This window comes from Mobula hypostoma, chromosome 2 (genome assembly GCF_963921235.1).
Source record: "Mobula hypostoma chromosome 2, sMobHyp1.1, whole genome shotgun sequence".
Taxonomy (NCBI): Eukaryota; Metazoa; Chordata; class Chondrichthyes; order Myliobatiformes; family Myliobatidae; genus Mobula; species Mobula hypostoma.
The window spans coordinates 48,924,093-49,068,271 of NC_086098.1; the positions used below are offsets into that span (position 1 = coordinate 48,924,093).

At 41.7% G+C, this 144,179-nt stretch overlaps 1 long non-coding RNA gene across 1 annotated transcript; it reads right to left on the bottom strand.

Moving 5' to 3' along the window:
* Nucleotides 1–6,904: 6,904 nt before the first annotated feature.
* Nucleotides 6,905–114,457, bottom strand: LOC134358658 (uncharacterized). The gene is made up of 3 exons (XR_010020917.1): nucleotides 114,356–114,457; nucleotides 100,594–100,678; nucleotides 6,905–7,505 (listed from the first exon to the last, which is right to left on the bottom strand). It is a non-coding gene; the product is annotated as an uncharacterized LOC134358658 (long non-coding RNA).
* Between the last annotated feature and the right edge of the window lie 29,722 nt (nucleotides 114,458–144,179).

The following is a 144,179-nucleotide window of genomic DNA, read 5'->3' on the forward strand; positions in this document are numbered from 1 at the left end:
CAGGTATCATTTAATCTTCATGCTGCAAGAACCTTCATTTCTATGGGAAAAGCCATGTACCAGCTGATGTTGCCTGCTGGCCGAGCTGCTACAATGCTTAACTCAGGCAGTCTTCTGAAAGGGGAAACAAAGACAGGATTCCTTTGACAATGATGCAATTGGTATGTGGGGTGTTTAAATGAATGACTCTGGCTTAAATTGAATACAGCAAGACCATCAAGTATTATCTATATTTTTACCCTTCTCTATAATGGCCTACTCTATAATGGGCAAGAAGAGCAGACTATTCAGCTAAAATAATTCATAGATAAGATAAGGGAAAATGCAAAAAAACCCCTTACCTTTTAAATTGTCTATTTTTTTAAATGGAGCTTACAGGAACAAGCTACTGCACCTGACATTCAAAGATGAATACTGAAAGGTGGTTAAAGTCTTATTTCATATGCAACATAATATATTACTAAGCTTCCTATAATTTCTGTAATTCCACATTGGTTTTAAACAACAGACATACCATCCCTGAAGTTCCATCTTAACAATGGAATCTTATACACCCTGCCCCTACAATATATGATTTTAAAGCCAAGGCATAATTAAGAATTCTGTAAATAAACCTAGTCTCTTACCTTTTGAAGATGTACTCTTGCATTCTCAGAGAGAACTTAAATTTGCACTTAAACTTCTCTCATAATTGTTGATTTTGTGTTCTATTTCAAAGCTCCTTTAATTTGATGTATATTTCCATATAGGCTTATGGATTAATATTGATTTACAAAATATTATACAAACATTTGTATATGTTAAGCACAAAGCACAATCCATTACATTTACACACACACAATTTGGATTTAGTGATCACAGAACACTGCAGGGATTTCTGAAAATTACTACATGCAGCCATATGCAGGCATGTAAGTAAGTTGGGCTGGCCGGTGGTGCAGTGCCATCGGCACTGGCTTCAAGGCAGATGGCCCTGAGTTCAAATCCGGCCGAGTCCCATCCTGAGCAGCAGCTACATCTACGTGGAAGACTTTCGTATCTTGCCATGAAAACCCCATGAACAACTACACTATCCACAGGGTCACTGTTAGTCAACAGCACTGAACAGTATCAAAAAGAAACAAGTTAATATCCTTACTTTACAATACCTGGCTCAGCCAGCCTTGTTAATTCTGATTTTTGCCACATGGCTTCATCTTCAGTCAAATTAGAGATGAAACACTTCAGTTGCATTGGAGAAAACCCAATCAATTCTAACCACTGACCTTAATTGTTTGCTTTCCCCAATGGTAGAATACATGATCACCACGTATCTGTCATGAGCCCTATGGCTTGCCGTAAGGTGTTGAGCTTCTGAGGTTTTGAGCACCTGTGTTTGCTAATCAATATCTTAACTAGAGTTGTTAAGCCCTTGTGTTCTCAAGTTTAATCTTGTCAAGTTAATTGTGGCTGGCACTTGTTGCCCACATACTTTGATTATTTAAAGAGAACTTTCATGCAGGCCCTCTTGTCAGTGGTCAGTCATTAGATTGAGGTGTTGCTTCTTGCTAATTGAAAGGCTTGAGTCCAGAAGTTTAGTTCCATTGACAGGGTTGCAGTGGCACTCTCGGTTCTGGTGCTGGGAAGAGGGCTACGGCTGGCATGGGGTGTTGTGGGGGACATTCTGTGGGAATATTGACCGATGGCCTGTATAGATCTGGAATGATATTTGTACACGGTTCCTTGCAAACTCTGATAGGAGGGCAGGGAGGGAGACTGATGGTGATAGCAACATCACAGAGTTTGAGTGGGAAGAGGTAGGGAGAGGGAGAGGGACTAAGAAGATGAAGGGTGGGAAGAGAAAGCAAGGAGGTGGGTCTAGTGCAGGTGGATCGGAAAGTGAGGGAAGAGAAGTTGAGAAGGGCCCGAGGGCAAAATAGCTAAATGTAGTGGTAAGATTTGAGGGGGAAGGGGGAGTAAAGAAAATCAATCTGCTTAAGCTAACAAAAATTATCAGAGGACAAGTAGGGGAAGTGAACCATGCGAGAATTTTAGGAGATGGAAACCTGCTGATTAGTCACCTTCATTGCCTTCTCCATCTGCTCTTAATTTTTACATCTGAAGAGCAGATGGAGAAGGCAATGAAGGTGACTAATGCTGGGAAAGTCAAAGTATCCAGGGTTGTAAGAGTTGGAGCACACAGGGTCAATGGTTGCAAGGGGGTGATCTCCGGGTTTCCCCTCAGTGTTAATATGAAGGAGCTAGTGGAGAACTTGAGGGGGCGGAACGGTTCAGTGAAGAGTGAAAAGAATGACAAGGAGAGCAGAGAAAAGGGAGACTGAAACCGTTCTAGTAGAATTTGATGATAATGTGCCTCCAAAGGAGTTATATTTTGGATTTCTAAGATACAGTGTAAGAGAATATATATCAAAACCTATGAGGTGTTTCAATTGCCAGGAGTTTGGGCATGTGGCCAATGTATGCAAAGGAAGGAGAAGATGTGCAAGGTGTGGTGGGGAACATGAATACGGAAAATGTGGAGAGGGAGTGAGACCAAAGTGCTGTAATTGTGGAGGTAACCATAGTGTAGTGTACTGGGGATGTGAAGTGTTGAAAAAAGAGGTGGAGGTGCAGCAGATAAGGGGGAAGGAAAAAGTCTCATATGCTGAGGCAGTCAAGTTGGCAGGGCAGAAGAAAATGAATGAGGGAGGGTGTAGCAAAGAGCAAGTGGCAGCTAAAGAAAGGCAAGATGAGAAGAATGCGTGGATAGAGAAGAAGAAATTGGTGACCTTTATAGCAGGAGTGGTAAATGCAACTTATGAGATCAAATTTAAAACTGGAAGGATTCAGATTATTGTGAAAGCAGCAGAGCACCATTTGGGTATGACAGGATTAAAATGAGAAGAAGTAAACGATGAACTCAGTGTACAGTCAATTCAAGAGACAATATACGTGGGTTGATATTACTAATAATTTTACTTCAATGGAATGCAAGAAGCCTGATTGCTAACGGACAAGATTTCAAGCAGTTTCTGGCTAGTAGGAGAGAAAAACCAGATGTTGTGTGTACCCAGGAGACCTGGTTAAAACCTAATTTGGGTTTGTACTGAAACCTGTATGGATATGTGGCAGTAAGGCGAGACGGGAGAGAGGGGAGAGGAGGAGGATGTGCAACTTATGTAAAGCAAGGTATTCCTTATAGAATACTAGGTATAAGAAGTGAACAAGAGTATGTGGTAGTAAAAGTATGGGCTGAAAGGAAAGAGTTGGTGATTGTGAATTATAATCCATGCAAAAGACTAGAGTTAAATAAGCTTGAGGAGATAGAAGGGCAGAATAGTAGTAACGTTGTTTGGTGTGGTGATTTTAATGGACATAATGTATTATGGGGGAGTGACAGATCCGACATCAATGGTCAGGTAACAGGAGTTGCTAGATGAGAAGTATTTAGTGTGCCTAAATGATGGCAGTAGTACTAGAATTGATGTTTATACAGGTAAAGAATCTGTGTTTGATCTTACATTAGTATCAAACTCCATTGCATCAGTGTGTGATTGGTTAGTGCACCAAGAAGGAACTGTAGGGAGTGATCATTACCCAATCTGGTGCAAGATAAATATTTCTGCCTCATTGGTCACAGAGAATACAGGTGGGAAATGGATCCTTGAGAAAGCCAATTGGGAGAAATTTCTGGGAAAAAGTGATAGTTATCTAAGTCCGGTCAGTGATGGAATGGATATAGAAACACTTGACAGCATATTAAAACAAGGTATAATATCAACTGCATTAGAATCCATTCCTGAAAGTAAAGGAAGAGCAAAGAAGAGAGTAGTACCATGGTGGGATGATAATTGTCAGGAAGCAGTGAGAAACAGAAATAAGGCATTTAATTTGGTTAAAAGAACTCATAATTTCTAACATATGATTCAGTACAAACAAGCTCAGGTGGTAGTAAGGAGGACAATAAGACATGCTAAAAGGATGCATTGGAGAAAGTATTGTGATTCAATCGGAAACACAGCTCAAGTAGGAGAGGTGTGGGGGATGATAAAAAGGATGGGAGGGGACAGGAGAGAGTGGAGGTACCCAGTTCTGGTTGATGGAAGTGTGACTGCAGTAACAAATAAGGACAAGGCAGAGTTGTTATGGTACATAGTTCTGATAATTTGTCTGAGAAGGGAAGAAGAGGTAGAGAGAGAGAATAAAAGCTGAAAATATGGAGGCTTTATGTAGGAAAACTAACCTTGATGGTGTGCAAGATGTCCCTTCCAGCATAGGAGAATTAAGAAAGGCACTAGATAAAACAGGAAAGACTGCACCAGCTAAAGATGAAATATGTTATAGTATGATAAAACACCTGAGTGAAGGAATTCTGGAGAAACTACTGCTTCTGTATAACAAAGTCTGGGATGAAGGGAGAATACCAGGACTTTTTAAACGGGAGAACTATTCAGGTGAAGGTAGGATCAGAGTTATCAACTCGGGAGTGTAGTGAATCCAACTTTATTCTCCATTTTGATAAATGATATATTCGTAAATATTCCAATGGAAGTGGGGAGGTCATTGTTTGCAGATGACGGGGCTTTGTGGAAAAGAGGGAGAAATATTGAACATATAGTTACGAAAATGCAAGATGGAATTAATCAAGTTGAAGAGTGAGGGACAAAGTGGGATGTTAAATTTTCAGTGGAGAAGACAAAAGCCATGTTCTTTACAACGAAAAAGCTTGGGACTTAATTTGAATCTGTATGGAAGTAACTTGGAGAGAGTTGAAAGTTTTCGGTTTTTGGGAGTGCACTTTGACTTGAGATTAACATGGAAAGAACATGTTAGGTATGTAGTTACTAAATGTAAGAATGTGATAAATGTCATGAGGTGTCTTGCTGGATTGGAATGGGGTGCTGATTTTGCATCACTGAGGTATATTTATGTAGCGTTAATAAGATCAAGATTACTCTATGGAAGTATTGTATACAGGTCTGCGGAAAAATCTATGCTAGCAGAACCGGATATCATGCAAGTTCAGGCTCTAAGGGTGTGCTTGGGAGCAGTTAGAACTTCCCCAGTGTGTGCACTCCAAGTTGAAGCAAATGAAATGCCATTGGGACTGTGACGGAAACAGCTGGAGGCCAATTACTGGATTAACTTAAGGGGGCATGGTGATAGCCATCCTACAAAAAGTGTGTTGCAGACATGCTGGGAGAAGGAGAGGACACAAAAAGAAAGTTTTGGCTGGACAGGAGAGCAAACAGCAAAAGATATGGGTGTATATGATAAAGAGTTTTGTCCAAGTGTGGTGTGGCCTGTCAGACCTTTCTGAGTATTAGAAAATCCCTCTGTAGATTTGGAGTTACTTAAGATTATACACAGTAATAAGATGGCTGATATACTCAGTGAGTATCATAGTTATAGGGGATGTAAATATAAAGACATACAGATTTTTACAGATGGATCAAAGGGTCCAGAAACAGGTGCAACAGGGTCTGCAATTGTTGTGCCAAGTTACCAAGTGGAAATTAGCAAGAGAATGCCTGATTGCTTGAGTGTATATGCAGTTGAAATGTTTGCCATATTGTTAGCACTAGAATGGAGTGAGTAGGTTGATTGTGATATTATTGTGATATGTAGCGATTCTGTATTGGCCCTTGCAAGCATTAAGGTGGGTACAGCTAGAGGTCACCAGGATCTGCTTTATGAAATCCTGTTTGCAAATTCAAGACTGGCTAGACAAGGCAAAAATATCGTATTCATGTGGGTTCCAGCACATTCGCGTATTATGGGAAATGAGACAGCAGATAGGCTGGCAAAAGCAGCAACTAAAAAAGGATCTATAGAGGTCAATATTAAACTATCAAAATCAGAGGGGAAGAGCATAGTGTGGAGAAGGATAAATCAACAGTGGCAGCAGCATTGGGATAGAGCAATAAAAGGAAGACATTTACATTCAGTTCAGAACAGAGTAGATATGGGAAGAAGTAGGGGAGTAAAGCGGAAGGAGCAAGTAATTATAAGTAGACTGAGAATTGGGCACAGCAATCTTAATGGTACTCTGGCCATCATAAATAAACATCCAACAGGTTTTTGCGATCTATGTCAGGAGACTGAAACAGTAGAGAATATCCTTATTTCACGCAGGGAATTTGCACAGGAAAAACAACAAATGTTACAACAATTACACAAAATAGGATGGTAGAGAACAGTGTTAAAGTTTTATTGGAATGTGGGGACAGTGATCGGGGAGGAAATGGTTGTTTAGTTTTCTAAGGGTGACAGGACTGGAAACACGACCTTAGAGTGAATGGACAATGAGGGACAATAAATCCTGTAGATGGCAGTAATGCAACAGTGTGGATACCAACTGCTGTAAAAACTCAAGGAAGAAGAAGAAGAAGCCCCTCTTGTCTCCATCTCTTCCTGGGGTCCTCATATTCCTCTACACCTGGTTTGACTTGTGAGCCTGTTGTCTGCAACTCCTGGGACGAGTGGGTTTGTGTTGGAGAGGGAGACTTACCTCATGGTGTTACATAGTTGCTCCTCTGAGGCTCTGATTCTGATGTCTAACCTCATGTTTTTGTCTCTTCCTGGAAGCTTGCTGTCTTCCACCCCAGGGTCCAGTCTTTCACGAATGCACCATGACAGTATCAGCATGTTTGCTTGTGAAGTGATGAGGCAGGTTGGTGGAGGAGCAGAATTATTCTGGTTGCAATGAAGAATTTACTGACATATCCTCCTGCTGGTATTTCCAGAGCATTTTTTCAACATGTTTAAATTATTTAACTTCATAATGCTGACTGCATACATATTACAATTAAACGTATGTCTAGATTTTCTACCTCCAGTAAAATGGGTCCAATTTCTTGGCCTTCTCCAATACCAGTGACACCAAATCAGACTGGAAGAATAACATCACATAATTTATTTGAGTAGCTTACATTCCAACGGTATCCACATTATCTTTTTTTATTTTCCGATAATCTGCACTCCTGGTGTTCTTTTCCCTCACACACTTGCATCTCTACCTATGTTTCTTGTCCCATATTTTGGCCTTTCCATCGCCTACCATTTCCATCTGGTTTCATGTGCCCAGCATCTTCCCTCTCATCTATTTGCATCTACCAGCTTCTGTCCCACTCCTCCCTCATACTGCAAAATACTGGCAATCTTTTCTCATTCCTTTCAGTTAGCTTACAATCCAATGGTCGTGTATGCGCTATATATGCCTTGTGATGTGAATGACTGTTGTTACTGTGTTTTGCACCATTATCTGAAGCAATGCTGTTTCATCTGACTGTATTCGTGGGTATTTATGAACGGTTGAATAACAACTGAACTTGAAATTTTCACTTCAGTCCTGATGCAGAATCTTGACCAAAAACATAGACATACATCTTTGTCTCCACAAATGCTGCTTGACCTTCTGAATTCTTCCAGCTTTCTCTTATAGCTTTCATTTTTTCTTGAAATGATGTGGTGTTGCCTTCAGAGTTTATTTCACTTGCCTCATTGGTTCCATCAGGTCACAGTGCCTGTTGAGGTAATAATGAAACAGTCAAACAAATATCCTTTCACCTCACCACAGCAAGGCAGAAATGCTTTTAGGAAGAGCAGAGGTGATGATGAAAAGCAACATATTAGAGAAATATAACATGAAATTTTGGAAATACTCAGTAGGTGAAACCATAGTCTGAAAATCCATACTCGGTGATTCAGAAACAATTTTATTCCTGTCCATCATCAGTTTTCTGATGATCCATGAACACTCTCATGTTATTCCTTCTGTTGACACTATTGATTTATTTTTATAATTTATAAATTTTTGAGTCTATGCATATTGTAGTGCTTCATGTCATATGTTAATATGTTAGCACATCCAAATTAAATCTGATTCAGATACATTAACTCTAGTTCTCTGTCCACAGAGCTGAATGACTACCTTGTCTCTTGGCAGGACTGAGGCAGGTGGAAAGCAAGGGAAGGGAAGGTACAGAGAGTGACATGGGGCTGGTGAGGAGAGGCACGAAGGACAACAGGACTGTGAAACATCATGAAGAAGACCAGAAGGAGAGCAGAAAGGTGATCAGTTGGGGGATAGGGAAGAGGAGGAAGTGGGCAAAATTGCAGGAGTATTGGCAGGCATTAATTAACTTTTGTTAGGGATTCAGAAGTTATGGAATTATGTGAATATACCAGGATTTATTTTAAATTGGAACTACTCAGAGGCAGACAGGATGGTGAAGTCCTGGTGAAGGGTCTTGGCCTGAAATATCAACAATCCATAGATACTGCCTGGACTGCCGTTCCTCCAGCATTTTGTGTGATTTATTAGACTGGTAAAAGTGACTTTTGGCATGCTGACCTTCATAAGTCAAAGCATTGAAGATGGAAGTCGTCATGTTATGTTGGAAATGCTAACATAACATTTGGAATATTGTGTTCAGTTCTGGTTACCCTGCTTTTGGAAAGATGCCTTTAAGCTGGAATGCAGAAAAATCTTACAAGGACTCAAGTGACTGACTTACAGAGACAGGCTGAACAGATTGGGATTTCGTTCATAGGATCATAGGAGAATGAGGGGTGATCTTATAGCAGTATATAACATAATGAGGGGCATAGATAAGTTGAACACACTCTGTTTTTTTCCCCAGGGTAGGAGAATCAAGAATAGAAGACATAGATTTAAGTTAAGGGGAAGATACTTAATAGGAATCAAAGGGACAACTTTTACACGCAGGGAGTGGTCAGTATGTAGAATGAGCTGTTATAGGAAGGGGTTAAGGTAGATGCACTAACAGGATTTAAAGGGTACATGGACAGGTACACAGGTAAGGAAAGGTTAAGAGGGATATGGGCCAAACATAGGCACAAGGGATTAGCTTGGATGAGAATTTTGTTCGGCATAGACCATTTGCGTAGAAGGGCCTGTTCTCGTATTGCCCTCTATGACTCTTCTGCTCTTAATGTGAATTACAAGCAAAATCCAGCTTGAAGTTAAAAGGACACTATTGTAAATAAACAGTGCTGCTACAGAGCATAGGCTACTGGCTAACAGCAGGATGCCAGCTGCTCATGCAATATGGCTCGCAAAGCAATCTGACATGAGACCTTTTTGTATGCATGAGCTAAGTGCAAGACAATAGCATTTGTTAGTTGGCCTACATCAAAACAGGCAACACTGGTAAGTTACTTTGCATTATTGGTTCCAAGTTCAAGGAAACTTGTAGGCCAAACTGATATTGTCACTCAGCACACAAAACACAGCCACAGGCATAATTGGGATATTTGTGTATTTGTCAGCCCTCAGATCGCTAATTTTGGGTGCCTGGTTCAATCCTTTTCAACCAGTGGTTCCCAAGCATTTTTGGACTACTGCCCCCTTGGCTCCCAGTCCAGATCCCCAGTTGCCCCTTCTCCTTTTCCAGTTATTACATCAAAACTATAGAGAATTTTGATTTGCGATGCAGAGTGATAGAAAATAGACACTGTAAATTCAAAGCAGTAACAAATAATTGCAAAAATTATTGAAATGTATTTAAAGCTACAAATTTTTAAAATTACAGTAATAACAATTTTTATCAACAATTTTAGAGTGTAGATTTTTGACAATTGGGCAGTTTTCCAGGGAAGGTGGGATGGTTTACACCTGAACTGGAGGGGAACAAATATTCTTGCAGGTAGGTTTGCTAGAGAGACTCCGGTGGATGTAAACTATATACAAGGGGGGAGGAGAACTAAAGTGTAGGAACAGATTTAGGGGAGAAGGAAGAAAAAGAAAATAGTAAAGTTGTTGGCATCGTTAGTGATAAACAGCGAGTAAGAGGTGGAAAATTTCTTAAATGCATTTATTTTAATGCTAGGAGCATTATAAGAAAGGTGGATGAGCTTGAAACATGGATTGATACCTGGAAGTATGATGTAGTGGCTATTAGTGAAACATGATTACAGGAGGGGTGTGATTGGCAACTAAATATTCCTGGATTTCATTGCTTCAAGTGTGATAGAATCGGAGGGACAAGAGGGGCAAGTGCTGCAATGCTTGTCAGAGAAAATATTACAGCAGTGCTCTAGCAGGATAGATTAGAGGGCTCGTCTAGGGAGGCTATTTGGGTGGAATTGAGGAATGGGAAAAGTGTAGTAACACTTATAGGGGTGTATTATAGACCACCAAATGGGGAGCGAGAATTGGAGGAGCAAATTTCTAAGGAGGTGACAGATATTTGTAGTAAGCACAAGGCTGTGATTGTGGGAAATTTTCATTTTTCACACATAGACTGGGAAGCCCATACTGTAAAAGGGCTGGATGGTTTGGAGTTTGTAAAATGTGTGCAGGATAGTTTTTTGCAGCAATACATAGAGGTACCAACTAGAGAAGGGGCAGTTTTGGATCTCCTGTTAGGGAGTGAGATAGGTCAAGTGATGGAGGTTTGTGTTGGGGAGTACTTTGGATCCAGTGATCACAATGCCATTAGTTTCAATATAATTATGGAGAAGGATAGGTCTGGACCCAGGGTTAAGATTTTTAATTGGAGAAAGGCTAACTTTGAGGAGATGTGAAAGGATTTAGAAGGAGTGGATTGGGACAATTTGTTTTATGGAAAAGATGTAATAGAGAAATGGAGGTCATTTAAAGGTGAAATTTTGAGGGTACAGAATCTTTGTTCCTGTTAGGTTGAAAGGAAAGGTTAAAAGTTTGAGAGCCATGGTTTTCAAGGGATATTGGAAACTTGGTTCGGAAAAAGAGAGATATCTACAATAAATATAGGTAGCATGAAGTAAATAAGATGCTCGAGGAATATAAAGAATGTTAAAAGAATCTTAAGAAAGAAATGAGAAAAGCTAAAAGAAGATATGAGGTTGCTTTGGCAAGTAAGGTGAAAATAAATCCAAAGGGTTTCCACAGTTATATTAATAACAGAAGGATAGTGAGGGATAAATCTAGTCTCTTAGAGAATCAGAGTGGACAGCTATGTGTGGAGCCAAAAGAGATGGGGGAGATTCTGAACAATTTCTTTTCTTCGGTATTCACTAAGGACAAGGATATTGAATTGTAAGGTAAGGGAAACAGGGAGGGAAGTTATGGAAAGTATGATGATTAAAGAAGAGGAAGTACTGGCACTTTTAAGGAATATAAAAGTAGATAAGTCTCCGGGTCCTGACAGGATACTCCCTAGGACCTTGAGGGAAGTTAGTGTGGAAATAGCAGGGACTCTGACAAAAATATTTCAAATGTCATTAGAAACGGGGATGGTGCCAGAGGATTGACGTATTGCTCATGTTGTTCCATAGTTTAAAAAGGGTTCTAAGAGTAAACCTAGCAATTATCGGCCTATGAGTTTGACGTCAGTGGTGTGTAAATTGATGGAAAGTATTCTTGGAGATGGTATACATAATTATCTGGATAGACAGGGTCTGATTAGGAACAGTCAACATGGATTTGTGTGTGGAAGGTCATGTTTGACAAATCTTATTGAATTTTTTGAAGAGGTTACTAAGAAAGTTGACAAAGGTAAAGTGGGGATTTTGTCTATATGGACTTCAGTAAGGCCTTTGACAAGGTTCCACATGGAAGGTTAGTTAGGAAGGTTCAATCATTAGGTATTAATATTGAAGTAGTAACATGGATTCAGCAGTGGCTGGATGGGAGACGCCAGAGAGTAGTGGTGGATAACTGTTTGTCAGATTGGAGGCCGGTGACTAGTGGTGTGCCTCAGGGATCTGTACTGGGTCCAATGTTGTTTGTCATATACATTAATGATCTGGATGATGGGGTGGTAAATTGGATTAGTAAGTATGCAGATGATACTAAGATAGATGGAGTTGTGGATAATGAAGTAGGTTTTCAAAGCTTGCAGAGAGATTTAGGCCAGTTAGAAGAGTGGGCTGAAAGATGACAGATGAAGTTTATTGCTGAAAAATGTGAGGTGCTACATTTTGGTAGGACTAATCAAAATAGGACATACATGGTAAATGGTAGGGCATTGAAGAACGCAGTAGAACAGAGGGATCTAGGAATAATGGTGCATAGTTCCCTGAAGGTGGAATCTCGTGGATAGGGTAGTGAAGAAAGCTTTTGGTATGCTGGCCTTTATAAATCAGAGCATTGAGTGTAGGAGTTGGGATGTAATGTTGAAATTGTACAAAGCATTGGTAAGGCCAAATTTGGAGTATTGTGTACAGTTCTGGTCACCAAATCATAGGAAAGATGTCAACAAAATAGAGAGAGTACAGAAGAGATTTACTAGAATGTTACCTGGGTTTCATCACCTAAGTTACAGAGAAAGGTTGAACAAGTTGGGTCTTTATTCTTCGGAGCATAGAAGGTTGAAGGGGGACTTGATAGAGGTATTTAAAATTATGAAGGGGATAGGTAGAGTTGACGTGGATAGGCTTTTCCCATTGAGAGTAGGGGACATTCAAACAAGAGGACATGAGTTGAGAGTTAAGGGGTAAAAGTTTAGGGGTAACATGAGGGGGAACTTCTTTACTCAGAAAGTGATAGCTGTGTGGAATGAGCTTCCAGCAGAAGTGGTTGAAGCAGGTTTGATGTTGTAATTTAAAGTTAAATTGGATAGTTATATGGGCAGGGAAGGAACGGAGGGTTATGGGCTGAGTGCAGGTTGGTGGGACTAGGTGAAAGTAAGTGTTCGGCACGGACTAGAAAGGCCGAGATGGCCCATTTCCATGCTGTAATTGTTATATGGTCATTAGTAGTTCAACTATTCACTACTTAATTGCGTTTTCATTTTTCATTGAAATGGATGGGTTTGGTACAGTTTCTCAACATTAGGCTGATCGTCACTCAGGAGTCGTCTCAGAACCCCATGTTCAGTAATTTACAGACTGATTTGTTGCTTTGAAAGAAGACGGGCAACTGCACTGAAAATGTGCTTCACTATGTACGATGTTACAAAGGCAACAAAGAACATCTTAACCCTTGTCCATAGTGCAGGGTAGCATTTAGAGATTTCTTTCTGCAACTAAAAGCACTTACATGATTTTTTTTTAACCTTGGCTTCAGCACAGTCATTTTGCATCAAGATCAATTACAACAATGTATTCCCAATAACTTTGCATCAATATTATTCTATGTTTATTATTATGAAACTAATAAAAAGATTGAAAAAGAAAGTAAAGAAAAGAAAAAGCTTTTGCCCACACAACAGACTCCTTGGCTGTTGTTGGTTACTTGGTGCTGGTATAAATCCATACTTAAGGTACTCCACATTATGCAAGAGAAAAATCTGCAGATGCTGGAAATCAAAATAATACACACAAAATGCTGAAGGAATTCAGCAGGCCAGGCAGCATCCATGGAAAAGAGTTAACAGTTGACATTTAAGGCTGAGACCATCTTGATGAGGACCATCTCCAGGATTTTGTGTGTAGTACTCCACACTATACTGTCTGCATCTTTTTCTTTTGCTCTGCTTCTGCCATTTTTATTAAGGAGCACAGTCAATCACCATTTTTTTTTAACTCCAACCTCAAGGGCTGTGATCAATAAAGGAGATAGTTTTGACATCATCACAGCACAGGCAAACCCTGTCTCTCTGCCTGAAACTCGATAAGTAGAGCTGTGATATCTCAGTTGAGCTGTGGTCTAGGGAAATGTGGTCAAGACTATATTCTGAATTTTACCCCATTGAATGCTATACCCTAATTCACAGGAATTGTATCACTGTGTGATTAGAGTATGGGAACTGTATTAGACACCAGACTACTGCTGCACAGTACAGGCCCTTTGGCCCTCGATGTTGTGCCGATCCATCTATTTCTAAAAAAATGTACTAAACCCACACGATCCCATAACCCTCTATTTTTCTTTCATCCATTTGCCTGTCCAAGAGGCTCTTAAATACCCCTAATGTTTTAGCCTCCACCACCATCCCTGGCAAGTCATTCCAGGCACCCACAACCCTCTGTGTAAAAAAACTTACCCCTGATGTCTCCCCTAAACTTCCCTCCCTTAACTTTGTACATAAGATGGTTTTTTGAACCAACATGTCGAGGAACCAACTAGAGAGCAGGCTATTCTAGACTGGGTTTTGAGCAATGAGGAAGGGTTAATTAGCAATCTTGTTGTGAGAGGCCCCTTGGGTAAGAGTGACCATAATATGGTGGAATTCTTCATTAAGATGGAGAGTGACATAGTTAATTCAGAAACAAAGGTTCTGAACTTAAAGAGGGGTACCTTTGAAGGTATGAGACGTGAATTAGCTAAGATAGACTGGCAAATGACACTTAAAGGATTGACAGTGGATATGCAATGGCAAGCATTTAAAGATTGCATGGATGAACTACAACAATTGTTCATCCCAGTTTAGCAAAAGGATAAATCAAGGAAGGTAGTGCACCCGTGGCTGACAAGAGAAATTAGGGATAGTATCAATTCCAAAGACGAAGCATACAAATTAGCCAGAAATAGTGGCTCACCTGAGGACTGGGAGAAATTCAGAGTTCAGCAGAGGAGGACTAAGGGCTTAATTAGGAAGGGGAAAAAAGATTATGAGAGAAAACTGGCAGGGAACATAAAAACTGACTGTAAAAGCTTTTATAGATATGTAAAAAGGAAAAGACTGGTAAAGACAAATGTAGGTCCCCTGCAGACAGAAACAGGTGAATTGATTATGGGGAGCAAGGACATGGCAGACTAATTGAATAATTACTTTGGTTCTGTCTTCACTAAGGAGGACATAAATAACCTTCCAAGAATAGTAGGGGACAGAGGGTCCAGTGAGATGGAGGAACTGAGCGAAATACATGTTAGTAGGGAAGTGTGTTGGGTAAATTGAAGGGATTAAAGGCAGATAAATCCCCAGGGCCAGATGGTCTGCATCCCAGAGTGCTTAAGGAAGTAGCCCAAGAAATAGTGGATGCATTAGTGATAATTTTTCAAAACTCTTTAGATTCTGGACTAGTTCCTGAGGATTGGAGGGTGGCTAATGTAACCCCACTTTTTAAAAAAGGAGGGAGAGAGAAACCGGGGAATTATAGACCGGTTAGCCTAACGTCGGTGGTGGGGAAACTGCTGGAGTGTTACCAAAGATGTGATAACAGTACATTTGGAAAGCGGTGAAATCATCGGACAAAGTCAGCATGGATTTGTGAAAGGAAAATCATGTCTGACGAATCTCATAGAATTTTTTGAGGATGTAACTAGTAGAGTGGATAGGGGAGAACCAGTGGATGTGGTATATTTGGATTTTCAAAAGGCTTTTGACAAGGTCCCACACAGGAGATTAGTGTGCAAACTTAAAGCACATGGTATTGGGGGTAAGGTATTGATGTGGATAGAGAATTGGTTAGCAGACAGGAAGCAAAGAGTGAGAATAAACGGGACCTTTTCAGAACGGCAGGCAGTGACTAGTGGGGTACCGCAAGGCTCAGTGCTGGGACCCCAGTTGTTTACAATATATATTAATGACTTGGATGAGGGAATTAAATGCAGCATCTCCAAGTTTGCGGATGACACGAAGCTGGGCAGCAGTGTTAGCTGTGAGGAGGATGCTAAGAGGATGCAGGGTGACTTGGATAGGTTGGGTGAATGGGCAAATTCATGGCAGAGGCAATTTAATGTGGATAAATGTGAAGTTATCCACTTTGGTGGCAAAAATAGGAAAACAGATTATTATCTGAATGGTGGCCGATTAGGAAAAGGGGAGGTGCAACGAGACCTGGGTGTGATTATACACCAGTCATCGAAAGTGGGCATGCAGGTACAGCAGGTGGTGAAAAAGGCGAATGGTATGCTGGCACTTATAGCGAGAGGATTCGAGTACAGGAGCAGGGAGGTACTACTGCAGTTGTACAAGGCCTTGGTGAGACCACACCTGGAGTATTGTGTGCAGTTTTGGTCCCCTAATCTGAGGAAAGACATCCTTGCCATAGAGGGAGTACAAAGAAGGTTCACTGGATTGATTCCTGGGATGGCAGGACTTTCATATGAAGAAAGACTTGATGAACTAGGCTTGTACTCATTGGAATTTAGAAGATTGAGGGGGGATCTTATTGAAACGTATAAAATCCTAAAGGGATTGGACAGACTAGATGCAGGAAGATTGCTCCCGATGTTGGGGAAGTCCAGAACGAGGGGTCACAGTTTGAGGATAAAGGCGAAGCCTTTTAGGACTGAGATTAGGAAAAACTTCTTCACACAGAGAGTGGTGATTCTGTGGAATTCTCTGCCACAGGAAACAGTTGAGGCCAGTTCATTGGCTATATTTAAGAGGGAGTTAGATATGGCCCTTGTGGCTAGGGGGATCAGAGGGTATGGAGGGAAGGCTGGTGCAGGGTTCTGAGTTGGATGATCAGCCATGATCATAATAAATGGCGGTGCAGGCTCGAAGGGCTGAATGGCCTACTCCTGCACATATTTTCTATGTTTTCTATGTTTCTATATGCCCTCTGGTGTTTTCTATTTGTGCCTTGGGAAACAGGTACTGGCTATCCACCCTATCTATGCCTCTCATAATCTTGTAGACTATCAAGTCCCCTCTCATCCTTCTATGCTCCAAAGAGAAAAGTCCCAGCTCTGCTAACCTTTTCTCATAAGACTTGTTTTCCAATCCAGGCTACATCCTGGTAAATCTCCTCTGCACCCTCTCCATAGCTTCCACATCCTTCCTATAATGAGGTGACCAGAACTGAACACAATACTCTTAAGTGTGGTCTCACCAGAGATATGTAGAGTTGCAACATGACCTCTCTACTCTTGAACTCAATCCCCATTAATAGGGGTCCCATAGGCCTTCTTAACTATCCTATCAACCTGTGCAGCGACCTTGAGGGATGTATGGATTTGAACCCCAAGGCCACTCTGTTCGTCCACACTCTTAAGTAACCGACCATTAACCCTGTACTCAGCCTTCTGGTTTGTCTTTCCAAAAGATAACCTCACACTTATCCAGATTGAACTCCATCTGCCACTTTTCTGCCCAGTTCTGCATCCTGTCTATACCCTCTTGTAATCTTCGACAACCTACAGCTCCATCCACAACTCCTCCAATCTTCGTGTCATCCGAAAACTTATTCATCCATCTTTCCGTCTCTTTATCCAGGTCACTTATAAAAATCACAAAGAGCAGGGGTCCCAGGACAGATCCTTGCAGCACTCTACCAGTCACCAACCTCCAGGCAGAATTCTTTCCTTCCACTGCTGCCCTCCGCTTTCTTCCTGTAAGCCAATTTTTTATCCAAACAGCCGAGGTTGCACTGATTCCATGCCTCATGACTTTCTGGATGAGTTTCTTGTGGGGGACCTTGTCAAATGCCTTGCTAAAATCCATGTAGACCACATCTACCTCCCTGCCCTCATCAATTTCTTTTGTTAACTCTTCAAAAAACTCAATTAGGCTCGTGAGGCACGACCTTCCCTTCACAAAGCCATGTTGACTATCCTTGAGTAGACTGTACTCCAAATGCTTGTAGATCCTATCCTTAAGAATCCTTTCCAATAGTTTCCAGACCAACAACGTAAGACTCACTGGTCTGTAGTTCCCAGGATTCTCCCTATTACCTTTTTAAACAAGGGAACTACACTTGTCATTCTCCAATCCTCCAGCACCTCCCCTGCAGCCAAAGAGGATTCAAAGATCATAGCTACTGCTCCGGCAATCTCTTTTCTCACTTCCCACAGCAACCTGGGGTATGTCATGTCCAGCCCTGGGGATTTACCAATCTTGATGTTTTTAAGAAGATCCAACATTTCTTCTTCCTTAATCTCCACATTGTCCAGCACACAGGCCTGTTCTATTTCGACCTCACCCTGATCAAGGTCCTTTTCACTTGTGAATACTGAAGCAAAGTATTCATTTAGGACCTCCCCAACCTTCTCCGCCTCCAGGCACAAGTTGCCTTCTTTATCTTTTAAAGGCCCCACCTTCATTCTTGTCATCCTTCTGTTCTTCACATGTGCATAGAATGCCTTGGGGTTCTCCTTAATCCTACGTGCCAAGGCCTTCTCATGCCCCCTTCAAGCTCTCCTAAGTCCTTTCTTAAGCTCCTTCTTGGCTACCCTATATTTCTCATGAGCCCCTCCTGCTTCCTGCTTCTTATATAACCTCTTCTCCCGTCGGCTAGTCCACATACTGTGTCAGGAATCCTTCTTGAACACACTTGAGAAATTAAGCCCCATCTACCCCCCTTGCAGTCAGGAGGTGCCAGTCAATATGAGGGAAGCTGAAATCACCCATAACTACAACCCTGTATTTCCTGCACCATTTTAAAATCTGCCTGCTTATCTGTTCCTCAGTGTCCCAAGGGCTATTTGGGGGCCTATAGACTACTCCCAGCACAGAGATTGATCCCTTCTTATTTCTGACTTCCACCCACACTGACTCAGTGGACACCCCCTCTGCAGCATCCTCCCTTTCTATAGACGTGATACTATCCCTGATCAGTAATGCTATTCCCCCCCCCCACCTTTCTACCTCCCATCCTGTTCCTTTTAAAACACCTAAACTCCAGTACCTGCATCAGCCAATCCTGCCCTTCCCCCAGCCAAGTTTCAGTAACGGCCACAACATTGTAGTTCCATGTACTGATCCATGCTCTAAGTTCATCCCCTTTATTCCTAATACTCCTAGCGTTGGAATAGACACATTTCAACCCCTCTAACTGGCTACATTTATGTTTTGTCCCCTGCTTATCCTTCCTCACCAACTCAGGCATCATTCCCTTGTCCTTCTACCCTAATCTCTGCACTCACATTCTGATTCCCAACCCCCTGCCAAACTAGTTTGAACCCTCCCCAACAGCTCTAGCAAACCTGCCCGCCAGGATATTGGTCCCTTTCCAGTTCAGGTGCACCCCGTCCTTTTTGTACAGGTCAGATCTTCCCCAGAAGAGATCCCAACGATCCAGAAATCTGAACCCCTGCCCCCTGCACCAGCTCTTCAGCCAGGCATTCATCTGCCATAACTTCCTGTTCCTACCCTCTCTGTCCCGTGGCACAGGCAGCAATCCTGAGATTACCACCCTTGAGGTCCTGCTTTTTAACTTCTTTCCTAACTCCCTATATTCCTTCTTCAAGACCTCATCCCTACTCCTATCTATGTCATTGGTCCCCACATGGACCACAACATCTGGCTGCTCACCCTCTCTCCTGAGAATACCGAGAATGCCACTGTCAGACCTGCTGAACCATGTCTATGCCCACCTGGACAAGCCAGCGAGCACTTTGAGGGTCATGTTTTTTGACTTCTCCAGTGCGTTCAACACCATCCGCCCTGCTCTGCTGGGGGAGAAGCTGACAGTGATGCAAGTGGATGCTTCCCTGGTATCATGGATTCTTGATTACCTGACTGGCAGACCACAGTACATGTGCTTGCAACACTGTGTGTCCGACAGAGTGATCAGCAGCACTGGGGCTCCACAGGGGACTGTCTTGTCTCCCTTTCTCTTCACCATTTACACCTCGGACTTCAACTACAGCACAGAGTCTTGTCATCTTCAGAAGTTTTCTGATGACTGCCATAGTTGGATGCATCAGCAAGGTAGATGAGGCTGAGCACAGGGCTACTGTAGGAAACTTTCTCACATGGTGTGAGCAGAATTATCTGCAGCTTAATGTGAAAATACTAAGGAGCTGGTGGTAGACCTGAGGAGAGCTAAGGTACCAGTGACCCCTGTTTCCATCCGGGGGTAGGGGGTCAGTGTGAACATGGTGGAAGATTACAAATACCTGGGGATATGAATTGACAATAAACTGGACTGGTCAAAGAACACTGAGGCTGTCTACAAGAAGGGTCAGAGCCGTCTCTATTTCCTGAGGAGACTGAGGTCCTTTAACATCTGCCGGACGATGCTGAGGATGTTCTACGAGTCTGTGGTGGCCAGTGCGATCAGGTTTGCTGTAGTGTGCTGGGGCAGCAGGCTGAGGGTAACAGACAACAACAGAATCAACAAACTCATTCGTAAGGCCAGTGATGTTGTGGGGATGGAACTGGACTCTCTGACGGTGGTGTCTGAAAAGAGGATGCTGTCCAAGTTGCATGCCATCGTGATCAATGTCTCCCATCCACTACATAATGTACTGGGTGGGCACAGGAGTACATTCAGCCAGAGACTCATTCCACTGAGATGCAACACTGAGCATCATAGGAAGTCATTCCTGCCTGTGGCCATCAAACTTTACAACTCCTCCTTTGGAGGGTCAGACAACCTGAGCCAATAGGCTGGTCCTGGACTTATTTCCTGGCATAATTTACATATTACTATTTAACTATTTATGGTTTTATTACTATTTAATTATTTATGATGCAACTGTAATGAAAACCAATTTCCCCCAGGATCAATAAAGTATGACTATGACTAGGACTATGACTATGAGAATGTGATCCGAGATATTGCGGACCCTGGCACCAGGGAGGCAACAGACCATCTGGGATTCTTGATCTCTCCCACAGAACCTTTCACCTGTCCCTCTAACTATCGAATCCCCTATCACTACTGCTCTCCTCTTTTCCCTCCTTCCTTTCTGAGCTGAGGGTCCAATCTCGGTGCCAGAGATGCGACCACTACAACTTGTCCCTGGTAGATTGTCCCCATCAACGGTATACTTATTGTTGATAGGAATGGCCGCAGGGGTGCTCTGCTCTTTCTGTCTATTCTCCTTCCCTCTCCTGACAGTCACCTGTCTCCTGACATTTAGGGGTGACTGTCTTCTTGAAACTCCGATCTATTACTGCCTCTGCCTCCCGAATGATCTGAAGTTCATCCAGCTCCAGTTCCCTAACTTGGTTTGACAGGAGCTGCAGATGGATGCACCTTTTGCAGGTGTAGTCATCAGAGACAATTGTGCTGTCCCTAACTTCCCACATCTTACAATCGGAGCACTGGACTGCCCTATCTACTGCCTCCATTACCAGTGTTAGTACTACTAACACTGTACTACAGTAATGAACAGCAATAATGAGCAGGCTAAGCCTGGAAGTAATATGATTTCTTCAGTCTAGATTTGTCATGATGTGTCAAATACAGAAGTGTCGTGTTGCTCTTCAACAACTATAATGTGCTTTGAGCAAAGTCTAAGAGAATGGTGGTTAACAAGAAATGAGGTGATTACGTGATCATTGTAATCAATTGTGAGCGCTGAGCATCACGTGCTTGTAATAAGTAATTCATTTCTTAAATTAAGTCTATAATCCCTCAGCTACCCCGAAGGGGGTGTTCTGATAACACCCAATTTGGGAACCACTGTTTTAGAGCATCTAGGGAAATTAATTTGTCAAAGTAAAGATACTTGAACAGTCAGAGGTGTCTCCAATTATAGATATGTAACTCAGTGTCAGACTAAATATTGAAGTAAACATTGTGAATATGAAAATTCTATTGAAGCACCTGCTGCTAACTTTGTTCTTAAGCGTATAATAATTCAATGTACTTTCAGTTTGGGAAACTCTACAAAGAGGATATCTAGAAGAAGGTCTGCTTGCTGTGATGAAAAAGGACCATTTAAATTAACCAGCTTCTGTGTCTCTCCAGTGACTCAGTTCAGTCATAGCAACCATGACTAAAATATCAGTTTCTAATATTTGAATGGCCTCAATATTAATTCTGACTATTAATCAGGCCTTCCCTGCAAACCTATTTTGAACCACTGATCTATAAAATTACTGAAATGGGCCTACATGCATTGCCCCTCCTTAAGATTCTGCATTTTTGAATGTGAAAAATGGCCCCTATTTTTTAGGTAGCAATTCCTTGCCCAAGTCATTTTACAGGTTAGTTACTTGTCAGCATGTGGATATAGAACTGGAGTCAGACCACAGGCAAGATTATTTTTGTTAGGACACTTTGATGTCACAATTGAAATTATTGAAGCCAACTTTTTGAAACAGTTCAAATATACAAACCACAATTTGAACTTTTGGTATTGTGATGATCAGTTAGATATTGTGACTATCAGTTTAGGCCTTTGGAATATGAATCCATTAACTAAACTCATGCACTTACTGATAGCTCCTGTGGATCACACATGGAAGTATCTGAACAGCTGTGGCATTACAGGCTTGAGAGATTTCATAGTGAAGTGGATAAATATGCAGTAAATGAGCAAATAGGAACGGTGGTGACATCTGCTCAGGTAACTCCTATCCCTCTCTCCCATTGTCTGATTTCTCTCTCTGTCTCTGGTCTGCCTGAGTCACTCTGTCACTGTCTCTCTGTCTTGTCTCCCCGTCTCTCTCTCTACTTCTCTCCCTCTGCCACTCTGTGTCTCTCTGTCTCCCTGTTTCCCTCTGTCTCCGTCTCTCTGTCTCCATCTGTGTCGCTCTGTCATTGTCTCTCTGTCTCCGTCTGTGTCGCTCTGTCACTGTCTCTCTGTCTCTCTCACTGTCTCTGTCTCTTTCCCTCTCCCTCTCTGTCCCTCTTCAATAATGATTACTGGTGTATGTGACTGGTTTTCAAGGGCATGATTGATTAAACAATGAAAAACAGCATTGACTGTATCAGTGACACCTTCCTCCCCAATGCTCGGAATAGCTCCTATGTACGCTTTGGGGCATGCAACATAATGCCAGCCATACCTCTGCCAGGTGAGCAGCTACTGTCTGCAACAGCAACAGGCACAAGAAGGACTCTGCCGAGAGTCATTCTTTAAGGCTGCCCGGGCAGATGACATCCCAGGCCGTGTAGTCAGGGAGTGCACACACCAGCTCTCTGGCCTCTTCATGGACATCTTCAACTGTTCACTCATCTTGGCTGCTGTCCCCACATGCTTGAAATTAGCCGCCATCATCCCTGTAACAAAGAACTCTACACCTTCAGAACTGAATGACTACGGCCCAGAGACACCGTTGCCAATCACCATGAAATACTTTGTATTGGCACACATCAAAAAACTCCATTCCTGCCACAATGACACTCACCAATATGCTTATTGACAGAATCACTCTATGACAAATGCCCAGTTGCCATAGCATCTGTCATGCACTTGTCCCTGACACACCTAGAAAACAAGGACACTTCTGTCAGCATGCTGTTTCTAGATTTCAGTTTGACATTGAACACTATTGTCCCAAAGCCCTTGGTGAACAAACACTTAATCCTCAGTCTATATACACCACTGTTTTGGACTTTCTAAAGAACACACCTTAGATAGTCAGGATGCACAGCTCCTCCCTCTGCATCATCCTCAACATGAGTGCCCCCAGGGCTGTGTGCTGACTCCACCGGTGTACACCCTTCTCATGCATGACTGCACAGGTAAACACTCAAACAAATGCATTGTCAAGTTTGCGATGACACGATAGTGGGGCTCATCACCAACAATGATGAGATGGCCTATTGAGAGGAGGTGGAAGAGCTCGAGACCAGATATAAGGCAAATAACCTCTTCCTCAGTGTTAACAAGACATGGGAGATGGTTATCGACTTCAGGAGAACTCACACCATTCACATTCCTCTTTACATTGGTGGTACAGCAGCAGAAACTGGGAAAATTCAAGCAGTTTCAAATTCCCAGGAGAGGACATTTTGCATAACTTTTCATGGTCCTAGAACATGTCCTACACAATCAAGAAAGCTTAGCAAGACCTCTGCTTTCTGAGGAGGCTGAAGAGAGCTGGACTATGCTCATCTATACTCACAACCTACTACAAATGTGCTGTAGAGAGCATCGTAATATCGCGCATCGCTTCAGGGTACAGCAACCGCATGGCAGTGGGCAAGATTAATGTCATTGGAACTACCCTACTACCGGCCACCAGGAACATATACACAGAAGAGAGCTAGAAAAAATCTCTTCTCTCTCTTCTCTCTCTTTTTTTCTCTCTCTCTCTGTCTCTCTCCCTTCCTCTCCTCTATCTCTCATTTGTGTAATTCTCTCTCCCTCTCTCTCTCTCTCTCTCTCTCTCAAAAACTTCCACTGATGCAACAGCTGTTTCAAAGCAAATTTTAACCTTCAGATAATAAACCTTAGGTCAGGCCATCACTGGAACTGGGGCTGAAGCTTAGTGAGAGTTTGAAACAGCTGGCAGATGTGGCCTTGCACATTCGGAGTGTGTAGATTGTATGCTAAGCATTTGTAGAGAAGATTGGAGGCCACTCGATGCCAAGCTGACAGATGGCAGCTCATTGAAAAACACAAAGCCCTCAGCAGCAGAAGCCCAGACCACCATGATAGCAATGCTTGTCCATCAAATGTATTCACCTACAGAGATGTCATTTGTTCTACCTTCACCGAGGCAGGCCCCTTACCTTTGCAGGGCCCCAAACCTGGCAAATTAGAGTCCTGTTTCAATTTGGAGCTTGAAAACAATTCAAGTTTCATAAGTAAAGGAATGAAATAATACAGGCTGTTCACAATGTTTGAGGAAAGAGGGAACTAAATTTAGCATTGTTTTAACCACAACAAACAGTGATAATTTGTATCCATGGCATCCTATTTCACCCCAAAATGAATTTTTGACACTATCACTAAGACTGTTTGCATTGGCTATTCATTATCCAGGACTAGGGTCCTTTATGCGAAGCTTAGGTTTCTAACGTAGATGCTGACACTTCTAGAAATCAAAGAATTGTTTTTGAGTAAGTTAAGCTTCCAAACAATATTGTTCATTCAACTTCTTGTCACACATGGGAACCAGTCCTCAGTTCTGAAGTAAATGGCAAGCAATAATCAGACTGAAGCTAAGGAAGACAGCTTTGCAAACAATTAACACTTGCGATAGAGAACAGACCACTGACCCAGAGGGGCTAATTACTCAAGAGATGGAGTCTAAGACAATGATGTTATGTTAGTTGCCCTGAATCAAACGAGATAACACTGGCTAAGTTATATAGTTCAAGAAAGCTCGTAGACCAGATTGATACTATCACTTAGCACATCAAATAGCTGATCTAGCAATAACTGGAAGATTTGTGAACTCAGAGAGTCATCCCTCACAGCATTAATTTTAGGTGTTTGGGAACTCTGTCCCCAGAAGCTTTCAGACCATCTGTGTGATTACATACTGAGCAAAACGATCACATGTTTGTGAAATCACCCAAGAGGCAAAGAAGCAGTACAAACGTAAAACAGCAGTCAGGTTTGTTAGGAATGGTCAAGGAACATCAAGGAGAATGACAGAATGATGGGGTGAACTAGAACTCATTCCTCTGCCTTCGATTTCTGCAACGGACAACTCGTTCATCTGCAGCTCATTGGCATACTGTTTTATCTTATTGGAATTGCTCCTGTGTTTTGGAAATCCTTTGTGTTTTACAAATCATTTGTAATTTGGAAATCTTTAATAAGATGATATTCCTCTGTGAGTTTTAAATGTTATTTATGAATTTCTTCTGGATTTAAATGTATGTCATGAAAAACAAATTAGTAGTGTTTAAACTACTTTGTTAGATGGAAGTATCTCCTCCTTGGTAGGGAGGGGAGACCCACCACTCAAACAGTGGGTAATGACAGGTAAACTCACTATGGAGTATAAACAGGGAAGTGATCTAGCCTTTGAAGAACAGGTGGCTACAGTATAATCTCCCTGAAGTAGGGACACAAGGATACTCCTACCTATCTATTTTGGATAGGGTTTTAGATCTTCATTTGAGTTTAGAACTTGGTGGCCAGCAAACCAGACATCATCACATCTACTCAAAAAGCCTGATACTACCCATCTCAGCTTCTTTGCCCTAATTGCCTTTACATCTCCAACCCTGACCCTTCCAATGAATACTGCATAATCTTGTTGTCAGATATAGATAGTTACCTATCTGTGTCTTAACTCATCCATTAATAGATATAGATAGCTACAGGTCCATTAATCTTGTGCTCATCCATTAATCCTGTGCTCTCTGGCACTTGTTCTGACGACAACTGAGCTTTTAAATCTTAGCAGTGGAACACTATGAGCTACCATGGAACGTGCACAAAATGCTGGAGGAACTCAACAGGCCAGGCAGCATCTATGGAAAAGGGTTCAGTTGAGTACAGGAGAGGACATGGATTCTATTAGATTTGTCCTCTTTTACCAATCAACTTCCCAGCTCTTTACTTCACTCCTCCCCCCTCAGTTTCTTCTATCATCTTGTGTTTCTTCCCGCACCCCCCCCCCCCCACATTATTTAACTCTACTCCTCATCCTTTTTTCTCCAGTCTTGCTGAAGGATACTCTTTTCCATAGATACTGCCTGGTCTGCTGAGTTCCTCCAGCATCTACAGATTTTCTCTTGTTTGTGAATGCATTAGCATTAACTTGTTTCTAAATGTATTTTTGAACTAATATGTTGTTTTGCACAAAGATTTTTCTTCAGTGTCTTGCATAATTTATGTACTATTTATGTTCCGTGTGTTGTCAGATTCCATATGCCTGTTTTTCACTGTGTCTGTACTCACTATACTTGTGCAATTTCCAATAAACTCAACCTGGCCGTTGACTTGGAAAGTTCCTTCACTTCTTTAAAACTCCTTCTACTGTCTCATTCTTCTAATGATTTATAAAAATATTCAATCCTATAACCCAACAAGTTAGCTGCACTTCTGTTTTCTTGCACTTGGCTGATTTTATTTCATTCCACCATTGACATGCCATATGACATGAATCCCCCTGGATTTGCCAGCTCTCTTCATCCATTAAAAGCACTGCAAGAGTCCCACAGTTAGGACCCTGATCTAGTCTGCTTTAGCTGCTGCATCAGGGTTCCTTTCTCTATCAATATGTAAGTGTGCTCATTGATGATACATTGTTCTTAGTTCCATTTAAAGTTGCTCAATAAATAATCAGGTTCAAGCCCCATGTAGCAAAAAAACAGGAAACACTGAGATGAATGCTGTTAAATGAAACGAAGCATTTGCGCTATACTGGTAAAACTCAGTAATGATTTCAACAAGCGATAATCTTGACAAATAACCTGACATTCAATAGCATTGCCATCAGTGAATATTCCACAGCCACATATCATCAACAAGAAGCTCAAATGAGCTAACAATGAATTCAATGGCAGGAGAGCAAGTTAAAGGCTGGGCAGCCTGTGGCAGGTCATAGAATAATCATATTTTATAATATAATATCAGAAACAAATTAGAATATTTGGTGGACAGACAGACCTTTTTTTTGGAATTCAAAACACCACACGTTACATTGGAAAGATAGATGTGTTCAATTTCACAACAGGGTTATGTATACTGAAGGAATTGAGCAGTATTTTGAAGCAAATGAAACAGCCAATGAAAAGTCAGTGCCAGTGTTACTGAGTGCAATAGGTAGAAAAGCATAGAGTTTGCTTAGAGGTTTAACTGCTCCAACCAGACCAGCTGAAATGAGCTTTGTTGAATCATGAATGTAATGCAGGATCATTTAGAACTAAAACCATTGTTGACTGCAGAATGCTTTAGCTTCCATATTCAGAATCAAATGGCAGGGGAGTCCATTTTAACTTACATAGTGGAATTGAAGAAACTCTCTGAGGATTGCTAGTTCAGTAATAGGTTAAAGGATGCATTGAGATAGTTTAGTTTGTGGAATCTTACAAGGAAGTATTCAAACATGTCTCCTAACTGAAGTGTAATTCACATTTAAAAGAGCAGTTGAAGTTGCCGTATCAATGAAAACAGCAGACTGATACACAATTGAGTTGTAGTCAGGAATGAAAGTGAGCACAAGCAAAATTACAATGTCTAAATAAAGATCTGCCTGGTCTTACAAATTGTGTTAACATTGTGGCAGGGACTTACACTTTACACCAGACCAATGCAGGTTTAAAGGTGAAAGTTGCAGAAAATACAACAAAGTAGGACACATACAAAAAGAATTTTGGACAGACAAAAATAAATGGACTGTACAGGAAAGAGAAAAAGACAAAAATTCAAGTTGCAGTTTCAAAAAGAACACTAATCTGAATGCTGTCGTTGAAAAATCTGATGATGATGAGACTGACACAGGATCGAATAGCCTAGTGATTTACATGGCGAAAACTAACAAGAAACGGCAAATTAATTAAAATTGAGTTGGACACTGGCTCGGCTGTTTCAGTCATTCCAAAAAAATAAAGAATTGGAATGGCATCTGAAGGAAACTGAACTGAAGCCTGAAGGCATCTAACTAAGAACTTATTCTGGAGAAAAGATAACTCCTGTGGGAATGACATTCTTAACAGAGAGATACAACAACTAACAAGCCACATTGGGCTTGTATGTGGTAAAAACAGGAGGGCCAGCGTTGTGGGGCTGTGACTGCCTAAGACAACTGCGACTTGATTGGAGATCCATCCACCATTTGCATGCCACATTCCCTGCAACAGAGTCAACTGATAGCGAATTAAGAAAGGTGCTGGATGATGCCACAGCAGTGTTCAAGGATGGCATTAGAAAATTCAAAAATATCAAGGGTAAAATAGTATAAAATGAGAAACCACACCCAAGTTTTACAAAGCCTATTTGGTTCCTTATATCATCTGTGATAAAGTAAAATGAGCGAGATCACATGGAGACTGAAGGAATTCTTTCCAAGGTTGAGTGAAGCTGTTGAGCAATGCTAGTAATCCCAGTAGACCAGAAGAATGGGTCTGTCAGGGTTAATGGTGATTTTAAGGTCACCATCAACCCAGTGCTGAAAGTAGATGAATACCCTTTGGCCTGAATGGAGGACATCTTTTCAAACCCTACTAGGGGGAAACACTTTAGCAACATGGAACTAGTTGAGGTCTACCTACAGATGGATTTAGAAGAAGAGTCCAAAGTGCTTCTCAACATAAACACTCACAAAGGGCTTTATTGCTATAATAGGTTTGTTTTTAGAGTAGTATCTGACCTGCACCCAGGCAGACAGCTGTGGACCAAGTGCTGCAAAGTTGCCCAGCCACTTGGTGTTACCTAGATGGCATCACTGCTACCAGTCAAGATGACAAGGAACATCTCCAAAATATCAAGACAGTGTTAAAAAGATTAGATTATGGGCTCAGAACATGATGTGACAAATGCAAATTCTTTAAAGCAAGCATCACTTACTGTGGTCACCCCACTGATGCACAAGTTTTACACAAGTGTGCTAAGAAAATCCAAGCAATGGCAGATGCCCCAAGGCCAAAGGACATGCTACGGTTCTGGTTCTTTTTTGAATTTGTCAAATGCTGTAACAGATTCCTATTAGACTTAGCTACTGTGCTCCTGCCCTTGAACTCATTACTACAGATCAGGAAGAAATGACAATGGACAAAGCAGTGTGAGGAGGCTTTCCCATTGGTAAAGGAAATGGCAATGTCAGACACTGTACTCACCCATTATGATCCATATCATCGAATGAAGCTTGCCTGTGATGCAGCACATGTTGTGAATGATGGAAGCAAACTCCCCATACCCTTGGCCACACGTTCCCTGACCCCACTGCAGAAAAAGTTACACGCAGATTGATAGAGAGGCTTTGATTCTGGTTTGGGGTGTAAAACCTTTCAACCTGTGCTTGTATGGGAGAGAGTTTACCCTCATTACTGACCATCAACCATTAGAGTCCATTTTCAATCCACTGGAGGGTGTTCCACTAACAGCAGCAGTATGACTGCAGAGTTAGGCTCTGTTTCTTGAAGAACACAACTAACAGATCAAATTCAAGAGGACAACAAGTCATGGAATTGCTCATATAACCATATAACCATATAACAATTACAGCATAGAAACAGGCCATCTCAGCCCTTCTAGTCCGTGCCACACGCTTACTCTCACCTAGTCCCATCTACCTGCACTCAGCCCATAACTCTCCATTCCTTTCCTGTCCATATACCTATCCAATTTTTTTTTTAAATGATAAAAATGAACGTGTCTCTACAACTTCTACCGGAAGCTCGTTCCACACAGCTACCACTCTCTGAGTAAAGAAGTTCCCCCTTGTGTTACCCCTAAACTTTTGCCCCTTAACTCTCAACTCATGTCCTTTTGTTTGAATCTCCCCTACTCTCAATGGAAAAAGCCTATCCACGTCAACTCTATCTATGCCCCTCATAATTTTAAATCCCTCTATCAAGACCCCCCTCGACCTCCTACGCTCCAAAGAATAAAGACCTAACTTGTTCAACCTTTCTCTGTAACTTAGGTGATGAAACCCAGGTAACATTCTAGTAGATCTCCTCTGTACTCTCGCTATTTTGTTGACATCAATCCTGGTATAATATGTAAATTTCTGATCAAGATCATTTTCAATGCTTCCACCCATCTTTTATTCAATGTACAGTTTTGTGTGTTATATCAAGTAAATGCCAAACATCTGCAGTGTGCTGATGAATCATGTGCATGTAATAATGATATTGGCCATTCCCTGAAAATGAACTTCCAACTTCCAACATAACAACATGGGTACCGTTTGATTTGCTCATGGTTTGTCCCGTTTACCCTCAGAAAAGGAAATACCGAAAATTCTTACAAAAGAAGATACCCCTCGTTATGTATTCTGCCTAAAGCAAACCAAAAGTCTCCCTATTACAGCAGAGATGATCCAAGGGGAAACCAGAAAGACCACCTATTGTCTCAGGTCTACAAGGCCACCCAAAATGAAGCAGTTAACCCATTTTTACCCGCACCGGAATGAGCTTGCCCTTGAAGGGTGCTGTCTTCTGTGGGGATTGAGAGGTAATGCACCATCCAAGCTGAGAGCCAATGTACTGGAGGAGCAACATGCTGGCTATCTAGGCATGTTCAAAATGAAAGCATTGTTCTGAAGCTTTGTCTAGTGGCCTGCGATAAGGCAGCAGGTTCTGCAGCTTGCCATGGTTTGGCTGGGATGCCAACACATCCGGAAGATGACAAGAGCAGTGGCTCTCCATCCCTGGGAATGGCTGCATTGCCCTGGCAAAGGGGTTGTGTGGACTTTACTAGACTATTCATGGGCACATATTTCTTGGCAGTGATAGATGCAGCTACAAAGTGAATAGAAGTCTTCCCAGTAGCCTCAACTACAGTCTAACCACTGTTGGCCTGTTGAAAAGCCTCTTCTCAAGTACTGGTGTTCCAGCACACTTAGTGGCAGTGGACCACAGATTATTCCAGAACATTTTCAGTCATTCCTGTCATATCTTCACAGTACCACACAGCTACAAATAGCTTGATGGAAAGTTTTCTTCAGAGCCTAACAAGTGTACTGTGAGCAACATCAGTAGAGCACACAACACTCACACTGAATTGCCAATTTCCACTTTGTATATCAGAATGCAGCACACTCCACAAGCAACAACTCACCAGTTATGCTGTTCCTGGGTTATCCCTTGTGCTCAACCTTGGATCTGTTCCAACTCAATCTCAGAAGGACCATGCAGGAGAAACAGATGGGTCAAATTGAGGGCTCTTCAAATAAAGCAGTGTGATGTTTCTCTCCTGGACAAGCAGTCCTGGCGAGGGGTTACAGGGGTAATCTTAAGTGGGTGCTTGGAAAGTTTAAGAACAGAACTGGACCACTCTCCTACACAGCGGAGATTGCATCTGATGTCATCTGGTGACAACACATCGATCAGTTGAGGAGAGCAGAGTCAATTTGTTACAGGAGAAAGGTGTCCAGAGCTGTTCGAACCATTTCCTGTAGCCCCAGAGTCAACTCCTACAACCACTATGGAGGAGGCCCCAGAACCTCAGATTATTTCACAGCCTCAAGCCTCACCTGCTAAGCAGATTGATCTCTCTTGTCAGGAAAGACATGATCCCACAACAGTAAGAAATCTTCCACAGTGACTAAATCTTTAGGTCTGAATGGGACAATTTAAAACTTACAATGCTATGGATGTCTATATTGTAGTTGTGCCTTTAATATTTCAATAATATTTGAGTAATATTGTAAATAAATTGTTTTTTAGCATCCTTTGTTGATTACATAATTCATTAAAAGTACGTGAATGACATATGTCGTTATGCCACCTCGTCATACCACCTCACTAAAGTGAATCGAAGTAGACTCGCATCCCATGTTTTTCTTGCAATTAGTTTCGGGAGTTACAGAACATAACAAATGTAACCATGACATTTTTCTCTTTTTTTGGCATGTGCCTGCGTGCGTGCGCGTCTGTGCACGTGCATCTGCCTGTGCGTGTGTGGGTCTGTGATGTCTTTGTCATGGCTTTTACAAGGCGCAGAGCGAGAGAGAGATTGTGTGGTGCGCCACTCCTCACACAAACATTCTTTTCGCAGTATTTTTCCCTTTTTATTTTATGAGGCCAAGTTGCGATCTCGACACTCAACCCGGCACGGATGGAAAGCGTACTTGGGAGCGGACCCGACTGGTTTCGAACCCGGGAACCTCCGCTCCCGGGTCAGGCGCCGATGTCATTGCACCACCAGCCGGCCCCCATGGCGTTTTTCTTATATATTTTTGCTTAAATATCTGAGGAACACATGCCACTGTGACAAGAAATAGATTTTGCAAGGAAACTATCTTTTCTCTCAGCAAATTATTTGATATCATTTATATTATCCATTTAATCTTGCACTCAATTTAATTTTCCAACAAAACAAATTGCAGCACAGCTGGCTGGTCCAGCCAGAGGAGAATAAATTACTTCACTGAAATTCAAGTGGCCACCTTCCAAAAGGAAAAGCCACAAAGGCATATAGTGTTTAAGCTTTATTAGCTTCAATTCAACCTATTAAAAAATAGATTAGATGACATAATTCTGTTACTCATTGGAGAGCTGAATCAGCCATAGTGGTAAAGTAATGAAGGATCTTGTTCAAAATGAGAAAGCATTGAAAGAAGGTCATGGCTGACAACCTTGAAATGGATTTTACAATTTTATGGACCAGAGATTGAAAAGAAAAATGGCAAACACTGAAAGTCCAAATCAAAATTAAATGATGTAGGTAGCACAGAAGATGAACCCTAAAGTCAAAATTTCAGGCTATGAAACAACATTCCCTTTATTTTTTACAGTTGCATTGACTTACTATAGCTCAGAGCAAGAAACGACCTGAAATCGGTGTGGCACTTCATATTAACATTACGTGCATGGGAGCATTTCTGTTACTGCATGACTGTGCACCTGCGCAGCTAAGAGGGAACAGTGTTAAGAAATAAGCCCAGCCTTTTGAGGAAGATATCTGGAAAACGCAAGGAAGAAATATTTAAATGGTAATAAAAATCAACATGTCAGAGGAGTTTGCTGAAAGTGTTACTTCAAAATGTTAGAGAGCATCCACTTTGGTATAATTAGTTTAATTGCCAAAATAGATTCCAAGGATAAAAACTGAAAGATGTTTCCTTAAGTATGTTATTATAAGACAGAGGAACTCTCAAAATCTGAGCACATCATGACATATCGACATAATGTCTGCTCAAATATGCACCTGTTTATTGTACATGTTTTTAAAACACATTGATGCCTTTACTTTAAGCATTTTTGCCTATATTTCTATAACCACACTAGACAACGGGATGACCCATTGGGGCACCCTTTGAGAGAAGGGTAGTGCAGTCTGATGTGACCAGAATGAACATTACATTTTCCTGAATGCTATCGGTATCACTTTGCTTTGGAAACTGAAGTAGACAACCTCAGTTTATTAAAGAAGAATGACACGTAGTGAAGCAAATATAGCTGCTCTTCATTTAATGAAGGACACTTTTGATGGCATCATTTCTGGTTTATCTGCCACCCTTGTCCCTCTTGTTGTCATTCTGGAGACGTGTAGCCCTTTGTCCCCCGTCTCTTCATCTCTTCTGCTTTTTGTTGTTTGTCTCTGATCCTGGAGATGTGCATGCCTCTCCTCCTCTGTCTCTTCTTCGCTCATCTTTTTTTGTCCTGTCTCTTTGATCCTGGAGTCATGCAGCCCTGGCCTCGGCTGATTCTTGTTCTCTCCCTCTCCTTGCCGCTTCCTGACGACATTTGGCATCATTTCTTGATCATAATGTCTCCCTTCCCTTCCCATGCAGGCTGACCATTATTTTTACCTTAATGCTGGGTGGAAGATACGAAGCAGTAACACCAAAGGATGCTGATCGTTCTTGAAACGCAAACATTAGGAAATCTGCAGATGCTGGAATTTCAAGCAACACACATAAAAATTGCTGGTGAACGCGCAGCAGGCCAGGCAGCATCTCTAGGAAGAGGTACAGTTGACGTTTCGGGCCGAGACCCTTCGTCAGGACTAACTGAAAGAAGAGATAAGAAGGGATTTGAAAGTGGGAGGGGGAGGGGGAGATCCGAAATGATAGGAGAAGACAGAATGGGGAGGGATGGAGCCAAGAGCTGGTCAGGTGATTGGAAAAAGGGATATGAGAGTATCATGGGACAGGAGGCCTAGGGAGAAAGAAAGGGGGAGGGGGGAAGCCCAGAGGATGGACAAGGAGTATAGGAAGAGGGAGAGGGAGAGGGAAAGGGAGAGGGAGAGGGGGAGGGGGAGGGAGAGGGTGAGGGAGAGGGTGAGGGGGAGGGGGAGGGGGAGGGGGAGGGGGAGGGAGGGAGGGAGAGAGAGAGAGAGAGAGAGAGAGAGAGAGAGAGAGAGAGAGAGATAATAATAATAAATAAATAATGGATGGGGTACGAAGGGAAGGTGGGGCATTAACGGAAGTTAAAGAAGTTAATGTTCATGCCATCAGGTTGGAGGCTAACCAGATGGAATATAAGCTGTTGTTCCTCCAACCTGAGTATGGCTTCATTTGACAGTAGAGGAGGCCGTGGATAGACATATCAGAATGGGAATGGGACGTGGAATTAAAATGTGGGGCCACTGGGAGATACTGCTTTCTCTGGCGGACAGAGCATAGGTGTTCAGTGAAACGGTCTCCCAGCCTGTGTTGGGTCTCGCCAATATATAGAAGGCCGCATCGGGAGCACCGGACGCAGTATATCACCACAGCCGACTCACAGGTGAAGTGTCGCCTCACCTGGAAGGACTGTCTGGGGCCCTGAATGGTGGTGAGGGAGGAAGTGTAAGGGCATGTATAGCACTTATTCCGCTTACAAGGATAAGTGCCAGGAGGGAGATCGGTGGGAAGGGATGGGGGGGACGAATGGACAAGGGAGTCATGTAGGGAGCGATCACTGTGGAAAGCCGGGGGTGGGGAAGGAAAGATGTGCTTAGTGGTGGGATCCCGTTGGAGATGGCAGAAGTTACGGAGAATTATATGTTGGACCCGGAGGCTGGTGGGGTGGTAGGTGAGGACCAGGGGAACCTTATTCCTAGTGGGGTGGCGGGAGGATGGGGTGAGAGCAGATGTGCGTGAATGGGAGAGTTCGTTTGAGAGCAGAGTTGATGGTGGAGGAAGGGAATCCCCTTTCTTTAAAAAAGGAGGACATCTCCTTCGTCCTGGAATGAAAAGCCTCATCCTGAGAGCAGATGTGGCGGAGACGGAGGAATTGTGAGAAGGGGATGGCATTTTTGCAAGAGACAGGCTGAGAAGAGGAATAGTCCAGATAGCTGTGAGAGTCAGTAGGCTTATAGTAGACATCAGTGGATAAGCTGTCTCCAGAGACAGAGACAGGAAGATCTGGAAAGGGGAGGGAGGTGTCGGAAATGGATCAGGTAAAGTTGAGGGCAGAGTGAAAGCTGGAGGCAAAGTTAATAAAGTCAATGAGTTCTGCATGCGTGCAGGAAGCAGCGACAATGCAATCATCAATGTAGCGGAGGAAAAGTGGGGGACAGATACCAGAATAGGCTTGGAACATGGATTGTTCCACAAGCCAACAAAAGGGCAGGCATAGCTGGTACCCATACGGTGTAGCCCATAGCTACACCTTTAGTTTGGAGGAAGTGGGAGGACCAAAGGAGAAATTATTAAGAGTAAGGACTAATTCCACTAGATGGAGCAGAGTGGTGGTATCAGGGAACTGGTTAGGTCTGGAATCCAAAAATAAGCAGAGAGCTTTGAGACCTTCCTGGTGGGGGATGGAAGTATATAGGGACTGGACATCCATGGTGAAAATAAAGTGGTGGGGGCCAGGGAACTTAAAATCATCGAAAAAATTCAGAGTGTGAGAAGTGTCACGAACATAGGTAGGAAGGGATTAAACAAGGGGGGATAAAACAGTGTCGAGGTATGCAGAAACGAGTTCGGTGGGGCAGGAGCAAGCTGAGACAATAGGTCGGCCAGGACAGGCAGGTTTGTAGATCTTGGGTAGGAGGTAGAAACCGGAAGTGCGGGGTGTGGGAACTATAAGGTTGGTAGCAGTGGATGGGAGATCCCCTGAGCGGATAAAGTCGGTGATGGTGTGGGAGACAATGGCCTGGTGCTCCTTAGTGGGGTCACGATCGAGGGGTAAATAAGAGGAGGTATCCGCGAGTTGTCGCTGTGCCTCAGCAAGGTAAAGGTCAGTACGCCAGACTACAACAGCACCTCCCTTATCGGCGGGTTTTATAGTAAGGTTAGGATTAGAGCGGAGGGAGTTGAGAGAAGAACGTTCGGAAGGAGTGAGGTTGGAATGGGAACAAGGTGAGGTGAAATTGAGATGGTTATTCTCGATTATTCTTGATGATGTGATTGCTGCTCTTGCAAATGGACGTGATATAGTCACCGCTGTCCTTTGACTGCAGCAAAGGGTTTTATGGGTGTCTCGAAGTACGTCATTACAATAAGATTGAATTATCTGTTATTGGTGGGTGGCAGTTTGATCTGTCCCAATCCTGCACATGCTGATGGTGATTAGCAGAATGTGACCCCTCGAAATAGAGCTGTCCTGCCCTTTTGCTCCGGTAGGTGTCGCTGCTGAGGCTGGCCGTGCGCATGCGTCGGGTTGTCGCGTCCCGATTTCCATGATGGCGGATCAGCTCTCGGGTTGAAAGGGAGCCTGTTGATTTTGGTGAATGAGCAATTTTATACGAATATATAACCCTGAACTTTGCCTGCATTCTGTAAGTTAGCGCATTTTAATTTGATCTAGCCAAAAAAAGTGCCACTGTAATGCACCGTTTGCACTAATTGGAGGTCACAAACAGACAGAGCATGAGAGTTTTAGTCGTATATAGATAGCAAAAGGATAAAAGAAATAACCAAAATGCTCTCAACAAAATTGCAGAAAAGAATCTATAGGCTTTGAATGATTATTTATAATCTAGTGATACACAAGGTCTGGTCATGTAGCTGTTTCATGTAAATAGGCATTTGAGATCCCATGACACCATAGTGGTTTTATAAAATTTAACAGCTGATAGAACTTTCTCTCAATTCTCAACAAATACAATGCTTATTCATTCAAAAAGACATTCTGTTAAAAAGAAACTAACTGGCATTGATTCAGAGTCACAATCAATTTTATATGACTGACCTTCTGAGCATAAATATGAAAATGCAAAAGGTCAATAGATTTGTCTCAGGAATATCATTATGATAATGGCCCCTCTGTAGATATAAATAAAATAGTAACAATCCAGTTTAACTGAATGTAATTTATAGGCCTTGAGATAATGTGATCTGAATACTGCTACTTCATGTTTCCCTCATTTAGATGCTATGGAAGAGGAAGAATTCTGTCTGTCATCTTGATCCTGCCAAAAGAATTTAGTGTTTTTGCGTGGATTGCTGGGTACAGAATCCATAGATATTGCACTGAACTGAAGCAAGTAAGCTTCCATGGCTATTACAAATGGAAGGAGAAAGAGACATCACTACCTGCACCACCCTCATTCCTCAACCAGAAAACCAAAAGATCTATCTTACCATCTATTGTTGAACCGTTGCAACTTCTCTTCCGGTATCACCCACGATCAAGAAAGGAAAAGTTATCCAGAAGGAGTGAGGAACAATTGTGCTTTGTTTCTGATTGGGGAATTGTGAGTAACTGATTGAGAGAAGTTGTTAAACTTGCGGTTTTCACCTATTTTCTACCGATATACCATTCGATATGAAATGGGCCTACAGAGGAATGACCATACTGTTATTGATATAGATTTTTACTTTCAAAAGTAAATCTCCAAAATTTAAACAGTAACAACTCTGTTAATGGTAGAGTCGAGGATCAGAGGTCCAGTCTGAGAATAGGGCATGCCTTTAAACCTGAGATGAGAAGAAATTTCTTCAGCCGGGGGTTGTGAATCTGTGGAATTCATTGCAACATTCGTCTGTGGAGGCCAAGTCCTTGTATTTAAGGTGGGGGGTTGATAGTTTCTTGATTAGTAAGGATGTCAAAGACTACAGGAGGAAATCAGGAGAATGGGGTTGAGAGGGAAAATAAATCAAATAGTGGAGCAGACTCAATAGGCTGAATGGTCTAATTCTGCCCCCATGATTTATGGTCTTATATTTACACTACACAGTTTCAATGTCTGATTTGACAAATGACAGAAAAATCAGTCAAAAAACGTAGTTTATGATGTGAGCAATGTAAATAAAATAAAGGGAAAAATATTTTGAATACTAAAAAGGTATTTCAGTAAAAGCCAAAGTGATAGTTAAGAGACATTAGACTGGCTCCCACCATGAGAAAGACTGGGAAATTGAATTGTTAGCAAATTCTGGGTCAGATCTCCCGGCGATCGGTATGTTAGCTAAGCTGATTGGCCCCGTGCACAGTAGAAGACTATCTTCTTCCTCCAACAATGGATCATCTCCAGGTAGATTGTTATGGTCTTGCTAGAAAATTTCCCTGTATGTGTCTACAAGGCTGATAGCCAGCAACACCTAGCAAGGCCCAATCTCCAGGCATAAATTGCAAATGAGAGTCAAACAAAAAAAGCTACAGATTCTCAAAATCTGTGATAAAGCCATAAAGTAATGGAAATGTTCAGTTTGACAGCATTCGTGGCAAAAGATCCATTTCACTTAAGAAATTAAATAGAAACATGGAAAACCTACAGCAAAATACAGGCACTTCGGCCCACAATGTTGAACATGTATTTATTTAATAAATTACTTAGGGTTACCCATAGCTCTCTAATCCCACATAACAGGAAATATGCAGATCCGAACTTTGGCCTGCACTGACTGGAGGATAGAGAGTTCAGGCTGGCCTCACTTCTTTCAAGGTTAAGGAGGTGAGTAAATTGTTCAGGTTCCCAGCCCAGACTCCTGACTAATGGTTAGGGAGAAAACAAGTATTTCCTAGGGGCCTGAAAAAAATGCTGGGAGTGCAATGGAAACCAGGATCCCTGTAGCTGTAGTAAATGGTATGTTCGGTGCTGTGACTACTCTCTACCATGTCAGGTCACGAAGGGCAGTCTTAGATTGGGTGTTGTGTAATAACCTAGATCTTATAGGGAGCTTAACATAAAGGAACCTTAGGAGTCAGTGATCATACTGCAATTTGAGAGGGAAAAGCATAAGTCACATGCATCAGTTTTGCGATGGAATAAAGGGAATTACAGAGGCATGAGAGAGGAGCTTGCCCAGGTGAATTGGAGGAGGATACTGGTGGGGATGACAGCAGAATAGAGGTGGCCGAAGTTTTTGGGAATAGTTCACAAGAGGCAGAATAGATATTTCCCACAGAAGAAGGTCTCAAATGACAGGGTTAGGCAACTGTGGCTGACAAAATATGGACTGCACAAAAGCCAAGGAAAGGACATATAATGTAGCAGAAGTGAGTGGGAATTTAGATGATTGGGAAGCTTTTAATATTCAACAAAAGTCAACTAAAATGCTATAATAAGGGAAAAGATTAAATAAGAGGGCAAACTAGCTGATAATATAAAGTAGGGTACTAGAAGTTTTTCAGTTACAGTATATGAAGAGTAAAAGAGGTGAGAGTTGATATTGGACCACTGGAAAATGATGCTGGTGAGGTAGTAGTGGGGGAAAAAGAAATGGCAGATGAACTTAATAAGTACTTTGCTTCAGTCTTTACTGTGGAAGACACTAGCGACATGCCAGATGTCTGTGAGCGTCAGTGAGCAGGAGTGAGTGTCATTGGTTTCCAAAGGAAAAGTGTGCGGCAACCTGAAAGGTCTTAAGGTGGATAAGTCAGCTGGACCAGATGGACTACATCCCAGAGTCCTGTAAGAGGTTGCTGAAGATTGGTTTATATATCTGCAACATTATGTTCCTATTCTTAACCAATGCCCTGGCTGATGAAGGGCAGCATGCTAGACATCTTCTTTTGCAAAATCAAATTCAAATTTAGATCCAACTCAAGTTTAATTACCATTTAACCATACATGAATACAGCTAAACAAAAAAATGCTCCTCTGGGGCCAAGGTATAAAACATCCACAGCACATTCAAAATAGCGAGCAAAGAACATACTCACGCAAAAAAAACACACACGCACACACATCTAGCCCAAGTCCTTAAGCAAAGTGTTCCGCAGTTTGATAGTATGGTTTCCAGCAGTGTGCAGATCTAACGAGAGCCCTTGATGAGGATGGTTTGGACCCAAATGCTGGGGTATCCGAAGCAAGGTTAGAGACATGGTATCCAACTGGATCTGAGCACAAAACACTAGGCGATATCAGTAGCAGACACGATTGAGCACCGAACCACAGTTCAAGTGTTCCCTAAATACTCAATTCTTGGCGCTCAAAACAGGATTACCAATTAGTGGGACCATTCTGAACCCTTAAAGGGGGCCACATCAGCTATCTGTACTTCGGGGAGTTTGAACATCTAAACCCCAGAAGCTGGTGAGACTGGGGGTGTCTTGTAACAGGACCCCCTCCCCTACAGCCAACTGCTTACGACCCTGGCTGCTAGGAGAGGCAGTGATGGTAATTGTGGATGAGAGCTGGATTCAAGATGATTCTTCTGGGCACCCAGCACCTCTCTTCGGGACTGGATCCTTCCCAGTCAATGAGGTATTTCCGAATCCCTTGAACAGTATGCAAGTCCACTGCGAAGACCTGTTCCCCCTCGATAAACTTGGATAGTGGTGGGGCTAAGGAGATAGTGCAGACAGGTTTTAATTTAGAAATGTGGAAGGTGGGACTGGTCCTTAGGGTTTTGGGGAGCTTCACGGAGTAAGCTACCGGTTTTCTTTCCTCAGGATTTCAATGGGTCCAATAGACTTGGGCCCCAGCTTTCTAGATTCTACTTGGAGAGGCAAATCATGAGTGGACAGCAAGACCTATTGCCAAGGCTCAAAAGCAGGTCCCTGACTTCTCTTTCAGTTCACCTTGGTTTCCACTTTCCAGGTAGAATCCAGCAAGATCTCTCTTGCCCTAGTCCATTCTTGCTTGCAGTGTTGGGTGAGATCGTCAGTCACCTCAACCTCGGCCTCTTGTTCCAGAAAGAGAGGGCAGAGAATAACCAAACTAGCACTTGAACGCTGACATCCCTTACACTGAATGCTGTAAGGTGTTGTGGGTGACCTTTGACCACATCAAATGGTCACACCACTCATCCAGTCTTTCTGAGTTCAGGCAATTTAGGGTACATTCTAAATCCTGGTTAGTCCACTCCGTCCAGCCATTGGACTGTAGATTAAATCCAGAGAAAAAACTTGCTGTTGCTCCTATCAGTTTGCAGAACACCCTCCAGAAATGAGATGTGAATTGTGGACTATGATCCCTGAAGACCTGGGTCCAGGACTAACTCCATTGTCTCCACCGCAGACCGTAGCTTCTCCAAGACAATGAACTTGCAGGCTTTTGAAAACCAATCAACAACCACTATGATGACCAACTTCCCCTTGGATGGCAGAAGACCCATCACAAAGTCCATGGAGATGTGTGCCCAAGGTTTTTTTTGGACCAGGTGGGGAGTGGAGGAGGCCTTGAGGTTGAGTATGGGTTTCCTTGCTCCTTGCACACATCTTGCATGCCTGCACGTACTGCCGAAACCTCTTTCATCATTCTGGGCCACCAATATCTCTTCTTGGTAATCTCAAGGGTCCTGGCAATCACTGGGTGTGCGGTCATTCTCAACAAATGTGCTCATTGGCATACCTGAGACCCGACTGACTTTGGGACGAACAGCTGACACAGAGGGCTATTTCTAGGAATCTCCCCATGTGCTTGGGCATGTGAACAAGAGTGTCAGTACACCAATAATTGGTGCTACCACCCTGGCCTGGGGAAAAATGGTGGTAGGCTGCTCCTCTTGTTCCAGTTCATCAAACTGATGTTGCAGGGCATCTGGCTTCTGGTTTTTTGATCCTGGTTGGTAGATCAGGATGAATTCAAAGCAGTTAAAGAATAAAGCCCACATTGTCTGCCTGGAATTCAGCCTTTTGGTCTCCTGAATATAAGCCAGGTTCTTATAGTCAGTCCTAATGATAAAAGGATTCTTGGCTCCCCTCTAGCCAGTAACGCCACTCCTCCAAGGCTAAGGTAACCACCCCAGCCATTCACTGTATAACTCCTACCCTGGCCTGAACTCCTTACCTGAGTTGAAATACTAACCGATTAATATCTCTTTGCAATTCATTATAACGAGCCTCACTATCAACAAGACCACCTAATTCAGTATTATCAGAAAACATATATCCAAATCATTTACATACATAATGAACAATATAGGTTCAACATTGACCCCTGGGGCACCCTAAGGTAAGTCAGGGGCCTCCAGTCAGAGAATTAACCTTCAGTCATTACATCCTGCTTCCTATCATTAAGCCAATTCTGAATCGACCTCACTAGCTCCCCATGAATCCCTTATGACCCAACCTTTCAGATTACCCTGCCAAGTGGGACCTCGTCAAATACCTTACCTATCCATGTAGACAACATCCACTGCCTTACATTTATATCCTTGATGAGCAGATATTTAAAATCAATACTGTACATAAAAAATCAATTTAGTTAGTATTTACCACTTTTGGATAAGCATTTGCTTTATCTCAATGCATTCAGTCGAGTTATGGATTCTAGAATATAGCCCAACCCTCTAAAGTAATGCCCCAGTTGTGTAACTCTCTCCCAGCAGTGCACAGGCTGAGGTAAAGTGTCTATGATACTGCTAGTGGGATGCCTGAGCTATTTACCGATGAAGTTTATTTAAATGTATTTGAAGTAGCTTGAAATGCATTGTTTTCATGAATGCAGGATTAAATCATCAGATGAGTAGTATATTCCCACTAATGAGTATATTGTACATGGTATTATACGTTTCACTTCTACCCAAGGACACTGTTTTCTACTGGACAATGTTCTTCCCCTTGAGCTTGACGATTCTAGGTCTGCTTTGTTTGTAAATAAACCACTAGTCTGTGATATTTATTATAGAATCCTTATATATTTTAAGACAATAAAACCATTGGACAGAGGAGCCTCTTATAATCCTAAATCATATTTGCTACCTGTATTTTCTTTTGATTCTTATACTAGCACTAACATTCATAATCCCCAGTTAAAAATCAGTGCTCTGAGAATTACGGTTTCCATATTCAGAGCTAGCAGTCTTGGCATAGCTGAAAACCAATGAGTTAAAATGGTTTTGAATACTGTGGGTTGGGTTAGGGTTATTTTTAGCCTTCCATCTGTCCTGCTCTTACTGGGGAATCAAGGTTGAAATCAGGACTATAACTTCAGTTGCACATATCTGCGACCAACCCTATACATCTGTTTTATTTTTGCTCTGGTCAATCTTGAACAGAATATCACATGACAGTGAATTTGAACAACTCAGATTAAGCCAGTTTAAAATATGGGGAATGATCAGGCTGATTTAAAATCCTCTATTTAAATGGTTAAAACATCAGAAAATTTCAGATGCATGTTTCTTTGATTGCAGATTACAGTAAAAAGTAAAACATGAGCTAACAGTCAAAATCACATCTGCCTACACTCTGATGGCATTCATAAAAAACCTGACAACTAATATCTGATAAAAACTGACAGGTTCAATGTATAATCTTGTGGTTGTTTCTTAAATGTGATACCAAGAGGCTCATTGTTCACTTTTGGGGAATCAAGAGTTAATTTCTCATAAAATGTCAGAATTAAGCAATCAAAAATGAGAGATTGTGGCTGACTTTGTCAGAGAAGCTTGTGTACAATCCAAATCAATTACAGTTAACGAATGGAAATTGGCTAATCGGGACTACTTGTAATAATAATTGATCTTCCACTTTCCACATCTAAATTGGCTTGTATTAAGAAAATCTGAGAACATTTCTTTTAGTCACCTGTGAGGTGTACAATGCTTAATTGAAATAGTCCAATGAAAAATTCCCAAATTCCCAGTTTAATTGAAGTTGCTATACCATTTTATTACTTACATACACAGACCTGATTTCTGTTAGCAGATCCAAACATCTCAGTTATGAATAAAATACACAAATAAACACACCACCAGCTGTTACTCTACAGTGTTAACTCACTGAGAATTAAATTATTAATGTCAGTCCCAAAACATCCTAAGAACTTGAGAAAGAAGCTGCACAATTTTACAATATAACTGAAACTTAATTTAATTTAATTAAGTTATTAAATTATAATTTAATTTGTACAATGTTCTTATTGACTTTACCAATGACTCCCTGGAACAGTTTTTTTCCCATAATGCTCCATTTGTAAATTGATATCTAGTTTATACTTTCTCCTTTTGTAGGGCACTTGTTTCTATTAGAAGCAAAATCAGAACCAGGTTTATTATCACTGATATATGCCATGTATTTGTTATTTTCATGTATTTGGAACACACACCAGTCCTCATTGAGGGAACAGAAGAGGAAAGGTGAGCAGTTTAAAGTTCCTGAATGTCAACATCTCTGAAGGTCTATCCTGTACCCAACATATTGATGTAGTTACACATGGCAGTGTTTGAGGAGACCCAGAATGACACCAAACATCCTTGCAAATTTCTACAGATGTACCGTGGAGAGCATTCTAACTGGTTGCATCACTACCTGATGTAGAGGGGCGACTGCAGAGGATTGAAAAATGGCTCCAGGAAGTTACAAGCTCAGCCAGCTCCTTCATGGACACTAGCCTTCCCAGCACTGAGGGCATCTTCAAAAGCCGATGCCTCCAAAAGGTGACAACCCAGCACCCAGAAGATGCCCTCTCCTCATTGCTACCATCAAGGAGGAGACACAGGAGCCTGAAGAACCCCCTCAATCTTCTTCCCCTCCGCCATCAGATTTCTGAATGGAAAATGCACCCAGGTACACTACCTCAATATTTCTCTTTACTCTCTTCATGCACTACTTACTATTTTTAAAAGTATATTCCTTCTTGTAATTTGTCATTTTCTTTCATTATTATGCATTGCAACATGATGCTGCCACAGAACAAGATATGTCACAATGTAGGCCAATGATATTAAACCCGATTCTGATTCTGATTTTGCGACTGCAGTTTAGTCAAATACATAAACAATTACTATCAGTTACAATAACAGATATATGCAAAAAGAGGGCAAAAAATTAGGTGGTGTTCAAAGTCCATTCAGAAATCTGATGTTGGGGAGAAAGAAGCTATTCCAAAAAGCAACACTCACGACACACTGGAGGAACTCAGCAGGTAGGGCAACATCCGTGGAAACGATGAGTCAACGTTTTGGGCTGGAACCCTTCGTCAGGACTGTAGAGGGAAGGGGCAGAGGCCCTATAGAGAAGGTGGGGGGAGGGTGGGAAGGAGAAGGCTGGTAGGTTCCAGGTGAAAAACCAGTAAGGGGAAAGATAAAGGGGTGGGAGAGGGGAAGCAGGGAGGTGATAGGCAGGAAAGGTGAAGAAGGAATAGGGGAAAACACAATGGGTAGTAGAAGGAGGCGGAACCAAGAGGGAGGTGATAGACAGCTGGGGGAGGGGGCAGAGTGACATAGGGATAGGGGAAGGGAGGGGGAGGGAATTACCGGAAGTTGGAGAATGCTATGTTCATACCAAGGGGCTGGAGACTACCTAGACGGTATATGAGGTATTGCTCCTAAAGCTGTTCCTAAAATATAGAATGTGTGTCTTCAGATTTCTGTACCTCCTCTCTGATGTTAGCAATGAGAAGAGAGTAAAGGTCTTTCATGATGGATTTTGTCTTCTTGAGGCATGATGACATCAGGAGCTTGAAACCTTTAGGTCTTTAGGTATTATGGTCCTTAGTCCTTATGGTGATAACAAACCATGTTCATCACAATGCCAGAATATCCATGCTTTTCTTTACAAACTAGTCCCCAAATGCAGCTAACTTATTCATCTTGAACTAATTTGGACTAGTTTTGTATCAGTTGGTTGTTCTTAGTATTTGTCTTTCCCCCAACACTATGGACTTAATTTGCTTTACCTAAGAGCTTACTTGTTTGCTCTATTTTTGCGGTTTTAAAGTTGAGATCTGATACCTTCTGCATTTTCATTTTCACATAGCTGCCTTCATTTAGAATTCTAATTGTTTGTCAAACCAACAGCCCGAGGCTCCTTCAACACTGCAACATTTAATCAATTAATTCCCACTTAGTTTAATATCTTGAACCGAAAATGCCTTCCCACTCTTCAGAATAACTCATAGTATTTTCTTTGATGAGCCTGTATCATCTATGTGATTATACTTTTTTAGAAAAGCAGCATCTTCAAAATGGTAGTTATGTGTATTCCAGTTTTTTTCTGCCTCTACCTGGCTAGCCTGTAATTTACCTAAGCATCCTTAACCTTCCGCTAGTTCTGTATATTTTCTGGTGTTGACGAAGATAGGCTAGTGTATACTGCTTGGAAAACACCATGTGAAAGTTATCAGCATGTGACTTTCTGATGGAGGAGAAAACCTTTGGAGAGAGGTTGCAACTTCAGAAGGCAGAAGATGGAGCAAGGGATTCTGGTTAGAAAATGTAGCTCAAGGGATCATAAGAAGATTGGATAACCTAAGTTCAGGGATAGTGCTTGCGGGATGACAATAATGGGTTACCAGTGAAATTGTGAAGGCTGTGAAGTGTAAGATTGGAAGTTTGGTGGATGAAAGGTCTTACCAAGAAGAACATAGCTTGTTCAGAAGGCGAAGAGAGATTTGTTCACTGCTGGCATATTGGCAGCAAGAGAAGGACAATTTATCATGGATTCTTTCTCTAGCTTTTTTTTTCTCTCCCAATGATGCATTTCACTGTTGTAGTTGTTCAGGTGATATGCTGGCACACATTAGTGTTGTCTTCTCAGCTCCAACTTTTGGCACTTTGACATCACAGTATTTTTACTTGACAATACACAGAATATCTGCATTCCAAACTAGTTACTTACTTGCTTTCGCATTATATAACTGCCTAACTATGACTAAGTACAAGATAGACTAAATACATTTTCAATTCAAGTGCACACCTGACTAAAAATTGAGTATCTAGTTATTGGTGGCTGCACAGAATTTAAATACTTTAATATTACTCACACCATGCATCATAAAATACCAATTGACTATATGCAGATGGTTGTAAAGACATAAAGTACAGTCAAGCTTTACTTGCACAGTAAAAAAAAATGCTACAAATCACTGAATTCAAAACAACAGGGATTTTCCAATTTCTGTTAAGATTCTGTACTTCGCTAAAGAAAACATTACTTTAGGATTTCGTAGGCATAAAGTTATTAAAGAAGGCAAACAGGCTACTGCAAGTGCAACCTTTAAAATGTTTGTATTTACTTATGGTTGCAATCTAAGCAGAAAAATTGCATTTGATCTAAGCATATTCATTAGTGGCATGCTTAAACAGTCAACAAGGTTTTGCTAACACACCATTTTCTGGGCTCTGCTTCCTAATGTCTTTATCAGTAGCAATGGGGAGGTAAACCTTGATGAGTAGGATTTTCTCAGTAAAGTGTATTTAAGAATTCAAATTTAGCAGTATTATAAGTTCCAGTTCTATTTATTTAGATGAAGGAATTTCCTATCGCAGACTGTGAATTTTCAATGAACATATGTCAAGGGCCTGCTTATGTTGTTCAGAACTTCGACAATTGGAATAGATCTGAGAATAGAATGGAATTGTATCTGAAGTGGAAGGAGAGAGCAACTTCAAGTTCCTGGGTGCCAATATCTCTGAGGATCTATCCTGGACCCAACATACCGATGCAGCTACAAAGAAGGCACAACAGTGGTTATATTTCATTAGGAGTTTAGAGAGTTTTGGTATGTCAACAAAGATACACACAAATTTCTACAGAATCTGATTCTGAATAGGAAAGACTGTGACAACAGAGGACTCTTTGACCATGTGCTACTAGACTGCTACTAGAGCACCAATCGACTTCCCAGCTCTTTACTTCACCCCTCCCTCTCTCCTGGTTTCACCTATCACCTACTAGCTTGTACTTCTTCCTCTCCTCACCCCCACCTTCTTACTCTGACTTCTCATCTCTTTTTTCTGGTCATGATGAAAGGTCTCAGCCCAAAATGGTGACTGTTCACTCTTTTCCATAGATGCTGCCTGGCCTGCTGAGTTCCTCCAGCATTTTGCGTGCATATACTTTGATTTCCAGCACTTGTGGAATTTCTCTTGCTTGTGATTCAACTACCACCAGTGATGAAGAAGTTAAGATCGTTCCTTCCTCGGGATTTCAATGAAACCCTCTCTCACTGCTCCCCCTCTGTGATCTCTGCTGCCCTCCAACTCTTCCACCATGTGCTCACCCAGACCCAATACTACAGCACCAATTAAATTTCCAGCTCTTTACTTCACCCCTCCACTCTTCGTGTTTCACCTATTACCCTCTACCTTGTATTTCTTCCTCTCCTCCCACACCTACTTACTTTGACTTTTCATCTCTTTTTTCCAGTCCTGCTGAAGTGCCTTGGCCCGAAACATCAACTGTTTACTCTTTTCCATAGATGCTCTCTGGCCTTCTGAGTTCTTCCAGCATTTTGTGTGTATTACAGTGATTGCCAGCATCTGCAGATTTTCTCTTGAATGTGAAGCCCTCTAGTATTAGACATTTAGAACATAGAACATAGAACAGTGCAGTACAGGCCCTTTGGCCCACAATTTTGTGCCGACCCTTAAACCTTGTCTCCCATATAACCCCCCACCTTAAATTCCTCCATATACCTGTCTAGTAGTCTCTTAAACTTCACTAGTGTATCTGCCTCCACCACTGACTCAGGCAGTGCATTCCACACACCAACCACTCCCTGAGTAAAAAAATCTTCCTCCAATATCCCCCTTGAACTTTCCACCCCTTACTTTAAAGCCATGTCCTCTTGTATTGAGCAGTGGTACCCTAGGGAAGAGGCGCTGGCTGTCCACTCTATCTATCCTGGGAAACAGAAACTCTCTGTCCATTCTGACTGTGACTCTCATAAACCTTGTAAACCGCTATCAGATCTCCCCTCAGCCTCTGATGTTCCAGAGAAAACAACCTAAGTTTATCCATCTTCTCGTGATAGCACGTAGTCATGGTCATTGTCATAATTTATTGATCCCGGGGGAAATTGGTTTTCGTTACAGTTGCACCATAAATAATTTAGTAATAAAACCATAAATAATTAAATAGTAATATGTAAATTATGCCAGGAAATAAGTCCAGGACTAGCCTGTTGGCTCAGGGTGTCTGACCCTCCAAGGGAGGAGTTGTAAAGTTTGATGGCCACAGGCAGGAATGACTTCCTATGATGCTCTGTGTTGCATCTCGGTGGAATGAGTCTCTGGCTGAATGTACTCCTGTGCCCAACCAGTACACTATATCCTCTAAACTAAACAGCATCCTGATAGATCTCTTCTGGAGCCTCTCCAAAGCCTCAACATTCTTCCTACTGTGGGGCGACCAGAACTGTACGAAATACTCCACATGTGGCATAACCAGAGTTTTATAAAGTTGCAACTTAATCTCCTAACTTTTGAACTTAATGCCTCATCTAGGAAAAGCAAGCATTCCATAAGCCTTCTTAACCACCTCATCAACCTATGAAGCCACTTTCAAGGAGCTATGAACTTGGATCCCAAGATCCCTCTGCTCAGCAACACTGTCATGGACCTTGCCCTTAACAGTGTGCTGTCTCCTTGCATTTGCCCTTCGAAGGTGCAACATCTAACATTTATCTGGGTTAAAATCCAGATGCCATTTCTCAGCCCATATCTGCAACAGATCTATATTGTGCTGTATTCTGTGCCCAGCCTTCTAAACTATCCACAACTCCACCAATCTTGGTATCTTCACAAACTTACCAACCCACCCAACTACATTTTCATCCAGGTGATTTATATACATTACAAACAGCAGAGGTCCCAGCACAGATCCCCATGGAATTCCACTAATTACAGACCATCAGCTCAAATCAGTCACTTCAGCCATTACCTTCTGTCTTCTATGTGCAAGATAGTTCTGAATCCAAACAACCAATTTGCCCTGGATCTCATGCATCTTAATCTTCTGGATTAGCCTCCAATGAAGGACTTTGTCAAAAGCCTTACTAAAATCCATGTAGATAACATCCACTGGCTTATCCTCAAAAAACTCAATCGTGTTGGTAAAGCCCAATATGCCATGAACAAAGCCATGTTGGCTCGCCCTAATTAGGCCATGGGTTACCAAATGCTATCCCTAAGAATTTTCTCCAGCAATTTCCCTGCAACCAATGTGAGACACACCAGTCTATAGTTCCCAGGATTTTCCCTTGTTCCCTTATTAAATAGAGGTACAACATTAGCCACTCACCTGTAGCTAGATAGGTCACAAAGATACTGGTCAGGGTTCCAGCAATTTTGTCCCTTGTCATCTTCAATATCCCATCATGCCCTGGGGACCTATCCACCTTAATACTCATTAGGAGCCCCAGCACTTCCCTCTCCTTGACCTCTAAACACCCTAACATATTGATAAACTCAGCACTGATATTTTGTCGACCATATATAGAGGTACCAACCAGAGAGGATGCAATATTAGATCTCCTATTAGGAAACGAGTTAGAACAAGTGACGGAAATGTGTGTAGGGGAAAACTTTGGTTCCAGTGCTCATAACACCATTAGTTTCAACTTGATCATGGATAAAGATAGATCTGGTCCTAGGGTTAAGGTTCTAAACAGGAAGAAGGCCAAATTTGAAGAAATGAGAAAGGATCTAAAAAGCGTGGATTGGGACTGGTTGTTCTCTGGCAAGGATGTGATCGGTAAGTGGGAAGCCTCCAAAGGAGAAATTTTGAGAGTGCAGAGTTTGTATGTTCCTGTCAGGATTAAAGGCAAAGTGAATAGGAATAAGGAACCCTGGTTCTCAAGGGATATTGCAACTCTGATAAAGAAGAAGAGAGAGTTGTATGACATGTATAGGAAACAGGGAGTAGATAAGGTGCTTGAGGAGTATAAAAAGTGCAAGAAAATACTTAAGAAGGAAATCAGGAGGGCTAAAAGAAGACATGAGGTTGCCTTGGCAGTCAAAGTGAAGGATAATCCAAAGAGCTTTTACAGGTATATTAAGAGTAAAAGGATTGTAAGGGATAAAATTGGTCCTCTTGAAGATCAGAGTGGTTGGCCATGTGCGGAACCAAAAGAAATGGGGGAGATCTTAAGTGGGTATTTTGCATCTGTACTTACTAAGGAAACTGGCATGAAGTCTATGGAATTAAGGCAAACAAGTAGTGAGATCATGGAAACTGTACAGATTGAAAGGGAGGAGGTGCTTGCTATCTTGAGGAAAATTAAAGTGGATAAATCCCCAGGTCCTGACAGGGTATTCCCTCAGACCTTGAAGGAAACTAGTGTTGAAATTTCAGGGGCCCTGGCAGATATATTTAAAATGTCGCTGTCTACGGGTGAGGTGCCGGAGGATTGGAGAATGGCTCACGTTGTTCCGTTGTTTAAAAAAGATCAAAAAGTAATCCGGGAAATTATAGGCCGGTAAACTTAATGTCGGTAGTAGGTAAGTTATTGGAGGGAGTACTAAGAGACAGAATCTACAAGCATTTGGATAGACAGAGACTTATTAGGGAGAGTCAGCATGGCTTTGTGAGTGGTAGGTCATGTTTAACCAACCTATTGGAGTTTTTCGAGGAGGTTACCAGGAAAGTGGATGAAGGGAAGGCAGTGGATGTTGTCTACATGGACTTCAGTAAGGCCTTTGACAAGGTCCCACATGGGAGGTTAGTTAGGAAAATTCAGTCGCTAGGTATACATGGAGAGGTGGTAAATTGGATTAGACATTGGCTCAATGGAAGAAGCCAAAGAGTGGTAGTAGAGAATTGCTTCTCCGAGTGGAGGCCTGTGACTAGTGGTGAGCCACAGGGATCAGTGCTGGGTCCATTGTTATTTGTCATCTATATCAATGATCTGGATGATAATGTGGTAAATTGGATCAGCAAATTTGCTGATGATACAAAGATTGGAGGTGTAGTGGACAGTGAGGAAGGTTTTCAAAGCTTGCAGAGGGATTTGGACCAGATGGAAAAGTGGGCTGAAAAATGGCAGATGGAGTTTAATACAGACAAGTGTGAGGTATTGCACTTTGGAAGGACAAACCAAGGTAGAACGTACAGAGTAAATGGTAAGGCACTGAGGAGTGCAGTAGAACAGAGGGATCTGGGAATACAGATACAAAACTCCCTAAAACTGGTGTCACAGGTAGATAGGGTCATAAAGAAAGCTTTTGGTACATTGGCCTTTATTAATCAAAGTATTGAGTATAAGAGCTGGAATGTTATGATGAAGTTGTATAAGGCATTGGTGAGGCCAAATCTGGAGTATTGTGTTCAGTTTTAGTCACCAAATTACAGGAAGGATATTAATAAGGTTGAAAGAGTGCAGAGAAGGTTTACAAGGATGTTGCCGGGACTTAAGAAACTCAGTTACAGAGAAAGGTTGAATAGGTTAGGACCTTATTCCCTGGAGCATAGAAGAATGAGGGGAGATTTGATAGAGGTATATAAAATCATGATGGGTATAGATAGAGTGAATGCAAGCAGGCTTTTTCCACTGAGGCAAGGGGAGAAAAAAACCAGAGGACATGGATTAATGGTGAAGGGGGAAAAGTTTAAAGGGAACATTAAGTGGGGATTCTTCACACAGAAAGAGGTGTGAATGTGGAATGAGCTGCCAGACGAGGTGGTAAATGCAGGTCCTTTAGCATCTGCCGGACGATGCTGAGGATGTTCTACGAGTCTGCGGTGGCCAGTGCTATCATGTTTGCTGTTGTGTGCTGGGGCAGCAGGCTGAGGGTAGCAGACACCAACAGAATCAACATACTCATTCGTAAGGCCAGTGATGTTGTGGGGATGGAACTGGACTCTCTCACGGTGGTGTATGAAAAGAGGATGCTCTCTAAGTTGCATTCCATCTTGGTCAATGTCTCCCATCCACTACATAATGTACTGGGTGGGCACAGGAGTACATTCAGCCAGAGACTCAGTCCTCTAAGATGCAACACAGAACATCATAGGAAGTCATTCCTGCCTGTGGCCATCAAACTTTACAACTCCTCCCTTGGAGGGTCAGGCACCCTGAGCCGATAGGCTGGTCCTGGACTTATTTCATAATTTACTGGCATAATTTACATATTACTATTTAACTATTTATGGTTCTATTACTATTTATTATTTATGGTGCAACTGTAACGAAAACCAATTTCCCCCGGGATCAATAAAGTATGATGATGACTATGACTATTTTTTAACATTTAAGAATAAATTGGACAGATACATGGATGGGAGGTGTATGGAGGGATATGGTCCCTGTGCAGGTCAGTGGGACTAGGCAGAAAATGGTTCAGCACAGCCAAGAAGGGCCAAAAAGCCTGTTTCTGTGCTGTAGTTTTTCTATGGTTTCTATATTCTTTTCCTTGGTAAATACTGAAGCAAAGTATTAAAATTGAATTGAATTGAATTGAATGATCTTTGTTGTCATTATACATAGTTACAATGAAACTCTGTTTAGCTTCCTCTCAGGCAATTAAATAAAGTGGTAGATAAAAACAAGACAGTAATAGAAAAGCAGTATTAAATAGATAAGTAGCAGAAAATAAGTTGCAGCAGCACCAGAATATCACAGTAATGCACAAAGTGCCGTTAGTGCAAGTATTTGAGGCCTTGTGTGTGCATGTGTGTGCTCACAGTTTCAGTCATTGTTCTGTGGAAGTGGTGTGATGGAGGCCACAGCTCTGCGATAGAAGCTGTTCCTCAGTCTATTTGTACTGGCTTTTAGTGTCCTGAACCTTTTTGCTGGACGGCAGCGGTTCAAACAGGGAGTGGCCGGGGTGTGTGGTGTCTGTGGTTATGCTGATTGCTTTCCTCCTGAGTCTGCTGGAATAAATGGTGTCCAGTCCTGGGAGCTCCATCCTGACAATTTGCTGGGCTGCCTTCACCACGTGACGCAGGTCTTGTCACTCAGCGGCTGTGCAGCTGGCATACCACACTGTGGCGCTGTTAGGGTGGTTTCAATTATACTTCTGTAGAAGTTAAGCACCAGCTTTTGAGGGAGTTTGGCCTGTTTCACCTTTCTGAGGAAGAAGAGTCTTTGCTGTGCCTTTTTTACAAGCAGCAAGGTGTTAGAGGTCCATGTCAGCTGTTTTGACAACGTAACTCCAAGGAACTTTAGGTTTTCCACACTTTCCACTACCTCTCCATGTATATGGAGGGGGGTGTGTACTCTGTCCTTTGATCTCCTGAAGTCAATGATCATCTCTTCTGTCTTGGAAGTGTTAAAGACCAGGTTGTTGTCCTTACACCACTCCGTCAGATGATCTGCCTCAAACCTGTAGGCTGTTTCATCCCCGTCTGAGATCAGGCCAAACATTATGGTATCATCCGCAAATTTAATTATGGAGTTGGAGGTGTAGATAGGGTTGCAGTCATGTGTGAAGAGTGTGTAGAGTATAGGGCTCAGCACACAGCCCTGCGGGGTGCCTATTTTTAAGATGAGGGTGGTGGAGGTGTGCTTACCAATTCTGACTTGCTGTGGTTGGTCTGTAAGAAAGTCCATGACCCATGAGCACGGGGAGGAACCAAGGCCAAGAGTGTTCAGTTTGCTGACCAGTTTATGGGGGATGACTGTGTTAACTGCAGAACTGAAGTCCACAAATAACATCCTGACTTAAGTGTTCGGTTCCTCTAAGTGACTCAGAGCAATATGGAGGGCTGTTGTGATTGCATCCTCTGTGGAGCGGTTTGCCCGGTAGGCTCGTGTTTGTCTAGATCAGGTGGGATTATAGCCTTAATGTGTGACAGCCCAAGTCTCTCAAAACACTTCATGGCTATGGGTGTCAGCGCTACAGGGCCATAGTCATTCAGGCACTTCACTGCTGATTTTTTGGGCTCTGGGATGATGGTGGAGGTTTTAAGGCATGTTGGAACAACAGCTTGTTGCAGTGAGAGGTGAGTTATACTTGTAAACACCTCAGCAAGCTGGTCGGCACATGCTTTCAGTACCCGGCCGGGCACTCCGTCTGGGCCAGCTGCCTTACTGGCATTCACTTTCCTCAGGGTGGATCTCATCTGATGTTGCTTAAGGACCAGTGTGGACTCATCGTCAGGTGGGTGGATGAGTGGAGCAGCCTCCTCCCTCTGAGTATCAAAGCGGGCAAAGAACTGGTTTAGGACAGCAGGCAGTATGGCGTCACCATTTGGCAGATTATCGGTTTCGTAGTCTGTCAGCGCATTGATGCCTTTCCACATACTGCGGGGGTTGTTGTTATCAAACTGATTTTCAATGTGCAATTTGTATTTGCGCTTTGCGTCCTTGAGGCCCCTGTGGAGATTCCCCCGTGCTTCACTGTAGGCTTGTTTGTCTCCTGACCTGAAGGCTGCATCGCGCTTCTTGAGTAGTGCCCTCACATTGCTGTTAATCCATGGCTTTTGATTGGGAAACACCTTAATTGTCTTTTGTGTTATTACATTTTCTGTGCAAAACTTAATATATCCTAGGACTGAACCAACATATTCCTCCAGGTCTGCTTCCTTTGCAAACAAGCCCCAATCTATGTTGTCAAAACAGTCCTGTAGCATTGAGGTGGCTTCCTCAGACCATACATGTACTGCCTTGATTGTTGGTTTTACTCTGCAGATCTGTGGCCTGTAAGCTGGGGTCAGTGAGCATTAAGTACTGCACTCACATTCTCTGCATTCAAGTTTAATGCCCTGGTTAAGAATTTACTGCTAATGCTGTTGGGCATTTCCTTTAATAGTTGTCTGTAGAATCAATATGTTCTGCTGATTGTTTGTGTTTCAGTTCAAGGTAAGGGTTTGTGATGTCCAACTTAGGAATGTTGAGTTAGGCAATCAGGATGGTGGAATTGGGAGAAGGTTCAAGAGAAAGCTGGGCGGAGAGGTTTTTGTGATGGACACTGGTGTGGGTTGAGATCTTTTTGGCGGGAGCTGGGAGAAGGCAGAAGGGAAGATGGCTGAGGATGCTATCCTGGTGCTTTGTGCAGATGATTTGCTTCAAGGAAGAAGGGCCAATGCTCCCATGGGGGAGCCCATTTCTTCAAGATGGATTTTGAGCGACGTTCGGCAGATAGAACGTGCTTTCACGCAGACCGTGGGTCCAGCGTGTGAGTTAAAGACAACTTCAACATGAGCTCCAACTTTATGTGCACATTTGGACTGGGTTAACTGTAATGGGCCTTTTTATATTTTTTCTTTTTTTCCCTACTAACTGTCCAATAAAGCTGAAAGTTTTAAATACAGTTTCTTTTTATCTGTATGCAGTGTATGGTCTGTTATTTCTTGCCAACAGCTTATTGCTTGGGGCAGTATTTACAGAATATTAACACAGATCAGAGTTCAAGTGGTTGAACCATCCCAACTTCCCAGTTTTGGTGGAACCCAAGTCACACTGACCCAAAACGTACGTAATACATAATCTAGCAGAGAGAAAAAAAAATAAAAGCTAAAAAAATAATAATAATAAATAAACAAGTAAATCAATTATGTGTATTGAATAGATTAAAAAACATGCAAAAACAGAAAAACATTAAAAAAAATCACATCACATTTGCCTTCTACACGACCTACTCAACATGAAAATTAACCTTTAGGGAATCCTGCATGAGGACTTCTAACTCCCTTTGCACCTCAGATTTTTGCATTTTCTCTGCATTTAGAAGATAGTCTACACATTCATTTCTTTTACTAAAGTGTATGACTACAGTATACACTTTCCAACACTGTATTCTATCTGCCACTTCTTTGCCCATTCTCCTCATCTGTTTATGCCTCTCTACTTCCTCAAAACTACTGCCCTTCCACCTATCTTTTTAGCCACAAAGCCATCAATTCCATCATCCAAATTGTTGACATATGATGCAAAAAGCAGTCCCAACACAAACCCCTGTGTAACATGACTAGTCACCAGTCGCCCACCGGAAAAGACTCACTTCATTCCCACTCCTTGCCTCCTGCCAATCAGTCAAAGCTCTATCCATGTTAGTATCTTCCATGTAATACCATGGGCTCGTAGCTTGTTAAGCAGCCTCATGTATAGCACCTTGTCAAAGGCTTTCTGAAAATCCAAGTGCACAACATCCATCTATTGTTCTTTATCTATCCTGTTTGTTATTTCTTAAAAGAATTCCAAGACTTTTCAGGCAAGATTTTCCCCTGATGAAACCATGTTGACTTCACCCCATTTTATCATGTGCCTCTAAGTACCCCAAAATCACGTCTTTAACAACATTTTCCCAATGACTGAGATCAGACTAACTGGCCTATAGTTTCTTTTTTTCTGCCTCTCTCCCTTTGACATTTACAGATTTCTATTCCTCTAGATCCATGCCAGAATCAATTGATTCTTCAAAGATCATTAATAATGCCTCCATAATCTCTTCATCCACTTCCTTTGGAACCCTGGGATGTTTACCATCTGGTCCAGGTCACTTATCTACCTTCAGACCTTTCAGTTTCCCAAGAATTCTCCCTCGTAACGGCAACTTCATACACTTCTGCCCCTTGACCCTCTCGGACGTCTGGCACGCTGCTAGTGTCTTCCACAGTGAAGATTCATGAAAAGTACTTACTCAGTTTGTCCACCATTTCCTTGTCCCCCATTACTACATCTCCATCATTTTCTAGTGGTCTGATATCTACTCTCGTTTCTCTTTTACACTTTATGTATCTAAAGAAACTTTTGGTGTCCTCTTTAATAGTATTAGCTGGCTTACCTTTGTATTCGATCTTTTCCTTCTTTATGACTTCTTAATTGCCTTCTGCTGCTTCTTACAAACACTCCAGTCCCCTAACTTCCCACTAATCTTTGCTCTATTATATGACCTCTCTTTGGCTTTATGTTGGCTTTGACTTCAGTTAACTATCACGGTTGAGTCATCCTGCCTTTAGAGTATTTCTTCCTCTTTGGGATGTATACATCTTGCACCTTCTGAATTGCTTTCAAAAATTCCAGCCATTGTTGTTCTGCCCGTGTTCTTTTCCAGTCAATTTTGGCCAGGTCCTCTCTCATGCCTTTGTAATTTCCTTTACTCCACTGTAAATGTGAAGTTATCCACTTTGGTGGCAAAAATAGGAAAACAGATTATTATCTGAATGGTGGCCGATTAGGAAAAGGGGAGGTGCAACGAGACCTGGGTGTCATTATACACCAGTCATTGAAAGTGGGCATGCAGGTACAGCAGGCGGTGAAAAAGGCAAATGGTATGCTGGCATTTATAGCGAGAGGATTCGAGTACAGGAGCAGGGAGGTACTACTGCAGTTGTACAAGGCCTTGGTGAGACCACACCTGGAGTATTGTGTGCAGTTTTGGTCCCCTAATCTGAGGAAAGACATCTTTGCCATAGAGGGAGTACAAAGAAGGTTCACCAGATTGATTCCTGGGATGGCAGGACTTTCATATGAAGAAAGACTGGATGAACTGGGCGTGTACTCGTTGGAGTTTAGAAGATTGAGGGGTGATCTGATTGAAACGTATAAGATCCTAAAGGGATTGGACAGGCTAGATGCAGGAAGATTGTTCCCGATGTTGGGGAATTCCAGAACGAGGGGTCACAGTTTGAGGATAGAGGGGAAGCCTTTTAGGACTGAGATTAGGAAAAACTTCTTCACACAGAGAGTGGTGAATATGTGGAATTCTCTGCCACAGGAAACTGTTGAGGCCAGTTCATTGGCTATATTTAAGAGGGAGTTAGATATGGCCCTTGTGGCTACGGGGGTCAGGGGGTATGGAGGGAAGGCTGGGGCGGGGTTCTGAGTTGGATGATCAGCCATGATCATAATAAATGGCGGTGCAGGCTCGAAGGGCCGAATGGCCTACTCCTGCACCTATTTTCTATGTTCTATGTAATACTGATGCCTCTGACTTTAGCTTCTCCTTCTCAAATTTTAGGAGGAATTATAAAATATTGTGATCACTGACCACTAAGGGTTCCTTTACCTTAAACTGTCTAATCAATTTTGGTCCATTGTATATATGAGAGTAACAGACATTGTGGCAGCTCACCCTTCTCTTCTTGGCACTGAAAATTGCTGCCCTCTTGAAGCAGTTGGGAACTTAAATTGCAGTAGTGAGAGTTTGAAGATGTTTTTCAACACTCTGATTAGTTGATCGACACAGGTATTCAGTATTCGGCCAGGAGCACCACTGGGGCCTGATGCCTTGCGGTGGATGTTCTGGCATTCGCCTCCAACAAATATCACAGTGTCACAATATGCTGTGTGGATTTGCAGAGGCATAGAGTTATTCTCACATTCAAAATGTGTAGAGAGGGTGTTGAGGAGTGAAGGATCACTGTCATTTATGCTCTCAAGTTTTGCCTCATGGGAAGTCATGGCACGCAAACCTTGCCAGAGCTGTGCTATATCGATTGTGTCACCAATTGCACATGGAGTTTCCTTTTCACTCGCGTTATCACCTTCCGTAGGTTATACCTGAACTCCTTGTAGGATTCTAGATTGCCAGTCTTGAACACTACAGACCTAGTCCTCAGTAGAGTACATATTATAAACAGGAGAAATTCTTCAGATGCTGCCAATCCAAAGCAACACATACAGAATTCTGGAGGAACTCAGCAGGTCAGGCAGCACCTATGGAAATACATAAACAGTCAATATTTTGGGCCAAGTCCCAAAACGTCCTGAGCAAGGTTATCAGCCCAAAACATTGATTGTTTATTCATTTCCATAGATGCTGCCTGACATTTGTAACATACAGAAATCTCCTCAAATTCTTGTCCTGCCAAAGGGTCTTGGCCCAAAATGTCGACTGGACTTTTTTGTATGTGTTGATCAAATTCCTAATATGACTTACCGCCTTCTTAATTGCATCAATATGGTGAGCCCAGGATTCTCCAAGAGGACCACAACCTTGTTGTAGGGTTTGGAGGGTTGCATGTCTTAGTGACCTGGAGAGCTATGTTGGCTTGGTTAAGGACCTTGTGCTTTGACACTTGGTAGGGTCACCCATGTCAAACAGGTTAAAGGGTAGAGGCCAGATTAAGAATGGTCCGCCTGTCCTCCAGGTTCAGGTGATCAGCTCAGGACTACCAACTCTGACTGATTGATGAAATTTCTTACGGAAACAACAATGAAAAATTCTTTTTTTGTGTGTGGTGGTATTCCCAAGTCTCCATCCGGGTCTTGCATGGCTGAGAGTAGTGAAAACTAAGAAGAGAAGAGAGGCTAACTCCATCATCAAAACAGCACTTCATTGGACTCCTGAAGGGTGGAGGAAACGTGAGAGACCAAAGATAGTTTGGCGTCGTACCGTAGAGGCAGAAATAAGGACCCTGGACCACACCTGGGCACAATAGAGAAGATGGCCAAGGACAGAGAAAGATAGAGGACTTTTTTTGCTGCCCTAAACACCAGCAGCGTAACATGCAGTAAATAAGTTGAGCCCAGGATAGATCTTCAGAGATATTGACACCCAGGAACTTGAAGCTGCTCACCCATTTCACTGTAGATCTTTCAATGAGGACTGGTGTGTGTTCTCACACCTTCACCTTTCTGAAGTCCACAGTCTACTTCTTGGTCTCACGCAGGATTGTTGCCGTGACACCACTCTATCAGCCAATCAATCTCACTCCTGTATGCCTCCTTGACACCGTTTGTGGTTCTGCCCACAACAGTTGTGACACCGGTGAATTTATAGATGGCATTTGATGTGTGCATAGCCACAAAGTCATGTGAGTGGAGAAGCAAATCAGTGGGCTAAGAACAAATTCTTAATATGTGCCTGTGTCAACTGTTAGCAAGGAGATGTTATTATTGGTCTACACTGACTGTAGTCTCCCAACGAGACCATATAGGAACATAGGAAATGAATGCTACACACACACACACAAACACACACACACACACACACACACACACACACATAAAGCAATTAGAAAACTTTGAATAAACCATACAAAAAACAGGATCTAGATTAGATAACCAGGTCATGTTGTGTAATATTTCTTGATAATCATAGTGGGAAATTGTTCAAAAATGCACAAATATAAGATTACTCCCTTCAAAGACCTAATTTGATGCTAATCACTATACGTATCTTAAAATAGTTTGTCCAACCTCTCCTTATCAAAATGACCCAGCATGTTTGTGCGTCACACACTGATCTGCCTATCCTCCATGTCCTTCTGCTTGGTAAGTACTCACCCACATCGTCTGCCTACAGACACATGTTCCCCCCTTTATCCTTGAGTGGACCAATCTGCTCCCTTGTTATCCTTTTGCTCTAGATGTACAGTATGTCTAGAATGCCTTGCGACTCTCTTTAATCCAACTTGCCAAGGAATATTTATGGCCCTTCTTAACTCTTTCAATTCCCTTAAGAGTATTTTTTTTTTGCTTCTTTATAATCCTCAAAGGCTTTGTTTGATTTTGGCTTCCTAAATTATGCATATGTTTCCTTTTTCTTCTTGACTAAATTCACCATCTCTGTCAGCTTCCTTTACCTTATCAGCCTTGTTCTTCCTTCTGCCTTCTATCCTGTACATTGTGCATTTAAAGACATTTCACGTCTTAGATGCGGACTTGCCAGACAAAGCTTGTTTACAATTAACTCTCTCTAGATGTTGTCAAATATTCACATAATTTGCCCAGTTCCAATTTAATATTCTTCCTAACAACATATGCAAAATGCTGGAGGAACTCAGCAGGCCAGGCAGTACAGTCCTGCCAAAGGGTTTCAATGGGATACATTGACTGTACTCTGCTCCTGGATGCTGCCTGGCCTGTTGAGTTCCTCCAGCATTTTGTGCGTCTCGCTTGGATTTCCAGCATCTGCAGATTTTCTCTTGTTTGTGATTTAATACTCTTCCGCTTAGTCCATACGTATCCTTTTCTATAGCCATCTATAGTATATTTATATGAGATCACCTTTTCCTAACTGTTCTCTCAATGAAAGGCTTGTCACCTGGCTGATTAATGTCTAGAATTACGGCTGGATGACACACAAGAAAGAAAGCAGTTGTGGAAGGAAAAACAGCCATGCTACACAAAAGATTACAAATTAGTAGTAGAATAAAAGAATGCAATTACTGATAAAAAAGATAACCAATCGATTTGGATTAAAATTGCAGCTAAATGATCTATCACGCTAATGGGGTTGCATGATAGCTAATCAAGTAATGTTGGAGAATTTAGAAAGAAATATTTAGTTTTATCTAAAATATAGCAGAGTAATCATAAGGCATTTTATTTTCCATCAGGGATACACCCAGGTAAACTGACAGGAAGGGTTTAATATAAGAAAGACAGACAGCTTCTGATAATCCCAAAGTACTTCTTCTTCCATTTTTGAGATGTGAGCATCTTTGACAAGGTCAACCCTTGTTGGCCATCTCTGAATATCCTTGATGCAGCGATGTTGAGCTATACACATAAATAGAAACTCATAATAGAGCAAAAATATACTTCTGCCTGACCCAAGAATGGGCAATGTGACCCACTGGTAGCCATTAGAAAGATAGGATAGAAAGATAAAATTGGAAGATCTCTTGCACATTGGAAGGTATGAAACCAAATGAGATTAAAAATCAATAAACATCACTATGCACATCATAGGTTAGAAAATAAATGAAAAAATGATGAATATTTACAAGATTTATTTATAAGAGCATAGAATTCAAAGGTAGTGAAGTTAAAAACCTGTATAGAAATCTATTTAGACTTGAGTACTATGTATAATTTGAAGAATATTAAAAAAACAATGAACAGGATTAGGCCCAATAGCTGACCCTGTTATCTTTTAATTGATCAAGACTGAGGTGATCTTTGGTCTCAGTTCTACCTTGCCTTCTGATTCCTATGGTCTTCCAATCCCCTACAGTCAGGGATTCATGTTTGTGCATGTAGTTATTGATTCTTTACCCACAGCTCTCTGGGAGAAGAAATTCCTTTGCATCTCAGCATTTAACCTGTCAGCCCTCTTAGAATCAGATTTGATTAAATAAGGTCAATAATTCTGTACTCAATATTATAAAAGTAATATAGACCCACTATATCAAGTGCCACGAAATTACAAGGATTGGTGCAGAAATCAAGGATAGCAGACATTTGGAATGAGTGAATGAATCCAGACTTTTCTCATTCATCAAAGAGAATTATTTAAGTTATTCCCCAAAAAGTCTTACAAATTACAAGTGACTTAGATGGGCTGAGTTGAGAAAGTTTGTAGCAGAATTCAGGACAATAAATATATGGTAGCACCTAAAAAGTCCAGATGGAATAGAAGAGGAATACCTTCATTCAAAGAGTGATTACAAAGTGATACACACTACCAAAGAAAGTAGTTGAAAGAAAAAAATCTAAGATGCTGGACAAAACAAAATAGAAAAAAATACCTGAAAGCCTTAAATGAGTTGCTAAAATGGCAGCAGACGTGTGCAGAGATGAAATAGTAGCCCATGCAATGAGGAGTGGTAGGTGATTGGGATAATGTGCCATATTCTGATTGACAGACTGTGGCTCAAGGTGTCAGTGAAGATCAAAACAGATTTTGGTGGTCACTGTACATAAACTTACAAAAAATAATCAAATCTACTAACAGATGTCTTAAAACAGGAGAGAATCTGCAGATGCTGGATATCCAAGCAACACATTCAAAATGCTGGAGGAACCCAGCAGGCCAAGCAACATCTGCAGAAAAGAGTACAGTCGACGTTTCAGACCGAAACCTGAACTCACAGAAACAAAATATTGAGGCGAACTAATAGGACGATAGAAAAAGGTCATTTGTATAGATTTGAGAGTTCAGAACGTGAGGATGTAATCTAAAAATTAGATCGTTATTATAAAGTTTTATGTTATTTGGCTATCATTGTATATTACTTTTGGATAATTTGAAACATTTAAGTCTGCAAGTATAACTGTTGGCTTCATTAAAGCAAAATATATTCTGAAGAAGCTTAGCAGCTTAGTCATCTTATTATGAAGGCAGAGTACAGTAGGGATGGATAGGCAAGGGAATTATCTCTGACAGAGCAAAATCAGATTTGCTGTGGGATATTAATCAGCTTATCTGAAATAAAATCAGTAATTTCAGCTTTTATTTCGGACTTTCAGCATCTACAATTTTTTTTGATTTCCATATTTGGCTCCATAACGAAAATACAACTGCAGACAGATGTTTACAGCAACTCAGAGTGGAGCTGGAATAGTGAAAATAAATAGAACTATGGCAGAGGATGTTTACAGCATGCTATTGGCAGGTGAGGAAAGGAGAATTAAAGGGAAGAAAGAGAAATAAAATAAGAATAGAAAGACAACGAGATTAATAATTGTCTTTTGATAGCGGGCGGGATGTAGGGAAATTGTAAAGGAGATGTGGGTGGAACTACAACTCTGGCCTTATCTTGGTAGGCAGCAAGAGTTCTTTCATCAGATAGGTCGGGAAAGATGGTGGATGATATAGTCCTAACTGGGGGTGGGGGGGAGTTGGGACAGATGAAAATATGAAGACTATAGAGAAGTAAACAAGCAATGCTTCATTCCAGGGCATGGGGGTAAGCATAGACAAGGATAGCTACCTATTTTGAAGCATTTTTAAACTATAACTTGCATTTAAATGCTAAAGCATGTATACAAAGATGGATCATGAAAAAATAACATTTCTCTTTATTCTCCTTATTTCAGTCGTGTTAACAAATTCTAGTATCTGACAAAAATTCCTATACTAATTTGTTGTTGAGTAAAAACATGTCTATGTTAAACACAACCCCCAAAATTAAAGGTTTTTTACTTTGTATGGAAAATATCATTATCCAAGAATTGAATAATTAGAGGAATTGGTTAGGAATAACTAAATTCAAGTACAGAAGCATAATTAATATGTTACTAGACTAGCAATTCAAAGATCTGGACTAATGATCTGAAACATGGCAAACGAGTCACTTAAATTCAGTTAATTAAATAAATATGGAATTAAAATATCTGGTTTTTGAAACTATTCTCATTGTCATTAAAAGCCCATCTGGTTTATTACGCTTGCAAGAACAAAATTTGTTCTATTTGCCACTGCAGGCTTTTAATATTGTGATTGACTGTTAGTTGCTCTCTAAAATGGCCTAGAAAGACAGTTAGTTGCTGTAATATTAAATTAGGCATTGGTCATCACAGAGGCAAAAATGGCCCAGTACATCCTAATTGTCTCCTTCATCAACAGTTGGTACTTAGAGCCCAAACTGTGAGACTTGCCCAAAAGATCAACAAAACAATAGGTCAATCGTGTCAATAGTCTCAGGCCATGTCGCCATCCTTAGATATTTGTGCCATTGGCAAAATAACTCACTTGTACAATGATGCTGCAGTGTTGTGGAGTCAGTCTGTGGAGGTGATGAGAGTTCTCAATATTAAACCTTTGATATATCATTGCTTACGCACACAGTGAGCATCCTGCTGATTTGTCCTCTTTTACACGTTGAATGCTTGTCAGTCTTCGTTCAGTATCGGTTTTTTCATAAATTCTATTGTTTTTCTTTACTTGTAAGAAAATGAATCTCGAGGTAGTATATGGTGACATAAAATCATAAGACATAGAAACAGAACTAAGCTATTTGGCCCATTAAGACTGCACTGCCATTTCATGGTGGTTAATCCATTTTCCTTCTTAACTCCATTTTCCTACCTTTTCCATATAATTTTTGATGCTGTGACCAATGAAGAAACTTTCAACCTCAGCTTTAAATGTGCTCAATGACTTGGCCTTCACCAGCCACCTGTGGCAATGAGTATCACAGATTCCCCACCCTCTGGCTAAAGAAATTGCTCCTAATCTCTGTTCCAAATGGACTTCCTGCTATTCTCAGGCTGTGCCCTCTGGTCCTAGACTCCCCCACTATAGGAAACATAGTTTCCAATGGCCACTCTACATAGGCCTTTCAACATTTGATAGGTTTCAATAAGATCATAGAAACATAGAAAATAGGTGCAGGAGTAGGCCATTCAGCCCTTCGAGCCTGCACCGCCATTTATTATGATCATGGCTGATCATCCAACTCAGAACCCTGCACCAGCCTTCCCTCCATACCCCCTGATCCCCGTAGCCACAAGGGCCATATCTAACTCCCTCTTAAATATAGCCAATGAACTGGCCTCAACTGTTTCCGGTGGCAGAGAATTCCACAGATTCACCACTCTCTGTGTGAAGAAGTTTTTCCTAATCTCAGTCCCCTTTATCCTCAAACTGTGACCCCTCGTTCTGGACTTCCCCAACATCGGGAACAATCTTCCTGTATCTAGCCTGCCCAATCCCTTTAGGATTTTATACGTTTCAATCAGATCCCCCCTCAATCTTCTAAATTCCAACGAGTACAAGCCTAGTTCATCCAGTCTTTCTTCATATGAAAGTCCTGCCATCCCAGGAATCAATCTGGTGAACCTTCTCTGTACTCCCTCTATGGCAAAGATGTCTTTCCTCAGATTAGGGGACCAAAACCTCACACAATACTCCAGGTGTGGTCTCACCAAGGCCTTGTACAACTGCAGTAGTACCTCCCTGCTCCTGTACTCGAATCCTCTCGCTATAAGTGCCAGCATACCATTCGCCTTTTTCACCACCTGCTGTACCTGCATGCCCACTTTCGATGACTGGTGTATAATGACACCCAGGTCTCGTTGCAACTCCCCTTTTCCTAATCGGCCACCATTCAGATAATAATCTGTTTTCCTATTTTTGCCACCAAAGTGGATAACTTCACATTTATCCACATTAAATTGCATCTGCCATGAATTTGCCCACTCACCCAACCTATCCAAGTCACCCTGCATCCTCTTAGCATCCTCCTCACAACTAACACTGCTGCCCAGCTTCGTGTCATCCGCAAACTTGGAGATGCTGCATTTAATTCCTTCATCCAAGTCATTAAGATATATTGTAAACAACTGGGGTCCCAGCACTGAGCCTTGCAGCATCCCACTAGTCACTGCCTGCCATTCTGAAAAGGTCCCGTTTATTCCCACTCTTTGCTTCCTGTCTGCTAACCAATTCTCTATCCACATCAATACCTTACCCCCAATACCGTGTGCTTTAAGTTTGCACACTAATCTCCTGTGTGGGACCTTATCAAAAGCCTTTTGAAAATCCAAATATACCACATCCACTGGTTCTCCCCTATCCACTCTACTAGTTACATCCTCAAAAAATTCTATGAGATTCGTCAGACATGATTTTCCTTTCACAAATCCATGCTGACTTTGTCCAATGATTTCACCGCTTTCCAAATGTGCTGTTATCACATCTTTGATAACTGACTCCAGCAGTTTCCTCACCACTGACGTTAGGCTAACCGGTCTATAATTCCCTGGTTTCTCTCTCCCTCCTTTTTTAAAAAGTGGGGTTACATTGGCCACCCTCCAATCCTCAGGAACTAGTCCAGGATCTAACGAGTTTTGAAAAATTATCACTAATGCATCCACTATTTCTTGGGCTACTTCCTTAAGCACTCTGGGATGGAGACCATCTGGCCCTGGGGATTTATCTGCCTTTAATCCCTTCAATTTACCTAACACCACTTCCCTACTAACATGTATTTCGCTCAGTTCCTCCATCTCACTGAACCCTCTGTCCCCTACTATTTCTGGAAGATTATTTATGTCCTCCTTAGTGAAGACAGAACCAAAGTAATTATTCAATTGGTCTGCCATGTCCTTGCTCCCCATAATCAATTCACCTGTTTCTGTCTGTAGGGGACCTGCATTTGTCTTTACCAGTCTTTTCCTTTTTACATATCTATAAAAGCTCCCCCTTAGTTATTAAGATCCCCCTTAGTTATTTAAATTCCAGCGAGTACAGGCCTAGAACAATCAAATATTCCTCAAACAATAAACTTTTCATTCTCAGAATCAGTCTCATGAACGTCGTCTAAACCACCTCCTACGTTAGCACATCTTTTCTTTAGATAAGGAATCCAAATCTATGCGTAATATCCAAGTGAGGTGCCTTATAAAGCCTAAGCATTATATCCTTGCTTTTATATTCTAGTCCTCCAGAAATGTATGCTAACATTACATTTGTCTTCCTCACTGCCAACTCAACCTGCAAGTTAACCTTTAGAAAAGCCCGCATGAGGTCTCCAAAGTACCTTTGCACATTAGATTTTTAAATTTTCTCCCTGTATAGAATATAGTCCATGCTTCTAGTTCTGCCCAAGTGCATTACCATGCACTTCCTGATATTGTATTCCAACTACCTCTTCTTTGTCCATTGTCCTAATCTGTCTAAGTCCTTCTGCAGCCCCCTGCTTCCTGAACAATACAGGCCCCTCCACCTATCTTGGTATTATCCACAAATTTGTCCACAAATCCGACAATTCCATCATCTAAATCATTGACAAATAACATAAAAAGATGTGGTCCCAACAGTGACTGCTGTGCCGCACCAGTAGTCAATTAAAGCCAACCAGGAATGGCTCCCTTTACTTCCACTCTTTGCTTGCTGTCAATCAGTCAGTCCTCTATCATTGCTAGTAGATTTCCTGTAATATCATGGGTTCTTATCTTGTTAAGCAGTCTCAAATATGGTACCTTGTCAAATCCAAGTACGCAACATCCATCAGTTCTCCTTTGTCTATAAGAAACCATGTTGATATATTTTATCATCTGCCTTCATGTACCCTGAGACCTCATCCTTAACACCCTGGGGTGTAGTCCATCTGGTCCAGGTGCCTTATCTACTTTCAGACCTTTCAGCTTCCCATGCACCTTCTCCCTAGAAAAAGGAACTGCACTCGCTTCTGCCCTTTGTCTCTCTCGAAATTCTGACATACTGCTAGTGTCCTCCACAGTAAAGACTGAAGCAAAATACTTATTGAATAGACAAATAAACTCTTCTCGGGTTTTGAACCGAGTGCAGGTATCAATTAGAACTGATGTTTCGATAATGAAGAACAAGAGAATGGTGGACGAACTGAATAACGGAAAAAATGATTGAATGCTTTCCCAGTGTATATGATGAATAAACTCTTCTCAGGCTTCCAGCTAGGTGGAGGTATCAATTATAATCAGTTTTTATGACAAACTCTGGCATCTTCATCAGGGATGATGCCTGGGCATATCTAGTCCAGTGGTATTTACACCCCCGTAGTCTGTCCCTGCTGATTGATTAGTCCTTGTCCAGTCAGGTTTCTGCTGCCCCACCTTGTTTACAGTCGAATTCCTGTTCTTGATAAAGCGAGATCTTTATCTTTGTTAAAACTCCTCTATGAGGGGAACTACTATGAACAAACAAATGGAGTGCCCATGAGTTCGGCCTTGTTGCCAGCTACTGCTAATTTCTACTTGGAAAGGTTATGTCCCAAATGCTTCTTCAGATACGTCGATGACACCTTCACAACATGGTCTCATGGATTCCAGGCACTCCAACTGTTCCATGACCATCTGAACAGTATACATCCAAACATTCAATTTACAATAGAGATGGAGAAGAATGGTTTACGGTGGAAACCTGCATGAAGAAGCACAGAAGGTGTACCCATTTAGGTTACCTAGAGAAATCAGTGGTAGCAGAACATTGCACTTGCAATAGCCGTAGGATTGACTTCTACTGTGACACAAAACCACTGTGCCCTGCCAATAGCTTTGGGACTACCTGGTGAAGGAAGCCATTGAGATAAAACTAGAGGAAAAGAATTTTAACGAAGACAAGAGTCTCGTTCTCAGTAAGAACTGGAATTCAATTATAAGCAAGGTGGGACAGCAGAAACCTGATTGGATGAGGACTAACCAATCAGCAGGGACAGACTACAGGGGTGTAAATACCACTGGACTAGACATGCCCAGGCATCATCCCTGATGAAGATGCCAGAGTTTGTCATAAAAACCAATTATAATTGATACCTCCACCTAGCTGGAAGCCTGAGAAGAGTTTATTCATCATATACACCGGGAAAGCATTCAATTTTTTTTCAGTTATTCAGTTCATCCACCATTCCCTTGTTCCTCATTATTACCTCTACAGCATCATTTTCCAGTGGTCTGCTATATATTCTCACTTCTCTTTCATTCTTTATATATCTGATAAAAAAATTAACATTCTCTTTGATATTATTGGCTAGCTTACCTTCATTTTTGTCTTTTCCCTCCTTCATGCTTTTCCAGTTGCCTTCTGTCCGTTTACTAAAGTTTCCCAATCCTCTAACTTCCCACTAATTTTTGCTGTATTGTTTGAGCTCTGTTTTGTTTTTGACTTCTCTTGACTGCCATGGTTGCATCATGCTGACTTCTTCTTTAAGATGCATGTATCCTGCACCTTCCATGTAGCACCCAAAAACTCCAGCCATTGTTGCTCTGCTGTCATCCCTGCTACTGTCGCCTTCCAATTAACTTTGGCCTTCTCCTCTTGCTTACTGTATCTCAATAACTCTCATGTATCACTGTAATACTAATATATCTGACTTTAGCTTCTCCCTCTCAAATAGCAGAGTGAGTTCTATAATATTATGATCACTTCTTACTAAAGGTTCCTTTACCTTAATCTTCTTAATGAAATTTGGTTCATTACATAAAATCCAGTCCAGAATAGCTTTTCACCTAGTGGACTCGAGCACAAGCTGCTCTAAAGAGCCATCTCATAGACATTCTACTGTTTCTCTCTAGTGGTACCCAATAGCAACCTGATTTCCATGATCTACCTGCAGATTAAAATCCCCTATGATGATCATAACATTGCCTTCTTGACATTGCTTTTCTATCTTGCATTGTAATTTGTAGCCCACATCGTGCCTATTGTTTGGAAGCCTGTAGATAACTCCCAAAAGGGTTTTTTACCTCTGCAGTTTCTTAACTCTACCCACAAGGATTCTACATCTTCCAATCCTATGTCACCTCTTTCTACAGATCTGATTTCATTTTTTACCAACAGAGCCACCCACCCCTCTGCCTACCCGACTACCTTTCATGTTATGTTACTACCGACTACCTATCCTTGCATGTTAAGCTCCTAACTATGATCTATTCCAGCTGCATCTCAGTGATGCCCATAATGTCATACCTGCCAATCTCTAACTGCGCTGCAGGATCATCAAACTTATTTCATGTACTACGTGCTTTCAAATATAACACCTTCAGTCCTATAGTCAACATCTTTACAATTTTCTCCCCATGTTACACTATATATCCCACTGACTGCAACTTTGCCCTATCATCTGCCTGTCCTTCCTGACACACATGTACTTTGATAATAAATTTACTTCGAACTTTGTTGATTCACATTTACCACACTTTCTATTTATTCTTTATCAGGTCAATTTAGTCCATACAAATGGTTGAGAACTAAACTGTTCCAGGTTAGCTACAACACTGGAATCTAACCAAAGTGGAAAATTGCCTGACATGCCCCATCTAGAGAAAACATTTAACCATCATCTTCATCTAAATCATCAACAAGTACTGATGTCAGTATTGTTGAAAGCACACCCTAATATACTGCACAAAAAGATTAGGTTTATGCTCTACTAAGACCACCCAGCTCTTGCTCTTACTTTTTCCTCAGTCCAGCTGCATTCCAGAAGTGAAGTGAAAAAGTGACCACTCTTATCATTGCAACATTTTACTCCGCATGCTAATAATACCTAAACATTAAAGTCTGTGGTAATCAGGAAGTAATTTCTTTGCCTGGACCATACTAGCACAAAGAAACTGTGGCTATGGTTAAGGAAAAGCAGTAAATCTCAAGCTAATCCACGTTGAGATGAAACACACTCATAAATTGAAAATGTTGTTTTTCTAATCTTGTAAAGGAATATGAAGAATGTAACCATGATCATAGGGAGTGTAGCACTGGAAATTGCAGGCACACGCTTTGCATATACGCTTGGTTGGAAGAGGTTCTGTTAACAAGCTATAGAGATTGGACAAATGAGTATAGCTTGGGTATTCTCTTCAAAATCACAGTAATGCAGTGGAGATAAGTTGGAGAAGAAACAGTTATTAAAACTCCCTGAGTTATATACAGGCCCCAAACAGTAGTCAGGATGTGGGATATAAATTTCAATGGGAAGTAGAAAAATCATGTAATAAGGGCAATGTTACGATAGCCATGGGGGATTTCAACATGCAGGTAGATTTGGAAAATCAGGTTGATGCTAGATCCCAAAAGAGGGAACTTGTAGTATGCCTATGAGATAGCTTTTTAGAGCAACCTGTTGTTGAGCCCATTTGGGGGACGGCAATTCTGGATTGGGTGTTGTGTAATGGCCAGATCTGATTTAGGGGATTCTAGTAAAGGAACCCTTAGGAGGTTGTAATTATACTATTATAGAAATTACCCTGTAGTTTGAGAGGGTGAAGATGAAGTCAGATGCATCAGTATAGAGCCAAGAGGGAAGAGGTAGCCAGTGTTGATTGGCAGAAGACACTAGCAGGGATAATGGCAGAAAAACAATGGCTGGAGTTTCTGGAGGCAATTCAGAGTGCAGGATAAATACATCCCAAAGATGAAGAATCATTCTAAAGGGAGGATGACACAATCAAGGGAAGTTAAAGACAACATAAAAGAAAAAGGGAAAGGTATATAACATAGCAGAAATTAGTTAGAGGATTTGGAAGCTTTTAAAAACCAACACAAGGCAACTGAACAACCATAGGGAAAGAAAAGATGAAATATGAAGGTAATTTAGCCAAAAATATCAAAGAGGATACCAAAAAACAACTTCAGATACATAGAAACATAGAAACATAGAAAATAGGTGCAGGAGTAGGCCATTCGGCCCTTCGAGCCTGCACCGCCATTTATTATGATCATGGCTGATCATCCAACTCAGAACCCCGCCCCAGCCTTCCCTCCATACCCCCTGACCCCTGTAGCCACAAGGGCCATATCTAACTTCCTTTTAAACATAGCTAATGAACTGGCCTCAACAGTTTGCTGTGGCAGAGAATTCCACAGATTCACCACTCTCTGTGTGAAGAAGTTTTTCCTAACCTCGGTCCTAAAAGGCTTCCCCTCTATCCTCAAACTGTGACCCCTCGTTCTAGACCTCCCCAACATCGGGAACAATCTTCCTGCATCTAGCCTGTCCAATCCCTTTAGGATCTTATACGTTTCAATCAGATCCCCCCTCAATCTTCTAAATTCCAACAAGTACAAGCCCAGTTCATCCAGTCTTTCTTCATATGAAAGACCTGCCATCCCAGGAATCAATCTGGTGAACCTTCTTTGTACTCCCTCTATGGCAAAGATGTCTTTCCTCAGATTAGGGGACCAAAACTGCACACAATACTCCAGGTGTGGTCTCACCAAGGCCTTGTACAACTGCAGTAGTACCTCCCTGCTCCTGTACTCGAATCCTCTCGCTATAAATGCCAGCATACCGTTCGCCTTTTTCACCGCCTGCTGTACCTGCATGCCCACTTTCAATGACTGGTGTATAATGACACCCAGGTCTCGTTGCACCTCCCCTTTTCCTAATCGGCCACCATTCAGATAATAATCTGTTTTCCTATTTTTGCCACCAAAGTGGATAACTTCACATTTATCCACATTAAATTGCATCTGCCATGAGTTTGCCCACTCACCCAACCTATCCAAGTCACCCTGCATCCTCTTAGCATCCTCCTCACTGCTAACACTGCCACCCAGCTTCGTGTCATCCGCAAACTTGGAGATGCTGCATTTAATTCCCTCATCCAAGTCATTAATATATATTGTAAACATTGAAGACCAAAACGGAGGCGAGAGAGGATATTGGACTACTGGAAAATGACACTGGAGAGGCAGCAATGGGAGAACAAAGAAATGGCAGATGAACTTAATAAGAATTTTGTGTCAGCACTGTGGAAGACTCTTGCAGCATTGTCAGGGTACTAGCGGTATTGCATGAGTATCAGGGTACAGAAGTGAGTGTAATTGCTATTACTAAGGAGGAAGTGCTTAGGAAGCTGAAAGGTCTGAAGGTAAATAAATCACCTGGACCAGATGGAGTATTCCCCAGAGTTCTGAAAGAGGTAGCTAAAGATATTGTGGAGGCATTAGTAATGATCTTTCAAGAATCACAAGAGTCTGGAATGGTTCCAAATGTCTGGAAAATTGCAAATGTCACTCCACCCTTTACGAAGGGTGGGAGGCAGAAGGAAGGAAATTATAGGCCACGTAACCTGAGTTCAATGGTTGGAAAGATATTGAATTCCATTATTAGTCCATTACTAAGGATGAGGTTTCAGGGTACTTGGAGGATCATGCTAAATTAGGCCAAAGCTAGCATGGTATCTTTAAAAGGGAATCATGCCTGACAAATCTGTTGGAATACTTTGAGGAAAATAACAGGAGGGATAGACAAAGGAGAGTCAGTGGATATTGTTTATTTGGAATTTTCAGAAGGCCTTTGACAAGCTGCCAGACATGAGGCTGCTGAACAAAATAAAATCATTTGGTATTACAGGAAAGAAACCAGCCTAGATTGAAGATTGGCTGATTGGCAGGAGACAAAGTGTTGGAATAATAGGGTCCTATTCTGATTGGCTACCAGTGACAAGCGGTGTTCCACAGGAGTCGATGTTGCGATTGCGTTTTTTTTACGTTATATGTCAACGATTTGGATGATGGAATTGATGGCTTCGTGGTTAAGTTTGCTGTCGATATGAAAAGAAGTGGAAGGGCAGGTATGTTGAGAAAGCAGGGAATCTGCAGAAGGATTTAGATAGATTGGGAGAATGGTCAAAGAAGTTGCAGAAAGAAAATATTGTAGGGAAGCATATGGTTATGCACTTCGGTGGAAGGAATAAAGGCATAGACTATTTTCTAAATGCAGTGAAAATTCAAAAATAAGAGGTGCAAAGTAACTTGAAAGTCCTTGTGCAAATTCCCTAAAGGGTAACTTGCAGGTTGAGTCAGTGGTAAGGAAGGCAAATGCATTCATTTTGAACTGACTAGAATATAATAGCATGGATGTGATGCTGAGCTTTATAAGGCATTGTTCAATACACAGTTGGAGATTTTGTAACCAGTTTTGGGCCCCTTATCTAAGAAAAGATATGTTAGCATTGGAGAAGGGACAGAGGTTGTTCATAAGAATGATTCCAGGAATAAAAGGAATAATGTATGAAGAGTGTTTGGTAGCTCTGGGCCAGTACTTGATGAAGTTTAAAAGAATGACTACTTTGAAACCTATTGAATATTGAAAGGCCTAAACAGAGTGGATGTTTCCTATATTGGGTGAGTTTAGGATCAGAGGGCACAGCCTCTCAATAGAGAGACATCCATTTAAAACAGAGATGAGAAGGAATTTCTTTCACCAGAGAGGGGAGAATCTGTGGAATTCTTTGCCACAGATGTCTGTAGAGGCCAAGTCATTCAGTGTATTTAAAGCAGGTGTTCATAGGTTCTTGCTTATTCTGGACATCAAAGGTTACAGGGAGAAGGCAGGAGAATGGGATTGAGAGGGATAACAGATCAGCCATGATGCAATGGCAGAGCAGACTCGCTGGGCCAAGTAGCGTAACTCTGCTCCAATGTCTTATGGTTTTCTGGTTTAAAAAGGAAGCATCATTAACTTGCTCTCAATAGCAAAAATGTTGAGAGAATAGAAACATAGAAACAGAAAATAGGTGCAGGAGTAGGCCACTCGGCCCTTCGAGCCTGCACCGCCATTCAGTATGATCATGGCTGATCATTCAACTCAGAACCTTGGACCTGCCCTCTCTCCATACCCCCGATCCCTTTAGCCACAAGGGCTATATCTAACTCCCTCTTAAATATAGCCAATGAACTGGCCTCAACTGTTTCCTGTGGCAGAGAATTCCACAGATTCACCACTCTCTGTGTGAAGAAGTTTTTCCTAATCTCGGTCCTAAAAGGTTTCCCCTTTATCCTCAAACTGTGCAAATAAAAGTGCAGGGAGATTACTCTTCTTGCATTGAGGGTGCAGAGTGAGATGGGACAGGTAATTGTATGAGAAGGAGAAAATTGTATGGGGATACATGATACATTTGATGAAAACGTGATCCTGAACATCTTAGAATTGAAACCAGCACTGAAAAATTTAATGTCTAATACAAAAGTCAATTTTAAGAAATCACATTTTTAGTGGGGAACTTTGCCAGCTAGATATACCTGTTCCTTATATTTTTTGCTATCAAAATTAATTGTATAGGATCAGATAAGCATGTTTATGGTATGAAATTCATTCTTGGTCATGAGTGCTAAATGAATGCTGGAACATCGCATTGAGATCAGTTGAACCAAATTCCTGGAAGGGACCACAAGAGCAAAGGGTGGTGGCAGGGGTGGAGGTTAGCTGTCTGCTCATTGGTTAAACTTTTCTTCATGAGGTGAAAAGGGAAGGCCAGAGTCTATGGTCTAGAGAAAAAAAAAGTAAATTAGAAAATAGATCAGAACTTCAAATGGACAAGTGCTGGAGGATCTTAGCAAGTCAGACATCACCTGTTGAGGAAAGTAAATAGTCAATGTTCAGGCCAAGACCTTTGCAGGAGGTGTGAGGAGATCAGATGTGGAAAGGAAGAGGCAGAAGCCAGAATAATGTAGGCATTAAATTAAATGTTATCTGATAATTGAAATGTTAACATCTGATTTCTGCTTGTGTGCTCCTTTACATACTGTTAGTCTTGAAGATTTTCTGTTTTGTTTCATTTAAAACCAAATTGGGTTATATGCATAGAACAAATAATGACATCAACAGAGTATTATTGTCTCAACAGGAAGTTGCAAATGCTTCGTAGTTCATTCTTCCTATATTCGCACACAATTTTCTTTAATATTTTTCACTTTGCTAAATCATGCAGTAAATCAGAGGGTGTTGTGTACAAAATAGTATAGATAAAAGCACTGTTTGTTGAGAGTACACATCAGCACCAGTTTCTGAAGCTCTGCATCAAAAATGCAGATTCACCAGCAGCACACCAGGAGAAGCCATCAAAATTCTATCTTTACAATCTGCTGTCAAGAGTTACTCAAAGTTCTATTTACATCTTCCTTGCAGGGACTGTCTATCTGTTGATCTGCCTAATCCTTGTTTAATTGAAATAGTAAATTTCTTCAAATTTGAGGAGGTTTGCAACTGAGTGTCTTATTTCCTCATATAAAATATATGCATATCTTTGAAACTGGTTTGCCTTGGCACTTATAATTCTGTTAGCTGCTGTTTTCTCTTCAGCAGGGTTACAGTTAGATTGGATTTCTCAAGCTAACACATTTGTTAGATCAATTCATATGCTTTTCAAACACTAGAAGTTGGCTGATTGGTCTATCAGAGGAGCCTTGTTCCATTGATTTTCATCAAACCCTGTCACAGCATGTCTTCCAGTTCTTTTCTCCCTCATGTCCTTACCTAACCTTCTTTTACTTATGTCTGCATAAGGAAGCTCAGACACATCTTATGATAATTCATTGTATGGAACTCCTTCTGAGTGAAGCACAGAAATAGGGTCTTCCAGCCACTACATCCATGCCAAACTTATGCCCACCTGAACCAACTCCATTCACCAGCATTAGGACTGCATGCCACTATACCAGGCTTATTCAATTAGTGTAATTATTGTTACTGGTAGTACTACAAGGTCACTCGAGGATGAAGTTGCTAGGGCCCCAGCAATTTCTGCACCTGCCTCCCACATGGTCTGAGGGAACACCTTCAAATCAAGTCAAATCAAATCAAGTTTAATTATCATTGAAACCATAAATAGATCCAGCTGATTGAGACAGTGTCCCTCTGGGAGCCAAGGTGCAAAGCATTCAAAATAGTGAGTAACATAATTCATAATTTCAAACAGAGAAGAATATTTACTTAAAAAAAAATATATCGTCCAAGGCCCTGAGCGACAATGTCCAGCAATTGATGGTACGGTTTCCCGGAAGTGTGCAGACACGTGCAATCCAACCTGTCATTCCCCCGCTCTAACATGGGAGAGCAGCACCAAAAGGTGAGGCCAGACCCCAACTGAGCTCAACCACTGTAGTGTTTTCTGCAGCGGCAGGCAAGCCTGAGGCTTGAGGCCTAGTTCTCACTACAACTGAGGCTACACAGCTCCCATGTCGACTCTTTCTCCATCAGAGAGGAATAACAGGCCTATAGCAACTTGTATTATCACTGTCCAACAGGGTCTTGCGGTCGCAAGTGAAATGTCCGAGACAATCTTGCACGGTTATACACCAACTCCATTGCTAGTGAGAGGCCAGCAACATGCTGTACAGCCAGGTTACCTCCTCTGTACCTAAACCAGCTCCCCTGATATCCCGACCGGCTCCTCCAAAATCCTGACCAGCTCCTTCAATACCTTGACTGACCCCTTTGACACCTTGACCAGCTCCACCGGCGACACCAGTCCAGCTACTCTAATCAACAAGCAGCTCGCTGACGGAGTAGCCCTGCAGTACTCAACCTTCTTGGAGTAGAATTGTCTTTGGTTCATAAAAAAACAAATTTTACAAAGACAAAAGTACCTTTGGTTGCCTCCTGAGAGGCCGCTGTATCTGCATACTCCGCCATCTTACCTGAATAATCTTGCCAGGCCCTGCGCATTTATCCACCTTAATTTGTCTCAAGACAACAAACACCTCCTCCCCTGTAACCTGTATGGGTCTTATGGCCTTGCTGCTGCTTACTTAATTGTATAGACTCTATGAGCTAAGTAAATACAGATGAAAACAATTTATTTAAAATCTCTTCCATCTCTTTTGGATCCACGCAAGGACTACCATTCTGATTTTCCACAAGAGGAATTTTGTTCTTTACAATCCTTTTGCTCCTAGTACATCTGTAGAATCCCTCAGGATTCTCATTCACATTGTCTTCCAGGGCAACCTCATGCCTTCTTTTAGCCCTCCTGATTTCTTTCTTCCATGTTCTCCTGCATTTCTTTACCTTTTATTCTGATAGGCACATACAAGCTTCGTAATCTTAAAATTTCACTTTTGAAAGCCTCCCACTTGCGAAGTACACGTTTTCCAGAAAACAAACCTGTTCCAATCCACACTTGCCAGATCCTTTCAGATGCCATCAAAACTGGCCTTCCTCCAAACTGGAACTTTAACACATGGAGCAGACCTATCCTTTTCCATATTTACTTTGAAACTAATGGCATTATGATCACTGGGTGTATGGTGTTCCTCTGCACAAACTTCTGCCACTTGCTTTGTCTCATTCCCTAATTGCAGATCAAATATCACACACTCTCTCATTGGGACTTTTACATATTGATGAAGGAAGCTTTACATATTGATGAAGGAAACTTACCTTTGACAAACTCTAGTCTTTTTACAGTATGGGTGTCCTGGAAAATTAAAATCACCTCCTATGACAATCTTATGTTTCTTGTAACACTCTGCAATTTCTCTACAAATTTGTTCCCCTAAGTCCTGTGGATTGTTGGGTGGTCTATAATTTAGACATAAGGGCAGAATTAGGCCATTTAGTCCATCGAGTCTGCTCTCTCATTCCATCATGGCTGATCCCAGATCCCGCTCAACCCCGTACACTTGCCTTCTCGTTTTTATCCTTTGATGCCCTGACAGATCGGGAAACAATCAACTTTGGCCTTGAATATACACATGGACTTGGCCTCCACCACAGTCTGTGGCAGAGCATTCCACAGATTTACTACTCTCTGGCTAAAAATATTCCTCTTTACCTCTGTTCTGAAGGGTCACGCCGCAATTATGAGGCTGTGCTCTCTAGTTCTGGATACCTCCACCATAGGAAACATCCTTTTCACATCCACCCTATCTAGTCCTTTCAACATTGAGTAAGCTTCAATGAGACTCCCACACACTCTTCTAAATTCTAGTGAGAACAGGCCTAAAGCTGCCAAACACACCTCACATGTTAACCCCTTCAATCGCAGAATCATCCTTGTGAACCTCCTCTGGACTCTCTCCAATGACGACATATCCTTTCTGAGATATGGGGCCAAAAACTGTTGACAATACTCTAAGTATGACTAACTAGGGCTTCAGCAATTCTCCTTGTTTAAAATATTCTATTCCCCTTGAAATAAATGCCAACATTGCACTTGTCTTCTTTACCACAGACTCAGTCTGTGAATTAACCTTCTGGAAGTCTTGCTGCAGGACTCCTAAGTCCCTCTGCACCTCTATTAAATATTTAGATAATAGTCCGCGCTATTGTTCCTTTTACCAAAAAGTTATTATTATACATTTCTTAACTCTGTATTCTATCTGCCTCATTTTTGCCTATTCTTCCAATTTGTCCTGCTGCAATCACCTTACTCCCGAGCACCACCTTTCCCTCCACCTATCTTCATATCATCCACAAACTTTGCCACAATGCCATAAATTCCATTATCTATATCATTGACAACATCGTTGAATGTAGCGGTCCCCTGCGGAACACCACTAGTCACCAGCAACCAATCAGAAAAGGCCCCTTTTAATCCCACTCACTGACTCTTGCCTGTCAGCCATTCTGTTATCCATGCCGGTATCTTTTGTGTAACACTTTCCCCTGACTAGTACTGTCACTTCTCCTCCTTTAATCCTTCCGTTTCTATCACGTCTAAAACAGCGGAACTCTGGAATATTCAGCCAACCATTCCTGCCCCTCCTGAAACCATGTCTCTCTAATGTCTACATTATCATAATTCCATGTGTTCGTCCATGCCCTGAGCTCATCTGCCTTTGCTACGATACTTCTGTCATAGGAGGTGATTATACTTAGCTCAGGACATTAGTTGCACCATGGTCAACCTTTTGATTCCTGACTTTGTTCCAGATCTTAAGAAAATCTGTCTGCACAACTTTTCCTCTATCTGTTCTGGCACTTTGGTTCCCATCCCTCTGCAACTCTAGTTTAATTCTCCAATCCACCTGTGCAGTACTAGCAAACTTTCCCACTGGATAGCAGTTCCCCTCCAGTTCAGATGCAATCTGTATCTTCTAAACAGGTCCCACCTTCTTTGGAAGAGAACCCAATGATCCAAAATTCTGATGCCCTCCCTCCTATACCATCCCCTTAACCACTAGTTTAACTGTAAACTCTTCCTAGTTCTGGCAGATGGCATGGGTAGCAATGCTGAGATCACAACCATGGAGTTCCTACCCTTTAACTTAGCACCTAACTCCCTGAAATCTCTTTGCAGAAACTTGTCACTCTTCCTACCCATGTTTTTGGTACCTACTTTGGCACCATGACTTCTGACTGTTCACCCTCCCACTTAAGAATGCTGAAGACTCAATCTGTGATGTCTCAGACTCTGGCACCCGGCAAGCATTGTACCATCCAGGAATCTCATTCTCACTGAAGAACTTCCTTTCTATTCACCTAAATAACAAATCCCCTGTCACCACAGCTCGCCTCTTCTCCTCCTCTTCCCATCTGAGTCACAGAGCCAGATTCAATGCCACAGAATTGACCCCTGTGACTTTTCTTTGCTATGTCTTCCCCCCAGATACATGCAAAGTGATGTACCTGTTGTTGAGGGGGATGGCCACTGATGTACTCTGAACTGGCTACTCAGCCACTTTCCCCTTCCTGACTGTCACCCAGTTTCCTCTGTCCTGCACCTTTGGTGTAACTACCTCTCTATATGTCCTATCTATCACCCCCTCAGCCTCCTGAATGATCCATAATTTATCCAGTTCCAGCTCCAACTCCTAAATGCAGGGACATGATAGGTCTCCCCGCCTTCCCACATACACAAGAGGAGCATTAAACTATCCTGCCTGGCATCCTGTCTGAGCAAATATAAAGAAGGAAAAGCAATAAATAAACTGGGAAAAAATAAATCTATCTACTGCTTTTCCCTTTCTCTCACTCAAGCCTCTCCTCGCAGAAGCCTTGAAGAGCTAAAGCCTCAAAATCTGCACTCTAATACTGTCCACTCCAACGAAGGCCACTCTGCTTGCCCCTGCCTTACTTTAATTTGTTCTTGCCAATCAATCCTGATCGCTGATTGACCACTGCTGAAATCCCTATACCGCTGTGAGCCGATGCCTTATGTATATTATCTCCATATCAAACCCATTGAAGCCATTCATTAACTTATGACCTCTACCGGACTACCTCTTCTCTTTACCAGTGAAGGTAGATCTTGCCCGCCTGTTTATAACTTTTACATTCTGTTATTATCCTCGTGAATCTCTTTTTATTTTCTCCATTGTCTCTGTGACCTTCTAATAACGTAGTTTCGTACTACATTAACCAGTTTTCATTACCCATTCTGGTTGGCATCACCATTACACATAACAATGAGTCCCTCTTGCCTCTTGGTCTCATCCTATCACAGATATTCCTTTTATTCTCTCTTCTCTACAATGAAATGTATAATTAATTTCTAACTATTTCACTTCTGGTAAATGGACATCTACCTGAAATTTAAGCAGATTCCCTCTCCACAGACAGTGACTGAACTCCTGAGTATTTCCAATAATTTGTTTTTTTTTACTTCAGCTCCCCAGCATCTTCAGCTTTTTATTTTTGTATTTCTAATGCCTGCTTTTGTTTGAATAAGAAAGGCAAGCATAGTTTTAAAGTATAAATTAATTATAAAGGAATAAAGTTAACTATTTTTAATTGCAGCAATAAAGCCTGGCATAAAATAACATATGACTGATTACCAAACTAATTGTAAGTTACTGTGTTTGGTTATAAGTGCATCATTAAGGATAATAACTTAAAATATGACCTGTTTGGCTTGTAAATTTCAATTGTGCATTGATCATAAAATGAACTATACTGCCTCCGCCAGAAGATTTAATTGTCGCTAACTGTAATGACTCTTAGGAATCAGTGTTTTGCTGTGGTAGTGACTTTTGCTTCACTGACATGACACACGTGCACTGTTGGTACTCTTGCACTGAAATCCGGTAAATAAACAAAATGTTTTTAAAAAGGAAACAGTTTGTTGCTCATAAAAACACTTACATTAGTATCAACAAGTGGGATCGCTTAAATCCTGTGCAAATTTTACTGCACATCCACATAAAATCATCTTGCTTATAGTGAATAAGTCTGAACCAGTGCAAGAATGGATTATTGTTAATGATAAAACCAGACACCATGACTGCTATTGACCTTAGCTGTTAGAAAACTGGGCAAGCAGCTATGAGAAAGGCATTCACTGAAAATAAAGAATTACTTTTTGATAAAGGTTAAAATATCTAAAAAAAACAAAGGAGAAAAACACTTATATTTATCTCTTATGTTTGCCTTTTCCTCAATGTCAACAAGACAAAGGAGATGTCATTGACATCAGAGAAAACTGCACCACCTCTTCACATCAGCCGCATAGCAATGGTGACAGTGATCAGTTTCAAACTCCTGGGCGTGTACATTTCCACAACCTCTCAGAGTCCCAGAACACTTCCTCCACAGTAAAAATAACTCACCAATGCCTCTACTTTCTGAGGAGGCTGTAAAGAACGCGACTGTGCAGATCAATACTCACGAACTTCTCCAGTTGTGCAGTTGAGAGCATTCTAACATGCTGCATCACTGTGTGGTACAGAAACTGCACTGCGGCGGACAGGGGGGCTTTACAACTGGTGGTTAAAATTGCCCAACATGTCACCAGCACCTGCCTACCTGCCATTATGAATATATGCTGCATCAATGTCTGGACCACCAGACTCAAAACTATTTACTTCCCATGAGCCATCAGGCTGATCAACACCTCCACCCATTAACTGACCCCACCATCCCCCCACCACCACTACATAAACATCAGCCACTCCTCTCCACAGCCCCTCAGCACCCTTCATCCTCCTATGCACTGACACCTCAGAGATACACTGACACAGTCACTGTTCTATTGTTCTATGTTCTGCCGCCCACGAGAAGAGTTCTCTTGTCGACAGTCACTTTGACACTTTCATTTCCTGTCAGTCACCTTAAGTACAAATACTCCTGCACTTAGCATCACTTTATGTACAATCAGTCTATGTATATAAGCTAACCTTGTGTATATACGGACACACTCAATTACCTGTACACTGTGTTTACAGGATTGGTTTAATATCTATATTAATTATGTTTTTTTAAATTGTGTTCGTTATGCTTATGTAACGCTCTATAAGGTTTCAGTGCTAATGTAATGGCCTTTCTGTAATGCTTCCCTGCTAAGGTAATGGTTTCTCTGTGGCAGCAATGTTTGGGTTGTGACTAGAGATAATAATGCCTTTGGAATGTGTTATCCGATGAGAGGTATGTTGTTCGTTTTTGTGGGTCTGGGAGCAGGGGTTTCACGGTCTTTTGTCGGGACAGATGAAGATAAGAGACGTGAGTGAAGTGAGTTGGTAGACCACTGGATGGAATGGACTAGGAGTGAGGATCCGAAGGTTGGCGATGCTCGATGGGGGAGGACTAGATGAAATCATGAGCTCCAACGTGCGCATCAGACTGTTTCATTAAAATGGGCCCGTTTTCTTTTCTTTACTAACCCTACAGTCAGATTAAAATTTATAAAATGCACTCGTCTAATTGCATATGGTGTACTGACTAATATTTTGCAGTTCGGATTTGTAACCAGGCAATACGTCACTCAGCATCTACACAAACGAGATTTCTCAGTTTGACTGGGCCAGAGGCCATCTTCCCCAAGACAAACATGTGCTGGCCGAGCCTAAGGGTTACTCTTATTGTGTTTTCTCATGCTGCTTTGGATCCGGAGTAACAATCATTTTGTTTTCCTTCAGCACTTGTGTGCTGAAGGATGACAGTAGACAATGTTCAATTTTGAATCTTGAATTTGTATGTACTGTATGTTAAGTATGTTAAATAAATCAACACACCTGGGGTCAGTGCACCCTGCTGTTCAGACAAAGGTAGAAACATCTGTTCCTGTGGCCATATCGACTCGAGTCTCTTCTGCCAATCAATGAGATTGTGACCAGTCCGTGACCCAACTCCTTTTATCTTTCCTCTACATCCCTTAACCTCTTCAGTTATCAAAACTGACTTCCCTTAAGTGCAGCTCAAGTATTCTTTTGATTTATAATCTTTGGTTCTTGAAGAGCAATGTACTGGCACAATTTTCTTTACATTAGTGAGCTTCCTGTGCAGTCTCCCCTGTCAGGCTATTCAAGTAAACCTTCCCTATCATTTTGGACAGATGTTGATTGCAATCTGTGCCGTCAGCCATGATTCCAATGCTGCTTCTAATTCCAAAGGTGAAGAGGTAAACAAAAAGGTAATGATGAAACTTTTAGAGTTGGTAGAGTAGAGAACAAGTGCTGAGCTCGCCTAAGATTGCATCATAAAATGATTACAGTGTAGAAGGAGACCATTCCTCCTGCTGTCTCTGTCAGTTTTCTCTCTGAGAAAATCTATTTCTACACGTGTTTTTTTCTGCATAGCCTTGCAAATATCTCTTCACCATAAGTTTTCCTAATTACCCTCAAAGTCACTCACTTCACCTGCAGGTATAACTATATACTGCATTAAAAATGGTTTATGCCAATGTCACTGTTAATACTTTCCCTTGTATTTTGATACCTGTGACATTTAGAACTTGACTTTAAAGGGAACTTACTGTGATAAGTTGTGGTATGATGTTGTGGACCGTCAGTGAACCATGGCTGAAGGATGGTTATAGTTGGGAGCTGAATGTCCAAGGTTATAGGTTGTATCCAAGGAATAGGAAGGAAGGCAGAGGGGGTGGTGTTGCTCTGCTGGTAAAGAATGGCATCAAATCAGTAGAAAGATGTGACAAAGGATCATAAGATTTTGAATCTTTGTGGGTTTAGTTAAGAAACTGCAAGGGTAAAATGACCCTGATGGCAGTATTATACAGCACTTCCAATAGTAGCTAGGATGTGGCCCACAGATTACAAAGGGGGAAAAAATATGTCAAAAGAGCAATATTATGATAGTCATGGGAGATTTCAACATACAGGTTGATTTGGAAAATCAGGTTGGTAATGGATCTCAAGAGTGAGTTTGTTGAATGCCTACAAGATATCTTTTTAGAGCAGTTAGTTGTTGAGCCTACTAGGGCAACAGCTATACTGGATTGAGTGTTATGTAATGAACTGGAGGTGATGAGGGAGTTTAAGGTAAAAGATGTATTGGGAGGCAGTAATCACAATATGACTGAATTCAACTTGAAATTTGATACGGAGAAAGTAAAGTCTGATGTAGCAGTATTTCAGTGGAGTTAAAAAAATTACAGTGGTATGAGAGAGGAGTTGGCCAAAGTCAATTGGAAGGAGGTGCTGGCAGGTATGACAGCATAGCAACAATGGTGTGAGTTTCTGGGAAAAATGAGGAAACTGCAGAACAGATGTGTTCCAAAAATAAAGAAGTACCCAAATGGCAAAATATTACAACCTTGGCTGGCAAGGGGACTCAAAGCTAATGTAAAAACAAAAGAGAGGGCATACAACAAAGTAAAATTAGCAGTAAGATAAAGGATTGGGAAGCATTTAAAAACCGACAGAGAGCAACTAGAAGAATCATTGGGGGGAAAAGATGAAATATGAAAACAAGTTACCAAACCATATCAAAGTGGAGAGTAAAAGCTTTTTCAAGTATATAAAAAATAAATGAGAATGGATATAGGACCGCTAGAAAATGAAGCCAGAGGAATAATAATAGGGGACAAGGAAATGGCAGATGGCAGTATTTTGCATCAGTCTTCACTGTGGAAGACACTAGCAACATGCCAGATTTTGAAGGGTTTGAGGGAAGAGAAGTGAGTGTAGTTACAAGGGAGAGGGTGATCAAAAAGCTGAAAGACCTAAGCGTACATTAGTAACCTGGACCAAATGAACTGTACCCTAGGATTCTGAAAGAGGTAGCATAGAGATTGTGGAGTCATTAATAATGATCTTTCAAATATCATTGGACCCTGGCATGGTGCCAGAGGACTGGAAAATTGCAAATGTCATTCCACTTTTTAAGAAAGGAGGAAGGTTGAAGAAAGGAAACTATAGATCAGTTAGTCTGACATCAGTGGTTGGGAAGATGTTGGAGTCAATTGTTAATGATAAGGTTATGGAGTACTTGGTGACACCAGACAAGGTAGGACAAAGTCAGCATGGTTTCCTTCAGGGAAAATCTTGCCTGATGAACCTTTTGGAATTCTTTGAGGAAATTACAATTAAGATAGATAAAGGGGATGCAGTGGATGTCGTATATTTGTACTTTCAAAAGGCCTTTGACAAGGTGCCACACATGAGGCTGTTTACCAAGTTAAGAGCCCGTGGCATTACAAGGAAGTTGCTGGCATGGTTAGAAAATTGGCTGATTGGTAGAAGGCAGCAAATGGGAATAAAAGGGTCCTTTTCTGGTTGGCTGAGAGTAGCAAGCTCTAACCATCGTCCCTTAACATTCAGTGGCATCACCAGCACTGAATCCCCTACTATCAACATCCTGTGGGTTATCATTGACAGGAAACTGAACTGGTCGAGTCATACAAACACCGTAGCTACCAGAATAAGTCTAAGGCTAGGAATCCTGTAGCGTGTAATGCACTTCCTGACTCTCCAAAGTCTGTCCACCATCTACAAGGCTCAGGTCAGGATTGTGATGGAATACTCGCCACTCCCCTGGATGACTGCAGCTCGATCAGCACTCAAGAAACTTGACACCGTCCAGTACAAGGCAGCCCACTTGATTGGTACCCCTTCCACAAGCATCCAATCCCTCCGCCATCAACAAACAGTTGCAGTAGTCTGTACTATCTACAAGATGCGCTGCAACAACACACCAAATTTCTTAAGGCATCACCTTCCAGACCCAAGACCACTACCATCTAGAAGAATGAGAACAGTAGATACCTGGGAACAACATCACCTGGAAATCCCCCTCCAAATCACTCACTATCCTGATGGAAACATATCACTGTTCCTTCATTGTTGCTGGGTCAAAATCATGGAATTCCCTCCCTAACAGCACTGTGGGTGCACCTACATCTCAGGGACTGCAGCTCGTCACCACTTTCTTAAGGGTATCTAGGGGTGGGCAATAAATGCTGGCTTTGCTGGCAACACCCACATCCTGAAAATGAATTTTAAAAAGTGGTATACCGCAGGGGTCAGTGTTGAGACCACTTCGTTTTATGCTGTATATCAGTGATTTAGATGATGGAATAGATGGCTTTTTTGGCAAGTTTACAAAGGATACGAAGATTGGTGGAGGCACAGGTAGTGTTGAGGAAACAGGTAGGCTGCAAAAGGACTTAGACAGATTAGGAGAATGAGCAAGTAAGTGGCAAATGAAATACAATATTAGAAAATGCACGGTCCTGCACTTTGGTAGTAGAAATAAAGGTGCAAAGTATTTTCTAAACAGGGAGAAAGTCTAAAAGTCTGAGATGCAAAGGGACTTCTGAGTCCCTGTGCACAACACCGTAAAGGTTAACTTGCAGGCAGAATCAGTGGTGAGGACAGTAAGAGCAATGTCAGCATTCATTTCAAGAGGTTTAGAATACCAGAGCAGGGATGTGATGCTGACGCTTTATAAGACACTGGTGAGGCCTCAGCTTGAGTATTGTAAATTGTTTTGGTCTCCTCATCTAAGGAAAGATGTGCTGGCATTGGAGAGAGCTCAGAGGAGATCCACAAGTGTGATTCCAGGAATGAAAGGGTTATCATACAAAGAATGTTTGATTGCTCTGGGTCTGTACTCACTGGAATTTAGAAGGATGAGGGGGGATCTTATTGAAACCTTTTGAATGTTGAAAGGCATTGGCAGAGTAGACATGGAAAGGATGTTTCCCATGGTGGGGTAGTCTGGGACAAGATGGCTCAGCCTCAGGATAGGGGGCAGCCATTTAAAACAGGGATGTGGAGAAATTTCTTTCACCAGAGGGTGGTACATTCGTGAAATTGGTTACCACAGGCAGCTGTGGAGGCCAGGTTGTACTTGATTGGACATGGCATCAAAGATTATGGGGAGAATGCCAGGGAATGGGGTTAAGGAGGGGAAGAAAAAGGTCAGCCATGATTGAATGTTGGAGCAGGCTCGATGGGCCAAATGGCCTAATCCCGCTCCTATGCCTCGTGGTCTAACAAGTGTGCTCCAACAAAGACTTCATAAAAGTTCAACGCAATTTCCCATTTTTGATTGTCTTCTTCTGGCAGTGACTCACTTTACTTGATTTTTAAAAAATCAAATAGCCATAATAATTCATACATTTTGCTCCTCTATTTCAATAAAAAACAGCATGTGGCCTATTTCATCTTTTTAAAAATCAGAAAGAAAATCCTTACTTATTTGTAATCACAGGCAGTTGTGTATTCTGTGGAGGTTCCATTGTATTGATGTTTCCATTTTGGTATAATTTCACTGAATGTTTTTTTTTTACAGATTTTGTTACAGATTGTGACTCAAGCACAGTTACGTAGGAAGCATTCGCAGTTAGATAAGACACCAACTACACGAACCAAAGCTGGTACGACAAAAGTTTACCTGTATGATATTTATTTCTTTGTCTGAAAGCTATAGCAATCAATTCTTGATGGGAATGACCTTCTATTCAGTTGAGGCATATTGGCTTTTCACTAAACTCTTTGTCAAATCATCCAAAATTCCTTGGCGGTGACCTGCTTATGGGGAACACTCCTTTCCATATGGGGAGTTCCATGCAGAGAGAGATCACTTAAAGGCAGGAAAGAACCAAACACAATGATACAGCCAAGTTGTCCCCATCTTTGCCCTGTGTGCAGGAAAATCATGGGCCCTGAAACTTAAGGCTACACACCTAGGTTCCATTGAGATTCATATAACGTTGCTGTCACTGGACCATAGGGGTGGTAAGGTAATAATCTCTGTTAGCAGATGGCAGTGCTCAGCTGTGCAAGAGTTTAATGTTTTCAAAATTGCACAATTAAGCATAATGACAATCCATAGCAAATTGGTTCATATGGAAATTAACATGGAGAGATTTAGCTTTCAGCATTTAATACTCCGGGTTTTGTTGCCTCCTGATTTGTAAATTAACTTTAGCCTCAAACTAAATTGCAAGCATTAAATAATCAGACTTGCAGCATGTATAGCCCAGTAACGGTATGTGTGCAATAAACATCGACTTATTATGCTATTTTGGCAATTATAATCAAATTGTTTCAATACCTTCAGAAGAAGTGATGTTTAAAGAAACATCTTTCACAATCTGCTGAATAACACAGATGCCAGGCAAACCAATCCAAAATTGATGTGAGATAAAACAAGTGATACTTTTGGCTCCTTTTCAGCAATCACGGTGTAGAATCCAGTGAAATTATTTGTAAAATTGAAGCAGCATATGAAACTAGATATCCATCTGCTTCACATCTCTGCACATTAAAGGAGTTCACCTGTACCAGCTTCATGCTTCATGTTACTTCAGAAAAATACTGAAAACATTGTTCTTATCTTCAGATGAAATATTAATCCAAAATCCTGTAAGCTCCGTCAGAGGAATATTAGGGATCTCAAATCTTTATTCGAAGAGAGGCAAGAGAGTTATTCTGGAGACCACCCCTGCGTTGACTTTATATCACTAAAACAGATTTTCCAGTCATTTTATCTCATTGCCATTGCTGGGACCTTGGTTGATACTAGAGGTACAGCTCAAAGACACTTGGTTCATACGGGAGACTGAGGAAATGATAGAGATAAGCTACAGGAAGGTAGTCACCTCAGATTGCAGGTAACTGGGTGGCTGTCAGAGGGAAGGGAAATGGGCAGCCAGTACAGAGTACCCCTGTGGCCGTTCCCCACAATAAGTGTACCATTTTGGATACTACTAAAGGAATTGACCTACCAAGAGGGAGCAACGGTGACCAGTTCTCAGGCACTGAGTCTAAAGCTCTGACTCAGAAAAGAAGAGAGGTGAAGCGGGCTGCAGTGGTGATAGGAGATGCCATAGTTAGAGGGATAGAGATGAGATTCTGTGGATGTGAAAGAGATACCCAGATGGTATGTTGTCTCCCAGGTGCCAGGGTCAGGGATGTCTCGAATTGGGTCCATGGCATTCTTCAGAGAGAGGGTGAACAGCCAGAAGTCTCGGTATATATTGGCACCAAGGATATAGGTAGGAAAGGTGAGGGGGTCCTGAAGAGAGATTTGAGGGTGCTAGGTGGAAAGCTGAAAAGCAGGACTGCCAGGGTAGTAATCTCTGGATTGCTGCCTGTGCCATGTGCCAGTGAGGGTAAAAATAGGAGCATTGGGCAGATAAATGCATGGCTGAGGAACTGGTACTGGGGTCAGGGGTTCAGATTTCTGGATCATTGGGATCTCTTCTGGGGAAGCTATGACCTGTACAAAAAGGACGGTTTACACCTGAACCTGAGGGGGACCAATATCCTTGTGGGCTGGTTTGCTAGAGCTGTTGGGAAGGGTTTAAGCTAATTTGGCAGGGGGATGGGAACCAGACTGATAGGTCTGAGGATGGGGTAGCTGGTTTATAAAAAGAAACCTGTGCAATGTTGAAAGGCCTTGATAGAGTGGATGTGGAAAGAATGTTTCCTATTGTGGAGAAGACGTTTTCTGTCGTGGGGGAGTCTAGAAGCAAAGGGCACAATCTCTGAAAAGAGGGATGTCCATCTAGAAAAGAGATAATGAGGAATTTCCTTAGCTAGAAAGTGGTGAATCTGTGGAATTCATTGCCACAGCTGGCTGTGGAGGCTGTCATTGGGTATATTTAAGGAGAGATTGATGGATTCTTGATTAGTCAGGCTATGAGGGGTTACGGGGAGAAGGCAGGAGATTGGGACTAAGAGGAAAATGCATCAGCCATGATGAAATGGCAGAGCAAACTCAAAGGGTTTAATAGGCCTTATTCTGCTCCTGTATCTTATACCAACTATCTGCTACACTTACCATATGCAATATAGGTGGCATTCAGCCTGCATTGTGTGGAGCATCTCACTGAGAAATCCCCAGTTTACCCGCACACTGGGGGGCAATTTAAAGTGGCCCATTAAACTACCAACTGGGATGTCAATCCATGTGAATAGTACCAGAGGTCAGGTTTGAACCCAGAATACTTGGTGCTGCAAGGCAGTGGCTTTACTTGCTGTGTCACTCTGCCGGTCTATTGTTACCTCAGTGTCAACAATCACTATAATCCAAAATAATTTGTTATGAACTGATACAGGATGTCCAAAAGGCACAAAGACTCAGAGAAGCCGCTCGTTCAAGTTGCTGCCGCCACAGGGGCTGCTGGGTCCCAATGCTCTCAGGGATGTTATCAGAATTCTGAGGATTATGGGTTGGATTACAGTTCATATTGAAACTGTATTTCTTCCAGTTTAAGATAGTGCTGGTGAAGGTCAGTGACTAATTTCTTATTGCCAATAAAACAAAGAAACCAACTAAATACTTTATTAATCACACTTCTTCTGATAAACAATTGTGGCAACCAATAGAGTATACCTTCCCTGTTGGAGTTGAGCTTTGGAACTATCTGTGTGACCTGGCATTTTTGTGGTGGGAACTGAAACTTGCGGCGTGGTGTGTATGGGCGGAAATGAGGCAGTGGGTTCCGGGATGGAGAATGTGGAATGGCCGGTACGGACTTGGATGCAATTCAGTTCGCCAGAAATGAGACAAGCAGAGTGGAGGTGACGCAGAATCAAGATGGTGGCAACCGGACGTGGGCCTGAGAGTGTGGAAATACTTGATCGATTTAAGCGCCGAGGCGAACTGAAAAAGTTGGGTACGAGCTAAATTGAGGTAGCGGGGCACCAGTCAGAGAGTGCATCAAATTTGCAGGGACAATGCCCAAGAGCAAGGAATGACCTGAGGGTTGGACGATTGAAGTACCAGCCCAGATGGAAAAGATCAGGGTATCCGAGCCAGAGGGGAGGGACAGGTTGGCTCAATCTTGACTCTGCACTGAACTTCAGCCCACTGCCCTGTGGGGGGTACTTACCTTTGCACTGAACTGTGACCTGCAACTATCACAGCATGGACTCACTTTGTGAACTTCAGTTCTGAATGCTATTTGCTTGCTCTTATTGTTTGCACATGTTTTTGTTCTATTGTCTGTACATTTGGGTGTTTGACGTCTTTTTTTATTGGATCTCTGTTTTTCGTAGCTGCATCTCAAGGTTGTATGAACCATGCATACTTTGATAACAAATGTACTTTGAACTTTGGTATTGGCCTCTTACAGTTTTTTTCAAAATGTTCTCACCTATTCTTTCTTGTTGCAGATTGCAGGCTGGGGGCTGGGTGATACGTTAGTTTTTGTGTGCGGGAGGACTTGGGGTGTTTGGGGTTTGCAAGTTTTTGTTTCTCTTTCTTTTCATGTGGGGGGGGTTGATGTCTTTCTTTCAACTACTTATATGCTTTTCTGTATTCTATGGCTATCTGGGGAAGACAAACCTCAGAGGATTTAGCAATGGAGAGAAGCAATAAATCAAGTATCAACTATCATTGTTGACAGCATTTCTAACACTGGCAGGTACATAAAGCTGATGGAAAAGGAGGTCAGAATCAGAATCAGAATCAGGTTTATTATCACCGGCATGTGATGTGAAATTTGAGAACTTAGCAGCAGCCGTTCAATGCAATACATAATATAGAAGAAAAAAGATGAATAAGTAAATCAATTGCAGTATACATATATTGAATAGATTAAAAATCATGCATAGAACAGAAATACTATATATTAAAAAGTGAGGTAATGTCCAAAGGTTCAATGTCCATTCAGGAATCGGATGGCAGAGGGGAAAAGGCTGTTCCTGAATCACTGAGTGTGTGCTTTCAGGCTTCTGTATCTACCTGATGGTAACAGTGAGAAAAGAGCATGTCCTGGGTGCTGGAGGGTTTTAATAATGGTCGCTGCCTTTCTGAGACACTGCTCCCTGAAGATATCCAGGGTACTTTGTAGGTTAGTACCCAAGATGGAGCTGACTAGATTTACAACCCTCTGCAGCTTCTTTTGGTCCTGTGCAGTAGCCTCTCCATACCAGACAGTGATGCAGCCTGTCAGAATGCTCTCCATGGTACATCTACAGAAGTTTTTGAGTCTACTTGTTGACATGCCAAATCTCTTCAAATTCCCAATGAAGTACAGCCGCTGTTTTGCCTTCTTTATAACTGCTTCGATATGTTGGGACCCAGGAACTTGAAGCTGCTCACTCTCTCCACTTCTGATCTCTCTATGAGGATTGGTATGTGTTCCTTTGTCTTACCCTTCCTGAAGTCCACAATCAGCTCTTTCATCTTACTGACGTTGAGTGCCAGGTTGTTGCTGTGGCACCACTTCACTAGTTGGCATATCTCACTCCTGTACGCCAGCTCGTCACCACCTGAGATTCTACCAACAATGGTTGTATCATCAGCAAATTTATAGATGGTATTTGAGCTATACCTACCCACATCGTCATGTGTATATGGAGAGTAGACTAGTGGGCCAAGCACACACCCTGAGGTACGCCAGTGTTAATTGTCAGCGAGGAGGATATGTTATCACCAATCCATACAGATTGTGGTCTTCCGGTTAGGAAGTTGAGGATCCAACTGCAGAGGGAGCTACAGAGGCCCAGGTTTTGCAACTTCTCAATCAGGATTGTGGGAATGACGGTATTAAATGCTGAGCTATAGTCGATGAACAGCATCTTGACATAGGTGTTTGTGTTGTCCAGGTGGTCTAAAGTCATTTGGAGAGCTATTGAGATTGTGTCTGTAGTTGACCTATCATGGGGATAGGCAAATTGCAATGGCTCCAGGTCCTTGCTGAGACAGGAGTTCAGTCTAGTCATGACCAACTTCTCAAACCACTTCATCACTGGAGGTGTAAGTGCTGCCGGGCGATAGTCATTAAAACAGCTCACATTATTCTTCTTAGGCACTGGTATAATGTTTGCCTTTTTGAAGCAAGTGGGAAGTTCCTTGCTTTCCTTCCATGGAATTCTTGATTAATAACTATAGGCACAGAGTAATAGCATTATGATAAAACTTACTGGCTAGGCATCAGTTAGGACATGTGTTCCCGAGTTTAGTTTTCATATTTTAAGAAACATAAAAATATTAGAGAAATTTATTAGAATGGAATAATAGAAATGGGACTTCCTAGAATCACAAAATGGTACTGTAGCAGCGGTAACGATTTTATTAGAACCATATAACTCTTTGATGGAGTCTCATTCACCCACACTCTTTAGTTTATACTGGTTTTATTTATATAACAGCTTTATATTTTCCCTGTGTGTGTTCTTGCCAAACCAAGTGTGGATGTTGCAGATCACAACGCACTCATAAAAGTCAAAGTCAAAATTGAACTGTCACATTCCCTAAGGACTGTACACACAGCTACAATGAAAAACTCACTTGCAGCAGCACCATCATTTCATAGCATCAGATACACAAATTTCATAAGCAAAAGAAAAGTAAATAAAAAAATACAAAACTATACAAGGAACATAACTAGAACAAAAAAAAAGTCCATTGCAGTAGTCATAGTTTTTCTAAACTGAGGTAGTGAATAGGGTTATGCAGGTTGGTTCAAGATTCAAATGGCCAAAGGGAAGCAGCTGTTCTTGAGCCTGGTCGTGTGAAACTTCTTGATTCTGTACTATCTGCCTAATCTTAGCTGCAAGATGATGGCATAGCCCGGATGGTAGGGATCTTTGATGATAGATGGTGCCTCCATACTACTAATGGTGGGGAAGGACATGTCAGAATTGTATTGAGCTAAGCTCCACTAATCTCTGTAGCATCTTTTTATTTAGAGATACAGCAGTAACCTTCCAGTCCATTGAGCCTGTGCTGCCCAATTACACCTATGTGACCAATTAATTTACTAATCTTTGGAATGTGGGAGGAAACCAGAGCACCTGGAAGAAACCCATGCAGCTACAGGGAGGACATACAAGCTCCTTACAGACAGCTGCAGAACTGAACCTCATTTGCTGGGCACTGGAAAGCTTTACACTAGCCACTACACAACCACGTCACCCTTTTTTTAAAAATGTTTTTTTTTTCTGTACTTTGTTTGCACTCTCGCTCACAAAGTGCCAGACTCCTGTTGCCTTTGAGTTCCTGCACTTTCGAATTCCTTGCTAGGCCATGCTGCAACCAGTCAGAATACCTTCAACAGTATATCTGTAGAGAATTGTTAGAGTGTTTGGTGATATACCAAACCTCCTTAACCTTCCAATAAAGTAAAGACACCGGCATGTTTTTCTTGTGACAACATGCATGTGCTGGGCCCAGGACAGTTCTTCTGATAAGTTAACCCACAGGGTAACAAAACTATGAAGCTTCTTCACTGTTCATTCACCAATGTAGTCTAGAACATGTTCCCACTCCTTCTCCTTCCTGAAGTCAATAATCAGTTCTTTGGTTTTCAAAGGTTCATTCATTATCAAAGTATACAACTCTGAAATTCTTCAAATCTCCAGGTAGCCATGACACAAAGGTTGGGGGTGTTGGGGATAGTGTGGAGGGCTGTCAGAGGTTACAGCGGGACATTGATAGGATGCAAAACTGGGCTGAGAAGTGGCAGATGGAGTTCAACCCAGATAAGTGTGAGGTGGTTCATTTTGGTAGGTCAAATATGATGGCAGAATATAGCATTAATGGTAAGACTCTTGGCAATGTGGAGAATCAGAGGGATCTTGGAGTCTGAGTCCATAGGACACTCAAAGCTGCTACGCAGGTTGGCTCTGTGGTAAAGAAGACATACGGTACATTGGCCTTCATCAACTGTGGGATTGAGTTTAAAAGCCGAGAGGTAATGTTGTAGCTATATAGGACCCTGGTTAGACCTCACTTGGAGTACGGTGCTCAATTCTGGTCGCCTGATTACAGGAAGGACGTGGAAACCATAGAAAGGGTCCAGAGGAGATTTACAAGGATGTTGCCTGGATTGGGGAGCATGCCCTATGAGAATAGGTAGAATAAATTCGGCCTTTTCTCCTTGGAGCGACAGAGGATGAGAAGTGACCTGATAGAGGTGTACAAGATATTGAGAGGCATTGATCGTGTGGATAGTCAGAGGTTTCTCCCCAGGGCTGAAATGGCTAACATAAGAGGGCATAGTTTTAAGGTGCTTGGAAGTAGGTACAGAGGAGATGTCAAGGATAAGTTTTTTTACGCAGAGAGTGGTGAGTGCATGGAATGGGCTGCCGGTGATGGTGGTGGAGGCAGAAATGGTAGGGTCTTCTTAGAGACTCATGAATGGCTACATGGAGCTTAGAAAAATAGAAGGCTATTGGTAAAGCCTAGGTAGTTCTAAGTAGGGACATGTTCGGCACAGCTTTGTGGACTGAAGGGCCTGTATTGTGCTGTAGGTTTTCTATGTTTCTATGTTCCATGATACCAAGAAATAAAAGAAAGGCAGCATTATGATCAACCCCCAAATCCCACCTCCATGTACAAAAAAAATCAACAAAACAGATCAGGCACATCGATTCCCAAATCATTCCTCCCGCAGGAAAGTAAAACAAGAAGATCAGGTGAAAAAACACAGAATATAAAAACTATAAGACTGAAAAACATGACATTGAAAATGCAGAAATAACCTGGGCGACACTCTCTGCAGCAGCCAGCTCTACCCTCTCTGGTAGTGTAGCAGAGTGAACAGAAGACAGGCAACCGGTGCTCATCCTTCACACTCCTTTTGATAACTCAATCGTCCTCGTTGCTTTAATTGGCAAAATGGAGACAAACATTAGCTTACATTCCATCCTGCAGTCTACCTGCTACGAGGTTCATGCATGCAGCCTCTGCCTTTTGGAATTCTCTCGGAGACGGCAGAGCACTGGAACACCCAAATGATCTCCAAACGTCCGTACTCACCTTGATGTTTCAATCTCATTCATCGCTTTACTGAGGAGCACACACAAAATGCTGGAGGAACTCAGCAGGCCAGGCAGCATCGATGGAAAAGAGTAAACAATTGACATTTCTGGCTGAGACTCTTCATCAGGACTTAGTTTTACTGATGCTGGCTGAGAAGCTGTTATTGCAGAGTCACTCAAACTGGTGTCCCATCTTGCCTTTCCATTGTAACTCAACCCACACTTCACCCAGAAGTGGTGTCATTGGTGACTTTGTATATGGCATTGGACTTATGCGTAGACGCGCAGTTATGTATGTATAGGGAGCAGAGCAAAGAGCTAGGCACACAGCCCTGAGGTGCACCCGTGTTGATAGCCAGTGAGGAAATCTGATTACCAATTCTCAATGATTGACATCTACCAATGAGGAATTTGGGGATCCAGTTGCAGAGGAAAGTACAATGGTCCAGGTGTTGAAGCCTGATGATATGATTGAATGGGATGGTTTTGTTGAACGTCAAGCTGCGGACAAGAAACAGCAGTCTGATATATGTGCTCCTTCTGGGCAGATGGACTAGAGCCAGAGAAATCGCATCTGCTGTTGACATCTCGATGCAGTTGGCAAATTGGAATGGATCCAGGTCACTTCTGAAGCAGGAATTGATTTGCATCAAAACCAAGTTAATGAAACAGGTCATCAAGTTCTTCTCAGTGAATGATACAATACTTTATGAAGCAGGTAAGAATCTCAGGCCACAGAAGCGAAAGAATGAATATGTCTGTAAATACTTGAACCAGATAGTCTACCCAGATCTTTAGTGCACAGCTAGGTACTCCCACCAAGTGCCATTTGTGAGTTCACCCTCTTGAAGGATCTGTTGACATTGGCTTCGGAAACTGGGATTCCAGGATCATCCAGAGATGTGGAGGCTCGTGTGGCTGTGCACTGTTCTCCCCATCAAAGCGAGCACAAAAGACACTGTGCTCATCTGGGAATTGATGGCTCATTGTCACTTATGCACTTCCTTGTGTCACTTGTAGCTATAACTGGAGCAAGTATGGCAAAACGTATGAGTAACAAAACATTTGATTATTCACTGGAAATATGAAGTTCACAAGACAACAAATCCATATACTCAACAGATCTGGTTTCATCCACAAAGTCTGGAAATGCTAAATATTCCAGCATCTGTGGAGTTTAAAAACTTGAGAAGAGCACTTCAGTGCAATCTTGAGGGCAGTTTGTTTTCAATAAACAAACAAAGAGAATTGTTTCAAAATTTGCTGTATTTCAAGTACCAATTTATTTAGAATTATATCAACTGAAACAAATTCACCAATTTTGTCCATCATTTGCTTGTCCCTCCTGCTATGTCACTACACACTGTATCTGCTTGGAACCCAATAGTTTTATGCTCAGCTATATCACTCAGGTTCTCATTCCCCTACCAAATTAGTTTAAACTCTCCCAACAGTTCTAGCACACCTGTCTGTCAGGATATTGGTTCCCCTCGGGCTAAGGTGTAATTCGTTTCTTTTGTACAGGTCATACCTTCCCCAGAAGATATCTCAATGATCCAGAAATCTGAAACCCTGCACCCTGCACCAGTTCCTCAGCCACACATTCATCTGCCAAGTCATTCTATTTTTACCCTCACTGGTGCGAGGCACGGCCAGCAATCCCGTGATTACTACTCTGGAGGACTTGCTTTACAGCTTACTACCCAGCTCCCTAAATTTGCTCTTCAGTGTCTTCTCCCTTTACCTAACTACGTCATTGGTGCCAATATGTACCAGACCTCCAGCTGCTCACCCTGCCCCTTTTTAAAATATCATGGACCCAATCCCAAATGTCTCTGACTCTTGCTTTTTGGAGGCAACATACTATCTGTGTGTCTCTATTGTGTCCACAGAACCTCATGTCTACTCTTCTGTCTCTAGAATCCCCTATCACTAATACAGTCTTCTTCTCCACCCTTCCACTCTGAGCCACCCCACCAGACTCAGCTCCAGACACCCAGTACGTCATTCTGCTCAACAGTATCCAACATGGCACTCTTTACTGGCTGCCCATTTCCCTTCTCTCTCCCGATAGTCGCTGTCTCCTGCAAGTTAGGGATGACCATCTCCCTGTAGCTCCTATCTATCATCTCTTCAGATTCCAGTATGAGCTGAAGGCCATCGAACTGCAGCTCCAGTTCCTTAATACATTGTCTGAGGAGAACCTGGAGCACTTGTGGTTATCTGGGAGGCTAGATGTCTTCCAGAATTCCCGCATCACATACAAACATTGCAACGTAATTCCTGTAGCCATTCTCACTGAATTCAATACAGGAATTCTCTACGTCACAACGTGACACAATGATCTGAAATTCACAAATTGGAAGAATGTTGGAATAGATTCAATAAAAAAAACTTTCGGAGAAATTTCACAAATTGTGGCATTATGGAAAAGAAAAATCAGTGAAGAGCAACTAATTGGATAACAATAGCAAAGGTAGGTGAGACAACTGACCTCCTTCTGTGCTGCAATACTCTATGAAGCTATGAGTGCCTCTGCAAGCAGCTTTTGGAGTAAATAAAAATATCTTTCCTACAGCGATCTCATGCTATGTGCAGTGAGCTATGTACATTGTAGTCAATCAAGTGTTTCTAATGAAATTTAATGCACTTATCGGGACAAAAGGAAAACAGGAGACTGCATTAAAGTGTAAATATTTAATGCAGCCCTTTTTTTTATCTACATCCCTTTGGATTAAGTGAAGCAACTTTATTTTCTTTCTACGTGTTTGATCCTCATTTATATTGAAGAAATGCCTTAATCTAACCATCTGCATTCTTTGAAAATAATATCAAGAAGTGACAAAATAAATTTTGTTGCTAACATTTATGTAATGCTGGGATTCTGGTTATTGTATGGTTGTTTGGAATGATGCATGTTTTCCATGATTACCTGTCTTAGATGAAAGGTGAGAGCTTCTGTCTGCTTTTTTCTTTCTGAGGACACACCTTTTGCAAAATTCTTCAGTGCTTGCAGCCTAAAAGGAAAACGTGCTTAACTTAGAGGTCTCACTGGAAAATAAGTTCCATTGCTGCACTGTTTGGCTTGTGCCCCATTTAGGTAGATTCTCCTTAAGCAACAATTATCCAGGCCTCCATTTTGTTGGAATTTGCTGCTGCATTGGACAGATGAATGTTATATGGATTACCAGTTGTGTTTCACTGTTACTGTGCGTGTCCAAATCCACCAATTGTACTGATATCTGACACATGGAGGACACAGAAGGGAAATAGTGGAGTTTGTGATCTATATGCTGTTCCACATGGTTAGCTGTGATTAGGAACAAGTGTCTGTAAGTTTTGTTCCTGTAGTTTGGGAATCTTAGATAAAATAGAAGGGATGCTTATCAGAATGCAGCCAGGAAAGTGGGATTGGCTGGGATCACAAAATGATAGAGCAGAGAATGTGATGGTTGGCTTATTGCTGTCACATGTACTAAGATGCAGTGAAAAAATTTGGTTTGCTTGCCATTCAGACTGATCATTTCATACAACTTCAATGTACTTGTGTGTGACAAGGAAAACAAAAACCAAATACAGATTATGCTGTTACAGATACAGAGAAAGTGCTGTGCAGGTAGACAAATACAATGAATAGGCCATGATGAGGTAGACTGAAAATCAAGAGTTCATCTTTATCAGATAAGAGGTTTATTCCAAAGTCTTGTAATAGCAGTATAGAAACTGTCCTTACACATTATCAAACTTTTGAATCTTCTGTCCAAAGGAAGGAAGCAGAGACAATGACCAGGATGGAAGTGGTCTATGATTTATGGAGTGCTCTCTGAAGGCGGTAGGAAGTGTAGGTAGATTCCATAGAGGGGAAGCTGATTTGTGTATTCAACTGGACTGAGTTCATAACTCTCTGGAATGTCTTGCAGTCTTAAGCAGAGCAGTTGCCACGGAGCTGTGAATCATCCGGAGAGGATGCCTTCTGTGGTGCCTCTGCAAGAATGGGTGAAGCTCATAGTGGATATGCTAAATTTCCTTTGCCTCCTGAGAAGTAGTAGCATTGCTGTGTGTGTTGTCTTGGCCATAATGTCAATGTAGCTGGACCAGGACAAGATCCTATGATATTTACAGGCAGGAATTTGAAGCTGTCAATCATCTCCATCGCAGCTACATTGATACAGACAGACATGTACTCCATCTTCCTTCCCAGAGTCAATGAATAGTTCTTGTTTTGCTGACACTGAGGAGAAGATTGTTGTCTTACCACCATACTCCCAGGCTCTCTATCTCCTCCTTGTACTCCCTCTTGTCATTGTTTATGATCTGGACGATGACAGTGCTGTCTTTTGCAAACTTGTGAATGGAGTTAGAAGTTAATTTGACCACACAATCATGAGTGCATAGGGGGTAAAGTAAGGGATGAGGATGTGACTTCATGAGGCACCAGTGTGGAGAAAAATGCGGCAAAGGAGTTGCTGTCCATCTGACTGACTGTGGTCTGCCACTCAGGAGATCAAGGGTTTCATTGCGGGAGGTGTAATCCGGGGGGGGGGGGGGTGGTTTCTCTGAGACCTAGGTCAAGAAGTTTGGAATTATCTTATCAAAGGCAGTAATATGATTTTGTAGGCTATAAGTAGGACTCTCCCACAAGACAACTCCACCTCTTATTTTTCCCAAGAAAGTTCTATGGTCCAGCCACTAAATTGAGGTCCTCAGTTTCTATGGAACAGTTAAGTGAAAGTTATGTGAACCATGTCTCTGTAAATCAGAGCACACAGTAGACCCTCACTTAATCTGATAGTCAGGTCTAGATTTAACATACTTTTGTCCAATGGCTTGGATGTTTGCTAGGAATATACAAGGGAAGGGACTCTTGAAAAATCTCTTGTTCCATGCTTTCATTGTAAATGGCTGTTTCTGGTCAGACGTGAGAGAAATGGTGTGGAGTTTTCTGCTCCTTAAGGTAGAATGGGGCATCCAGTAGGGCTTTGGATGCTGCTGGGGGGCATGAACGAGCTGAGGAAAGTTACAGAGGTAGTCATGTCTCTTGCACTGTGTCCGACTCCATGGCTCAAAAGTGAAGGGGGAAGTGGGGTAAAGATGCAAGCTGTAATGTTAGGTTATTCATTCATTAAGGAAACAGCCAGGAGTTTCTGTGAGTGAGAATGAGATTGTCAGAGAGTAGTTACCTCCCGGGTGCCAGCGACAGGGACATCTCAGGTCAGGTCCACAGCATTCTAAAGTGGGAGATTAAGCATCCAGAGATCATAGTCTATGTTGGTACCAATGACATGGGTAGGAAATGTAACGAGGTCCTACAAAGTGAGATCAAGAAATTAGGTGTTAAGTTAGAAGAGTGAACCTCCAAGACTGTGGCCTCAGGATTGCTGCCTTTGCCATGTGCAGGTGAGGCCAGAAATAGGAAGATAATATAGCTCAGCACGTGGCTAAGGAGATGGTGCAAGGGGGAGGGCTTCAGCTATTTGGATCATTGAGCTCTCTCCCAGGGAAGATGGGACCTGTACAGAAGGGATGGTTTGCATCTCAAATGGATTCTTTTGGGACGGTTTGTTAGTGCTACATGGCGGGGCAGAGGGTGTAATTAAACTAGAGTAGTAGGGGGATGGGACTGAGAGTGACAGAGCAGATGGTGGAGTGGTTGAGAAAAAGATATTATTAAGACTACGCACAAAGACAGGAATCAAAAGGATGAGCATGATGGGAATAATGTTCTGTGTTGTGCATATTTCAGTGCAATGAGTATTATCAGACATTCAGACGAGCTTAGGGCATTATGACATTGTAGCCATAAATGAGATGTGGTGGCAGAAGAGGCAGGACTGGCAGCTCAGTGTTCTGGGGTTCTGCTGTTTTATACACGATAGAGCGGGAGGGATTAAAGGGGGAGGGGTGACATTACTAGTCGGGGAAATGTCACAGCACTGCTCAGACAGGACAGACTTAAAATCCTCTCCCACTGAGGCTATATGGGTGGAACGGAGGAATAAGAATGGGATGAGCAGGTTTATGGTATTATATTACAGACCACCCAATATTCAGCAGGATTTAGAGGAGCAAATTTGAAGAGACATTGCAGACTATTGCAAGAAACATAAGATTGTGATAGTAGGTGATTTTAACTTTTCATAAATTGACTGGGCCACCCATACTGAAAAAGCGATGAATGGGATAGGGTTTCCCAGATATGTTCAGGAAAGTTTCCTTAATCAATACAGAGAGGACATAACTAGAGAAAATCTCCTATTAGGGGAAGAGTCAGGGCAGGTGACAGATGTTCGTGTAGGGGAACGCATTTGAATTAAGAGATCATAATGCCATTAATTTCAAAGTAATTATGGTGATGATAGTTCTGGGCCTTGGGTTAAGATTCTAAATTGGAGAAAGGCCAATTTTGATGGCACCTGAAAGGATGTGGCAATTGTGGATTGCGACAGGTTATTTGCTGGTAAAGGCGTGCTTGGTAAGACCCTCAAAAGTGAAATTTTGAGATTTTTTATGTTCTTGTCAGAATAAAAGCAAAGGATAACAGGTTTATGGAACTTTGATTTTTGAGAGATATTGAGGCCCTTGTTAAGAAGAAGCAGATGCATAAGCAGGTATAGGCAGCAAGGAACAAATAAGGTACTTGAGAATTAAAAGAAATGCAAGAGAATACTTTAGAAGAAAAACTAGGAGGGCTAAAAGAAGGCGAAAGGACAGCAGGGGACATAATTAGTCCTATTGAAGACCAAAGTAGTCATCTATGAATGAACTGAAAGAGAATGGGGAATTTTTGCATCTGTATTTGTGCAGGAGGCAGACACAGAATCTATAGAAGTGAGGAAAAGCAGCAGAGAGGTCATGGACCATAAACAAATTACAGAGGAGGAGGTGCTTTCTCTCTTGAGGTAAATTAGGGTGGATAAATCCCCAAGGCCTAACAAGATGTTCCCATGGACCATGTGAGAGGCTAGTGCAGAAATTGCAGGAGCCCTAGAAGAGATATTTAAACATCCTTAGCCATGGATGAGGTGCCAGGAGGAATGGAGGATTGCTAAAGTTATTCCTTTGTTAAAGAAAGGGTCTAAGAATAAGCCAGGAAATTATACACCGTTGAACCTGACATCAGAAGTGGGTAAGTTATTGGAAGGTATTCTTAGGTACCAGATATATAAGTATTTGTATAGGCATGGACTGATTGGCTTTGTGCATGGTAGATTATGACTAACCAAAAACAGAGTTTTTTGAGGATGTTATCAGGAAAGTTGCTGAAGACAAGGAGGTTCATCAAGAAGGTTCAGTCACTTGGCATTAGGACAAGATAGCAAATTGGATTACTACGAAAGCTTGCAGTGGGATGTGGGCCTGCTTGAAATAAAACAGGCTGAAAAATTGCAGACGGAATTTAATGCAGACAAATGTGAGGTGTTGCTCTTTTACAGTGCTAGGATTTTCACAGTGAGTTGAGGTACAATGAGGAGTGTGGTAGAACAGAGGGATCTGGGAAGATAAAGATCCATAATTCCTTGAAAGTGGTGTCACAGTTACTAATGGTCATAAAGAGAGCTTTAGGCACATTGGCCTCTACTCATTAAGTATTGAGTACCAGATTTGGGATGTAATGTTGATGTTGTGTAAGATATTGGTGAGGACTTATTTAGGGTATTCTGTGCAGTTCTGGTCACCTACCTACTGGAAAGACGTCAAAAAATGTGAAAGGGTACAGAGAAAATTTGCAAAGATGTTGCCAGAGCTTGAGGATGTGAGTTATAGGGAAGGTTTGAATAGGTTAGGATTTTATTCCCTGGAGCGCAAGGTAACTTAATAAAGGCAGACAGAAGTATGAGGGACATAGATAAGTAAATGTAAGCAGTTTTTTTTCCCACAGAGGGTGGGTGAGATTAGAACTAGAGGGCAAAGGTTAAAGGTGTAAGGTGAAATGTTTCAGGGGAACATGGGGGGAACTTCTTAGGATGCATATTCAATTTCAATTTTTATGAGAAGTTTGATAGGTACATGGATGGGAGAGGTAGAAAGGGCTAAGGTCTGGGTGCAAATCGATGGGACTAGGCAGATTAATAGTTCTGCTTGGATGAAATGTGCTGACAGGACTTTACTGTGGTGTAGTACTCTATGACTCTAAATATTGTAGTTGTGTACCCAACACTACGCTCTTCTGCTCCTGTCTAGTCACTGACTGAATCCGAGAATGACTCTTTATCTGTTACTTAGTCACTTCTAGATTATGCTGATATATTACCTACCAGCTCCATTCACATTATCGAATGCCTTCTGGAAATTCAAACACTTGTTCTATTTTATCCATTCTTTTTTATTACACCTTAAGTAAAAAAATTCTGCAGACACATTTTCTCTTTCATATAACTTGTTGACTCTGATTGTTTCCTGATTTTCTAAATATCTTATAATTACCTTCTTAGTAATGGATTCCGGGGTTTTCCAAAGACTGATGATAGACTAAATAGTCTATAGTTTCTTGGCAATATTGGTAATTTTTCTACTAAACTAAATCTACGCATTTTCACATCGTAGCTATGTTACTACATTACTCACATAAACATTGGTCTCTGCTGTAACTTGGCCATACTTCTCTCTGAAGGAACATTGCTTTTGTTGTTTTCATTCATTGAGAGATATCTTTTTCTACTTTGCCATAACTTCTTTTTATATCTGCTTCTTTCAATCATCCATTAAAGTTTCAGTGAACTGGGCCTTTAAATGCACAACTGAAGTTGTATCAGACTACCCTCATTATGCTTCTCACACACATTGGCAACACGAAAACTTTGACAAACTTCTATTGATGCACAGTGGAGAGTATCCTGACTAGTGCATCTCAACCTGTTATGGAAACACAAGTACCTAAGAATAGAAAAACCTACAAAAGGTAGCGGATACACTCTGGTTCATCACAAGAAAAGCGCTCACCACCATCGAGCACATCTAGGAGGAGCGATGTTTTAAGAAAGCAGTATTCATCATCAAAGACCTCCACCATTCTGGCTACGCTCTCTTCTCACTGCTGCCATCGGAAAGGAGGTACAAGAGCCTCCACATCACCAGATCAAAGTTATTACCCTTAAACTCAGTATAATTTATTATCAATATTGATTTATTATTCTCAGTATAATTTATTCACTATTTATTATTTTTGTATTTACACAATCCATCTTCTTTTGCACTGCTTGCATGTCAGTCTTTGTGTGTAGTTTTTCATTGGTTCTATTTTATTTCTTTGTTCAACTGTGATTGTCAACAAGAAAATGTATGTGATGACATATACAAACTTCGAAAATAAATTTACTTTGAACTTTGAAATGCTGCAGAAGTGACAGCTTGGGTCTCAGATGCCTTCTCAGCATGCACATCAAGGCACTTGAAGGGTATAACTAATGATGCATCTGCAAAATCCTCCAAAATTAGCGGAAGAATAACTGAACCAGTGTCAATGTCCTCATTTCCAAAACCCCAAAACAGAGGTTAATTATCTCCATGAGGGAGAACACAGTGTTCATGTGTTCAATATTCGATTGTACTCCAATCTTTCTTGCAGGAAGGGGTTCCTAAGTGACTGAGGAAGAGTTTTAAGGATGTATTCAAAGTTAATTCAAAACAGTCCAACAATGCCACCGACTTTTGAGAAGACTCTGGTCCATACATTACTTAAAATGAAGGAGTAAATTGAGAAGATAAAAAGTAACTGCAAATCATGCAAATCTCAAATAAAAGATATGCATCAGAAAAAACATAGACTCCCTGGTTAAGCAGCAGCAGAAGTCACCCAGCCAACCTGCCACCTGGTATCTCCAAGTCCATATGTGGAATAGACATATTGGCATCAATAACAGCCACAGAAACCACACAATAAAACTGGAAGCAAGTCAACCTTGATCCTAAGAAATAAAATGTAAGTGATCAATACCAGTTATCCAGCACAGTCATTATGTAGCTTGGTTATTTCATGAAATTGGCTAACCCCCAGTCATCCTCCCACTCCGAGCTATGTATTCATATTTCATCAACAATACTCAATAGCTCCCTCATGTATACAGTCATTACTTTGGAATTTGAAATTGTCTCAGCTCAGAATTTTCAGTCAGCTAACCTGTTGTGGATCACCCAGTGTGAGCTAGAGGGGGGAAAGACCTTCCAAGAAATGAACTTCACCGTGTGATGCTGCTAGAACAAGCCCTGTCCAACTTGATGAAGCAACTGATTAAGCTACTTTTAAAAGCCATCCAAAACTTTGGATGTTTCTGAATGTCTCCGAATATTCAGAAACATTAAAATGTATAACTGCATCAAAATGAAAAATTAATTCACAAAATACAAGCAATTTTTAAAAACCTAAGTTAATTAATATCCACTAACTTTGACCCCCTCACTGCTGTCTCCCTTCATTATGATCAACAGGTATGTTATACATGCGGCACAATGTGGAACACACTTTCACTGAGAGGACTAAGTTATTGCTCCCAAAGTGCATCTCTCAGGGAGTACTATATAACAACATAGCCAAAGAACAATAGCAAATAGTTGATGACTGGACTACTTTGCTACACCAGATTCCCATTATTGATGCCAGTCCTGTGGGCCAATCAGTAGTTACATGGAGAATGGCCACTATTGCACTGTAAAATCAATGCCATCATTTCACTTGTTACTGTATATCAGCACTTCTCTGAGACAGACTTTGATTGCCCTTATTCCTCTTTCCATTTTAAACTGAATTCCTCATATAACCATGTTCCAACTTGCAATATCTTGCATTATTTCTTGAATCTACTGCTTGGTTTCAGACAACTCAGATTAGCTCATCTATAACAGGATAGATTTCTGACACCATCTCATTTGACTTGAGAAATACTGGTTTTGTACTCTCAATTTCATGCTAGATTGATAACATCACCATCAATCCGAAGCAAAATTGCAAATGTAACAGGCATATCAGAGTGCAGTCAATCATAGTGATATCATGGAAGCTGTTAACCAGAGCTGAAACCTGGGAGTTTTCAACATCAGTAGACAGTGCAAAATGCAGCATGGGAGGCAAGGAAATAACACCACCATCATCATGCATTCACAGCAGCAGGAGATGTAGATTAACATCAACAAAAATTAGACGCATCTCACATGGTGGCGGTCACAACAATTTCTGAATCGCACTCTCCTCTAACTTTGCACATAGAAACATAGAAAAGCTACAGCACAATCCAGGCCTTTCAGCCCACAATGCTGTGCCGAACATGTACTTACTTTAGAAATTACCTCGGGTAAGCTCCATATACCTCTCCAGGAGCCTCTTAAAAAAACACTATTGTATCTGCCTCCACCACCATTGCCAGCAGCTCATTCCACGCATTCACCAATCTGCGTAAAAAACTTACCCCTGACATCTCCCCTGTACCTACTTCCAAGCACCTTAAAACTGTGCCCTCTCGTGTTAGCCATTTCAGCCCTGGGGAAAAAGCCTCTGACTATCCACACAATCAATGGCTCTCATCATCTTATACACCTCTATCAGGTCACCTCTCATCCTCCGTCACTCCAAGGAGAAAAGGCCAAGTTCACTCAACCTATTCTCATAAGGCATGCTCCCCAATCCAGGCAACATCCTTGTAAATCTCCTCTGCGCCCTTTCTATAGTTTCCACATCCTTCCTGTAGTGAGGTGACCAGAACTGAGCACAGTACTCCAAGTGGGGTCTGACCAGGGTCTTATATAGCTGCAACGTTACCTCTCAGCTCTTGAACTCAATCCATGGTTGATGAAGGCCAATACATCATATGCTTTCTTATTTCTTGAATGCCTACAAATTGGCTGTTATCTCACTATACGGCTTATTATGACCCAGCTGGAAATGACAATTTTATGCGTCAGGTGGGTGGTGGGGTGGAGATACGTCTCTTCCAAAGGCTGTGTAAGGCACTACTTCCCACTGCTTGCATGCAGATCACCCTTGGGCAAGGTATAGCACCTGTTTAGCACTCCATCCCTATCAGGGTCACATGAAGCCATGGCAGCAGGTGTTGGATGATTGTTATGAGCAGCTTGTGCATATCACAAGCCCTGGTTATGCAAGCACTAATGCCAGACAGTCAACCTCTTTAAAGTATTGATAATGGCTGGTGTCACCCATCTTGTAAAGACACTGCCCAGAAGAAGGCAATGGCAAACTACTTCTGTACAAAAATTTGCCAAGAACAATCATGGTCAAAAGCCATGATCACATGTCATACGACATGGCACAAAATGATGGTTATGATGATGCATCAGACATTGGACCCATACATCAGTAAAGATATTGTTCTATACACTTCAGAAATATAGTGGGTGATTCTGGTATTGCGATGGCAGTGACACTTCCCCATAAGGTTCAGTGGATGATACAAGATCAGGAGAACGGGAAACCCCAACTAACTCTAGCAATTTCCAGCATTAAGGTGGCAAAGGACCTTGGACCAACGGTCAAGGGTCTGCGAGGACTGCCATGACAGAAGTTTGTGGAAACGACTAGGTGGAGTCTATGGTGATTGGAAGGAGGTGAGGGCTTTCTTTTAGTACTCAGGGAGCGAGGCAACCTTTGAACAGGAAGTTGTCGCAGGGCTGTTGTTCAGTGCGGATGTGGAATCTTTACTCTTCAAAGCCCCACCGCACCTTTGGGCCCTCCAGCCAAATGAAACAGGTAAGATGCTCACAGCTGAGTAGCATAAAGGGACTATCATCCCATTGTCCCACAGGACACAGTACCCTCTTTCCCTGGAAACTGAAGAAGGGAATTGATAGATTCTATAAAACAAACATGTAATGCCCTGGTTTATCGCAAGGTACATATCAAGTTTGTGAACAATGTCAGATATGTATTTTACAAAATCCAAGGAAATTAGTGAAGGTGGGAGGATTTCGTACATCACACTCTGATGGACAGTTCATGGATTTTATGGAATTATCTCCATGTGAAGGATATAAATAGGTATTTGTCATTATTGATGTTTTCTCATGATGGGTTGAAGGATTTCCTTGTCGAAAAAATGATTCAGTTATGGTAGCTAAATGTTTATTGAGGGAAATCATCCTGAGGTTCTGGAAACTATTCTGTGCAGTGGCCGAGGGTGTTGATTAGGGAAGAATTTGATAGGAGAGGACAGTGGACCATGGATGAAAGGGAAGAAGGAGGGAGACAAATTACTGAATGTTAGAAATAACATACACTGCTGGCGGCAGTGTTGGAAACAGATACAATAGGGTCTTTTAAGAGCTTCTTAGATAGGAACATGGAGATTAGGAAAATAGAGGTCTATGCACTAAGGAAATTCTAGGCAATTTCTAGAGTAGGTTACATGGTCGGCGCAACATCGTGGGCCAAAGGGCCTGTAATGTGCTGTAGATTTCTATGTTCTATGTTCTAACCACAGAGTCAACATACACGGCAGCCTTGAGTATCCTATGGACTCGGACCCCAATATCCCTCTGATCCTCCACACTGCAAGAGTCTTACCATTAATATTATATTCTGCCGTCATATTTGGCCTACCAAAATGAATCACCTCACACTTATCTGGGTTGAACTCCATCTGCCACTTCTCAGTCCACCTTTGCATCCTATCAATATCCCGCTGTAACCTCTGACAGCCCTCCACACTATCCACATCACCTCCAACCTTTGTGTCATCAGCAAATTTACTAACCCACCCCTCCACTTCCTCATCCAGGTCATTTATTAAAATCACAAAGAGAAGGGATCCCAGAACGGATCCCTGAGGCACTCCACTGGTCACCGGTCTCCATGCAGAATATGACCCATCTGCAAACACTCTTTGCCTTCTGTGGGCAAGCCATTTCTGGATCCACAAGCAATGTCCCCTTGGATCCCATACCTCCTTACTTTCTCAATAAGCCTTACATAGGATACCTTATCAAATGCCTGCTGTAATCCATGTACACTACATCTTCATCAATGTGTTTAGTCACATCTTCAAAAAATTCACTTAGGCTCATAAGGCACAACCTGCCTTTGACAAAGCCATGCTGACTGTCCTAATCATAATTTACCTCTCCAAATGTTCATAAATCCTGCCTCTCAGGATCTTCTACATCAATTTACTAATTACTGAAGTAAGACTCACTGGTCTATAATTTCCTGCGCTACCTCCATTCCCTTTCTTGAATAGGAAACAACATCGGCAATCCTCCAATCCTCCGGAACCTCTCCCGTTTCCATTAATGATGCAAAGATCATTGCCTGAGGCTCAGCAATCTCCTCCCTCGCTTCCCACAGTAGCCTATGGTATATCTCGTCCAGTCCCGGTGACTTATCCAACTTGATGCTTTGCACATCCTCTTTCTTAATGTCTATATGCTCAAGTTTTTCAGTCCGCTCTAAGTCATACACAAATACATCTGATGAAGCATATAACGAGGATCTTAAACTAAAAAGCCTTAACCATGTTTTCCCTTTCCACAGAACATTCTGTTTTTATTTTGGATTTCTATATAATCTGCACATTTCTGATTTTCTTCTACCGCTCTTGTGTTCTGTATTGAGACATTTGGCATATCATGCTGCCTTGTGTTATAGAAATAAAAGAAAAAATACAGTTTCAAGTTTTAATGCCATCAATTCTTCCAAATACTTCGGGAGAATTTCCACCCACAACCTACCATTCACAGGACCACATATTCATACTTTAATTCTGGATTAACAACTTATAGTTTCAGGGTAAATACCATTAGAGTAAAGCTGTAGTCCTATCAATGTCCATGGTGAGGTAGTGAAATTATTACAGATTGCTGACAGAGTGAAAAATCATGACCCCAATGATATACACTTGGCTGCTTGGCAAGTTCTGAGGGCAAACAGCAAGGTAGTTCTTATTTTATCTCAGTCAGAGGATATTTAATGCATATCTGTCACCTTTGCTTTATTTTGGGTAGTATTCCATATTAAGTAATATCACAGTTCCTTTGTAACCAAGAAGAAATCTAAGGATAAAATATGACATAAAATATTGTAAAAATACATATGCACACAAAAAAACTGTAAATGTATCCACCATTGTCCAGTAGCTCTTACATACACAATGATGAATTATTTTGTCATGTTGGTGATGAAATGTATCCACACTCGCCTGAAAAGTAACTGGATTCTCTCCAATTTGCCTGCCTACACAACAGGCCCACAGCAGATGCCACCTCAATGCCTCTTCACTTAATCCTGGAACATCTGGACAGCAAAGGTGCACACATCAGGATGCTCTTTTTCAACTGCAGCTTGGCATTCAATACTATCATCCCCACAAAACTAATCAATAAGCTTCAAAACCTTGGCCTCAATACCTCCTTGTGCAATTGGATCCTTGATCTCCTCGCTTGCCGACCCCAGTCAGTTCAGCTTGGTAACATCTCCTCTACAATCTCCACTGGCACAGGAGCACCACAAGACTGTGTTCTTAGGCCCACACTCTACTTGTTTTATGACTAATGATTGTGAGGCTACGCACAGCTCCAATGTCATATTTAAGTTTGCTGATTACACTACTGTCATAGGCTGAGTCAAAGATGGTAACACATCAGCATATGGGAGGGAGACTGAAAATCTGGCTGAGTGGTGCCACAACAATAACCTTCTCCTCAATGTCAGCAAAAACAAGGAGCTGATAATTGACTTCAGGAGGAGGAAACTTGAGGTCCATGAGCCAGTGCCTATTGGACTTCAAATTCCTTGGTGTTATCATTTTGGAGGACCCTGGGGTCAGCACGTAAGTGCAATTACAAATAAAGCATAGCAATGCCTCTACTTAGGAGTTTGCTAAAATTCAGCATGACAACTAAAGCTTTGACAGACTTCTATAGATGTGTGATGAAGAGTCTACTGACTGGCTGCATAACAGCCTGGTATGAAAGCACCAACATCCTTGAACGGAAAATCTTACAAGAAGAAGTTGATACAGCCCACCCCACCATTGAGCACATCTACATGAAGTATTGCCCGCAGGAAAGCAGCATTCATCAATAGGGACCCCACCACCCAGGTCATACTGTCTTCTTGCTCCTGCCATCAGGGAGGTGGTACAGGAGCCTCAGGACCCATACTACCAGGTTCAGGAACAGTTATTACCCCTCAACCAACAGGCTCCTGAACCAAGGAGGATAACTTCACTCAAACTCACTTGCCCATCACTGAACTGTTCCCACAACCTATGGACTCAATTTCAAGGACTCCTCATCTCATGTTCTCAATAGTTATTGCTTATCTATTAGTTATTATTATCTCTTTTTGTGGTTGCACAATTTGTTGTCTTTTGTAGACTGGTTGAGTGCTAGTGTTGGTGTGTTTTTTTATTGATTCTATCATGGTTATTAGTCTATTATGGGTTTATTGGGTATGCCTGCAAGGAAATGACATACATGTATTTTGATAATAAATTTACTTTGAATTTTAATGTGAAATCAAGTACAGGAATAAATAAAAATCACTTTCAAATGTTTAATTGTTCACAATTTATTCTATAGACCAGCTAAATCATGAATTTAAATGGAAAATAAAGCATAAAATGTTCACTTTTGTTTCAATTTCAAAATACACTGCTGAAGATTTTTCAGAATTTATTTCCTAAAGATTATAAACAGGACCAGTAATAGTATACAACTAACAAGTTTTTTTTCTGCTACTTTTTTCTTACCTGCTTGCTGTTAAACCACTAATAGAAGACAGCAGGATCTTTTCCATGACAACATTAAATCACTTAAAAACTATCGGCCATACTCCACCCTGCAAAATCAACTGAACAATGTCACATGACCAACTTGTCTTGTGATCTCATTGGATATGATTGGTTGAAAATAGGCCTCTCTTTGACCAGTCAGCTTGTACATTTTAGAGGTGCACATTTTTGGCAGTCGGGAGATGTCAGGAAGTAATGAAGAAGATGGAGGTAGCCAATGGGAGGTGGTACTGGGTGATAGGAGTTGTATGGAGGAAGATGAATAGCAGATTTCTGAGAAATGGTAAAATAAGTGGCAAATTGAGGATCGTAGTGCCTTCGCATCTAGTGATAAAGGCAGTAGACAGCATTTAAATAAAAGAAGGAAGGAAGAGTTTAAGGTATTACTGAGCTATGAATATGGACTGGTTACTGGTATCAATCTGGTTTGATTAGCTGAAGATTTGAGAACTTGATTAACTAAGAAGATATTCTGGGCGCAAGACCTTTAAGAGATGGCGTGCTCTCAGTGTTTGTAAAGGTAGTAACCAATATGAGAAAGCATTATGGTTAAAAGCTGTGGGAGGAAGGAAAGTAACAACATAGAATTATATTGAACAACAGTGGCTTTGAGGAGTAATTACAGGAATGCTTCTAGATGTGGATCAATGGACCAAGTAAAAAATAAATTAATCAGGAGAAAATCTGTAGATGCTAAACATTAATGAGGGTTTTGTAGTGGAGCAAGAGCAGATAGCTTATTGGTGTTGATAAAATTTATTTGAACAAAGTTGCCAGATAGGGTTAATTTAGACTATATGAGTTATATAGTCTGAGTCTATGTTCTGCACCCTCTGAGATATTCTCTGTGGCAGAAATTTGCTCAGGTAGCAGCTGTGTGTATGGGTAAAAAAGCAGTGTCAAGAACATGGTTTGGTAATTGTGGAGAAGGCATTTGGCCAAAAGACTAGCCATTGTGGAGGTAAACAGCTCTGCTTGTGCAGAGTGTCCTGTGGATAAGGAAACTATGGAAGTGCTGTGTGTTCAGGTAGAAATGGGACTTTCATATACAGGGGCCCTTCAGAAAATACGGAAGACTGTGTCAATGGAACCTTTTAATATCCAGACTACAGATGGATTAATGTCAGTGTGTAAAGTGCATGATTTTATAACAAAATGATTTGTTGATTGTTGATAAACTGAAATTTGTTGCTTTGAAGGCAGATGTGGTAAACTGTACACCACAACCTAAAAGTAGACTGAAAAAATTAAAATTATATTAAAAGCTGTAGAAAAAATCTATAGTTAAAAGATTTAACTCCAGAAGTTATTAATGGTGCTTTACAAGGTATTATAAATAATATTTTTACTTCAAAGAAGGGTCATTTTTTCTTTTTCCTTTTTCTTTTCTTCTTCATTTTCTTATAATGGTATGCTAGATATTTGTTGGCTAATGGTCAGAGAAGAGTTGTTAATGTTTTTCCTCTCTTCTTTTTTTCAAATCCTATAGAATTCTGATAAGTGATATTCAGACTTTAAAGAAGGACTGTTCATGCCGAAGGGTCTTGGCCGGAAACGTCGACTGTACCTCTTTCTATAGATGCTGCCTGGCCTGCTGTGTTCGCCAGCTATGTCTGTGTGCTGCTGTTCATGTTTCTTCCTTATTTCTTTTCCTTTTCTTTTATTCCTTTTTCATTTTTTTACAGTGAAATGCTAGAAGTTCCTTAACTAATGGTCAAAGGATTTTAATGCTACTGTGTGAGGTTGCACTGACACAAATGTGAAAGGGATGGTGGAGGAAAATTTTCTGGAAGAAAAGTATTTGGTGTGCTTGAATGATCCTCAGTAGGTGGCGATAATGTACCTTATGTTGGGGTCAGCCGACCGCCATTTAACATTACCAGAAAAAGAAGAGTCTGACTTCCCAAGTAAGGGATTGTGCTAAGGGACAATTTCTTAATCTTATACTATTTTAAGTAAGTAATCACTCTAGCAATGATATGCAAAACAAAAGCCAGATACGATGTGTATGCAACAAGTATCACTTTATTTTATGTTTTTATTGAGATACAGCACAGAATAGGCCCTTCTAACTCTTAGAGCCATGCCACCCAGAAATTCCCTCATTTTAATCATAGCCTAATCCTGGGACAATTTACAATGACCAATTAACCTATCAATTGGTAGGTCTTTGGACTGTGGGAGGAAACTGAAGAACTGAAGGAAACCCACGCAGTCACAGGGACAACATACAAACTCCTCCACGCAGCAGCAGGAATTGAACCCAGGTTGACTGTACTGTAGAACATTGTGCTAACCACTACACTATTGTGTTGTCCCAGTTATTGCCTTTAGTTAGAGTGCAGAATAATATATTCAAGCAAAGATATTTGAAGAAATATAAAAATACATCCACAAAGAAATGATAGTTTTAAAACATGTTGGTTCTGAATTAGACCAGTGATATCTCTAGTTTATTATTGACATAGATGAGATTAGGAGGTTTCTCTGTTTTGATGTACATGTGACAAATAAAACTAATCTTATCTTGTGTGAGATATTAGCCGCTTTCCCCACCCCCCCACCCCCCCAAGCAATTGAGCTAATCTGGTTTTGTCAAATTTGGTGAGACTCAAATATAAAAGATGAACTGAAGGCAAATGCAAATCAGTATAAAGCACATTACTATAATAAAAAAACTAAAAACTATTCATTTCTTTCTTAATTTTTTTAAAAATTGTGTTTAATTGGTAAAATTCACTGGATAAAAAAAAGAAAATGAAGAACAAATTCTTAAATAGAAAAGGCAAAACAATTAGATTGCAAACATGCTGAAATGGCCGCAAATCTACTTTTAAAAATATTTTTAACATTCATAATATCTTGTGATCTTAATCTAGTACATTTTTTATTTATAGAGCACAAGAGTGCAGGTGCTGGCATCTGGAGAGAAAAACAAACTGCTGGAGGAATTCAATGAGCTGAGCAACACCTGTGGTGGGAATTAATATAAAATGCACAACAATACAGCACAGAAACATGTCCTTTGGCCCAGTGTCTGTGCCAAACACGATGCTCAACTAAACAAATTCTCAACTGCCTGTAATGATAGACAATTGAATATGCAGAAAATGATAGCTATTTCTCTATCGACTCTACGTCTACAAATTACCACAGCAGCTTGTTCTAAGCACCTACCACTCAGTAAAAAAAAACTTTGCCCTACACATTTCCTTTAAACTTTTCCCTCTCACCTTTAAAGTGTGCCCTGTAGTACTTGACACATCCAGTCTAACCTCTCTAACTTCATACCCTCTCCAATCCATCTTGCATACCAGTAAACCTCTCCTACACCCTCTCCAGTGCCTCCACATTCCTCCTGTAATGAGTCAACCAGAATTGCACACAGTTCTCCAATTGTGGACTAACAAAAGCTGCAAAATGACTTCCCGACTTGTATACGCAGTGCCCTAACCAACAAAAGCTAGTATGCCATATGCTTCCTTTACCACTCTCTCTACTTGCATGGCCACTTTCAGAGAGCTATGGTCTGGACCTCGTGATCCATCTGTACATTAATGCTGCTGAAGATACTGTCATTAACTGTGTACTTTTCCCCTTTCTTTTGATCTCACACTTGCTTGAATTAAATTCCATTTGCTGATTTTTCTGCCCATATTTATCTATATTCTGCTTTATGCTTTGACAGCCTTTTACACTGTGCCCAACTCTACCAATCCTTGTGTTGTCCTTAACATTAATAACTCATCTATCTGCCTTTAATACCATCATTCCAAATAAACTGATTCCTAAGTTCCAGAACCTGGGCCTTAGCACTCAGATCTGCAGCTGGATCTTCAACTTCCTCACAGACAGGATCAGGCTGTAAAAATAAGGGACAAGCTCTCCTCTACAATCACTCTGAGCACCGGTGCCCCACACGGCTGTGTACTCAGCCCTCTGCTGTACTCACTGTACACCCATGATCGTGTAGCCAAGTTTCCATCAAACTCAATATACAAGTTTGCTGATGACATAACAATTGTAGGCCGTATCTCAGGTAATGATGAGTTTGAGTACAGAGAGGAAATTAAGAACCTGGTGGCATGGTGCGAAGACAATAACCTATCCCTCAACATCAGCAAGATGAAGGAATTGGTTGTTGACTTCAGAAGGAGTAGCGGACCGCACGACCCAATTTACATCGGTGGTGCGCAAGTGGAACAGGTCAAAAACTTTAAGTTCCTCAGGGTCAATATCACAAATGACCTAACTTGGTCCACTGCCAAGAAGGCCCACCAGCGCCTTTACTTCCTGAGAAAACTAAAGAAATTTCGCCTGTCCCTTAAAATCCTCACTAATTTTTATAGATGCGCCATAGAAAGCATTCTTCTAGGTTGCATCACAACCTGGTATGGAAGTTGTCCTGTCCAAGACCGGAAGAAGCTGCAGAAGATCATGAACACGGCGCAGCACATCACACAAACCAATGTTCCGTCCTTGGACTCACTTTACACCGCACGCTGTCGGAGCAGTGCTGCCAGGATAATCAAGGACACGACTCACTCAGCCAACACACTTTTCGTCCCTCTTCCCTCCAGGAGAAGGCTCAGGAGCTTGAAGACTCCTATGGCCAGATTTGGGAACAGCTTCTTTCCAACTGTGATAAGACTGCTGAACGGATCCTGACCCGGATCTGGGCCATACCCTCCAAATATCCGGATCTGCCTCTCGGTTTTTTTGCACTACTTTACTTCCCATTTTTCTATTTTCTATTTATGATTTATAATTTAAATTTTTAATATTTACTATCGATTTGTAATCCAGGGAGTGGGAAGCGCAGAATCAAATATCGCTATGACGATTGTATGTTCTAGTATCAATTGTTTGGTGACTATAAAGTTTAAAGTATATATTTTCATCCAAGTTATTTATACATACACATCACAAACAAATCAATAGGATATAGTGGAGTTTACATCGTGGGAGATTTGCCAATGCCCATGGCTTTATCTCAGTGGTGAGCTGGCCCCTCTCCCTCTAGTTTTTCTTCATCGCAGATACTTCTTGACTCACTGAATTCCTCCAAGAGTAAAGTACATTACAAATGTAAATTAAGATAAACTTAAATTAACATTTAAACATGAGCAAAATCATGAATGGGAAAAGCTGGGGAGAAGGGGAGGTGGTAGCTGAAGGGAAGGATTACACTGAATACAAAACAAATTGAGAAGTTGAAAGGGCACATGTTTGAGCATAAGAGAGTGTTATGTTTAAAGACACCCAATGCAGCCCACTGCGACATAGTAATGAATAGTAAACTTACATTAAGCGTCTGTTTACCAGGCAGTCCACAAACAGATGATGGAATAGAGAATATGTATGCGTACCCATCACCCATGAAGCCTTTGTAATGTAGTAAATAAGCTCTAGGGTCATTGCCAGATGACAGAAAGAACTGCAGAGTGCAGTATTGGAACAATGTGATACACCTCAACTGCTAGAGTTTACAGCAAAGTTCCTGGAATGACTCACAGACAAATTCCAGATTTAACATTTCTGTTTAGCAGAGCAATATGCTGGGTATTCATGGGCGTGAAAAATAGGAGCAAAGCAAAAGGGTGTTTCTCTTTGCCTGAGATGTTCTAGAATTTGATGGTAACTAAAAGAGTATGGAGCAAGCTGCAGGGCTTTACAGCAGCAGGTCTTAGGCCACAGGCTTTCTTATCAGCAACAGGACTGGAAGTCTGACTGTGGAGCCAGATGTAACTTAGTAGAAATCAGCAGAGTCCACAGACATTTGCGGATCATCTGTGGGTACACGCGGACATGAAACAGACAACAATGATCTTCCTGAATTATTGAGTTAGAATATAACTATAGAAATACTACTTGTCAGAGGGAGTAATGTTTAGGATGCCAATTTCCATTTGAGTGATTTTACCTCCCATAGGAAGACACTGCAGATGGAAATTTGAACAGATAGGAAACAGTGACCAAGACCTAAAGGCATTATTGTGCCCATCAAAGGCAGAGACAGATTTCAAAAAGTCAGTCAAGTCTAAAGGATCTTGAATTTTGCCAGTTGCACATGCAAGTTCCCCAACTATGCTGTTAAAGACTGAATAGATCATGGGGAATGGTAATTGATTATTTGGACCAAATGATTGATCTGATCTGGAATATCTCTAGTAACATCAATAATAAGACTGCTGGTTCCTTCCTATAAAAAATGAAGAACAATATACAATTCCTTCCAGCTTTAAGATGCAGCAGCACATGTTAACAGGTCTCCTACAAGAATTTCACAGTACTCCATTAATTTTTCATCAGCAAATAGGTAAAATTTGCTAGTGCTAGTGAAGGCAGATCTAGGAAGATTATACATTTTAATATGTGGCTAAGGAGTTGGTGTAGGAGAGAGTGCATAAGATTTTTGGATCACTGGGCTCTCTTCCAGGGAAGGTGGGACCTGTACTGAAGGGACAGTTTGCACCTGAACTGGAGGTGGACTAATATCCTAGTGGGAAGGTTTGTTAATGCTGCACGGTGTGGTTTAAACTAGAGTAACAGGGGGATGGGACCCAGAATGCCAGAACAGTTAGTGAAGAGGTTATGAAGGCAGATGTTGGTAAGATATCAGACAAAGTTAGGAATAAAAAGGTGGAGCATTGTGCGACTAATGCCCAGAGCTGCCTATATTTCAATGCAAGAAGTATTGGCGGGAAGGTGGATAATAGAGCTGAAGATGTGGTAGTTGGTTTACAGAGGCAATGTGTTGTGAGGAGAGGCTATTGATAGTGCAAAATTTCAGTCAACAGGTTGAGCAGCAACGTAAAAGGCAGACAAAATTGAAAAGGGTGAATACAGGACTGAAGGTGTTGTATCTGAAAGTGTGCAGTATACGGAATAAGGTAGATGAACTTGCAGCACAGTTGCAGATTGGCAGGTATAATGTTGTAGGCATCACGGAATCATGGCTGAAAGATTATAGCTGGGAGCTTCATGTCCAAGGATACATATTGTATTAAACGGACAGACGGGGAGGCAGAGGGAGCGGTGTTTCTCCGTTGGTAAAAAAAAATCAAAACATTAGAAAGAGGTGACATAGGGTCGTAAGATGTTGAATCATTGTGGATAGAGCTAAGGAACTGCAAGGCTAAAAAGACCCTGTTGGACGTTGTATACTGAACCTAAAGGGCAGTAATTTGTGGCCTACAAATTACAATGGGAGATAGAAAATGCATACCAAAAGGGCAGTGTTACAATAGTCATGAGGGACTTTGTTATGTATGTAGATTGGGAAAATCAGGTTGGTGCTGGATAACAGGAGGGAGAATTTCTAGAGTGCTTACGAGATGGTTTTTTGGAGCAGCTCGTGGTTGAGCCGACTAGAGGATTGACTATTGAACAATGAGCCAGCTTAAGGTAAAAGAACCCTTCTGGACAAGTAATCATAATATTATCGAATTCACCCTGAAATTTGAGAAGGAGAAGCTAAAGTCAGATGTATCAGTATTACACTGGAGTAAAGGGAATTATGGAGACAAGAGAGAGAAGTTGGCCAGAATTGATTAGAGAAGAACACTGGCAGGGATGACGACAGAGCAGCAATGGCTGGAATTTCAGGAAACAGTTTGGAAGACACAGGATATATACATCTCAAAGAGGAAGAAGCATTCCAAAGGAAAGATCACACAACCATGGCTAACAGAAGTCAAAACAAACATAAAAGCCAAAGACAGGGCATATAATAGAGCGAAAATTAGTGAGAAGTTGGAGGATTGGGAAGCTTTTAAAAACCAATGGAAGGGAACGAAAAAGTCATTAAGAAGGTAAAGAGGGAATATCAGCTAACTAATAATATTAAAGAGGATACCACAAGTTTCTTCAGAAATATAAAGCATAAAAGAGAGGTGAGAGTGAATACAGGAATGCTGGAAAACAATGCTAGAGAGATAGTAATAGAGGACAATGAAACAGCAGATGAACTGAAGAAATATTTTGCGTGGGTCTTCACTGTGGAAGACGTTAGCAGTATGGTGGGAGTTCCAGGTGTCGGGGGTTAGAAGTGCCTGAAGTTACCATAGCGAGGGAGAGGTTCTTGGGAAACTGAAAGGTCTGAAGGTAGATGTCACCTGGACCAGATGATGTGCACTGCAGGATTCTGAAAGAAGGGGCTGAAGAGATTGTGGAGGCATTAGTAATGATCTTTCAAGTATCACTAGATTCTGGAATGGTTCCGGAAGGGTGGAATGTTGCAAATGTCCCTCCACTATTCAAGAAGGGAGAAAGGCTGAAGAAAGGAAACTATAAGCCAGTTAGCCTAACCTCAGTAGTTGGGAAGATGTTGGAGTCAATGATGATGGATGAGGTTTCAGAACTTGGAGGCCATGATAATATATATGAGGTTGAGTCTGTAGTCAGGAAGGTAAATGTAATGTTGGCATACGTTTCAAGAAGATAGGGTTATGGTTAGGGTTAGTATTTAAAAGCAAGGATGTAATGTTGAGATTTTATAAAGCACTGGAGAGGCCTCATTTGAAGTGTTGTGAAGGTTTGGGCCCCTTATCTTAGAAAGGATGTGCTGAACCTGGAGAGGTTGAAAGGATGTTTATGAAAATGATTCCAGGATTGAATGGCTTACCATATGAAGAGCGTTTGATGGCTCTGGGCCTGTACTTACCAGAATTCAGAGGAATGAAGGGTGACCTTATTTAAACCTATAGTGAAATCTCATTGAAATGAAGGGTGAAAAGTCATGATAGATTGGATGTAGAGTGGATGTTTCCTATAGTGGGAGAGTCTAAGACCAGAGGATACAGCCTCAGAATAGAGGGGCTTCTTTTTAGAATAGAGATGGGAGGAATTTCTTTAGCCAGGGAGTGGTGAATTTGTGGAATTCTTTGCCACAGGCAACTGTGGAGGCCAAGTTTTTCTGCACATTTAAGGTAGGGGTATAGAGATTCTTGATTGATCCGGACATGAAGCAAAAAGCAGGAGATTGGGGCTGAGGAAAATTGGATTAACTATGATGAAATAGTGGAGCACATTCAGTGGGACAAATGGCCTAATTCTGTTGTTATATCTAATGGTGTTACGATCTTATGGTCTAACATCCTGGAAAGATTTAGTGACCTAAATCAATTGAACTAGTATGTGGATATTCTCTTATTTGTTATTGAGAACAAAGAGAAGCGGGGAACTTTATTAGATGAGCCTTTGAGTATTCTTGTCAACACACTGCTCAAAGGTAATTCTACCCAAGTACAAGACATTCATTTCTTGGGAATGGAAATTATAGTCAGCAAAGGAAGTATGAGTCATGGAGGCAAATCGTACGGACTTTATTTCAAATAGGATTATAGGGCTCTAGTCACTTCTGAATAGACTAGATTGTTCTGAGAATCTGATGACGATTATGCCACCATGGCAGCCCTACTTCAAAAAGGTGCAGAGTTAAAAAGGGACCTGGAATGTCAGCATACCTTTGAGAAACAGAATGATTTATGGGTGGGCTAGCACTAATACTGATTTATAGGGTCATCACTTTCCATTCAGTAACTGTTATGGATATTAAAATAGCAGAAGAAGCACATTGCAAACCAACACTAATGGTAAACACTAAAGGCTGAAAAAATGTTATGGTGTTTTCTGGCAATGCATTGGGTTTGAAAATTTTGGACCATTCAATGCGATGGTATCAATGAAGTCATGGACGAATCACTTGCCCATAGAATTTTTGCTGGCCAAAATGTTCCAGAACAAAACAGTAAGCAGTGCCTGGATGGGGGAGGTGGACTCTTCTACTATGAGGCATTGTCTGAAGGCTGATCTGCCAATTCGACTTGCCCTGGAGTATCACATGTGCTCCTTTTGAAGGATAATGGAAATATGGACAGGGCTGGGAGCATTTGGGGGCAGAAACATCTCTGCAGCTGGCTTCATTTAGGTGATAGGGACAAAAGGAAGATGGGATGTGGAAATCCCAAGTCCCATCAGTAACAACTCCACACAGACATCAGAGTACCCACATTCATTAAATAAAGGGATTTCTTAAAATCATCACTGATATGAAACATAATGAAAAATGTGATAAGCCTTTTGGTTTCTGAGGAAGAAAAGTAACTGACATATCAAACAACTAGAAGACGGGAAATAAAGCCCATGAGTACTTAACAAGGAATGTGGGGATGTTGCAACTGGAGGCCTGCAGATACTAGCAACATACATCAAAGTTGCTGGTGAATGCAGCAGGCCAAGCAGCATCTGTAGGAAGAGGTGCAGTCGACGTTTCAGGCCGAGACCCTTCGTCAGGACTAGCTGAACGAAGAGTGAGTAAGGGATTTGAAAGTTGGAGGGGGAGGGGGAGATCCAAAATGATAGAAGAAGACAGGAGGGGGAGGGATAGAGCCGAGAGCTGGACAGGTGATAGGCAAAAGGGGATACGAGAGGATCATGGGACAGGAGGTCCGGGAAGAAAGACAAGGGGGGGGGTGACCCAGAGGATGGGCAAGAGGTATATTCAGAGGGACAGAGGGAGAAAAAGGAGAGTGAGAGAAAGAATGTGTGCATAAAAATGAGTAACAGATGGGGTACGAGGCGGAGGTGGGGCCTTAGCGGAAGTTAGAGAAGTCGATGTTCATGCCATCAGGTTGGAGGCTACCCAGACGGAATATAAGGTGTTGTTCCTCCAACCTGAGTGTGGCTTCATCTTTACAGTAGAGGAGGCCGTGGATAGACATGTCAGAATGGGAATGGGATGTGGAATTAAAATGTGTGGCCTGCACGCATGCAGAACTCGTTGACTTTATTAACTTTGCCTCCAACTTTCACCCTGCCCTCAAGTTTACCTCGTCCATTTCCGACACCTCCCTCCCCTTTCTAGATCTTTCTATCTCTGTCTCTGGAGACAGCTTATCCACTGATGTCTACTATAAGCCTACTGACTCTCACCGCTATCTGGACTATTCCTCTTCTCACCCTGTCTCTTGAAAAAACGCCATCCCCTTCTCGCAATTCCTCCGTCTCCGCCGCATCTGCTCTCAGGATGAGGCTTTTCATTCTAGGACGAGGGAGATGTCTTCCTTTTTTAAAGAAAGGGGCTTCCCTTTCTCCACTATCAACTCTGCTCTTAAACGCATCTCCCGCATTTCACGTACATCTGCTCTCACTCCATCCTCCCACCACCCCACTAGGAATAGGATTCCCCTGGTCCTCACCTACCACCCCACCAGCCTCCGGGTCCAACATATTATTCTCCGTAACTTCCGCCACCTCCAACGGGATCCCACCACTAAGCAAATCTTTCCCTCCCCCCCTCTCTCTGCATTCCGCAGGGATCGCTCCCTACACAACTCCCTTGTCCATTCGTCCCCCCCATCCCTCCCCACTGATCTCCCTCCTGGTACTTATCCATGTAAGCGGAACAAGTGCTACACATGCCCTTACACTTCCTCCCTTACCACATTCAGGGCCCCAAACAGTCCTTCCAGGTGAGGCATCACTTCACCTGTGAGTCGACTGGGGTGATATACTGCGTCCGGTGCTCCCGATGTGGCCTTTTATATATTGGCGAGACCCGACACAGACTGAGAGACCGCTTTGCTGAACATCTACGCTCTGTCCGCCAGAGAAAGCAGGATCTCCCAGTGGCCACACATTTTAATTCCACATCCCATTCCCATTCTGACATGTCTATCCACGGCCTCCTCTACTGTAAAGATGAAGCCACACTCAGGTTGGAGGAACAACACCTTATATTCCGTCTGGGTAGCCTCCAACCTGATGGCATGAACATCGACTTCTCTAACTTCCGCTAAGGCCCCACCTCCCCCTCGTACCCCATCTGTTACTCATTTTTATGCACACATTCTTTCTCTCACTCTCCTTTTTCTCCCTCTGTCCCTCTGAATATACCTCTTGCCCATCCTCTGGGTCACCCCCCCCCTTGTCTTTCTTCCTGGACCTCCTGTCCCATGTTCCCTCGTATCCCCTTTTGCCTATCACCTGTCCAGCTCTCGGCTCTATCCCTCCCCCTCCTGTCTTCTTCTATCATTTTGGATCTCCCCCTCCCCCTCCAACTTTCAAATCCCTTACTCACTCTTCGTTCAGCTAGTCCTGACGAAGTGTCTCGGCCTGAAACGTCGACTGCACCTCTTCCTACAGATGCTGCTTGGCCTGCTGCGTTCACCAGCAACTTTGATGTATGTTGCTTGAATTTCCAGCATCTGCAGAATTCCTGTTGTTTGCCTGTAGATATTATGTATGATTTAATGACAAAATTCCTTAAATATCCTTCAATTGCGGTTTATTAATTAGAGTAATTGGAATTCACTTGCAGACACTTTGATAAAAGCTTAAAGAGAACTACACTTGTTTTGTTAATTAGTTAAAACTGTGAGTTATGAGAAAAGTACATCATTTTAATACAAATATAAACATGATCCAAAAAAAATCTGCTGAGGCTAGCAATAAAAAAACCCCAGAAAACATTAAAAAGTCAGCAAATCATGCAGCTTCAGTGGAATTATAAGGCTCTAGTCACTTCTGAGTAGACTAGATTGTTCTGAGAATCTGATGACGATTATGCCACCGCGGCAGCCCTACTTCAAAAAGGTGCAGTTAAAAAGGGACCTGGAATATCAGCATACCTTTGGTTCATGTTTCAGTCTGAGATTCTTTTCTAACATAGTGGGGCCACATTATTACAAAAAATAGGAGACATCTTGGGAATCAAAGTTGGCGCTGAAAGCATCAATAATTTCAGATATGCGGATAACACTGTGTTAATTGCAAGTATGGAGGAAGAACTACAAAACTTAATAGATATAGTTGTTGAAGAAAGTGCAAAAATGGGTCAATCTATCAATCGCAAAAAGACAGAATGTATGGTGATATCCAAAAAGAAGGAGAATCCTATCTGCAGGCTGAGAATAAACGGGGAAGACATAAAACAAGTACAGAACTTTTGCTACATAGGGAGCTGGGTGACATCAGATGGCAGGTACGACATGGACATCAAAAGAAGAATAGGGATGGCAAAAGACACCTTTATGAGAATGAAGCATATACTGACCAACACTAACTAAGCATGACAACCCACCTCAGAGTGCTGAAATGTTACATTTATCCAGTTATGTTATATGGATCAGAATGTTGGACAATATCTAGTGACATGAGGAAATGAATTGAAGCAGCAGAGATGTGGTTTATGAGGAGGATGGAAAGAATATTATGGACAAAACAAATATCTAACGAGGATGTCATGAACAGAGCAAGCACAAAGAAAGAAATAATGTATGAGATCATGAAAAGGTAACGTCACTTGTCAGAGCAGTGCTGCCAGGATAATCAAGGACACGACCCACCCAGCCAACACACTTATCATCTCTCTTCCCTCCGGGAGAAGGCTCAGGAGCTTGAAGACTCATATGGCCAGATTTTGGAACAGCTTCTTTCCAACTGTGATAGGACTGCTGAACGGATCCTGACTCGGATTGGGGCTGTACCCTCCAAATATCCGGAGCTGCCTCTTGTTTTTATTGCACTACCTTACCTTCCCTTTTCTATTTTCTATTTATGATTTATAATTTAAATTTTTACTATATTTACTAGTGATTTGTACTCCAGGGTGTGCGAAGCGCAGAATCAAATATCGCTGTGATGATTGTACGCTCTATTATCAATTGTTCGGTGACAATAAGGTAAAGTAACTTCATTGGACATGTGATTAGGAAAGAGGAGTTAGAATACACGGTAATATGGGAAAGATTGAAGGGAAGAAAGCAAGAGGAAGGCAAAGGCAAATGATGATGAAGACAGCAGCCAGAGAACTGGAAATGAATACCAATGAATTGATCCACTTGACCCGAGACAGGATTGTGTGGGCCATGGCAGTCAGAGCTCAATCTGGGCACGGCACCTGATGATGATGATGAGAGCCACATTGGGGCTGACATGTGATCCAGTTAGCAGCAATTGTGAAACTTGGACTATTTACTCCTCTCAACAATGAAGGAAGAGAATGGCCATGAAATGACTGTGCATTTCGATCTTTGTGTCTGAAGGGTATCTGGTTCCAGCTGTTGCAGGAATACAAGGATGAGAGGATTTAGAATGACATCATTGTTTTAGGAAAGATATCAAAGTGACAAACAATGGGAAAAGAGAAATGGGAAGATTCTGAAGGTAGATTTGGGAACTGCAATGAGTATTAAGACAAAAATGATAGAGGTTTCCTTCTTGGGCCGAGAGGAGAATACAGTCAATCAGCCCTGGATAATAAATTAAACAGGGCAAGGGAGCCATCAGCTACTAGAAAAGGAACAATGAATTGATTGCTGATCACTCAGTTATCAGCATTGCTACAATGGAAACACAAAGCACTGTTGATTTGGAAATTTGGAACTCTGAAAAAAACAGAAAAACGTGGAATTGCTTGGCAGTTCAGGTAGCCTCAGCAGAGGGGAAGATATGTTACTGAACGTTCCACTAGTTGTGCATGGAGATGACAAAATAATCCCCAATAGTTTGCACTTCAAAGACATTCTTTTTTCATGCTGTTTGTCCATCATTGTATTCTTAATGGAGATAAAATACAAAAAACTGAGGTGCAAATGGACTTGAAAGTCCTTGGAGAGGATTCCCTAAAGGTTAGTTTGCAGATTGAATCTGTGGTGAGGAAGGTAATGCGATGTTAGCATTCACTTCAAGAAGACTAGAATATAAAAGCAAGGATGTAATGTTGAAACTTTATGAAGCACTGATGAGGCTCCACTTGAAATATTGTGAACAGTTTTGGGCCCCTTAACTTAAAAGTTAAAGTCTGTCCCCAGCCTTATATGCTCATCAGGAGAGTGCTTATGCCGGTTTCCGTGGCGTGAAGCGACTGAGAGTACGAGACTCCCCTCGCCCCCGCCCCCCCCCCCAGATAGGACGCCAGTCTATTGTGAAGTTAACCCCCAGCATTTTGCCGGTACCCATTTTCAGCTAAGTGAACTGGAGCAGTGTGTGGTTAACCTTATCTTAAAAACGATGTGATAAAACTGGAGAGGGTTCAAAGAATGTTCATGAAAACTAATGCTGGATTGAATGGCTTGTCATATGAAGAGTGTCTGATGACTCTGGGCCTGTACTCATTGGAATTCAGAAGAATGAGTGGTATCCACATGGAAACCTATCGAATGTTGAAAGGCTTCGATAGAGTGGATGTAGAAAGATGTTTCCTATAGTGGGGGAGTCTAAGACAGCCTCAGAGGACTCGGCCTCAGAATAGAGAGGCGTCCTTTTAGGATGGAGGTGAGGAGGAGCTTCCTTAGCCACAGAGTGGTGAATCTGCGGAATCTGTTGCCACAGGCAGCAGTGGAGGCCAAATCTTTACGTATATTCAAGGTAAAGATTGTTAGGTTCCTAATTGGTCATGGAATGAAGGGGTATGGGGAAATGGCAAGAGACTGAGGCTGAGAGGAAAAATGGAATCGCCCTGATGAAATGGCAGAGCGGACTCAATGGACCAAATAGCCTTATTCTGCTCCTGTTTCTTAAGGTCTTATCAGAATTCAATTGCAGTAAAAAGAGGACAAGGGAAATATGAAGGTTGGTACTGCAGTAGTTGAAGATTTGCAAACAGAATGGTTTAAATGATTTGTAAATAGAAGAGGGATGTGGTCTTGTGGTAGGAACATTGATGGTATTTGCAGAAAGTCTAGCAAGTCACTCTAGAAAAGCAACAAATTTCTTTCTCTGAATAACTATATCACTTGTTTATGGGATCTTGGTTGTCTGTTATATTTTATATGACACTCAATCTCTTAGGAGACAGAAGTGTTGGAAACATTCTATTTCTGCAGATTGTTGCATCTCAAACCGTCTGCTTCAACATGGCAAGGAATTTTCAGATGTGTTAATGGGCCTGGAGTCACACTAGATAAAGGCAATAAACTTCTTCTCTGAATGACAATATTGATCAAGACAAGTTTTATAATGATCTAGTTGGTTCATTACTGGAAAAAAATACTCAATAAGTAGATTACAACTTAAGAAAAGTAACTACCTGAATTTAAAATTCCCGAGCTGCCATGCTGGGATTTGAAATCTCCTTTCAAACATAAGTCCAATTGTCATGATTACTTGTCCTGAAATTTAATGAACACATCACATATAGCTGAATTACTCAAAGTTTTATGTTCTACTCAGAACTGATCTTAATAACTTTCATATTTTAAAACATTATATGACTATAATAGAACACATTCAAAGACTATTTCTGCAACATACATCAAAGTTGCTGGTGAACGCAGCAGGCCAGGCAGCATCTATAGGAAGAGGCGCAGTCGACGTTTCAGGCCGAGACCCTTCGTCAGGACTAACGAAGGGTCTCGGCCTGAAACGTCGACTGCGCCTCTTCCTATAGATGCTGCCTGGCCTGCTGCGTTCACCAGCAACTTTGATGTATGTTGCTTGAATTTCCAGCATCTGCAGAATTCCTGTTGTTTGCGTTCAAAGACTATTTCTGTTTGTTTTAGGTGTACTAAATGGCATACACAGAATCTATGCTTACAATAAATTGGAGGCTTTGTATGCTTTGGATAAAATGTAAAAGAAAGACACAGGCTATAGCCAGTCTTTCGACACCTTACATTCTGTTTGGGAACCTTCCAACCTGATAGCATGAATATTGATTTCTCCTTCCCGTGATCAAATCCGCGCCCCCCCCCCAACCCGCCACTTCCTCTATTCACTATACTTCCCACTCTGAACTTTCAGTCCTTCTTATCTGTCTATTACTTTCCCCTGTTTCCCCTCTTCCTTCCATTTCTCCTATTGTCCACTCTCCTCTGCTATCAGATTCTTTCTCCTCCAGCCCTTGATCTTTCCCAACCCCCTGGCTTCACCTATCACCCTTTAGCTGGCCTCCTTCCCCTCCCCTGCTTTTTAATCAGGCATATTCCTTCTTCCTTTTTCTGTCCTGCTGAAGGGTCTTGGCCTGAAATGTCAACTTCTCTATAGTTGCTGCCTGACCTGCTGAGTTTCTCCAGTGCTCTGTGTCTGTTGCTTTGGATTTCTAGCATCTGCAGACTTTCTTGTGTTTGTGATTTACAAATAACAAAACTGCTTCAGATTTCCTTAATTGAGAATGAGTTTGGAAATGTGTGAGTATTTTTTTTTGAATTTAGAATTAGACTTAACATTATAACTACATCATGTAATCTTTGATGAAAGGCAGTCGTTTCTGTTACATCCTGTTGAACAGTTAATATATTTTAGTGTTGCTATCTTCAATGAATAAAACATACTTTCATTAAGTAATCTTAGCAATTATGAAATCCATTAGACTGTGAACACTTACAGTACATTGATTTCTTTACTTAGATTATTGCAATTGAAATTTCAAAGAGGATTCATGCCAGTAAGAACAACAGCAAACTTTGCAAGACTTTGATCTACTGAAAGGCTGCCATAGAAGAGATTATATGATGCTGACAAGAGATAAAGTCGTGAATGTAATATCCTGATCTCCTACAGCATTGCCTATGTGGTCTATAGCTAATAAATACCCTCACCAAGTTTGAACTATTAATTGACGTAGGTAAAACAATGTCAAAGTCATGTGCATTTCCAGCATTTTCAGCAGGGGAGTCACAACTATTCTGCAAGTTATGTGCAGGGATAAATCATTCAGTAGAAAGCTGTATCATTTCTAGCTTTAATGGGGTAAGGTTATCCCACATGATCTGGTCCTATATATAAAAAATTATCTTTGTACTTTTCACAGAATTTAAACCAAGTAAGATTTGACAATGATTGCTTGACATTTAAATCGTAAATCTCTTATTTGTTGCAGAAGTTCAGTAAACTCCTCTTGATCCTGTCCATTATTGGGCCACAGAATTTTGGATGTCTGGTCACATGTGATTACATTAATTCATCTTTAATCACCTATACTTGAGGTGACCAACTGTCAATGGAAGCCTGACCTCTTGCACTTTTTCTGTTGCTGTTATATAGCCTTAACTTATTTAAATTCAGTTTAAATTAGTCTAAATTCACTCATTTACTGGGCACAGGTCACTTAAAAGAAGAGATCAAAACAGTCAATTGAAGCCAATTAAAAAAGTAGGATCAAGACCATTAAATCTTCTGGAGAGGCATGATTCGTTTCCTGTCAATTTACTTCTCTTGGTGTTACAGGAGGATTCCTGAAGCAATCATCATTCAATTGTGTAGTTTGATTGGCTGGATTTCTGCTAATAAATGTTTGCAAAAACAAAAATAAAACTTTCCTCTGGGAAAAAAACAATGCAACATCCAATATTTTGCATTTGTTATATACTTCCTCTAGTTCCTTTCATAACTTACAGTTCTGAGTTTTGGGTGCACTGTCACAAGAGATTCTGCAATTGCAGGAAATCAAGAACGACTCATGCAAAATGCCACAGCAACTCAGCAGGCCAGGCAGTATCTATGGAGAATAAACAGTTGATACTTCAGACCAAGATGAGGAAGGAAGGGACAGAAGCCAATACAAGGAGGTGTACAAGTTGGCAGGTGAGAGGCGAAACCAGCTGAGGGGGAAGATGAGTAATATGAGAAGCTGGGAGGGATAGGTGGAAGAGTCAAAGGACTGAAGAAGGAATCTAGTAAGAGAAGACAGTGGATCAAGGAATGGAGGGAGGGAGGAGGGAAATCATGGGGAGGAGATGGGCAGGTCATGAAGGCAGGGGAGGAGAAGAAAAGGATAAGCAGAATGACAACAGAAAAGGAGAGGGTGTGGGGGAATGGAACATTCTCCATTCCGTTTCCCCTCAAAGCCCTTTTCTGCTGCTCTCCCTCCTCAGCCATATTCAATCTCTGCTGCACATGTCACTGCCCAGCATTTGCCTCTCATAATAGGTTGAAACTGATCTGGTAACTGTGCAAACCTTCCTCAAAGCTGGTAGTTATCTCAACGACTTCTTACAACAGGGTCTGTGCAAGTTAAGTTCTAACTATCAATGGGTTTCAAAGTTCAAACTAATTTTATTATCGATGTACATGTTTGCCACCATATACAACACTGAGATGCATTTTCTTGCGGGCATACTCAATATATCCAATAATCATAAAAGAATCAATGAAAGACTGCAAAACATATGTGCAAATGATACCAAACTGTGCAAATACAAAAAGAAAAAGGAAGAAATAGATAAGCAATAAATATCGAGAATATGAGATGAAGAGTCCTTGAAAGTGAGTCTATAGGTTGTGGAATCATTTCCGTGGTGCGGCAAGTGAAGTTGAGTGAAGCTATCCCCTTTGGTTCAAGAGCCTGATGGTTGATGGGTGATAACTGTTCCTGAACCTACAGTGTTAGTTCTGAGGCTTCTGTATCTTCATCCTGATGACAGCAGTGAGAAGAGAGCGTGATCTAGGTGGTGGAGGTCCCTGATGATGAATTTTGCTCTCCCACAATAACACTCCATGTAGATGTGCTCAATGGTCTGGAGGGCTTTACCTGTGATGGACTGGGAAGTATTCACTTTTTTTTTTGTAGAACTTTCTGTTCAAGGCCATTGTTATTTCTATAACAGGCTGTGATGCAGCCAATCATTATACTTTCCACCACACATCTACAGAAGTTTTTCAAAGCTTTAGGTGTCATGCTGAATCTTCGCAGACTCCTTCGCAGACTCCTAAGGAAATAGGAAGCATAGCTTTGCTTTTTTAAAAAAAATACTGGGCCCAGGTTAGGTCCTCTGAAATAATAACACCAAGGAATTTAAAGTTGCAGACCCTGTCCACCTCTGGTCCTCCGATGAGGACTGGCTTATGGATCTCTGATTTTCTCCTCCTGAAGTCAATAATCATCTCCTTGGTCTCACTGATATTGAATAAGAGATTATTGTTGTGGCACCACTCAGCCAGAATTTTCATTCTCCCTCCTATATGCTGATTCACCTTCGATTCAGCCTATGACAGCGGTGTTATCAGCAAACTTGAATATGGCATTGGAGCTGTGCTTTGCCACATAGTCATCAGTGTAAAGCAAGTAGAGCAGAGGGTAAGCACACAGCCTTGTAGTGCAGCTGTGCTGATGGAGATTGTGGAGGAGATTTTGTTGCCAATCTGAACTGACTGGGGTGTGCAACTGAGAAAATAAAAAGATGCAATTGCTCAAAGAGGTACTTAGGCCAAGGTCTTGAAGTTTACTGGTTAGTTTTGCGAAGATGATGGTATTAAATGCCAAGCTGTAGTCGATGAAGGGCATTTTTATGTCTCCATCTTTGCTGTCCAGGTGTTCCAGGGTTGAGTGAAGAGCCAACAAGATGGCATCTGCTGTGGGCCTGTTGTGCTGGTTGGCAAATTGGAGCGGCTCCAAGTTATTTCTTGGGCAGGAGTTGGTATGTTTCATCACCAACCTCTCAAAGCACTTCTTCGTTGTGGATGTAAGTGCTAACGGATGACAGTCATTGAGGCAGGTTGCCATGTTCTTCTTAGGCACCAGCATAATTGAAGCCTGCTTGAAGCAGGCAGGTACCTCAGACTGAACACTCCAGCCAGTTGATCAGCACAGACCATTAGTACTTGGCCAGATGCTTTCCGTGGATTCACTCTGCTGAAAGATGTTCTCACATCCCCTTCAGAGACTGAAATCACAGGATCATTGGAGACTGAGGTACTTTGTGATGGTTCCTCCATGTTTTGACTGACAAATCAAGTATTGAAGGCATTGAGCTCCTCTGGAAGCAAAGCCTTGTTTTGCCCATGTTGCTTGATTTTATTTTCGTGCATTCAAACCCTGTCATAGCTGTAGAGCATTGATTCAAGTTTAGTTCAGAATTGCTCCCATAATTAAATAAATTTCAATGCTCTTTTTCAAGCCTCAGACACTAAGTAAAAATTAAGTCATTCCAGTTAGTTCATCTAACACACCTAAACAAAGGTAAAAATATTTTCATCAGTAAAGTAGAAAGTGGGAAAACAGCAAACATATAATGGTTACATTATTGCTGGGAATCAGTAAGATTAACTTGACATTTTATTAAAACATTAGTCAAGAAGTTAATTTAGACATTTCTAATTGAATAATATCAGTATTTGCTCTGATAGCAATATAAAAGGTGGCAGATGAATCAGTGTTAATGGAAAAGGTTGCTCTCATAATACATATATTATGCAGTATGACACTATATCTCTATCCTCCTAGAACAAGGCATTTAGTTATTATATTTACATCTCAGACAAAAGCAAATGCCAGTCTACTCGAAAGAAATAATGAACTTGATTCTTTCCTTATTGATTCTACCCTTCTCCCTCTGACTCTCTGAAAATGATCTGCATCTTGCTGTAGACTTGCCCCTGAGGTGAACTTTGAATTTGCTCCTGACTAAGTGTGATTTTTGACCTCAATGCCATTGTTCCACTCCACCCCTACCTCTGCTTGTGTTCCACTGGAATCCTGATATGTACCTTGGCTACCTCTACACTTGGTTAATCTCCTCCATCTGACCACTTACTAACTCCTCCTGTCACAACCACGGATTCAGCGTGCAGCAGATTCAGCAATTGTGCTCGTGAATATGCATGTGCCAGCAATTTATTATTTCATTGTGATAGTAGTTAATTCCATTTGTTCTATCATAGTGTTTGTCGAGACTTGAACCCAGGACCTAGCTAAGCTTCATTATCTGCCTTGCCTGAGAAATTGGACTGTTGAGTCAACTGACTCTGAAGACTAGCAGCATTTGTTTTATTCTTAGTTGTTCTTTTCAGCCGCAGAGTAGGCTTTGTTTTCCATTTGAGTGTTTTAGTCAATGGCCCTGTTTGGCCTAGTGTTTATTGTTTTCTTTTTCCCTTTAATATTGTTCGCATTAAAGTCTGTGAAATATTGACCCGTTTCAGTCTATCTCACTCCATACTTGGGCCAGATCCACATCTGGTGACAGCTCCACCCACCAACTCCACCACTACTTTTATTATTTCCCATCAGTCATCTTTAGTACCCAACATCACTTTATGGACATATAATTAATCTATGTGCAGTACATAAGCCATCTTATTCATTTATATTTATGGTGTGTTCTTGATTATTTTATTTATTTAATGAGTTACAGCGTGGAGTAGGTCCTCTCAGCCCTTCAAGCCGCACTGTGCAGATGTCCCCCAAATTCATCCTAGCCTAATCATGACCAATTAACCTAGCAACCAGTATGTCTTTGAGACATGGGAGGAAATGAGCATCTGAAGGAAGAGCATGTGGTGATGGGGAGAACGTACAAACTCCTTCCAGGCAGCGACGGGAATTGACCCTGGAACACCTGTACTACAAAGCGTTATGCTAACTACTACACTACAGTGGTGTTATTATGTGAATAGGAAATGACATTAAACAATCTTGAAACTTTCATTGTGTCTTTTGTAAACTTGAATTCATTCAAAAAGCTGCAAGCTGTGCCTTAACTCACACTAGGTCCCATTCATTCAATTCTCTCAGGTTTACAGTTCCACATTGACTAACAGTTAAGCAGTGCCTCACTTTCAAAATTTGTCTTGTTTTTTCAAGTTTGTCCATGGCCTCTCCCTTTTCTCCCTCTTCTCCCTCTCTGCAATCTCCTCCAGCCCTGTAATTCACAGACATCTGTGCTCCTCCAGTTCTGGCCTCCTGGTTCCTCTGTAACCATCCATCATTGGGCCCAAAATTGATGACAATGGTAGGATCCAATCTTTTGGAAATCTCCTCTTAAATCTCAATATCCACCCTCCCACTACCTTCTTCAAACCAATTTCTTTGACAAACATCTTGTTACAAGGCTCAGAATTAAATTTTGTTTGATAATGTTCCATTACTGTACCTTACTACATTAAAAGCAATGCAACTACTAGCAATCCTGAAGGATTACGATTTTTATTATTTGCCTTTGTAAGACAAGCAAAACAAAAGCAAATTACAACTAACCACATGTATTCAGCTGGAAGATTTAAACCTTGATAAAGTATGCCTCAGTGATAAAACTAGATGGAGATTTTGCAACAACTTGGTTTTATTTCTGACTTTTGGCGCTGTCAGTGGGGAGTTTGTATTTTTTCTTCTGTAACCATGCTATTTCTCAAAATGTTCCAGTTAAACAGAGAGTAGTTTTGTTTCCCGCCCCCCCCCCAATGTACATCAAAGCATCAAAAGATACTATACCGTGAAATGCTTCATTTTGTGTCAATGAGCAGCGCTATCCAAATATGTGCTGGGGCTAGGGACAGCCCACAAGTGTCACCATGGTTCCAGAGCCAACATAGCATGACCACAACTTACTAAACATTCTGTCTTTTTTCCAATGTATAAAGGAGCCAGATCATCTGAAGGAAATCCATGCAGTCACTGGGACAATGAACAAGCCCCTTACAGACAGTGGCTGGAACGTAACCCCAATCAATTGAGCTGTAAAGCTTTACGCCAATTGCTTTGCTACCGTGTTGACCACATCCCAAAGACAGCATGTTTATTAAGTTACTTGGCCATGGTAAATTATCACTGGTGTAGAACAGTGGGTGGTATAAATGGGCATGTGTGAGAGAAAAATCCTCCCCTCTGCCATTAGGCTTCTGGATGGACATTGAACCCATGAGCACAGACTCACTACTTTTTAACCCCTCTTTTTACGCCACTTATTATATAATTTAACCTTTTAATTATGTATGTAATTAAAATTTAATGATTATACTCTTACTATAATTTACAGTTTTTATTATTATGTATTGCTATCACTAACAAATTTCTGACAGATGCCAGTGATATTAAACCTGATTCTGAAGATTGCCAGAAAAAAGCTGGAAAATGGGATCGAATGCAAAATCATGGCACCATGCAGATTTGAAAGCTTCACTTCATGTAAGTGTTATAGCATCGTTATAAACAGAGAAATTTTGGATAGAGTTATCATGAAAATTAATCTGAACTGAAATAAGAATAAATTACTCTCTCCTTTGTCCAAAATACTGTCTACACAGCATATCAGACAACATCTGTGGAGAGAAACAGGGTTAATGTGTCAGGTCTTAGTTCTGACAGGAGACTACCAATCTGAATCACACCTAACTGAGTACTTGAAGAAATGGAATCCGCAATGCTGCCAATCTCAATAAACAGACAAGGTAGTTCTGTTTTGTCCAGGTATGGATCAAATAGGTGGAGTAGCCTCCTTTCTAAGAATCTTTGAGATGTTGTCTGATCTACTTTTGAGTCAAATGAATTCTGGCTCCCCTCTTACCCCTTTTCTTCTCCTCACCTACACATCACATCCTACTGGTGTCCCTTCTCCCTCTCCTTTTTCCCCCATTGTCCACTGTCCTTTCCTATCAGATTCTTTCATATTCAATCCTTTACCTCTTCCACCTATTACCTTTCAGCTTCTCATTTCATCCCCTTTCCCCACCCACCCAACTTCCAACCCATGTGGTTTCACCTATCACCTGCCAGTTTGTACTCCTCCTCCCTTACTTCTGTATTCTGGCTCCTTTCTATTCCAGTCCTGATGAAGGGTCTTGGCCTGAAATGTTGACTGTTTATTCTCCTCCATAGATGCTGCCTGATCTGTTGATCTTCTCCCACATTTGGTGTGTGTTGTTCTGGATTGTCAGCACCTGCGAAACCTCTTGTGAAAATGAATCTAATCAGCTTTTCAAGAAATATTAAGCCCTTGTAATTATAAATTTGGTGAGAAATTCAAAATTCTCAAACCTATATATAATTGTTGCAAAAGAAAATTAAAAGATACCTGACAGCTTCTCAGAATCTCACCTATCCAATTCTCAACACAAAAGTGGCTTTGAGAGGGGCAGGTTGTGCCTCAAGAGCCTGACTGAATTCTTTGAAGTGAGAAAAAAGTTAATGATGGCAGAGCAGAGGATGTGGTGTGTTCAGATTTTAGTAAAGTGTTTGATAAGATTCCCCAAAATAGGTTCATTCAGAAAATCAAGAGGCATGGGATCGAGGAAACTTGGCCTGTTTGGATACAGAATTGGCTTGCCATAAAGCCAGACGATGGTTGTAGATGGAGTGTTTTTGTCCTGTAGGTTAGTGACCAGTGATGTGTCACAACCATCTGTTCTGGGACCTCTGCCCTTTTGATTTTTATAAAAGACTTGGATGAAGAAGTGGAAAAATGAGTTAGTAAGTTTGCAGGTGACAAGAAAGTTGGTGGAGTTATGGATAGTGTAGAAGATTGACGCAAGTTACAAGCATTTTACCAGGGCCGAAATGGCTAAAATGAGGGTCATAGTTTTAAGGCCATAAGACCATAAGATTATAGGAGCAGAAGTAGGCCATTCAGCCCATCGAGTCTGCTCCGCCATTCAATCATGGGCTGTTCCAGTTCTTCCAATCATCCCCACTCCCCTCCCTTAGATGCCCTGGCTAATCAAGAACCTACATATATCTGCCTTAAATACATCCAATGACTTGGCCTCCATAGCCGTTCATCGCAACAAATTCCATAGATTTACCACCCTCTGATTAGAGTAATTTCTCTGCATCTCAGTTCTAAAAGGACGTCCTTCAATCCTGAAGTCGTGCCCTTTTGTCCCAGAATCCCCTACTATGGGAAATAAATTTGCCGTATCAAATCTGTTCAGGCCTTTTAAAATTCAGAATGTTTGTATGAGATCATCCTTCATTCTCCTGAACTCCAGGGAATACAGCCCAAGAGCTGCCAGATGTTCCTCATACAGTAACCCTTTCATTCCTGGAATCATTCTCGTGAATCTTCTCTGAACCCACTCCAATGTCAGTATAGCATTTCTAAAGTAAGGAGCTCAAAACTGCACACAATATTCCAAATGTGGTCTCATGAGTGCCTTATAGAGCCTCAACATCCCATCCCTGCTCTTATATTCTATACCTCTAGAAATGAATGCCAGCATTGCATTCGCCTTCTTCACAACCAACTCAAGATGGAGGTTAACCTTTAAGGTATGTTGCACAAGGACTCCCCAGTCCCTTTGCATCTCTGCATTTTGAATTCTCTCCCCATCTAAATAATAGTCTGCCCATTTATTTCTTCCACCAAAGTGCATGACCATACACTTTCCAACATTGTATTTCATTTGCCACTTCTTTGTCCATTCCCCTAAACTATCTAAGTCTCTCTGCAGGCGCTGTTTCCTCAACACTACCCACTTCTCCACCTATCTTTGTATCATTGGCAAAATTAGCCACAAATCCATTAATACCATAGTCCAAATCATTGACATACACCGTAAAAAGCAGTGGTCCCAACACCGACCCCTGTGGAACTCCACTGGCAACCGGCAGCCAGCCAGAAAAGGATCCTTTTATTCCTGCTGTTTTCCACTGACCAGGCAATGGTCCAACCACGCTAGTAACTGCCCTGTAATTCCATGGGCTGTTATCTTGCTAAGCAACCTCATGTGTGGCATCTTGTTAAAGGCCTTCTGAAAATCTGAGTACACCACACCTACTGCATCTCCTTTGTCTACCCTGCTTTTACTTTCCTCAAAGAATTGTAGTAGGTTTGTCAGGTAGGATTTTCCTTTCAGGAAACCATGCCTGCTTTGGCCTATCTTGTCATGTGCCTCCAGGTACTCTAATCTCATCCCAAACAATCGATTCCAACAATTTCCCAACCACTGATGTCAGGCTAACAGGTCTATAGTTTCCTTTCTGCTACCTCCCACCCTTTTTAAATAGCAGAGTAACATTTGCAATTTTCCAGTCATCCAGTACAATGCCAGAATCTATCAATTCTTGAAAGATCATCGTTAATGCCTTTGCAATCTGTCCAGCTACTTCCTTTGGAACCCAAGGGTGCATTCCATCAGGTCCAGGAGATTTATCCACCCTCAGACCATTAAGCTTCCTGTGCACCTTCTCAGTCGTAATCTTCACTGCCCAAACTCCCTGACACTCTTGAATGTCCGGTATACTGCAGAGGTCTTCCACTATGAAGACTGATGCAAAATACGCATTCAGTTCCTCTGTCATCTCCATCTCTCATTATAATATCTCCAGCATCATTTTGTATTGGTCCTATATCTATCCTCGACTCTTTTACCCTTTATATACTTAAATAAGCTTTTAGTATCTTCTTTGATATTAGTTGCCATCTTCCTCTCATAATTCATCTTTTCCTACCGAATGACCTTTTAAGTTTCCTTCTACAAGTTTTTAAAAGCTCCCCAATCCTCTATCTTCTGACCAGCTCTGGCTTCCTTGTATACTTTATACTTTATTGTCGCCAAACAACTAGTACCAGAATGCACAATCATCACAGCGATATTTGAATCTGCGCTTCACACTCCCTGATCACAAGTACTAAATATTAAAAATAGTGAAAATTAGTAAATACTAAAAATTTTAAATTATGTCATAAATAGAAAAATAGGAAGTAAGGTAGTGCAAAAAAACCGAGAGGCAGGTCCGGATATTTGGAGGGTATGGCCCAGATCCGGGTCAGGATCCGTTCAGCAGTCTTATCACAGTTGGAAAGAAGCTGTTCCCAAATCTGGCCGTATGAGTCTTCAAACTCCTGAACCTTCTCCTGGAGGGAAGAGGGACAAAGTCTGTTGGCTGGGTGGGTTGTGTCCTTAATTATCCTGTCAGCACTTCTCCGACAGTGTGCGGTGTAAAGTGAGTCTACGGACAGAAGATTGGCTTGTGCGATGTGCTGCACTGTGTTCACGATCTTCTGCAGCTTCTTTCGGTCTTGGACAGGACAACTTCCATACCAGGTTGTGATGCACCCTAGAAGAATGCTTTCTACAGTGCATCTATAAAAATTAGTGAGGGTTTTAGGGGACAGGCCAAATTTCTTTAGTTTTCTCAGGAAGTGAAGGCGCTGGTGGACTTTGCTTGGTTGGACCAAGTCAGGTCATTTGTGATATTAACCCCGAGGAATTTAAAGCTTTTGACCTGTTCCACTTGCGCACCACCGATGTAAATTGGGTCGTGCGGTCCACTACTCCTTCTGAAGTCAACAACCAATTCCTTCGTCTTGCTGACGTTGAGGGACAGGTTATTGTCTTCGCACCATGCCACCAGGTTCTTAATTTCCTCTGTACTCAAACTCATCATTACCCGAGATACGGCCTACAATTGTTGCGTCATCAGCAAACTTGTATATTGAGTTTGATGGAAACTTGGCTACACAATCATGGGTGTACAGTGAGTACAGCAGGGGGCTGAGTACACAGCCTTGTGGGGCACCAGTGCTCAGAGTGATTGTAGAGGAGAGCTTGTCCCCAATTTTTACAGCCTGGGTCCTGTCCGTGAGGAAGTTGAAGATCCAGCTGCAGATCAGAGTGCTAAGGCCCAGGTTCCGGAGCTTAGGAATCAGTTTATTTGGAATGATGGTAAAAAAGGCAAAGCTGTACTCAATGAAAAGGAGCCTTACATATGCGTCTTTATTCTCCAGGTGTTCCAAGGAGGAATGTAGGGCCAGAGAGATGGCATCTGCCATTGACCTGTTGCTCCGGTAGGCGAATTGCAAAGCTTCGAGGTTGATCAGTAGGCTGTGGTTGATGTGTGCCATAACCAATCTCTGGAAGCACTTCACAGCAATTGATGTCAGAGCCACAGGTCGATAGTCATTCAGGCATGCCACCTTGCTCTTCTTCTGCACTGGGATTATCGTTGCCTTCTTAAAACACGAGGGGATCGTAGACTGAAGCAAGAAGCAGTTGAAGATTTCAGCAAAAACTCCAGCTAGCTTGCTTGCACAAGCCCAGAGAACCCGTCCTGGGACGCCATCTGGGCCTGTCGCCTTCCTTGAATTTATGATCCGGAAGTCCCTTCTAACTTCCTCCTCGGTGACGATGAATCTCGATGCCACCAGGTCCAGTTCATCCAGAGGGAGCGGGACACTCCTCTTCTGTTCGACTCTTGCGTAGAATACGTTAAGTTCGTCAGGAAGAGAAGCACCACAGTTATTGATATTCCCAGCCTTTTCTTTGTGCCCAGTGATCTCATTTAGACCCTGCCATAGTCTACTGGCATCCCTTTGGTTAGCCTGGGCTTCCAACTTGGCTCGATATTTCCCCTTGGCACCATTAATGGCTTTCCGGAGTTCACGCCTGGATTCCGTGTAGCTACTGCTATCCCTGGACCTAAAAGCCGCAGCTCTAGCCTTTAAGAGGGACTTGACCTCATAATTCATCCAAGGTTTCTGGTTAGGGAATACCCAGATCGTCTTGCGAGACGCACAGTCCTCCGTGCATTTCTGAATAATGTCCATGACAGCTGAGGCATACTCATCGAGGTTAGCTGCCGAGTCCTTGAATACTAACCAGTCCACCGATTGAAAGAAGTCACGGAGGACCTCATCCGTTTCCTCCGTCCAACGCGACACTACTTTTGAAACCGTGACCTCCCGCTTCAGTTTCTGTTTGTAAGCCGGGAAGAGTACAGCCTGATGGTCCGATTTTCCGAAATGAGGTCTGTATGCCCTCTTTTTTAGTCATAGTCATACTTTATTGATCCCGGGGGAAATTGGTTTTTGTTACAGTTGCACCATAAATAATAAATAGTAATAAAACCGTAAATAGTTAAATAGTAATATGTAATTTATGCCAGGAAATAAGTCCAGGACCGGCCTATTGGCTCAGGGTGTCTGACCCTCCAAGGGAGGAGTTGTAAAGTTTGATGGCCACAGGCAGGAATGACTTCCTATGACGCTTGGTGTTGCATCTCGGTGGAATGAGTCTCTGGCTGAATGTACTCCTGTGCCCAACCAGTACATTATGTAGTGGATGGGAGACATTGTCCAAGATGGCATGCAACTTGGACAGCGTCCTCTTTTCAGATACCACTGTCAGA